General features: G+C 47.0%; 2 protein-coding genes across 2 annotated transcripts; both read left to right on the top strand.

The window, feature by feature from the left end:
• The first annotated feature begins 35429 nt into the window (after positions 1–35429).
• On the top strand, positions 35430–96411 carry LOC144120055 (solute carrier family 22 member 7-like). Its single transcript, XM_077652526.1, has 4 exons — positions 35430–35708; positions 44042–44280; positions 44324–44946; positions 96260–96411. The coding sequence occupies exons 1-4, from the start codon at positions 35430–35432 to the stop codon at positions 96409–96411; spliced, it is 1293 nt and encodes a 430-aa protein (XP_077508652.1).
• Positions 96412–116793: 20382 nt separating this feature from the next.
• LOC144120054 (organic anion transporter 3-like) lies at positions 116794–131500 on the top strand. The gene is made up of 5 exons (XM_077652525.1): positions 116794–117144; positions 125178–125871; positions 126337–126471; positions 129637–129643; positions 131365–131500. The coding sequence occupies exons 1-5, from the start codon at positions 116794–116796 to the stop codon at positions 131498–131500; spliced, it is 1323 nt and encodes a 440-aa protein (XP_077508651.1).
• Positions 131501–144179: the final 12679 nt, after the last annotated feature.

Here is a 144179-nt window from a genome sequence, read left to right as displayed (position 1 = left end):
ACAAATTAAGCAATGAAAACAGGTAAAATCTACATTTTTAGCGAAGCAATTAACAAACGAATCAATGATAATTATGTATAAATGAGATTAAAGGTTGTAAACTGTACCTGACAACTTGAAAAAAATGAAGCGAAGATTGTTAGCTATATCATCCGGCAGAGTACATCATTCTATAACCACTTGAGGACGAAAACGGGCACCTGGATGCGTTATTTTTAGCCTACAATACGTTGAATGCTTAAAATGTTTGTTCTTGGTAATACGTAAAGTTGATGCCCAGAAAAGGCAAGTTATAACCAGTTTAAGGCACCATTTCAAAAATGAAATGCAAACTTGAGGCGCATGAACTCGCATCGAATACTGACTGCTTAATGCAAAGCTTGGTTGGTTAAAGAACACATCAGTGTTTGTTATAAAAAATTTAACTGCGTATTGTTGTAAAGTGCTTGGTATATAAGAAACAGACTATGATGTTACTTTCAAGTACGGGGCCGATTTGTATAGTAGAGTATACGCTGGTATTTTTCCTTCTGGTGAAGTAGATGTGATTGGCCGCATTAGCAACTGAACCGCACAAAAAGCTTTGCCTGTGTAGGGTTGTGTGCTGATCCTAATTTCGGTCGGATGAAGTTGTCAGCCCCAGGTGCGTGTAACCGATCTGAGGACATCTCCACCCACTTACTGCACTCAGTAAAAATGTCTGTCTGCCTTTTTCTGGCTATGTTGACGATTATGAGGCACCAAGAGCCGTATTTATCAGGTAGAAAATTATACTTAAAAACATTGCCGACAATAGACTAAAACTCGAGATTCCACGGCTTTTCACGTTTCCTGCATCCTATTACGTGAAAGTTGCGGCGACAACTCCACTCTCCTTTGACAGCTTCTATATCTCATTGATTATTTTATGCTTTACTTTTGCTACAGTTATATTTTTCGTTCGTTTATCGGTTTCATGGCTTGTTAATCTTTGAGATGTTTCGCATTATGCACAATGCGCTTTCTTGGCGCACCGCGTTGGATCAGCCGATAACGGCCCCTTGCTCTGGGCTCGGCTTTCCTGTTTTCACACTAGCCGCTCACTTGGGGGCGTCACCTCTGCCGCCTCCCCTCTCCGCCGATGCAAGATTTTTGCACTGGTCTCTCGTCGGGGGGTGGTTCCATACTCCGGCTAAAAGCGCCGATCTCCCGCTGTCGTGGCCTATTGGTGTGGGCATCCGCGTTGGATGCTAGGCATCCAGTCTTCTTTCTTGTTCATGTTCCAGCGCTGTTTTCGTTGAAGTATGCACCAACTCGCTCAACTGGCCATTTTACTGCTAATGATGGTTGGTTCGAACCCCACCGCCGGGCACCACTGGAAAAAAGGGCACAAGCGTCTCGCGGCCCGACGCTCGGCTTCCACGGGGTTGTGTGCTTGGAGAAGGCTCCGCAAATTCCGCTGCGCACTCTTGGGCGTAAACCCAGTTTCTGACGCCTCATCTTGCAAAGCTAGATCGAGTGACTCATTTACAGGTGGTTCTCACAACTCACTTGGAACTGGGATTCAAGCTCGAAAGCTCTCACCAGCGTGTCTCAACTGACGCTCAGGTTAAACTGTCACTACTGTAAGGGCTCCTTCGACATTTCAAGGGGAAAAATTCAGAGTATCACTGTGGACTTGGAGAAGTTCGAATTTTTCCTCCTCTCGAACTTAGAAAAATAAGGGGGGGGGGGGGGAAGGTCTTCACAGCACAAGGCGGATATCAACACTTGCAGATAGATTTTTCCATGGAAGGAGGGTTAAGTGACAAACGGCCCTTTTCGAACCATTTCACTCCAGAAACGCCGAGCACCAGGCCGATGGGAATGTTGTACCAATTAGAAAACCGATGGGTACTGTCGGCACTGGATTCGAAACCAGCACCTCTCGAATGTGAGACGGATGCCCTACACGGATGAATGCTATACACTGAGACAACGTAGAACAGAATACATTGCGAGTTTTGAACAAAATGTGCGCCAATCAGTGTTGTACAAAATACATAATATAAACGAACTGATTTAAGAGGACTTACAACGCAACAGCCTAAATGGTTACAAGAATTTATCACAGAAATTCTAAGTGGAGCGCACGCATAAAATCCCTTATATATTGCAAGGCATGGTGGCGATGGTTGGCACCTCCAGCCACGCAAGGAAGACAATTGCAGTTACATATGACTTGCAATCTATTTTCATATCACAACGTATTCTTTACTGATCAAAATTCTGGAACCAGTGGCTTACACATTTGGATCCAGCTCCAACACTCGCTGCTGTAAAACTTCACATCTGGTGAACACACTACTGCCATTCTGAGCCAGTTTGCTATTTCTAAACGCTGACTGAAGTCAAGCAGCTTTATTGCTGAGTGAGCACTCTGCATAAAAAAACAAGGCCGCCACCGTCTCGAAGATGTTGAAGTAACGAGCGTTAGCTGTTTAGTTTACTAGATGAAGAAAGCGAAAAACGCGCCACTCGTCTCGAGAAACCCTTTGAAACGGGGGTGGATTGCCAACATGCTCAGCTACGCATGCACGCTCACCGCCTAGCGCCATTTATCAGAGAAATTACGATGCACGTCTACCCACTGTCGAGTTTCACCCCCTCAGGATACGTCCCGAACGGAATTTGCCTCGTTTGAGGGGTCAAGGTGGGCGTAGAATTCGGCATGCGTTGCGATATGGCAGCGCTTCAATTAGTAATTTCATGTATACAATGTTTACCTATTATTTAGTTGTGGTTTTATTTCTATAAAACAACCCAGAGGGCTTCATTTACCTACCAAATTAGGTATACAACTGTCGCGGGATGGGTGGGCGTTGTTGTCGGAGTATATATAGCGGAACGAATATATACTCCTATAGCGGTCCCGTAACGGGTCTTCTAGATATCTTCGACAAAATAATCACATACCGATCGTGCATCCCGGTCAAAATGTCTAAGAGCCATTCTACTCCTCCAAATGCTGTGAAGGCCCAATAACATAATCTGGTCATACTGTGCAACATCACTTTCAGTGGTCAGGTACCGAATTCCGCGCGGTGTCAATGGCAAGTCTTTTTATAGTGTTATTTGCAAAACATCCCAGTAGAACACCGCATCCCAACAATCCAGGAACACGTGTTCTACCGTCTCTGGCTTTCTACACAAGAGACAGTTTGAGCCCCAGGGAACAAAAAGGCCCTTTTCCTCTAGCCATGTTTTTACTGGTTAAGAGAAGTCCTGAAGCAGCAGGACTATGCGGATGATGTATTGAGTCTGAAAGACCACCTTGTTGTAATGAAAGTCCATTAGACACGGTTGTCTGCCAAGGGGCTTGGCGACTACGATATTTTATTGATGTGTATATTCATGTAATAAAGAAAAAAGGTCTCTTAACGGGACAGTTTTCCTGCCTATTATAGGATATTTTTCGGTGAGGGGGATCTATCTATTTCCCATATTAGACCGCTACGTCATCACAGGCACGCGGCAAGTTGTTTCTTCAGTGCAATTGTAGATGACGCCGGAAGCCTCAATGTGAGATGGGCTGTTTAACAGTTGCAGCCACCGATGGCGCTTTAAATTCAGGGTGGTAGACCTCACGAAATCCTGAACCGCGATGAGTAGTTTCTGCCACAGATGGCGCTGTGGTCAAGGGTGGTAGCAGACCCCACGAAATCTGGAAGCCTGATGAGTAAGAGCTCACTCTCTTAAAATGGACAGCCATGAACAGTTTACACGTATAGGTGCCATACAAATGATATAATTAATGGGACTAAATTGAGACTAGCCCCGCAAAAACTACATAAAGGACAATAAGAAATATCACGGCAACTCTCTGTGTAAGCGTATTGTTAGAGCTGCTAAAAAATGCCAGCCGTTATAATGCAAGTGCTGTTAGGCCTGACATGCATCCAATGCCAATTTCCCAACGCATTTCTTTCCTCGCCAAAAGATTTGAACTAGTGCTTTACACATCTGCATCTAGTCTGATGAACAGACCAGTGGTAAATACAGCAGAAACGTTTGCTATTTCAAAATGTTGACTAAGTAAAGAAGCTTCATTGCTCAGCGCACACACTTTGAAAGACAGTATGCTACACAGGTGGCATGTACAAGATGTACAGGATGTCACACAAATCTTACAGGAAGCTGATCGCGTCCTCGGGTATTTTCGGCGATCGTTACGTCTAGCACTACCAGCGTTGAAATCACTAGCTTATCTAACATTTGTGCCGCCTAAACTTGAGTATGGATGCTCTATCTGGGACCCTAAACAAAATAACCGTTCTAATACGCTACAACAATTCAAAACCGCGCCTCTAGGTTGATCTCTGCTTATTCTTATCATGAAAGTGTCACCAACCCAAAACCAATGCTGATCTGTCAAATTTAACTAGCCGACGTCGCATCGCCAGGTTACGTCTATATCACAAATTCTATTATCATGTTCTGCACGAGTCTGTTATCATCCCAGCCTACCGCACCTCAAGCCGCACGAACCATGAAAAGAGCACTTATCCTCCGCCTGCCCGCACACCTGCTCATTGGTCCTCATTTTTTGTACACACCGGGGAAGACTGGAATGACCTACCCGGCCACGTCGTGCTTCATACTGATACATCACTATTCAAATCATCAATTGAAGCAATGTTATGCCCTGTTACCCACTCTCTCATGTAATACCCGTTTAATGGGGCCTTTGAGGTAGTAATAAATAAATATACTAAAAGCTTCAAACAATTGAGAGCCAAGCGAAACACTTCATATGCAGCTGACGTAATCTTGCACTACCGAGTCGTCCACTTGGAGGACCCCCTCCATCTTCCCGGCGCTGCCCCGGGACAACCAGATATTAATGTCGTCTCCGTAGATGGCGTGGCGTACGCCATCTACAGCATTGAGCCTCTCGGACAGGCCCACGAGGGCAATGTTAAAAAGCAGCAGAGAGATAACCGTTCCTTGTGGCGTGCATCGGGTTCCCATCTTGACGAGCCCAAATTTTTTATTTTCAGTTGTGATGGAAGCTTTCCTATTTTCTAAAATGTCTTTTTATGTATCTGAACGTTTTCCTCGCTGCAATTGGTGGCTCTCAAATTTTCCAGAGTTTTACTATGTTTAACATTTTCAAAAGCCCCCATCAGGTTCAGGGCAAAAACAGCCCTGTCTACCTTATTCCCGAAGGAGGTGGGGGGGGGGGGGGGGTCGATGGCTTTCTTATTTATTTGAGCAGCACGTTCTGCTCTGATAAATGTGGCCGGAAGCTGAACATCGAGGGCGGCAGTAGCTCCTGCTGTTTCAATTAATTGGAGAGCCTTTGCCTCACTTCCGCCTCCATGAACTTACCTGTGCAGGACGTGAGAGATACTGGTCTCAAATTTTCTGTGCTTATCTTTTTACCGGCCTTATCTTTTTACCGGATGTTTTCCAGTCGTTCGGCAACTTTCCCATGTCCTAGCATTCGTTGATGTACTGCGAAAATTTTTCTACACCTGGATCGTTGAGGTGGGCCAGAAGGCCGATTGTTTTCTTGTCGTCTCCCGATGCTGTCCCTCGCCTCATCTTCTTAAGTGCGGCTTTGATTTCCTCGGCGGAAAGTTTTGCGTCCAACTGTGTTTTCTTCTCCGGTGTAAGTCCTGGCATCCTCATCATCATCTACAGTCGTAAATAAATATCTTGCTTTGAGTTTCTCGGCGAGATGTTCGTCCGTGCCTTTAAAATCATGAAGTGCCCTCCTTAAATTTCTGCTCTGTTCGCCTTTGGTTTTATTAGGCTCAATGATACACCTGAGGAAGCACTAGGTACCGTTCATGATGAGTGTATCCTGCAACGAAACGCATTCGGATATCCAGTTGGTTTCTGTTAGTGACCAGACCACGCGTATTCCACCGCCTGTTTGGTTAGCTGGAAAATTCTAATATTGAGGTTACGGTTGTGTTTTTGTTGTTTTCATTCTCTTAGGGGTCTCGTGGCTTCCCGCATGTGTAAGAGGTAGTTTTATACTGCTGGTGTGCCGTCTGTGGTCTGAAATTTGTGCGTAAAGCGATTTTTGGTTTCAATCAGCATTTTCGCGCAATTTTCATAGGTTGTCGCGTCGACACCCAGTGCCGGAGCTTCCACTTGCGTGAACTTTGTCCAATGGGCCAGGAAAGCTTCTCTGCTCCTTTTCCGCAGTTTATTTTATTCTAATGTGATTTGTAGGATGCAGTGGTCACTGTCCATAGTTTATTTTGTATTGTGCCATTCTTAATTTTTTGCGTTCAGGACTAGCGGGAGCTCCGGGCACGTGCATCGGGAGACGCTATTCCCTATTCTAGTCGGGTACAGCGGGTCTGTAATGGTAATCACTGCCGCGTCGGATCTGGCTGCGGCTAATTTTCTGCCTATTACGTCCTCTTTAGGATATCCCCACCGGTAGCTGTGCGCGATAAAGTTCCCTATCACCACTAAAGGAGATGCTCTCGCTATTTGTGTCGCCTTGTGAAAGACTTCTTCGAACGTGGCTTTGCGTTAGTGCGGTCTTTTGAAGATATTCGAAACGAACGCAGCTTTGCATGACCATTTGTTCGGTAGGAGTTGAATAAAAATGCACGCTATTTCTTCTCTCAAATCAAAATCTATCCTTACAGTCGTGCATTCTTTATGCACGAGGTAGAGTGACTCGTGAACAAATTAATAGGATGATTGGCAGGATATCTGGCAAGCACGGTGGTCTTTTCGAGAAAGAAACCGTTCGCCTTGTTCAGGCGCTCATCGTGAGTCGCGTGGTGTCTGTTGTGTCGTGTATGTAAGCGGAGTGCGACGCGGCCCGGCGTTCTAGGTTAGCCGAATGCGACGCGTGTCCACGTTCTCTGTCTGCGGTGCGCATGCTCGGAACTTGTGTGCCCTTTACCCTTGCGGATATAAAACGAACCCGAATAAATACCACATTTGAGTTCTTGTGTGGAAGTGGTCCCGACTGTCACTCTGGCGACACAACTAACGATACATATGCCGCGCCCAACCTCAAGCTGAGGAAGAGCGACCGTGGTGAGAGTGTTCGTGGTAAAGAAGCCGCATGGAACCTGTGAAGCCGGCGGAGCTGCTCCACTTCACCGGCGAAATCAGTGAGCAGTGGCAACTTAGCAAGGAAAAGTTCGAACTTCTCTTGGTTGCTTCCGAGCCTGACGGAAAGCCTCCTCAGGATGCCTCGAAGATAGCTTTCCTGCTAAATGTAGCTATCGACGATGCATTGGAAATTTACAACTTCACGTTTGGTGGCGACGAGAGTCGGAAAACCTATGCAACTCTCATCGCCAAGTTCGACAGCTACTGCGTAGAGCACCTGAATGAAGTGATTAAACGCTACCTGCTCAAGATGAGCCATTAGAAGAGATTGTCAGAGAACTGTTCGTCGCGGTGGCTCAGTGGTTAAGGCACTCGGCTGCTGACCCGATAGACGCGGGTTCGATCCCGGCCGCGACGGTCGAATTTCGACGGAGGCGAAATTCTAGAGGCCTGTGTTCTGTGCGATGTCAGTGCACATTAAAGAACCCCACGTGGTCGAAATTTCCGAAACTCTTCACCAATTTGTCAAAGAACTCAGGAAGATGTCCCGCTCCAGCAACTTTGGCACTATGGCCGAGTCCTTCATACGTGATCAAATATTTTCTTTTGGAAAAAAATGATAAAGTAAGGCAAAAGATGCTGAAGGAAAACAAGATGACCTTGGCTAAACCGGAAGAAATGTGCAGTGCTGCCGAAATGACATAATAATAATAGCAATAATAATAATAATAATTGGTTTTGGGGGAAAAGAAATGGCGCAGTATCTGTCTCATATATCGTTGGACACCTGAACCGCGCCGTAAGGGAAGGGGGAAAGTAGGGAGTAAAAGAAGAAAGAGGTGCCGTAGTGGAGGGCTCCGGGATAATTACGACCACCTGGGGATCTTTAACGTGTACTGACATCGCGCAACACACGGGCGCCTTAGCGTTTTTCCCCCATAAAAACGCAGCCGTCGTGGTCGGGTTCGAACCCGGAAACTCCGGATCAGTAATTTAGCGCCGTAACCACTGAGCAACCGCGGCGTGTGGAAATTACACCCGCGCAAAACGAAATCTGGTCTCGAGAGCACAGATGGATCGACGCCGTCAAAAAGCAGCAGCAGCAGTATGACGAGCAACCTGAGACGTACAAGTGCCGCAGGTGTGGACGTATGCATGGTCCGCAAAGTTGTCCTGCATTTGGCAAATTTTGCAGCAAGTATCAAGGGCAGAATCATTTCGCTGCATGTTGCAACGTGAATAAGCAAATAAACGAAGTCATGAGCAGCGAATACTGCGAAGCAGAATTTCGTATTCTTGATGTACCGTCTGTTGCAAAAGTTTGCAGCCCACTGCGCCGGCCGGAGGAGCAGTCTCGCTCCCGAGAGGCGGCGCTGCGCCCGCCGGTGCTGCCTGGTGACGCAGCTACAGAGAATGAGGAGGTTTGTTCTCTTCCTCTGATCCCACGGCTGAGAGCAAAGATGTGTGTTATCAAGTCAGACGTTCGTCTCGCTGATGGCTGCGGCCGAGCGGCGGCGGTTCGCACAGGTGGCAGTCGCGGCTGCAGCGAAGCTTTGTCGCCGCTGTGCATTGGGGGACGTCAGGGCTGCATCATGCTTAGACTATCAGACTTCCTCTTGCACGGCATTTGTAGGAACAGCCTAAATGAACCGTTCCTAAGAAAAGCCGAACACGCAAATACGGCTCATCGCGAACAACTCAAAACTGTGCTACTTAATTGGCAGCTCCAGATCCAAGCTCGTACGAACCATACGTGCGCATCTCTTTATTTGTTGCAACTACCGGCCACGCTGTTCTGTTTGCCCGTTTTGTTGACGGTCCTCTTTTTTCACACATACTAAGGCGGTCATTCAATCTGATGTTGGCAGGAGATACCATCATTTTGCCATGTGGTGCTAAATCTCTGCCCCTAATGCTGGCAGTGATAACAGCACAAAGCAGTTTCATTCTTGGAGCAGTTTACTACGAACAGCCTGAAAATAGTAAGGCGCTTTGCTGTGTGGTGAGGTTTAGTGCCGCGTGAAGGCTCCGTTTCCATCAACTTCATCTTGAACACGTCGTGGCTAGGATGCATAAATATTCGCCATGAGGTTTGGATCCTCCCTGAGGCGATTCAGCTCCTCTTCGATAGCCGCCCAGAGGTCCTGTTGCGTCTGCGCCTCGAAAGCGCGTCGAGAGAGGTTTCGCTTCATGAAGCCCCACACGCACTCGATAATGTATAGATCTGCCCCCTTGGGCGGCCTGGCCATCACTTGCAGGCCCATCTCCTCGGGATTCTTTCTCACTGCCTTGTAGACGGGTAAAGAAAAGGGGAGTAGTTAGAGTAGTTTAGATGACAAAAGATTGTCACACACCCTCTGAGTTGATGAAGGATGCCTCCTTACGTCTGCTCTTTCAGTTTCAGAGCGAGAGCGCCATGATTAAGGAGTGATCACTACGGAGCGGATTTTTAGGCTCCAAAAACGCACGTTTTTCCAAAGTATTCTAAAGTATTTCGTTTGCAAAGAGTAAAAAGATGCGCACCTATGGTTAGTACGCGCTTAGATCTAGAGCTGTCAATTAAGTAGCATATTTTTGAGTTGTTCGCGATGAGCCATCTTTGCGTCTTCTGCTTCTCTTAGGAGCGGTTCATTTAGGCTATTCCTACAAATGCCGTGCAAGAGGAAGTCTGATAGTCTAAGCATGATGCAGCTCTGACGGCCCCCAATGCACAGCGGCGACAAAGCTTCGCTGGAGCCGCGGCTGCTATCTGTGCGAACCGCCGCCTCTCGGCCGCACCCATCGGCGAGACGAACGTCGGACTTGATATCGAACATCTTTGCTCTCAGCCGCGGGATGAGGGGAAGAGAATAAGCGTCCTTACTCTCGGTAGCTGCGTCACCAGGCAGCGCTGGGTAGCGCAGAGCCGCCTCTCGGGAGCGACACTGCTCCTCCGCCCGACGCAGTGGGCTGCAAACTTCTGCAACAGACTGTACGTGTCAACAGCATTGGAAGAGTGCGCGACCGTGACTTGGTAGTCTGAGCGAAAGTAGCGGACACGATGCTAACCTTCAAAGTGGACACACAATCGCAAGGTAACCTGTTGCCATTTTCCGTCTACAAGAAGCTACAGCCGCAGACGCCCTTGACTAAGAGCAGCTGTATCCTACGGGCTTACAGCGGAGGCGTCATCAAGCACCTCGGCGCCCTCACTACCAAGGTTACTGTCGGAAGCAAGGAGGCAGAGATCAATTTCTTGGTCGTGAAGAAGGACCGACAGGCCATACTTAAAGCGCAAGCGAGCGAAATACTGGAACGGTTCTCATGCAACGTAAACGACGTGAGAATGAGCAGCAGTGAGCAAGTGGTTCAACAGTTTTGACAACTTTCTCTGGGACTGTATGTATTCAGCGGCCATACCGTATGGTACTTCGCGATGACGCTGTGACAGTCGATCAGGCCGCCCACCGTGTGCCCCTTTCTGTGCGGGAGCCTCTGCGTGGAGACCTTGGCCACCTGGTCAAAACCGGCATTATAGCCAAGCCAGATTAGCCGACTGACCGGGTCAGCTCTCTGGTGATTGTTACAAAAAAGGATGATAAACTGTGAATGTTCATGGACCCCCAAAAATTAACGATATTCTAGAGCGCGAGCGTTACTAGATGCCGCAGCGGGAAGACATTGAATCGGAACTTTCGGGAGAGCGTTTCTGCACGCGCCTTGACCTGAATTCTGGGTTTTACTAGACTCCGCTGCATGATGAAACATCAAAAATATGCTCGTTCGCGACTCTTTTTCGTCGCTACCGATTCCTGCGGCTCCCCTTCGGTGTAGCATCCACCCCAGAAGTGTTTCAGAAGACTCTTAGCGAAATCTTTGAGACGCTGCCAGGAGTAAGAGTGTACGTTGATGATGCCATCATGTGAGGGGCACAAGACAAGAGAACCATGAGATGCTGCGAGCGGTACTGCAAGCAGCACCGAAAGTTTTCCTAACATTTTCTGCACAGAAATGCAGCATTTGCATGCGGAACATACTTAATCTTGGCGACGTTACTTCAAAAGAGGGCATACGCCTAAACCCCCCTCTGGTAAGCTAGTTGCTGAGTATGCCACCATGGGCTGACAAACAAGCAGTGCAGCGTGTGATCAGCGTTAAGTTTTTTGCGAAATTTTTACCATCACTTACAGACCGAACGCGACTTCTTCGAGACTTGTCCAAGAAAGGTTGTATCTTTGAATGGACTCAAAACCGCGCTAAAGAATAAAACTTATTGGCGACAGTCTCAGCACAAATCCTGTACTGGCGATCTTCGATCCTGAAAGGATTACGAAGATACATCCGATGCTTCCCAAACTATATTAGGTGCTGCCGTTTGGCAACGTAACGAGGGGTTTGGAAATCCATTGCTCATGCCTCGCGCGTCCTATCCGAACCGCAGCAAAGATAATCGCAGATATAAAAAGAGGATATGGCTGTCGTCGTAGGGTGCGAAAATTTCCATCAACATGTACACGGACGCAATGTTGTCCTAGAGACAGACCATTGATCCTCAATCGCTATCTCCGAAAAGCCAACTGGAGAGATGCCGCCAAGATTGCAGCGATTTTTTCTTCGTTTGCTCAGATACCACTATCAGCTGCAGTTGTTCCAGGAAAATGCTTGGTTTTCGCTGACATGCTCTCTCGAGCGTCCGTCGAAAACCCAGACGACGGCAACACCTACGATGACATGGAAGTTCAAGCTGTATGTGTTCTTTCATCACTTGTCAGCGAAGCAAGTTTCAAGCGTTGGGGAGAAGAAACTAACAAGGACGGCTATTTGAGACAAGTCGTCCACTGCTTGCAAATCAATAGTCCGGTCCATGGAACGCTAAGGCCATTTGAACGTGAACTAGTTGTAGTTTAGATGTGGGTTGCTTAAGGGATGCAAGGCCATAATACCGTCAAGCATGCGACAGGAGCTGCTTCGAAGAATTCACGAAGGCTACTTTGAATTATCAATGTATATCTCGAGCGCGTAAGTTGCTGTTTTGGCCTGGACATAATGCGGACATTGAAACCGTCATTAAATGACTCGAACTTTTTCAGTAGTACGCATATCGACAAAAAAGTGAGCCACTCATGTATTGCGCAGTGCCGGAACATGCATGGTACCGAGTCGGTGTAGACTTCTCAGTGGGCTGAAAATCGTACCTTCGTGTGTTTGATGCGTTATCCAACTTCCCAGAAGTAGAACTTTTACGGGACACGGCGGCCACAGTTTTGAGAACACTCATGGCCCATTGCAGTCTGCACAGACAGTGGATCATAATTTGGGAGCCAGCCGCCGCGGTGGCTGAGTGGTTATGGCGCACGGCTGCCAGCCCAAAAGACGCGGGTTCGATCCCGGCCGCGGCGGTCGAATTTTGATGGAGGCGAAATTCTAGAGGCCTGTGTACTGTGCGATGTCAGTGCACGTTAAAAACTCCAGGTGGTCGAAATTTCCGGAGCCCTTCACTACGGCGTCTCTCATAGCCTGAGTTGCTTTGGAACGTTAAACCCCTATAAACCAAACCAAACCATAAATTGGGAGCCATGAGTCTGCATTGCTCGCGAAGAATTACGATTAATACACATCACGTCCAGCCCCGCGGATTCCTCGCTATAATGGCCTCGCAGAGAAAGGCGTCCAGATAGTAAAGGATTTTTAAAAAAGACGTCTGAGATGAATGATGATTTCTGGCCTGGATTGCTCAGTTAAAGGAGCAGTCCGCTAGGAGACGGCCAGTCACCTGGAAAGTCACTTCAGGGGCGGCGACTTCGAATACCGCTCCCGGACTTGAACGAAGTTCCAAGCAAGTCGGTAAGAAAGCATAAACAGTACCGATACCCAATACGTCGACTTCCTCGGCCCCAAGAAGGCCTCGGGGTTAGAGTACGAGGAGGCTGTTGTCAACAAAAGCCAGAGTTCATAAAGCAACTCATATCAGGCTGTCAACGAATATGGTCGTGGTTGCGATGCAATCGACACCTCAAGGCGACAGCTGAGTCATTCAGAATTGCACCTATTGATGACAACATGTCGGATGACGGCTGCGAGAACGAGGTACCCTGCCAGGTCCAACCATGTGCTCAAAGCGCAACCACAACTAAAACCTCGACACAGACACCAGTGCCGAGAAGATCCCAGCGCGAAAGAAGAGCACCGCAGCGTTTGGGATATGGTGACGACTTTGTGCAGGTTCTGTGATGGAACTCGAACCATCAAACTGTGTGAACATTTGTTTTATGGCTCAACTGTTTTATGAAATGAGTGATTTCTGTACGTCATTTCAAAGAAAGGGAGATGCATCACGTATGCAAGCCGCATGCGACCCGGTCCGGCGTTCTAGGTTAGCCAATTGCGACGCGTGCTCGCCTGCTCTGTCTGCGGCGCGCATCCTCGGAACTTGTGTACCCTTTCCCCTTGCGGGTATAAAACGAGCAAGAGTAAACGCCACGTCGACGTTCTTCTGCGGAACTGGTCCCGAATGTCACTCTGGCGACACAACTCACGATACATATGCCGCGCCCTACCTCTAGCTCAGGAAGAGCGACCGCGGGAACATTGACGCGATTATTCTGGCCGCAGTTAAAAAGGCGCTAAGACTCCCTGCCAAAGCGTCTACGGGGCGCCTGCTCCAAGCTGGTCTCCCCAGCACGGTGGAGGAGCTGATTGAAGGCCCACCGATCGAGCGAAAATGCCGAGCTGTCGATGAACAGCGCCAGCAGATGCCTTCCGGGACCTCAGTCTCGCGGTGCTGCCCACAACCGAACGCAGAGTCAACATCCCGGAGGCATAGAAAAAAACTTGCCAGTTAAGCCGCTCCCCAAAAATATGAATTGGGAGTATATTCAGGGAACGCGTGAAGTCAGGGCTCAATTCATTCAAAATTACTACGGGATTAGACAGGCATATACCACGTGGATACAGCGGGTCCAAGCGAGTGGGGAATCTGCACCATTGCGGTGGGGCATGAAGGACAACAGGTGAACGCGCTAATGTTGGAGGAAGTGGCCAATGCACTGGCTGCCGCCCACTCTGACGCAGCGTACTTTATATCGGACGTGCAACAGGCCAGTCGAAATTACGTGCGGGCTAGGATAGCACCAATCGCCTCTAGCATACTTTTGGCAATTGAGACCAATTCGGATTCGGGGACTAGTAAAAAACATATAGTAAGGGGCGCCCGTGTCACCAGGGGTTTGAGGGGAACAGGGCGCTCAAGCGGCTGCCCGCACATTCTTTCCCCCAGGTTCTACTCAATACCCCGGTTCTGTCGCGGCAATCATACAGTCGCGCTAATGTCTTACGCGGATATTACAAACCATCTATTCTTCTGCAGGAGGGGTAACGAAAGAACCGAGGAGTGCCACCTAAGGCGGCTCCAAACCGAGTCTTTTTTAAATCTCACCATACTAAAACACGTGGACCTACATTCACTGCCAGGCGTAAATTCTGCGGGCAGTATGCTGATCTATACCACATGGTGTGGGCCGGCCACTACAATACACATATAGCCGTTATAAGTCAGCCATCTAGGGAGGGCTGGGAGGAGGCCCTATCCAGCTCGGATCTGGAGGGCCCAGCGGGAATGGTCCAGAGAGCACGGGCAGCAGCTGAGGCCAATGACATCGAGGAATAGGGACTTCCACCCAGCGAAACTACCATCCCCACCCTCCCGTTCTCAATTTATTACAGTGCAATAATGTTTTCTCCTCCTCCTACAGCTGACGTAGCAGAATTCTAGACAAACACAAAAGGGAAAGCAGGGCCGAATCGATTAACTGAATGCAGTCATGTAACCGTATGATGTTGCCGCCCTATTAAGGGTTCCGCTTAGGTTTGTTGTGGCACATGTTTCACTGCACTTTCCATCCACCCTCCAAGTATGGTGCTGTCGAAGATGGATACTTAATCTTGTCCTGACATACTTCACCAGGAGGGTCTTTTCTGCCTGAGCATTGTGTCTCACGCAACCTAAGTACACTTTTATGGACTTGCACAAGGCATTCAGAATATTGGCAAATGGAGCTTTGAGCACCATAATTTCCCTCCACTTCTGCGAATGTCTGGAAGTACTCGTCACATTCTATACGGACACTAATCTCTGCTTGACTTGGATGTATGAGGTCCTGAGAATTTTTCACATAGTCTTTGAGCTGAATAAGACTGGCACAAACGATTTGTAACATTTCCAGCAAGGGTGTTTTTGCAGTCGCTACAGCTGCCAATGCACTTCATGAGAGACTTGACTAGGGATCCTCCTAGGTAAGCAAGAATGGCGCACTCTGCCGGCGCGAGAGCTCACACCAAACAGGTTTTCCAGCTCTACGAACTAGTGCTTTTGTTCTTCACGTCTTTGGATAGTCGAATCAAGGAGATCAGCCAGAACCATGGTGTCATCAGCCCCTTACACAATATTACACAATTAATAGACAATATTATCTTCGGATGGTGGAATGAAGGAGATCAGCCAGAAGCAAGGTGTCATAAACCCCATAGCCAGAATTCTTAGGTGTATGCATCGACTGGCCCTACACAAACCAGATTTAGTGCACACTTAATGTCACAAGCACTAGGAACCGGCCTCTTGAGTCTCAGCACAAATAATTTGTTTTCAAGAGTCCTGCATGAGTCTGCTAAGAAGCACATACTTGTATCCTTAGTTGTGTGAGAGGTCTCGCGAAAGGCGCATGGCAGCAGTGGTGGATGCCAAAAGACCAGCTTGTGAAGTCTTCCAATGTGCAGTTAATCCGATACTCATTAGGCGCAAAGTTTTCCACGCCAGTTCTCAAAGCGCGATTTTCACTTTCTGCTTTGAAGGGTCTTTGAAGCACTCTAAGTGAGATCTAAAAAACAAAGTTCAGTCAAGTGAAAGACCGTATTCTTCACAATGGTGTCATATGCTGACCTTCCTGCGAAATATTAAGCTATACCTAGCCTTCACCTCGTCTTCAAGATGACACCAACCGTAAGCTCGCAAGCATGGTCGCCAACATGCGCAGCAGATTCTGCCATTGTAGTGCTCCCATAAAAGCAATCGAGCGACGGTGATCGAGGTCAAATCCTTGGGTAATTTTCAACTTATCTGTGACGAGCACACAATCTTTTTCAATGTCCTCCAGTACATCAAATACCACGAACTCAAGGCAAAATTTTGATATTTTGAGCACTCAGGACACTACCCATACCGGAGCACACTGCAGTGGAGTGGCAGGGTCCTGTAAACTCATGACACCCATAGGTATGTGTTCTGTTGGTCGGCTCTTGGTGTAGAGGCATGCTTGTGTGCATCACTTTAATCTGATTCGCTTCAAATGGGGTCAGGAACTGGGATTTACTTCGGCGTTGCCAAGAAAAAACACTTCTTTGGAGGCTTTCGGTATTTCGGGATGGCTGCAATAAAGCGTTCTGTCAATGCGTTGACACTACTTTCAACAAATGAGAAATTCTTTTTTTACAATACGACAATAAGCATCTCTACTCACTGAGCAAAACATCCGAAAACCAACTAGGAGGTACTGTAATATCTGTTGCGTTTTAACAGCTCAAAGCTGTACCGGAGAATTTTGGATTTCTCACCGACTGTGTACAATTAACGACGTTGGAATGCAACAAATTAAAATTATTCAGTCGTGCCAAACTTTGCTCAGCAGCGGGATAAGTTAGCAGCTGAGTCACCGCAGATGCGACTGTAATTGAGTATCACACAGAATTTCGGCGTCTTAACTTATGTGCCAGATGACACTGAACAGATCAGACAGCACAGAATGCAGTCCGCCAGAAAATATTTGTTTAGTTCCCGATACTGCATTTCGGTCAGACAACGGACGAATCAGAAAGAAAAATGGCACTATACTAAGTGCACCAAGTAGGTGACTGTCTGCTCTTAGAATACAATACGTTATTCGAGTTTTGCTTTTCTGATCGTAGTATCATTCATATAAGGGCATCTAATGTGTATAGAAGATAAGCGATGGTCCTTAGAAAAGGAGTGGAATCTCGAAGAGAAGCTAATACAGTAGGGACAGGCAGAGAAGTAGGCGCGCAAAAAACATCATGAAGTTTATGTGGATAATGTGGCCACAGATAGCACAGGTTAAGGTTAAATTGACGTTTGTAGGAGTGGCTTCGTCCTTCTATGGAGATCTCCATACTAATGGTAATTAAACTTTCTTCGTAGTCTATTAAACCAGAGCAGCTCACATTTTTCAACTTCTACAAAGCAACCAAAGCATTGCTGTGAATGTGTACATTGCAACCTTCTCTGCAGACATTATATATAAATTAGGCAGTGTTGTACTGAAGACATGATCACATTTTTAAGCTTACCTCGACGAGCAAAACGTGTGAGAGCTGCATCGGACCTTAGGCTTTTTAAGCTACCATGTCTGTGTTGCTCTTAACTTGTTTCTTAAATATGTGCCTGAAAACAGTTACAACAGGCGCTTCAAGAACAAAAAGCAGCGTAATCATACAGGCACTTATTTGTGACAAAAGTTGAAAATAGGAGCATGGCAAGCATTACGAGTAATGAGGTCTTTCTACCTGCTGTAAGGTTATCACATTAGGACAGCTACAACCACACTAGTCAAGAAAAATAAAAAACACTGGGATGCTATATCTTATAGTCTTCATATGTATGCTAATTACCTGATGTGTACAAAAAGTGTTCTTATATTTTGACTTTAGGTTTACAATTCTTTTGTGCCAAACCGTGTCGCACAGGAGAACGGTGCATAAATAGCCAGATTTGAAAATACATTGCTGTGACCACAGCGCTCATGCAACAGCAAACACACACGCTCTGATGTGTAAATTTATTTTCCATACCTCTGTCAAGTTGTGAATGCACCACCGCGCAAGAAATGAAGCGGAGCCAGTGTACTGTTAGTGCACTCGCCTGAGAACTGCGATCTGCAATGGCGGGTGTTGAGTGTTGCCTTTTGCGCTTGGTGTTCGGAACACGGGGCCAGCATTTCAAAAGCTAACGAGAACAGTACGCCCACCCACTCCCTCATCATGCCCAAATTCCTTAACCTGCCGACGTCCCACTGCAAATGCCCGAACCCCGAAGCAGCGATACAGCCAGGAAATTCTTGCCTCCATTGTAGAAATCGTTCCCAGTTCGACGATAATGATCATTTGTTATGGCGCAAGGGCTCCTGGGGTCAAAGAGCGCAATGGCACAAACTGTTATTGTGTTCTCGAGGTAAGATTCAGTACACATTTCTCAAGCATATTACCCTAATGAAGCCGAGCGCCAGGCAAGGGAAAAATTTTTGCCCATTGTATCACCGGTGGGTACCACGCGCCACTGGGGATCGAACCCCGCACATCCCGCATGCGAGATGGATGTTCGAAATAGTAGGCTACCGCAGCGGTACGATGCGGTTCCCAAACTGACTGCTAGGCTGATCCCGTCTAAACATACATGCTCGCATTCTACTGTGGCCGTGACGCGGCGGAATAGTCAGGTACAGTTAGTTTGGTCCTCAACTTCGTAATCTATGACAGCGGGACGTCCAGGGCAGCGCTCCATTATTACCCGTTAAATTATATGAAGCTTGAAGTACAGTACATCAAACTTGACAAGCCTTGCAGGTAAGAAAAGATTTAAAGGTACCGTGCGCAGAGAACACATGCGAGAAGCAGCACTGGGTTCCCAGCTGTCTCGCTTTATAAACCTGTGCCAGCCATATTTTTCTTCTGTTCGGGACAGTGGGGAAATGAAACATCGGTGCGCCCTTCCTGCAGTGGTTCGAGCATTGCGGAACGCAGCACCCGGGCATTGCTGCGACATAAGATTCCTGGCGCACTTAGTGCTCTAACCGACACTTCATAGCAGTCCCTATCGACGATGAACAGCGATAAACATGACAGGACTGCAAGACGACAGCGCTTGCCTACTGCTTAGTGGCATGAGTAGTGACAAAAATGGCGCAACGTCTTCCTGTAACCATGCCAACAGGTGCGCGGTCAACATCACCTTTGGTAGGCGGCATATGTCTTGGCAAAGCCCAAGGGGGCGCGACATGTAGGCTCCTTAACACAGTCATTGCTCCAGCGCCATCTATGGGCGCAGCCGCCTGGAGGAGATCATTGGGGTTTTCTGATGGACGCTGCATGCCGGTGCCACTATGCCACCTGAAGTAAGTAAAATAAAGTAGATATAAGGCCGGCTTGACGTGGGTTTCTCGACACAATGCTGAAGCCGCCTTTTCCACTGAACGGGAGCCCTAAAGCCATCGTTTTAAAACGTAACATCTTCATGAGCACCACATTTCAGATCACCGATATCACAGTGCGGCATGGACGGGTGACTTGTGGCAATGTTTTTCTTATTTCGTGAGAGGCATATTGTTTTTGGTGAAAAAGATGTAGACCATGCGTGCGTTTGTGAAACCTCCAACTCCTCCTCCTCCCTCCTATACCTCTCGCGAACAGGGGAATCCTCTGGGCCCGGATGGTGACTTATCCGGAGTACCCTCCGGTCGGTCCACCTGCGGTAAAATGCGTCTCCCGCCCACGAGCTTCCTCCTACCACCGACCTCCATCCCCCAGAAGCCTCCGCCCATTTAGTAGCGCACGAAGCAGCGGAGCGATAAAGTGACAGTGAATGAAATTTAAAGACTTATTGGAAAGGTGGTCTGTGTGAAAGCGACATGAAGTACGTGCATCCAATATTACTAACCCAAATTTATCGCATCACGTACTATGATCACCTGTGAATTTTTTTATATAGTGCGTACTTTTCTGCTGACAGCCGAAGGAAGGCATCTATCATAAATATTAAGAAGATTAAAATTAAGGCGATATTAAGACGACCAAGTAACGTTTTTTGACGACGCTCTTTACATTTATATTAGAAGCGTTACCCTTAATAGGAAATTTGCAATGTATTTCACGGTAATATGTAAGCAAATTAGATGCACGAAAAAAGCTTCCACTTTCTTTTACGTTTCACTGACCAAACACATTTCTAAAGGGGAGAAAATTATCAAGTGAACAATATAGGTCTTTTAACAAACTACCATTATCTTTTCCTTATCGCTCTGTTTCGAACATGTTGTTTTCGAAGCAGGCGTTTTGAAACAAAAATGCCAAATGGCTTCCACCTCGCAAATCTCCAGATTTCGCTTCGTGACAGACCTTGATATGAAAAATAGGCGACCTTCGAGGGCCTGCGTAAGCAATGTATCCTGGCTCGTCAGCACCCCAGCCACGTTGAGTCGCTTGTTGCGCTGACGCTATAAGGCTTCTGCCTCCTCGCTTCTGCAGTTGATCAAAGAGAATTTGTTCGTGTAAAAGTGGCGCGTGTATTGTCCCTTCTACAGAGCCCTCAATATCTGCCACCCTATTTTTCTCCAGCTCTCCGACATGTCATTAAAGAGCAAGTTTCTGAAGCAAGGCACAAAGTTAGGAGCAGAGCGATAGTCCAAAGAAACGCAGCTTTCAGAGCGTATAATCGCTGTGCAGCGTCATATAAGCTTGCCTATGTCTCGAAAGCATTTGACTCTAAGCAGGTCTGTAAGAAAATTCTCATGCAAAAATTCTCTCGGTAGTAAATCTGCCTTTTGCTGCCGGGGAGACACCTGCAGTATAGCCTCAGGAGGGCAAAAAAGTCCATTTTTACTGCAAACAAAAACTTGATGATGACGTAGCCCTGTTAGGCCTGGATATGCGTAGCAAATGTGCGGAGACATCTGGTTTGGAAGATTTAATATATGAAACCCGTTCATTCACTAGATGAGCCTTTATTCGTGATTAAACCTTGAGCCGTCGTGGCGGAGTGGTAGCACCTGCGCCTCAAACGCCAAAGGCCCTGGTTCGATTCCCAACCTCGACGCAGGGTTTTTCTTTTATTCAGTGAGTGCGCGGAGATTTTAGTGGCTGCCGCCACCCACCATGTGGTTGGTCGCGTGGAGCGGAGCAGCTGCCGGCGCCGTGGCTGATCACGTGGTTCTTCACGCGGTTGGTGACGTGACTAGTCAATTGATTGGTCACGTGGTGCGGTGCTTCGCGGAACTGCGAGTTCGTAGCCAATGTAGCCTTCGCTGCAAAATTTGCCGAGTTCTCCTCGGTATCCCTCTATTGAAAGTGTACCGTGCACAGTGTGCATCCAGTTAGCTCACGACTACACAGCGCGCGCTCCTCTAATTCGTCGAAGCATCGCAACAGACAACGTTGTTCATCGGGCAAACAAGGAAGACTATACGGAAACTACATGGACGGACACCGCAGTCACGTCCTTGATTTCTCGGGAATCCTTGTTGCACTTCTTTCTGTTCCCAACTCTCATGGACGGTGTCACCGACAAGTGACCGCCTCCGACACCGTATGATCCCGGCGAATGCCTTCCAGCTTGGTCCGGCGTATGTTACCCAAATTCTGTTTTGTCAGGCCAGCTGCGCAGCCCGTGTGGCATGTAGTTCTCTTGGAATGCTTGCTTTACTTATCCCACAAGGGTCACAACAAAGCACAAGATATAGTGAGCTGAAAATATTAAAACATGAGCATTTTCTGTCAGTCGCAGCGCTTAACCTGTGCGGTGTTAAGCAAGATTACCGGCTTATATTCTCTCTAAAGTGTACCTCAACAATGAATAGTTAAATTTCGTACTAACGTCTTTGACCAAGTCAATGACGGTTTTCAATGCGCTTTAAAGCCGTGATGATTTCTTATGGACCCCCACTGGACAGCAATGATTCCGGCTGGCATAAATTTTTATTCCCCTTCAACGAAACACTATTGTTTAGCTACCACTTCTCTGTACAGGTTGAAAAGTGAAAAACATTTGTATACTGCATGATCTAGTCTTTCCTACGCTAGTAATCAGCAGTTGCGTGATTCGAGGCTAAATTTGGAGGACGTTCCGATATTTACAGAGAAGAAGAGTTGCCTTCGTAGCCAGTGCCGGCTCCTACAGCATATGAAACATCCAGGAAGCCGTTTACGGCTTCTCTGACAAGGCAGAGCTAATTTGTTCGTCCTGATCATTTGATACTTATTCAGACATTTCCGTAAGTCTGGTTTGCTGTTTAGGTTGATCAGAGTAGTTGCCCACTGGCTTTTCCCCTATAGAAACGATCGGGGCTGAAATGCGCACTGCTGACCAGCAGTGGTATTTGTGCTTCCTTATTGTGCCCATGTCACGTTTATTTGTGTTGTGCTTGTCCAGACAGCCTGATGCCACAGCACATGTATCGAAGGTGGATCAGCGCCCTAGCACCTGCGAGGTCGGCACAAAGGGATACGTGCGCACTTTGCACAAGAATGAAATGCTGGAGTTCACCAGTACCATGAGATCGGACAAGCGATTAACTTGTGTTAGCCTTCCGATTTGCTTTCCGCACTCACCAACCGTTTTTCCCCGCTGCCTTTCTTCTCGCTGTTCAAGCCGCATCGGAATGTGTCGCACCTGCTGCTGCACGTTGCAGCCCAGTACTTCGCCTACCACAGCCACAGCTGCTTTGTGTGGTTTAGAGCGCTGCTGATATCTCGTCACAAAGAGGGCTTGTGCGATGAGACATGCTACGCCGCGCGTTTTGTTTTCAAGCCACGTGTGGGCGTCCATGCGTGCGTGTGTGTGTGCGTGTGCGTGTGTGTGTGTGCGTGTGTGTGTTAATCTGAATATTTGCCATAAGGCATACCCTTGTTGCACGAATGCAGTTTGTGATCTTTTGTAGCCAACGAAGTAGGAGGTGAAAGCTGTGTGTGTGGTTAACAGTTACGAGTTACCTTGCTGCAACTGTTGTCCACGCCACACCGACCGCAAACAAGAACCACTTGCATCGGAAATGGTGGTTTTCTTCCTTGTGGTAAAAAAAAAATTTTGTTAATCGAAAGAAAAGAAAAGGTGGCTGGATCATTAACGCTAAATCGACAGCTGCACAACTTTATTACCACGCGCTTATCTCACTGCCTCCACTCGATGGTAAAGGGAGGTGGGGCAGATGGCTCTCTATAATCACAAAGTGAACAAGGGAGGGGAAAGCCTCAGGGCGCTTTCCAACGTTTCGACACCAGGACTTGTGTTCGCCTGGGAAAAGCATTCACCATTCGCGGGGTTTAAATAGGGTCTTCACTCCGAGTAGGAAGGCCGATGAGGAGGAGGCTGTAACGCAGGAAGGGTGAATCTTGTCCACTCGGTGTTTTCTGTGTTAAGCGCCATGGCTGTGCGTCAGTTCTGCAGGTTTTGTGCGTCATTAGCATCCTCACCGTAACAATATTTTTTTTAAAAGACGAATATGACTGCGTCACATTCAAGTGTCGATCAATGCTTATTTCTCCTATCGTATATGTAATTCTTCAGGGAGGTAATATGTGGTTGGAGTGAATGCTTACGAAGGCAGTGGCAAGGATACAGAAGCATGGTTTGTGAACCAATGGGTGCATCATTTTTCCAATGATGTCGCACCCATTTCGGGATCAAACCCACACCTCCCACTCGCCTACATATAAAACATCTCATCATTGTAATAAATACTATGTTATAACATGTACTCCAGTACTGCCTTTTCTGCGCTTAGGACAGTGGTTCGAGCAAGGTTCTTTGCTCATTTTTTTTTTACCAAGCGTTCACAACTCGAAAATTATTTACGTTTCCACCAGCCGATAAGTTCTTTTTTCGGCATACTTTTGGCGCTTTTGAGCCGAAATCGCTCTTTAAACCCATCCCCCAAAATATATTTTTCCCCTGTTTTTTTCGGCCCCAGCAATTATTTGCACGCAAACTAATTAGTCCTCTGTGGATGTGGTTTACCTTCTAGGTTGCATTTTGAAAAATCTCGGGAAAAAAAAATTGCCGTTTAAAAAGCTTTCACGCCATCTGGAAAGCAGCACCGCAAATTGCTGCAATGCACCGTTACGCATGCGCGGAATGCAAGGTCGCGCGTCGGCGAATGTCCGGTGAGGGGAAGGCCTCTACCTATAGTATCACCAGTTGGATCCGGGCGAGACTGGATATCAATCCGCCCACCTCCCGCATGGAAGGTGTATGCTCAAACCACTAGCCACAGCTTTTTTTTTACAACGTTGACTATTACAGGCACTTACGGACACGAACCATCTATGCAGAGATCTTATACACAGGAGTAACCCATTGGCTGCGCTGCGGTTTTTATATTGCCTGTAATCCTATGAAAGGTACACCCGGCCAAATGTTTAACTGCCGTGATTTTTGCATCACTAACTAAACCTTGTAAAATGATTCTCTCGGCTAAACCGCTGGCATTATAGGCCTCTAAATTGACGCTTGTGGTGGCATTTTGCGGTCTATTTGTTTATATATTATGCATGAGTGGAGTACTTGCCTAATTCGATTAAAATTACAAGAAATCCACATCGTCTGCACCTACGAAGACCCAAAATAAGCGGCACACGCAGTAATGATTTTGATCCAACTCGCTTCTTCCTCACGGTAAACTAGCTCTCCTCCCATGCTAGACAAGTCGTTTACCGAGAGTAAGCGCGATTCCGCCACCAGAACCATTGCTACGTATTCCCCTTGTTTCGACTCTTTGCTACATTCGGACTATGAAGATTATTCGGAATTTTCATTTAATCAGGCAATTACTGACCTCAAGAATATTGTAATAAAGGCTTTCGTTTGACTAACAGCAACCTTACTTGGCCCGTGCAACCACCGTTACCCACTGTGTTGACACTGGCACCGATGCCCCTTTGCACCAACGCCCATACCGCGTGTCAACCGCTGAGCGCCGCATCATTGTCGAACAAGTGACCGACATGCTTCAGCGCCACGTGATCGAGCCTTCGCACAGCCCGTGGGCATCTCCGGTGGTCCTGCTCAAGAAAAATGAGTTCCATCCGGTTCTGCGTAGACTACCGCCGTATGAACAAGAGTACACACAAGGACGCTTACCATCTCCCTCGAATATGTCCGCGACAGCCTGCAAAGCGCTGAGTTCGTGATTGGATTTGCACTCAGGCTACAGGCAGGTTCTGATAGCAGAGGCCGGTCGTCGAAAAACCGATTTCGAGACATCCTACGGGTTTATGAATTTACTGTCAAGCGCTTCGGCCCCGGCAATGCACCTTACCTTAACAATCATTTTGTGAGTATTGCAAATCCTTGTGACTATCCTCCAGATACAACTGGAATCTCCACTAGTACAATGAAAACAATATACCTTCAGCCTACTGATGAGCAGGAGATTTATAACACTTTCATGTTGCTCCGAAACAGTAAGGCGCTTGATATTGAAAACATTCAAATCATGCCGATAAAGTATGTATTGACCTTACTTACATCCGTACTTGCTTACATATTTAATTTAATACTGGATTCGGGCGTCTTTCCTGAAAAATGAAATGTGCCAGGGTTTCTGTAATCTTCAAGGGCGGCGACCCAAACGTGGCAACAAACTATCGCCCAATTTCAGTCCTCCGTGTATTTTCTAAGGCACTAGAAAAAATCATTTTTGCTCGTATAACTAACTTCTTTAACAAAGAAAACATAATAACAAATGCACAGTTCGGTTTTAGGAAGGACAGATCGACGGAAACTGCTTTACTAACATTAAAAGAAAATATTTTACGAAACATAGAAAGTAATTTGTTCTCGTTGGCTGTTTTTATAGATTTCAGCAAGGCTTTTGACTGTCTGGACCATAACATTCTTCTATCCAAAATACAAGCTTACGGGATCCGCGGCACGTGTCTAGCTTTGCTGAAATGCTACCTCAGCAACAGGTTTCAGAGAGTGTTTGTCAAAAACTGCAGCTCATCCCTTTTTCCGATAAAGAGTGGCGTACCCCAGGGAAGTGTGTTAGGTCCGCTGTTGTTCAATACATACGTTAATGACTTGGTGAATATTGATAATACAGTAAAACTAGTGATATATGCTGATGATAGTACTATTCTTATTTCTGGCCCACATGCTGATGGTTTAATCATGCAATGTAATGAATTTTTAGCTAAGCTATCCACATGGTCCAAGTTAAACAGACTTCAAATCAATTGCACTAAAACTAAAGCTATTATATTCCGCGCTAAAAACAAATTAGTTGAAATAAATCACACTATAACCTATGAGCACCAAGAAATTGAAATCGTTGACAACCATAAAATATTAGGTGTACATTTTTCCTCACATCTAACCTGGGATGCTCACATTGATCACCTTCGTAAAAAACTTTCCTCGATTACAGGAGTTATATCGCGCTGTCGTACTGTACTTCCACCCAAGATAAAACTTCAAGTATATCATGCTTTGTTTAACTCTCATTTAAGATACTGCAGTCTAGTTTGGGGCACAACCACAAAAACCAATTTAAATAAACTCCTGGTTTTACAGAAAAAAAATCATCCGTTACATAGCAAATATTGAGCCCATGGAAACTACAAAGGGTGCATTTGAATCATTCAATATCATAAGTGTAGACAAGTTGTATGAATTTCGCCTATTACAGTCAATCTACTTTTCCTCCCCTGAAGTTACTAGCCTTCTAAAGTCCTTGGCATCCTTAGAGCGACGAAATATTAGCGTGCAAACAAGAAATGTTGATGCGTGGGCAGTTCCTCATTTTCGTACATTTTATAAATATCAGTCACTTACCCATAACCTCCCTACAATACTAAACAAATATAGACACACAGTGGGCTTGAACAAAAAACAATTACATTCCTGTTTTGTGCAGTTGTGATCCATTAATCTTTGTTGTTTCCGCGTATGTGCTTTTCAGTTGTTTTATTTTGGTTTCAGTTCACTACTGGTAGCTTTATGTGATTGACATCATTATTACCTGTCACAGTAACTGTTTCATTATTTCCCTATTACTGTCTACCTATGTACTATTCATCTATTATGTTTCTATTCTTTACGCTGCTGCCTTGTAATGGTCTCTTGGGCCTCGTCAAGCTTTTGTGTAGCTTTTAGCCCAAGAGACCATCCAGTTGTCTTCTTCTGGAAATAAACATGTACATTCGAGCGCATGATGCACAATCTTCTCCGAGGGCACAAAGGGCACACATGCCTTTCTTACCTGGACTACGTTGTGATCTTTTCTCCTGCTTTTTCGTCTCACCTCCACCGCCTGGAGACTGTTCTTCGATGCCTGGCCGGCACTGGTCTCCAACATAATTTAAACAAGTGCCGCTTCGAAGCTCGGCAGCTCACCATTCTCGGACATGTCCTGTCAAAGGAAGGCGCTCTCCCGGACCCGGAAAAAGTGCGCGCTGTGGCCGTATTTCCGAAGCCCACTTCTGTTAAAGAACTCCACAGCTTCATTGGCCTCTTCTCCTACTTGCACCGCTTCGTCCCCAATTTTGCCCTTATCATCGGCCCCCTGACTAAGCTCCTCTCCAACTACGACATTTCGGCCTGGTCGCCAGCCTGTGATGAAGCATTCCCGAAACTTCCTCGCCTACTGACGACTCCGCCAGTCCTGCCTCATTTCGGTTCTCGTTCTCCCACGGAAGGCCTCACCGATGCCCGCGGCGTCGCCCTCAGTGCAGTACTCGCTCGGCGCAAGCCTGGCTTTCATGAGTATGTTGTCGCTTACGCCAGCCGGACACTAACCAAGGCTGAAGCCAATTATTCCGTCAAAGAAAAGGAGTGCTTAGCCATCCTTTTGGCAATCGTCAAATTTCGACCCTACTTCTACGTGCGCCCTTTTGACGGTGTCACCGATCACTACGCCCTCTGCTGGTTGTCCTCTTTGAAACATCTCTTCTGTCGACTCCAAGAATACGACATAAACGTTGTCTGGCGTTCCGGCCGTGAACATGCAGATACTGATGCCCTCTCACGTTCCCCTCTGCCATCTGAGGCAGTGCCTTGTATATTGTTACGGTGTGGGATGCCACGGGGTGGCCACGGGCCCGCCCAGAGAAATATAGAAGCAGTACGGGGGAGAGCCGGCGAAGCGCGACCGGCGGCGGCCAAGCTTTCTCGTTCTATCCCCCTCGTGCTAGAGCCGCGCGCTCGCCGCTCGCGCTCGCTCTCCGCCTCTTCTTTTATTCCCGTATCACCTTTCCACCGGGGGGAGAGGGGGAGCGGAGACGTCAGGCCGTGCATTGATGCAGGGTTTCCTGGGGCGATGCAATGTGGGCTCGCAGATAGTAAACGGTCACACTCTTCGTTGAATTCGAAGTGTGTGAGCTGGGCGAAGGTGTCTGCAGTCGCCGAAGAAGGTCCCACACCGGTTAGGCTAACTTCAGGGAGTTTGATGCATATTGAGCGGCGATCCGTTTATGGGACTGCATTGCGTGGGGAAGGCATGGAGCCAGCAGGCGACGACGGCACTGATGAGGACCCGGTAGCTAAGTCGGAGTCACCGCAGGCGCAGTAGACATATCGCTTCATGTTCGAAACATGTTCTGGGAAAATGTGGTGCACACCGCATGGTCGATGCTCTGGCAGGTCTTCGAGGCGGTATGTCACGGGGCCGAGTCGGGCAACGACACGGTAAGGGCCGCGGTATCGGGGCAAGAGCTTTGCGGCACGGCCAGTCGCACGGATGGTGCGGCGAACGAGGACCAAGTCACCGGGCCGGAAGGGGGGATGTGGTGGTGCTGCCGCGTTGGCCGCTTGCACACGCGCGTGAGCCGTGAGGAGGTTGCGCTGGGCGTCGAGGCGGGCGGAATGAAGTCGTTGAGCAGATTCAGCTGGTGACGCAGTAGGATGGGGAAGGCCCAACTGCGCGTCGAGAATGATGGAGGGCGTTCTGCCATAGACGACTGAGAACGGCGTCACATGCGTTGTTTCTTGCGCTGAAGTGTTGACTGCAAAAGCTGCAGCAGAAACAAAACGATCCCAGTTTGTGTGGAACGGAGCGACGTAGGATGTGAGTATATCCGTGAGGGTACGGTTAACACGCTCCACGAGGCCATTGCACTGCGGATGATTGACGGATGTAGTGGAATGCGCAATGCCGAAGGAGCGGAGGGCTCGCTCGAATTCATGGGACATAAAGCAGCTCCCACGGTCCGTGATGAGGCGCCGGGGAACACCGTGCCGAAGAACGAGATGCTGTTCCACAAACGCGACGGCATGAGCGGACGACGTGTCTGGAACGGGCAGTGCTTCGACCCACTTGGAGAAGTAGTCGATCGCAACCAGAACATACCGGTTGCCGGCACGCGTCTTCGGAAACGGGCCCAAATGATCCAGTCCAACCAGCTCGAAAGGTGAACTTGGTGGCGAAAAAGCCTGCGGGGGTGGCTTGGTTACACCTGTGGACGGTTTTCTGTACTGGCATGTCTGGCAGGACGCCACGTGTTCCTTGACATCTCTGGACATATTAGGCCACCAAAACCGCTCCGACACTCGTGCGTAGGTCTTGCCGCGACCAAGGTGACCAGCCGTGGGAGCGTCGTGTAAGCCGCGCAAGATTTGCGGCCGCAGTATTGCCGGCACAACTGGCAACCAGACGAGTGGTCGACCACGGAGCCGCTTCACATGACACAAGAGGTCGTCCTTCATTCGATAGACCCGGCGTAGTTGGCGGAGGCCTGCGCCGGCGGCGGTGCCAAGGGAGTGGATTATGGCAGCAATGGCGGGATCTTGCGTTTGTGCAGTCCTCAGGTCCGTCAAAGCCGTCACGGAACAAGGGTGGCGAGAAAGGAAATCGGCATCTTGATGGGCAGAGCCGCGCCGATCCACTATTGTGAAATTGTACTCTTGAAGTTGCAGGGACCAGCGTGCAATCTTGGCATTCAAATGTTTGGCGGACTGCAGCCAAGTGAGAGCGCTATTGTCCGTGACTATGGTGAAGTGACGGCCGTACAGGTAGGGACGGAACTTCTCGACGGCCCAGACAACGGCGAGGCACTCGAGTTCTGAAGAGTGGCGGCGGCGCTCAACGTCGGAAAGCTGGCGGCTGGCATAAGCTAGGACTTTGTGGTCACCAGACTCGTCTTCTTGCAGGAGGACAGCGCCGAGCCCATCTTGGCTGGCATCCGTGTGGAGGACGATGGGGGCCGATTCGTCGTAATGGGCCAATGTAGGAGGCTCGAGGAGGGCGTGCTTGACGTCAAGAAACGCGAGCTGTTGGGCCTGCGTCCAACTACACGGTGCATTCTTCTTCAGCAGGGCGGTCAATGGAGCGCTGCGCTTGGCAAAGTCCGGAATGAAACGACGGAAATACGAAGCAAATCCAAGGAAACTTTTGAGCTCCTTGGCGGTGGTGGGAGCTTCGTAAGCTGTAAGCGCTTTTAGCTTTTCAGGGTCGGGACGGATGCCATGCCGGCTCACAACGTGACCCAAGTACGTCACCTCCGCGAAACCGAAGAAACATTTTTTTTGGTTTTAAGCGAAGCCCAGCAGAGGTAAGGGCTACGAGGACGAGTTTGAGGCGTCTCTGGTGTTCTTCAAATGTAGCCGCGTAGACAATTACGTCATCCAGGTAGACCAACGCCATAGTCCACTTCAAATGGCCTAAGACTCGGTCCATGAGACGCTGGAAGGTGGCTGGAGCGTTCGAGAGACCGAAGGGCATACGGTTGAACTGGTAAAGGCCGTCGGGAGTCACGAAAGCCGTCTTTTCCGCATCATCGGGGTGAACAGGCACCTGCCAGTAGCCCGAGAGCAGATCTAGCGTCGAAAAATAACGGGCCCCCTTCAGGCGGTCAAGCGCATCGTCGAGGCGAGGCAGCGGGTACACGTCGCAATTAGTAATAGCATTTAGCTTCCGATAGTCAACGCAGAAGCGGAGTGTTCCATCCTTCTTGCGCACAAGGACGACCGGGGAGGACCAAGGGCTACAAGAAGGGGCAATGATTCCCTGGTCAAGCATGTCGCACACGTGCTGCTGGATGACTCTCCGTTCGGCTGGCGCTACACGGCGAGGTTGGTGATGAACGGGCCCGCGGTTTTCGGTGTTAATCCGGTGTTGAGCCCAGGAAGTGCACCCGAGTTCACCGGCGCTGAGAGCAAGGCAACTGCGATGCTCGAGCAGCAAGGTCTTCAGAGAGGCGAGCTCCGCGCAGGTCAGGCTGGGTCCAAAGTTAAATTCTTCCCATGATAGGATCGCCGGCGCTGGAGGGTGGCGAGGCGGGGCTTCAGGTTGCAGAGACGCCACTGGTGACCCGGGGTCCAAAACTGAGGCTGTACCCAATTGCGTGCCGGGAGTCAGCGCGAGAGGTACGCTGCTGATGTTGAGTATAAATACGTGGGCCTCTCCTTTGAGCACAGGCAGAAGGCTTCGAGGGGAGGTCATCTGACGGGCTGGAGCTGAACACCGGATGGGTTCGAACAGCACGTCTGCTGTGACCGGACTGTCAAGCTTGGCATACACCCACGTTGCCGCACCCGGTGGCAGGGTCACGGCGGACGCCACAGTCACGGTAGTGACGTCGAACGGCTTGACTCGACACGGCCACTTCGTCGCGAGGTCACGCAGAGATGCTGAAGCACGCTTGGTCGCCGACACCAGGGACTGCCACAGGGCGACACCGAGGCTGGAAACCCGCCTAAGCCAGCCCGGCCCACAGAGAGTTCGGCTCGCCCGTGGTTTGGTTCTAGTAAAATTAAGGACGACTCCGGCTTGCTGGCACCACCCGCACCCGAGGACCACTGGCCAAATAGGGCTGTCTGCGACAACAAACTCGGTGGAGATGGTATTTCCGAGTGCTGTCAGGTTCACGACGACACGTCCGACTTGCTCCACAGGGGTGCCGTTAAAAGCTAAGAGCCGGGTTTTGGCGGCTGGCAGAAGCAGGTGGGGCGCGTTAGCAACAAACGATTTGTGCAGTACATTGACAGCCGCTCCAGTGTCAACCAAGGCCTTTACGTGCCGGTCAAGCAGGGCGACGTCGACGAGCACGTAAGGAGCATCAGTGGTAATCGGAGCCGACGAAAGGAGGGGACGCGGAGAACGAAGGAGTGTGGGGACGGACTTTGATTCGGCGGAACGGTGCCCCCGGAGTTCCGCCAAATCGTTTCCCGACGTTGGAGGGCCGGCACAGTCCCTCGCGTAGTGTCCCCGCAGGCCGCAGCGGAAGCAGGTCATGCGGACGTCGTTACGCAGGCGTCGGATAGAGGCCGCAGTTGGGGCTGCGGACCGAGGAGCCTGCACCCGGACGCTGCGCTCGGCAGACGGTGGCGACCCCCGCGTGGCCAGCAAAGTCAATTCCGCCTTGATGGCGAGCGCCATGGCGGCGCGGACGGAATCAGGACGGCCAGAGCGGACCAAGCGCTGCACCTCGGGGAGTCGGATGGCGTCGACAAACGCCTCGGTGCCGACCAGGGCCACGGCGTTCTGAGGCGCTCCCGGCAGCGACTGCAGAGCCAGGCGCTCAATGGCGGCGGCGAGGTCCTGGTACGTCTCCCCGGGCTCTTGACGGCGGGCTCGCAGGCGGTGGTACTGCACACGGGGTTGACCTGAGGCACCATAGTGGTCGGCGAGGAGGCCCGCCAGAACAGTGTAAGAGCCCAGCTGGTCGGGCGGCACGTTCTGCAGCAGCTCGGTGGCGCGGCCCCTCAGTTTTGCAACGAGCATCCATGCCTTCATTTGCTCGTCCCAGCCTCTCGCCGCCGCAATACCGTCCAGCTGGATGCGGTAAGCATCCCACGAGATGGTGCCGTCAAATGTGGGCAATTCCACAACGTCCAACGAACACTGCGGCGAGGACGCACCCGCGCCGAGCACGCCATTGGCGGCCACGACCGCAGGCCCAGCGACGGCAGAGCCGTAAACAGCGGCGGCGGGGACGCCCAAAGGCACCTGGCCTGTGCTCGGCTCGGCTGGCAACAGGCGACGGAGTTCGCGCCTAAGAGCTTCCATCTCCCCAGCCTGGGCAGTCAGACGGCCTCCCATGCGTCCATCCGTTGGGTGACTGTATCCAGGAGGCGCTCAACACCGGCGTCCGGCTGCTGCGAAGAGCCGAGCCTCTCCGAGCGCCTAGGTCTAGCGGCGCCGGCCGCCGCGTCGTCGCTATCGGCTGGTGGTGGACTCCTGTCGTCTGGCACGTCGGGTGCTTGATTCTGGGAGCGGGTGAGCGGCATGATCCCACCGCTCCCACCAAAATGTTACGGTGTGGGATGCCACGGGGTGGCCACGGGCTCGCCCAGAGAAATATAGAAGCAGTACGGGGGAGAGCCGGCGAAGCGCGACCGGCGGCGGCCAAGCTTTCTCGTTCTATCCCCCTCGTGCTAGAGCCGCGCGCTCGCCGCTCGCGCTCGCTCTCCGCCGCTTCTTTTATTCCCGTATCAATATGCTCCCTGAATTCTTTGTCATTTGGCCACACTGACATCGCTTCTGAGCAACGCAGAGACCCATAGATCGCTTGCCTTTTAGATATCTTGTCCTGCCGATTTCTGCCCCCTCCTTCTCGTGCTCTCCATCGCCAGTCCCACCATTTCGCCATCAGAGACGAGCTCCTTTACCACCAAAACTATCTCCCGGATGATCGCAAGGAGCTGCTTGTCATTCCGACCTATCTGCGCTGTCATTAGCTGCCACTACCACGCTGATCAGCAGTGTGCCCATGCCGGCTTATTGAGGACCTCCACCCGCCTACGACATCGGTACTACTGGTGCGGGATGTACCGTTATGTTCGCCTGTTCGTCTAGTCTTGCCCCGAGCGCCAGCGGCGAAAGAACCCACCTCGACGACCCGCAGCCCCTCTACAGCCGCTGCTCTGCCCTTCTCAGCCCTTCGAGCGTGTTGGCATTGACTTGTACGGCCCTCTTCTAAGCACATCAGCCGGCAATCGGTGAATCATCGTTGTCATCTATCATCTTACACGCTACGCCGAAACGTCGCCTTTATCATCTTCTACAGCCCACGACATTGCGTCCTTCATCCTCCATCATATCGTTCTTCGCCATGGCGCTGAAAAAGGGGTGCTGGGTGATCGAGGTCCCGCCTTACTCTCTGATGTTGTTGAAGTTGTCCTTCAGGGACGCATAGTCGTTCACCGCACGACCTTCGCCTGCCATCCGCAGGCAAATGTCATGGCTGAGCGTTTTAATCGCACCCTCGGCGACATGCTGGCCATGTATTTAGCTTCCGATCACTACAACTAGGACCGCGTTCTACCTTTCGTCAGCCGTGCTTATAATTGCGCTCCTCAAGCCACCACGGATTCTCTCCATACTTTCTCTTCTACGGCTGTGAGACTTCTTGCCCCATAGACACCATTCTCCCTTACCGCCCTGATGCTTCGGAATTTACGACTCTTTCTTAAGCCGCCACTTACGCCGAAGAATGCCGCCAGCTTGCCCGGTCTTTCTCTTATCACACCCAGCAGCAGCAGAAAAGCCCCCGAGACTCCTCCAGACATCTTCCCACCTCTCTTCCTGACTCTTTGGTTTAGCTATTGGTGCCTTTTTCATGTCCCGGCCTTCTCTGTAAACTTCTCAGCAACTACCCGCCCCTACCTCATTCTTAAGCAGACCTCCCCTGTCAATTACCTCATCTAACCAATTACGCCGTCCACTGATCATCGTCGCGGAGGCCGTGAAATTGTCCACACGGACCGCCTCAATCCATAGTACGACCCCACCGTCGTCACATCGCCCTAGGCTACCAGGATGGAGCCTTTTTGCCCGGGGAAAGTTTTCAGACAGGGCTTCGGCTCCCGTACCATCGGCGGCTGGCGCTTAAGGATGAAGACGACGACAAGCGCTAAACATTCCGATGCTCGTGCATGCTCTGAAGTGATCGTTGCTGCTGGACTGGACCTGAACTCTACTGGTAGTCGTTCGCGACGCAGCGCCTGCTATATAAAATTATGAAAAATATAGACCACCAAATTCTACCACACACGTCAAATTACAACATATATATGCCAGTGGTTTCGCCGAGAGAAGTCTTTTACAACGTGCAAATATGGATGCAAAAACCACGCCAGTTAAAGATTTGGCCGGGTGTACGTTCCCCCTTGCAACATAGATTTGCATTCTAGAGCTTTGTGATCTAATGTATGCTGACACATCTGCCATGAACATAGAATTTTCATAAAAGCAGAGAAATAAAAAACCCTTTTCTGACCTTTCAATCCACGCGCCACATGCGAGAAAGCCAGGCCACCAAAGAAGAAGCAGGTGACGTTGATGCGCTCGGCCTCTCGGCAGCTCTTTGGCGGCCAGGTTTTCCAGGTGACCTTCTTCTAAAGCCAAGTCATCGGCGTCAAAGTGCTGACTGTACTTCACATTCGTTGTCGTCCACTGCTGTGTAATTCCTCTGGTCAGTGTGGTCTCTAGGTATTGAGTCCTCGCTGGTGGAAGCTTCCGCGAGGGCTAACACGCAAGTTGCGCTCGTGCTTGAGCGCACAGACAGCGCCGGTAGGACTTTATCTACTCCCACGGCATCTACATCCGTCCTGATAAGACAATGCCCCCAAAAGAAGATGGGGCTCGGACGCGGGAGTGAAATCATCAACTCTTACCCTCCTGGAGGGCTTCATGAGCGCTGATTCGCGAGCCCTCATTCAAGAGAACGTCTACGTCATCTTGGGCCACGGACGGTTCCAGCATTCGGTGCTAGTATTCACCACCCTCACCGTGATCGTGCTCTTCATCCACGCGTTCGCCTACCGGCTCATCGGCCGCCCCGTGGACCACTGTTGTCACCCGCCTTCGGAATTCCGCGACTTGCCCGTTGAGAAGTGGAGAAACGTGGCGATTCCCGTGCTGGCCGACGGAAGCTTTAGCAGGTGCACCGTGTACAGCCCGCCGGTTCCGGTGAGCCAGATTGCGTATTTCATATGTGTCGGTATTTCCACCCGCGGTACGTTAGTTGAGCGGGCGAGGTTTCCTCTCTTGCGTCAACATACTATCTCTCTGTCTCGATATTTCCTCCGCACAGCAGCTGTCCTAGCACCGCATTTTTGCGGTCTGCCTCCCCTGCGCACAGCTATGCAATGTTATCAACTAATCTCCAATTATACGGTGATATCTAAATGCCGTTCTGATTTATGGAGCCGTAGATGTATAAGAAACTCAATGATTTCACGTTTGGTGGAACTGTCACAGTAATTAAGTCTTGAAATACCCGCCCATAGAAATGTTACCGTTTGAGCTCAGGCCATGAGGTTACCGTGATTAGGACGGCAGGTCGTCTATAAAGTCGTCTCGGTAATCGCAAACAGCAGATGTCGTAGTGGTTCGATTTCGGCGCTGTCGATGTTTTATCTCGTCATGAACGGACGTGGCGTGTGCGTAGAACTCCCGCCGCGGCTTATTTACTCAGTTTGTTGTCTGCGCAAGAAAGCGCTGGATTTCTTCGTGTTACACAGTTTGAGCAATCATTTAAAAAACTGATAAAACTCCCCATCACCACCATATTGAATTGCTTAGCAGTTAATAATGGTGTTTAGTAATTTAATTACCATGATTACTGTTACAGTATCGGAAGTCCACCGCAGCTCGCACCTTGTACCTGAAACTATATATTTTTTTCATGTGAACCTATTTTTTATGCATTTCTATAGTTCACGTTGAAACGCCGTGTATTCGCGACCAAACTCAACTTCACGCGGCGCTGCGAAGACTAGAGACATGGCTTAGTGCTTCTCCAAGCGCAGCTAATCGCTTACCAATGTAGGGGCCTTCCTTGCTTGTTCATAAATTCGCGGTGTTTTCTGAAGACTAATCGCGTCTTTGACGCTGAGCGCTTAATTTTGACAGTCTCTAAGGGCACCAGAGACTATCACACCAAATTTGCGGTGAAGACATGGCTGTCGATCCTAGCAAAATCGCGCTAACAGACATACGAATCTGTCGGGGAGAAGCCGAAGTGTTCCTGTGTCGCCGATGTGTGTGACAAACGAAAACGTGTGGGCACAGTGCCCATTCATTACTACAGGTAAGGACTTCAGCGGCTTTCCCACTATTTAGCGAGAAAGTAGCGCCCCGCATGCTGGAGGTGGCTCTGTTCATCGCGTTTATTTTGTGTCGCGTTTTTGCCGCCAACTTTTTGGTAGCAGTGAGCAGTGAGTATGTCGAGTCAACGGCATATTGTGTTCGCAGTTTAGAACATGTAGCAGTCTGTATAGATAAGGGGCAGCAAGCTAAGCCGGGATGTGACTGTGCAACGCGATCACGCAATGATAAATATGGTTTTGAAGAGATTTCGCCCTGTGCGTGGATAGTAGTTCGATAAAATTTTTGCTTTATCGATCGTGTTGGTTGTCGCTCTCGGTGTAGTGTGAGTTTACCTGTGCTAACGCTAAAGCCGAAATGGCAACCCTTCTAAAAAAGTTGAGAAAACGGAGGTGGCGTAGGGCAGTGTAGAATGTATACGTGGGCGGGTACCGTGACAACGCAAACGTGATAGGTGATACTCGCCAAAAGCCCGCGCGGTGCGCGGCCCTATTTTTTGTGTGTATCCATCACAGGTATCGAAAACAATTAACACTTCTCAATCAAGGGCCTCAGGAGCTATCGCTTACGCAGGTATTGTGTTCAGAAGCCCAGCAGTAAACTAGAGTTCACATGCGACTTCAGCGACATACGTCGGAATACATGCCAGCAGAAGGTTAGAGTAGCAGGAGTCGACTGTCTTCATCGTGGGCTTGCGGGGGCGCAGTCTGTTTTTACTTTTCTGAACCGTTACATATTTTTGGTGATAAAATTAAAGACACAATATTTCCACCGATTTCGCTTGGCATCCTCTTTGTGCAGCTATTGGATTTGTATGCCCTTTTATTTTTTATTGATCATGAAACCAAACAGATTACATACCTTCAGTATTTGCCGAGGCTTTCTTTGCGCATAAATTTATTTTTATGTGCTTTGTGGAGAGTCTATAGTTCTCCTTCATTTGCAGCTCATAAATTTTCACTGTTCTCATGGTGTTCCTTTTTTGAACATTGGAACGCCCATAATATATGCCGAACTAATTTGCTGGAGGTGCCTAGGCACCGAGCTACACAGCTCATGCAGAAGGCTGGAAGACATCTTGAGGCATGTATGTGAAATATATAGCACCCAGATAGTGGCAATAGACCAAAACTGTCTGTGACACGAAAAATTCCCTAGAGTGGCTCAGACATCAACACGGCCGCTTCATTGCAAGTACTGTTTACACATCTGTTTTCTGTGCGAATGCTCTGGCGGAAAAATTCACAGCAGAAAATTATTCGTTTGTTACAGAAATCCTGAAAAGCAAGCCTATCTTCACCTTAGCCATGGTGGCTTGTACCACGAAACATAACAGTGTAGGTTTTTCATTAAAAAAAGCACGAAATAGAGCCAAGAATTTTGGACGCGCAAGAAAGGTATCACTTCACGCAAGTTCCCTTTCATAGGGTGCTCTCTTGATGGCATTGCCCGTTTTCATGTAAGTGATGCAGGAGACGAGAGATGGTTTAGAGACCATGTGCACAATGAAGATGCAAAAATTTCTTTGAAAATTATGAAGCACGACTTGAACCGCAGGGAGGAGATGCAGCTCGCGTTAAATCCGTATAGGAGAGGCCGCTTCGTCTTTTGCAGTTATCGTTGTTTTTGCTGTATTAGTGTACATTATGAGGCCGCTGTATTCCAGGTATTGAAAAACTTGAATAAAGAATATACATGACACTATTCTTGTGAACATTATATCAGAAAATAAGGTGTTGGGCATTCCTAGTTGACACTGCCTTTTACACAAGTTGTTCATAAACTAATAAATCATCACTCACTATCCTCCATCTTAGTATATAGTGCCTCCATATTCGTACTTTATGATATCATACACAACGTAGTAACAAGCACAGCTCAAGGACAAAACATAAAACTCTGCTAGTATCGAGTAATAGCAGAATTAAAAGCAACGAGAGAGCAGATTTCAGCGCTGCTCATGCTTGTGACAAAGAAATCAAGAATGTAACTTTAAAGATTACATGAAGTTGGTACAATGGAAAATAAGAAAAAAAATGGCAGTCGGCTCGGAACAGCGAAATGAATAATAAACTTCACTTGGTAACTCCGGTTTTAAGTGAATGGATGTAGTGTATGCACCAGGAGTGTTTCAACGAAGTGATTCTCTGCCGTCTCTGAATTGGCCACGCACACCTTACACACAACTTCCGGCTAACAAGAGACGATAAAGCTGTTTGTGAAGAATGCGGAGATGAACCTGAGGTTAACCACATTTCATTCTCGTGTCCGAAACACGAAAAAATAAGGAAACAGTACTTGATTCAGTTTTATAAAGAATGCATTCCTTTTCATTCCACACTACTTTTAGGAGATAATGGCAGACATGTCTTGCGTTTTTAACCTCTTAATAGAAGCAGCATTTCTTCAGAGACTCTAAAGTCTGAACAACTGCTTTGTTAATTTTTCGGTAGACCTCAGCCTCTTTCTCACCACTGAAAAGAAGGCTGAGGTCTTAATTTGGTTTGTCGGGAGCTTCGAAATCCTTGACCTGCCAAGGATAATTGATGAGATTATTCAACCCTCTTTTAAGCTTCAACTTCTCTAAAATATCTTTTCTATGGATAACATGGTAATACTAACGTTTCACGCACGTTACACCACGTATGACTTTTCACAGTTCTATATATTTCAGCAAAAAATATTTCTTACTTACCTCGTGCTTGCGCATAATAGCCTTAGCTGCCTATGCGCCATAAACCAAAACACAACAACACACATTGTTAAATACTACATAAATTTGCCGTAATGTACAAAAATTGTAAATAAGCACCGCACTTTACATATGGGTTAAATCTCCACAGCATACAGTGAAACACCACCACAATGAATGTTTGCTTATCAGTTAAACTTCTTCTGGAACCTCATGCCAACCACGCATTGTATCTGGTAGGTTTTGGTTTTGTTTCGTAACTTAAGAATCACTTATGCTGTCAAGAAGGCTTGATACGGCTTTATGAAAGGCCATACTATTTACTACCACCATATTTTATATTTCATTTAGATATTTACCGTACTGCTTTCAAACCAGGTGCTGTTTGTACTCGGTAGCTCTGCAGGAATATACATGAACAATGTCTGTGTGAGGTTCTCTGTAATTGATTCACTTGGGGTTTCACTGTGCGTGGATGTTCACCAGCGCTGGCGGATGTTGTGGTGCATTTTTTACACTGTGCCTTATAAGCGCGATAATGATTTGCAAGTGAATTTGTGGGATTGCTGTGAAGTAGCGGTTGCAATGGTTGAGATCGGCAAGTGCCATTAGACGGCAGTGTCATATTTCAACAGTAGACGTTTTTAGCATACCGTAGACGTACTACCCGAGACTTATGTCGCTTTACCGGACCCCTCTTGCGCATGCGTAGTCGCATTGTTGGGGTGAGTGGGAGCAACTGCTCGTGCGCAAGAAGGGTCCGGTATACCGGTATACGTCTCCGGTACTACATCTAGGGTGTGCTCAAAACGTCTAATAACTGCCGCTTCGCACTTGCTGTAAACAATAGTGTGATTTAGTTATTTACCTACTGTGGTGTTTGATGCGAATGACATCAATGACACTGAATGGTACCGTTCCCTCCTTGCTAAAAACTAGGAGAGGGCGATAATGTGTTGGGCACAGCTGTTTGAAATGAAAACTCATGTGTCACTATATTGTAATTTAAAATAAAAATATTCCATGCGCACTGTCTTATGGGAATATTCTTACTCACAGAAAAAAAATTCCTTCCCAGTGCAAGCTCATTATAATGATGGTATGTTTACGACAGGGGAAAACTGCTGTAAAAAGTAAAAATTCAAAAATAATATTGACGTATACGTCTACTCGAAGTGAAGGCACAATGCATGAAGCGCAGCTCCAGTGGTGATGCGAAGACTATGTGGGTGCATAGCAGTCAATAGCTGCGTTAAAAACCTTGTCTGTGTGATTGGTTAAGATTTGCGTTTGATGTAAGCTGCACAGTAGAGCGAGCAATAACACACGTTTCTGAGTTAAGTGGCCCGGCTCGTATTTGTTGTTTTTCACTGATCATAGCATTTTGTTATTCTGCACAACTCAACTAGAACGTTGCCACACTTGCTGCTCGCGCCTATTGTGTCTGGGGAGGGGGGTGGGGGGGAGTAAACTAAAAAGGGAGACTAGCGCAAGGAGGAGTATCAGGAGTATTTCGGGTGCAGGCGTATTTTATGCACAGTATGTCACTATCACGGGGTCCCTGAAACATCAGTCTCTTGTTATGACGGCGTCTAAATCTACCGAAAGGACTTCCCAACAGCACTTCTCAGCTAACGGGCTGCTGTGCCTGTGTGCCTCACTTATCAGTGCTTAGCAGGTTTTAACAGCAAGTGCGGCTGGCTGTCAATGTTAAAATGCCTCTGCATGTGGCTGATGCATGTTGACGCACATCAAATCTAGCAGGAGCTCCTCCATGACAACATGGCACCTCCTTGCGAGCAAACAACGTATACCTTCAATTGCGCGTCTCTGCTTAGCCGCCGCTATGTGTGTAATTGGCTCCTAGGCGTGCGCCCTTCGCGGACCTTATTCTAAATAAAGGCACTTGTGTAACGATTGCCGTGTCGGCTGGTCGTCGCATATTCGCAGTCCACGCAATATAAATATGGGGTTCATGCTCAAAATGTATAGATTTATAGTCCGGCGAGCGGCACCGAGCAGGCGAACGATTGCGCAACTGACCCATGTTAACGTGCGCGGTCCAATATTGAGCCCAGTGCCACTGGCCCGCTGAGAAAAGATGCGGCGAAAAAACCTACAATCATAGACGGCTTCCCTAAACGCATATATCGATAGCTTTAACTTAATAGCACGAGCACCAAGTACCCTCTGATCCACGCTCTTACAGTTGTTTATGCGTGCAGATAGCAAAGGCGAGTACTATCACAGCAGCTGCACAGAAGTTTCGCATCTTAGTAGCATTAGGAGGAGATATTAGATACAAAGAAAAACGAAATCGTAAAACCAGAACTACCGAAAATAGTCCTGTCGGTACAAATTTTTCAGATTTGCGAAGAATCGCAATGCGGTTAATCCTCCGGCGGCGATCGTTACAGCACGAAGGGATTAATGAAATAATGTGTCACTGCGTTGGCAAAGACTGCGGATAGGTGTAGATTTGATTTCCTGTTCGCTTTTTCCGATTTTTGCTGCTCTATGAGCCTTGTGCTAAGGTGTTTTCATTGGGCTCGGGAGGGGCGCCTGCGGCTAGACTTCCACTCTCCGTTTCTTGTCTGCACTGCGAGGTGCCGCCTTTATTGGTTAATCTGTCTGAATATCACGTCAATAACTGCTCTCATCTATATCTTGAAGTCACTTTTGCTAGTTTCCTAATTACATGAATTCAGAAATACTGCTCCCTGATCAAATATCAGCTAATACTATTTTAGTTGTACTGTCATATTCGACCCGAAAGTTTATTTTAGCTCTTTCCTCGTTTTTTAACTCTTTCATTTTCCTGCTGACAGGAAAATAGCTCGTGTAGTACCTGCGTTTATAAAGAGCAACCCACTCTCATTGTTTGATTACCGTCCTATTTCCTTGCTAAGATCGACCTGTAAAATGCTTGAACATATCGTGAGCACTCACGTCACCGACTTCTCAAATCAGCACAATATTCTATCTCCATTCCAGCATGACTTCAGAAAGGGGTTATCAGTCACTACCGAATTAACAACAGTTGCTCATTTTTTCGCTTCCTTCCTGGATAGAGGTGGGCAATTAGATGTCACATTTTTAGACTTCAGTAAAGTCTTTGATCATACCCCACATGACAAGCTTATTTTCAAATATAAAGCAACTCGAACTTCCCAGTTTCTCTTTGCCTGGATTTTCGCATACTTAACCGACCGTTGTCAGTACGTGCATGTTATTGGCTTCAGCTCTAACTTTCTTCCAGTCAATTACGGAGTTCCACAGGGTAGTGTTCTCGGCCCGCTCCTTTTTCTGATATTTTGCAACGACATAGTAAAAGTAATTCATGATCCAGTGAAAATTTGTCTCTTCGCCGACGACTGCGTTATATTAAAATAATTATGGTACCTCAAGACCATCATGCACTTAAAGTAGAACTAATGAACATACTACATTGATGTCATAAACGGGGCACGCAGCTTAACTCAGAAAAAACTCTTACTGTGCATAACAAGAAGAAATGCCCACTTCACTACATATACTCGATCCAGGCCGTCGCTTATTTGAAGTTCAGGAATTTAAACATCTCGGCGTTGCAATCAATATTCGACTCAGGTAGAACACATATATTCATAACATTTCCTCTTCAGCCTTTCACAAACTATGCCTGCTCATACGCAAGCTTAAGGATGCTCCCGCTTATGTCAAACTTCTCGCTTACATTACACTTATAAGGCCTAAGCTGGAATATGCGTGTGTTGTGTGGGACCCCCATGTGATGTGCAATATAAATTCTCTTGAAAAAATTCAGAAATGGGCAGCACGCTTTATCTATTCGAAATACGGTCGCACCGATTCGCTAATGAACAAATGGCAGAAAATGGTATTAGCACACTCCAGGGAAGAAGACAATTCCTCCGTCTCAAATTTTTATTTCTCTTACTTAATAGAAAGCTCGCACTAGACCCTAGCCCTTACGTTCGCCTTCTCACTTTCAGGCAGACACGCCCCTCTCATGCCCTCTCCGTGGCGCCTCACTTTGCAGAGACAAACTTATACAAATTCTCATTTTTTTCAAATACTATAGCAGACTGGAATAGTTTGCAATCTTCTGCTCTCCAATCTTTGAATAAGCTTGAATTAAACTTACAATAAGTCAAGCAAGTTTGTCTCCTATGTGTTCTTGAATGTCAGTTTTGATTGTGGTCGTACAATAAATATGTCATGTATAGTAATAATTGCTTCCGCTGGCCTGCCATATGCGCTGGTGTGTTTTATACTCCATACTCCCATGCTATTTTGTATTTTATATACGTGTATGCTATTGCTGCTTGGGGGCTCAGCATGCAGTATGATTGCAAATGAAAAAGAAAACATAAACCTTTCCGCCGAACATTGCTCACGCTCCATGTTAAGTTATTGTTTAAACATTCCTTTATATTCTCAAAGGGGCATCGCTCTGCCCTCAAAGTTTAATCTGGCTTCGTTCTTTTTTTTCGTTTCTCAGGACGATGAACTAGAGGAGCGCCGCGAAGTTGCCTGTAATCGATGGGACTACAACGCCACGGATGTTGGTGACAGCGTCGTCAGCATGTGGGACCTGGTGTGCGAACACCAGTGGCTGTACTCCATCTCCAGCTCCGTGTACATCATGGGTCCGCTGTGTCTGGTGCCTGTGGCCGGCATAATAGCAGATCGCGTGGGGCGCACGCCGGTGGTCCTGGCGAGTGCCGCCGAAGGCCTTGGGTGCCTTCCTCATGGCCCGGTTCATCATCTCCGCCGCGATTAGCGCGACCAACGTGTTGAACTTCATCGTCCTCTACGAAGTGACAGAAAACGAGCACCAGGCGCTGTACATCCTTCTGGCGAACATTGTCGGTACCACAGTGCCGCCTGTACTGTATTCCCTGCTGTCGCTTCTCCATCCTAGCTGGAGGCTGTCGCACGCACTCTTCGTCGCGGCCTCTGCCATTGTGCTGGCTTGCTGCTACTCCCTCGAGGAGTCCCCCGTCTGGCAGCTGGCCACGTGGAGAATTCGCCAGGCTGAGAGCACCGTGTTGCATGTGGCAAAGTACAACGGAGTGGATGGAGTCAAGGCCAGAGCCACGTTCAGAGCGCTTAAGCGACAGCTGGAGAAGGGAGAGACAGCCTCTGGAGCGGGGACAAGTGCCTCGGAAAGCATATTCCTTTCGACTTCCTTCCGCCGGCGCGCCGTGTCCATCATTTTGTCCTGGTTTGGCGTGAACTTTGCGTACTATGCTTCACGCATGGACCGCATGAATTTCGAAGCCCACTGGGAAGTTTCGGCGTACCTGTTCAAAATCCTGCTCCTCATCGCACTCTACTATAGCCTGAAAAATCTAGGTCGAAGATTCACGTTGTCCGTAGTGCTGGCGCTGCTGTCTGTCTGCGGTGCGTTTCAGACAGTCTCCTACGAATTGAAGCTCAGTTTCGCGATGCCATTCTCCACATTAATGGTCTTAGCCGCCACTACTGCGGCTATGTGCGTCAACTATACCTATGCCGGCGAAGTCGTCCCTACTGCTATAAGAAGCGTTGGATTCTGCATATCCTATTCTGTCGGCCGCGTGGGAGTTCTCCTGGTCACATTGATTAATGCCTTCACCGTAGACCAGCGCTTATTAGCTCTCAATGTGGTCATGACGGTGCTGAGCTTGGTGAGCGCGGTGGCCGTTCAATGGCTTCCCGAGATATTCTCCCATCAGAAGAAAGACCCGGATCCGAGCCCGTTGGACGCAGAGCAGAGTAAGGAGGCCCTGAAAACTTGCCTCCATCCATTTCAAACGTCTGCGAAGGCTGAAAAGTCAAGAAAGCCACATGGGCATGGAAAATCAAATCGGGTGCCGACAAGTCTTCCTGCATCTTGTGCGGCAAGCGCAGTGAAGTCAGGAGCGGCGTCCTCTGCGTTAGCCAGTTCTCCGCCACAAGTTACTGGATCACGTGTTGACAACCTTGTGTCACATTTGGAAACCGGTGAGTCGTCTTCAAAAGCTGGTGACTCGTCTTCAAAAGCTAGTGAGATGCCGGACTGTCCAAGGCAAAAGACTGGATCACCGTCAAAGAACAATGGGCCACCTTTGGAAACAGCTACATGCCCTTCAGAACAAGTTGGAACGCTTCTTGATAAGCCTACGCCACCTTCGCATGAACCTGGATGTCCAATAGACAATGCTGCATCGCCGTCGGAAGATGCAGTATCGCCTCCACAAAAGGCTGGATCGCTTCCTCAAAACATAACGTCACCGCCGGAAGTCTCTTCCAAGCATAAGAGTAAGAAGGCGCGCAAACACCACAAGACCGCTGGAGGTTCTGGTTTGAATTGAAGATCGGCACGATATGGTTCCGTAATTATTTTGTGTTTGCTTATTCAGTTCTTATCACGGAGTAGTTTTACGTATTCTTTCTACGGTTTCTAACAGGTCGACAACTCGACCCAAATTCAACGAAAGAATGTGGATATCTTCACTTTATTCACCCCTTGTGTATCGCCGTCATGCTCGACGGCCGGGAAAGACTATTGATGACAAAGCATCATTACGAGGGTTGCTCTCAGACTGGATACTCCTGCTCGGTCTCGCAAGAATATGTACAGGATGGTCGCAACGCCTCTGAAGTAGGCTGGACTAGACCTATGTGCAGTTAGCCACATGTAATAAATGTACAATTTCTTTTCTGATCGCATTTTAAAGAGTAGAAAAGTCTGTTTTACTAAGTTCTAGTGCTTTATAGCTGCGGCAGAATATAAATGTCAATATCTTGAGGGGTATTTTCTCTGTTTTTATCTATTGCATAATGAAATTGGCTGGCAGCTTATCATTGCTAAGCACGAAAAAATAGTGCAAAGGCACAGCTTTTTGCAGGTGGACACCAATGCCATGCACCTCAATGCGTGATTGAGGCGTCCACTGACCCTGGGAGCTAGTTAAGCGCCTCCTGCTTATTCGTTATGTCGATTTGCCCAATGTACGCCGGCGGCCTGTGCTACAGTGCTGCGTTTCTTCAGAATGTTGTCAACGCCAGCCCATGCAGGCATCTCTGCTACTACTGTTCCATAGCTCAAGGCTCGAATATTAGTTTGATAGTAGTATTAGTTCATGAAGAAGATGTGCAATGCACCGCTTGAGAGTATCTTGCGGTTTCACACGAGGCGCGTTCGGCTGCGGTGATATATCGACTAGCGCACTCGCCCAGTGTCCTGAGATGCTTATCTTTTAGGGCCGCCGCTGCTTCGAATCTCAGTCACGGATTTATATTTGATTTATATTTATTTATATCTATTTTATTAATTTCACTTGGAGTAAACCCACGAAAACTGCAGGCACACAAGGATTGCAAGACCTTGCTTGGATAATCCAATGGAATAGTGCGTTGGCACTAAAAAGCAACATCGCATCTTTGCATTTTGAATCACAGTATATGTCAAGTTTATTGTTTGCGCTCGTACAGTAGGTCATATAGTAATTTGCTTCATGACTGAGCAGCTCATCCGCATCGGTATATATGTTCAAGGACAGACAGCCGGTCGCTGGTGGCCAATGTTGCAATGCAGGCCGGGTAGCATCTTCCTCCTTGCCTGTTCCGCCGTTAAGCGCTACTGCATGCGAATTAATTTAGGCTTCGCCGGCCGCATTCCGACGGAGACGAAGTGCGAACGTTCCCAAGGGCTTTTTCGGTGTCACAGCGCGGTACAGCAGCCCACTATCAAAAACTGTAGGGGACATTTCCGCTCAGCCTTTAGGGTATGACGCGTCAGCGTTAATGGGTAAATGCCCATATATGCGGAATTGGTCATTCGCCACTTTGCAATAATGTATGACAAAGAGTTCTGATATCACTCCTGGAGCTGTGGTGCAGGGCTTCAGCGATGCGCTTCAGCGACCCCGATTGCTATTCTCGGGCAACCTCACCCCACAAAAACTGCCACCTGCCGTGGTGGTCAGTTCGCTCACAATCCGGTGGTCAGGTTGTGATGCCGCTACAAGGTCAACTGACGTAAGTGGCCCTCCTAGGTTCTTCTGTGATTTTCCGCTCTGAATGCGACGGACGACGACTCCAGATATTCAGCAGAACGAAAGCCATAATTCTATCGCGTTAATATCTTCTGTGGACACTAAAGCTCCACAGTCAAGGTTTGATGTGATTTCCTAATGGTTTCCTACGGCAACCTGTCGCCTTCTTTCGGTATCTCTACCCAGACACGGTCAATCTCTACAATACATTCAGAGATCGCAATAAGTTACCATTTCACTACTGGCGCCGCGCCGCAAGTCGATGCAGGTGGCTGTTAGAACACAGCCACGACCACGTGTCACGGATCTCTCCGGAGAACACTCAGACTGAAAGAATGGACTAGGCGACGGGTGTACCCACACAAACGCACATTTAATACACCCTACGTGGCCCACACACACTAGAACACAACTACCAAAACTAACACAAAACTCAAAGACTATAAATACACACGACCCGGAAACACTGCTACTAGCGTCTACTACTAGTGTTCTACTATTAGCGGACGGCGTTCGTGCTCACGGTTCGTTTGGTGTGGCTGCGGCGTTGTATGGATCCAGTAGGCGGCGTCGAGGCGGCGGTCGCCATGCTTGGGGTGGCGTCGCTGGTGGCGTTCGACGTGCTTGGGCTGGCGTAGCTGGCGGCGTCGCTGGATGCGTCGTACAATTAAGCTCCCGGTTCAAGCACCCGTGGAGGCGATCCCGGTGTTGTTGGCGTCGGGGGCACCACCGGGATGGGTGGCAACAGCGCTGGAGACACCCCTGGCTGTAGCAGATGGGAGCATCCTTCGTTGACTCCCCGGAACGGGCTCAGGCACGGCAGGAAGTCCACGATGCGATGCCGTAGAACGCGAGCTCACCGGAACAGTAGCCGGCGTCGCTCTCTTCCAGCCGAACCATCCCTGACCCGCCGGAGCCTCCGCTTCTCAATTCTCCCCCCCCCCCCCCCAGTACCTCGCTCTCTCTCCTCCTTTTATAGCCTCGGCTTTAGTCCACTTAAGCCTTGTCTTAGTCTTCTCTTTATCTTCTACACCAATCATCTCTCATCACCTCACCGAATGCTTCTTCTACTTCTTATTCTTCGGTTAATCCACGTCGCTTTCTTCAGGCCTCTTTCCTTCATTATTTTATTTTAGATTCCTTATTATTTGTGACAAAGGCCCTCTCTCTCAAGAGTTTTTCCTTGAAAAGCTGCTCACGGCACCCTCATCTTCAAGCCATCCAGCCAGCGGACTATCTTCTGTGCCGATTCTCGACCAAGCACACAAGAGACCGCAGATGTTAAGCATACACCAGGAACACACCGCTGACACAGCACACCAAACTGCGTTTTTAGAACACTAACACACCACTGCCGCTGACCGTACAGAGTCCACAATAAACATGCTCGTGTCCACAACACACTCTCTTGTATAATCACATAACACTAACAACAGCAACAACAAGATAAATTCCATAGATACATTAACACAGCAACAACAACAAGATATCTCCCAGAGGAACCTAGAGCTGCTCAGTTGGCTCTGTGTGTAGAGAGCTCTAATTTGTAACATATGAGCTCCGTTTTGTCTGGCCTATCGAAAAACATCTCCCTCTTTATTTCGAGTAGAGCTGTAATCGTCTGTCTTCATTCAAACTGGGCTTCTTCAGTACCTCACCCCTGCTGCCTTTTTCTTCCCAATGAACGGGGGCCCCTCGACAATATCACCTGTCTCCTCGGCCACTACCGCACATGCTACCTTGAGGGCAACCGTACGGGACCCCTTTCTTCGCATTTCTTAACATATTTACATGGAAAATGTTCTTAGTGTCATCTATCAATAGCTCATAATCCATGTCCTTTCTCTTCCACGTCACAAGGTACGGGCCATTCCATTGCGTCAGTAACTTATGATCCGTGGGTATCAGGACGAGAACCCTGTCGTCCGGATTCAGATTCCTGGGAATGGCTTTCGTTCCATGATGTCCCTTATGGCGTTCATGCGCCTTTTCCAGGCCTTGATGTGCAAGACTGCATGCTTCCTTCAATCTGTCCCGCAACTCATGAACGTACGTGTATGTTGCCTTGAGATCTGATGCAATCTCTTTATTAGCCCACAGCTCCTTGAGTATTGCAAGTGGACTTCTAACGGTTCTCCCATATAACATCTCGAAAGGCAAGAAACCAAGACTCGTTTGCATACTTCGCAGTAAGCGAACAAAAGAGCTGGGAGATATCTATCCAAATCAGTATGTCTCCCCTGGCACACTTTCTTGATCATGTTTTTAAGGGTGCCGTTGAACTGCTCTACAAGCCCATTACACATGGAATGGCAAGACGCTGTCAGTAACTGCCTTTCTGACAAAAGGCGGTTAACCTGCTTCATTACTTCCGATGTGAAGTTCGAGCCGCGGTCACTCAAAACTTCCCTCGGGAACCCATAACGCGAAAACATCTCCACAATACCCTCCGCCACTTGGATACTGTCAATAGTTCCCAGTGGAATAGCGTCAGGATAACGAGTGGCCACGTCAACCAGATTAAGCACATGTTTATTGCCTTTGGCGGATACTGGAGAGATTGGCCCCACAATGTCAATAGCCACTCGCTAAAATGGTAAGTCGATGGCTGGCATCTTGCACAGAGGTACAGGACCAACACTTATCTTGGGAACTGTGCGCTGGCACACGTCACATGAACGAACAAAGCTCTTAACGTCACTCTGAGCACCCGGCCAAAAGAACTCCTCGATGATCCTAGACACCGTTTTTGAACACCCTGGTGTCTGGCCATAATGGTGTCACGTCCTAAGCGTAGCACGGTCTCTCGCATATCTCTCGGTAACACCAGCTGTAAGACCCGCCTTCCTGAACTAAATATGCATTCCCTTTGCAGAAGGCCATTTACCAATTGATATTCGAAGGACTTACGACTCTTTCTTTTTTTTTCACTTTTTCCCCGACTCTTTCGAAGCAGACGTTCGAACTGGGGTCTACTTTTTGCCTAATTGCAATTTCGCCCGGTGTTAGGTTCCGGCGCATCGTAACAGGAGTAGATAGCGGGCACTGCGTTGCTCGGGCTGTCACTTGAGCTCTTGTCTCCACTGCCGACAAGAAACTGACTGCACCCGTCCGAGCTGTCACGGGCCTTTTCTCCTTTGGATGTTCTTCAACGTCGAGCATCCTCCACTGGGGATCGGGGTCTTCGACACATCTTGCACCCGTAATGTTCCCCAAGATGAGATCGTAGATGGGTTGGTCTACGAATTTTGCCACTACCTTCCCAGTATAATATGGCGTGGACACTAGAAGCCTGGCTTCATGAAGGTACCTTACTGTGCTATCTACAAGAGTGACGTCCGACGCTTCCCTTGTAAGATCCTCGTCCTTCACCAGGCTTCTCCGAACCAATACTGTGTTGGCTCCGCTCTCTCTAAGCGCCAGTATACGACGGTCCTCTATTTGCCCAACCACCACCGGCATTGCTGCTTTCGACTTGGGTGTTTCGCTCACTGCCTCATTTTCCAGCGGCGTTCACTCTCCTTTCAGCTGTGGAACTTCGGATGGCGTGACAAGTTCTACCCTAGAGTCGACAACGCATGCAGCTTGGTCCGGCGTTCTGTATCGCCACTCACCCACAGTAAGACCCCTCCTCTTACAATCTTCACACATAAGCTGTTTTTTGGGCAACGCTACTAGTCCGACAGTCAGCTGTACGGTGTCCCTCATTGACGCAGAGAAAACACATTACTGGCGCTTTAGATGCACCGCCATATCCTGTTGGTTTTGCCGCATCTGTTTCTAGGATCTTTTGGGTTTCCTCCTTCGCCTTAGTCAAATTTCTTAACCCTTGAGCCTGGAGGAATTGGTCTGCAGTGTCGGCGAACTCTTCCAATGACAAGAACTTTCTTTCAGGAATAGCTCTAGCTTCGTGCTGCAGCACGCTAAAAATTGCTCTGTGACCAGCTTGTCACGCACCCCTTAAAAACTCTTTTCTGTGTTTGGCATATCAAGCCACCTATCAAAATTGTTGCTCAGCCTGCAGGTAAACTGCTTAGCAGTTTTAGAATCCACAGGTTTCGCAGTGCGAAATCTCTCACGCAAAACCTCTGCCGTAAGCCTGAATCTTTGGAGGAGCGCCTTTTTGACTTTCTCGTAGTCCATGGAATCAGCAGCAGGCATCCTTCCAAACACATTCAGTGCCTCTCCGACTAAACACATGCGTAATGCCGTGGCCCATTCACTGCGCTCCCAGCTTTGCCCCAAAGCTATCCGCTTGAATCGTTGCAGATATGCGTCCAGATCATCTCTTTTGTCATTGAAAGGAGCCATCAGCTTCCTTGGACAAATCAGGCCGGTCTAGGAGATTCTCTACCCGCTAAAGAACGCTGATCACTGTCCTTGATCTCCTCATATCCTCCCGCGACATGCGCCTGTTTCCACAAAAGAAACTCCTTCTCCCATTCTGTCCTTTTCTCCTGTTCTTCTTCCTCGCGAGCTCTTCTAGCCTCTCGCTCTTCTGCTTCGCGAGCTCTTTTATCCTCGTGCTCTTCTGCTTCGCGAGCGTCTGCGCGTGTTTGCGCCCTTTCCTCTCTCTGCCTATCTGCCTCCTCTTTCTGCTGGTCGAAGAGACGCATCGCCTTTTCCATGCTTAACCCAAGCTTGAGTGCCAGTTCTAACGTTCTTGCCAAATCCATACTTTCTTCCGTCGAGAGATCGGAAAAATCTGAGAAAAAGCAAAAAAGAAAAAGAAAATGTATGCTGGCAAAGGCTCGCCACTTATCTTTGTCACGAATCTCCCCGGAGAGCACTCGGACCGAAAAAATGGACTAGGTGACGGGTGTACCCCAATAACGCACATTTAATACACCCTACGTGACGCACACACTAGAACACAAAACTAACACAAAACACAGACTATAAATACACACTACCCGAGCACACTGCTACCAGCGTCTACTGCAGCTACCAGCGTCTACTGCTACTACCAGCGTTCTATTATTATTGGTCGGCGTTAGTACTCACGGTTGGTTCGGTGCGGCTGCGGCGTTGTATGGATCCAGTACTGAGCCGGCGTCGATACGGCGTTCGACGTGCGCTTGGGTGGGCGTCGCTGGCTGCGTCGGATATGCTCCCGGTTCAAGCGCCCGTGGAGATGATGCTGGTGTTCTTGGCGTTGGGGGCACTACCCGGATGGGTGGAAAAAGCTCTGGAGACACCCCTGGCCGTTGCAGGTTGCAGCGTCCTCCGTTCACTCCCCGGAACGGGCTCAGGTACGGCAGGAAGTCCACGATGCGAAGCCATAGAACGCGAGCTCACCGGAGCAGTAGCCGGCGTCGCTCTCTTCCAGTCGATGCGTCCCTCACCCGCCGGAGCCTCCGCTCCTCTGCTGTTCCCCCCGTGCCTAGCTCTCGCTAGCCCTTTTATAGCCTCAGTGTTAGTCCACGTAAACCTTGTCGTCGTCTTATTCTCTTCTCCACCAGTCTTCTCTCTCCACCTCACCGAATGCTTCTCCACCAGTCATCTCTCTCCACCTCACCGAATGCTTCTTCTTCCTCCTCTTTATTCTTCGGTTAATCCACCTCGTCTTCTTCACACCTCTTTCCTTTAAAATTTAATTTAGGCTCCTTAATATATGCGACACGAACTGAATGGCAACCTGAATGGTAACGAGATGTATTTTCCTCTGGGATCTGTAATTCTTGATCAGAAGCTTCCATTGAGCTTGGAGCCTAACTGGAAAGCGGTTCCAGACAATCTTAAGTCCGTAAATAGAATGATATAATTGATGCGCATATGAGGAGCTTAGCTTCATATGAATTTCGTTTTTTTTAACTGCATCGTTTTTACACATATTTGTTTATGTATTCAACTGATTTACAGTCCAACTGTTATAAGTGTAACTTTTGTAATTAAAGTTCTACTTGTGTTTTAGATGCTATGTCTAGCCGGATGAAGAGTGTATGACTTTGTCGCGAAGTTAGGGAGTCATAAATTTTCATCTGCCTCGTCCAATCATCATCATCCCCCATCGTTACCCTCTTTTTCTACTCTTCCAGTTGCTCCGTGATGTAGATTAGCAGGCCAGATATTTTTCAAGCCAACCCCTCTGCCTTTCCCGTCAATAAACATCTCTCTAGGGAGTCATCAAACCTATCCCTACTCATGTTCCTGCTAGGTAATCGGTTAAATATGAGTTTGGGGCTTCTTATCCATCTGTCCACGTCGCTAAGGGAGCCGCCGCGGTGGCTGGATGGCTATGGCGCTCGGCTGCTGGCCCGAAAGACGCGCGTTCGATCCCGGCCGCGGCGGTCGAATTTCGATGGAGGCGAAATTCTTGAGGCCCGTGTACTGTGCGATGTCCCTGCACGTTAAAGAACTCCAGGTGGTCGAAATTCCCGGAGCCCTTCACTACGGCGTCTCTCATTGCCTGAGTCGCTTTGAAACGTTAAGCCCCTACAAACAATAAACAATAAACAAACATCGCTTAGCCAATACAGCTACTGTGAGTTAGATTATTTCTCTGCTTTTCGGTGCATTCTCTTTCATAACGCCTCACTACAGCGCCAATGAGGCAGGCTATCCAAACATGTTCGTACGTCATAAGGCTAAAACCGGGACCGATAGGAGTTGGGAGAGCGATGAACAAACAAGGCGCAAACTTACAACCTCCATAACCCGTCGTCTTCAAAATCACAGCTCGTTGTACAGATTTAAAAGAAAAGGTCCCTAATGCTTGGTTAAACGCAACTTGCCAACCATTATACCGCGCAAACACTACGATCGCTACGGGGCCGTCTGTAATAGCAATCGATGGTGGATCTACGCAGGTTTTTCGACCTGCGATTGATACGAGAAACGCCTTTAAGATTTCCTGCTCAAGTCTGTCTCTCACACAGGCTAAAGTAAGTGCTCCTTCGACAGAAATTGTGCAGGGTTGGAAAGAATGCTCTGTAGGGTGTCCGGAATGGGTGGCCACAGTTTACACATAAAAACGTCCCGGGGTGCCGTACCTTTCTGGCGAAAGTGGGTTCCACTAAAGATATTTTTTTCTCAGACTCACCCAATGTTTGGCGTTCGCAAATCCGCAGACATTATGCCTTTTCTTGTCACTTGAACCGATTATTTTTTTGAGAGTCTTGGAAAATACAATAACATCGAGCTTCATAGCACAGTTTTTCAGCCCGTGCGCTTCATGATGTACTCGCATACAAAGGCTGGCTCCTCTCCTCACCGGTTCCTTTATCGCCTGCCTTTAGGTGGTCTTTATTTTCAGCAGATTTTCGGCTGATTTCGTCCACACGTCTTCGCAATGTGTTGTTGAAATTTGACCCACCAAAATTACAAAGTACTGATACTCTTTTCAACGCTGACTTGCACATTTCTCCACCGCATACAGCAGTTGCTGAAAGCGAGAAATGTGCGCCGAGTTTTGCGTCACTGATATATCATCGTTTTGCGCATAACACATAGACGGGCTCGACATCGCTGCCATGACACCAAAATACATGCTTAGATCAGTTGTTGTTCCCTGTCAGCCATTATACTTTGCGCATAACGCCCAATTGGACCAACAATGAAACTGTACGCCAGCGCATATTTAGCTCAATCGCTCGGGCTAGGCATAGTAAGCGTCTAAAAAAATGCTCGAAGATTCCTATAAATATTTTCCTGCTCACAGCTCAGAACTACGAAAACCTTTTAGAAAATTGCCCGTATTTCGAATGTGTGCAACCACCGATCTGTCCAGGAGTTTTAAAAATGTTTGTCTCGCGCGTGACACTGTGAGGGGTGCGCATAGATGAACCCAGTATCCTCATATAAATTCGACTAATGTTGTATCATTATTGGTGCTGCGCTTTGGTAAGTTCCGAGCACTTATTTTCTGCTTACAAAAAGTTTTAGTCGACATCCGAATAGCGCATTTTGACCGCTGGTGTTTGCGTCACTGAGTCGGCGTGTTGTTGTACTAAAATGTTATTGCTCACACACGTTCTATTGAGGTTATTAGTGAGTAGTAGTTCTAATGGCTGCAATAAATTAGGAACAGCACATTTAAAAGGTGCATAATGCGAGTGTAGTAACGAAGCCCTCTATGTTGAGGAGCTCCTGAAAGGAAGAGGGCGAGGTTGGCGTCGATGGTCGCGCCGACGCTACAGGGTGCTCCACGTTTTCGTGAAGAAGGATGCAGTGCGCATTTTTCGCCGACTGAGAAGGAAGATTCGTCGGTGTGCCTCTTTCTTTTCACCGAAGCCACCAGCGGATCGTGGTTGGAGCCCTCACCCTGCAAGCAGCAGTGCAGTTAACATATCTCGGAACAGACGTACCTCAATTTTTCTCGCCCTAACTCTCTGAAAGGAAAGCTGCATAGCGGCGCCGCGTGCTTTTAGTTACCGTACGTGTATGACGACAAAAGAAAAAGCACCGGTGCCGCACAACTACTTCGCAGAGCAAACAAAAAAGATTGATAGCAAGATAAGCCACGCTTTCCAATGCCGTCGTGATGAGTAATGTGCAGTCCATCAAGGTGGTTGCTTACAAACCTCTACCACTCCCTGAGGATAGGCTCAAGGGGCTGCCATATATTAGTCCTACGGGCACTACGTGCGCATATCTACAGCCCTCGCAGGAGAAAGAACTTTGTGCGGTAGATAATGTGTTAATCCGACACCAAGGACTTCAAACAAACGGGTTAAAGAAATTGTTAGTTGCTCAAGAGTTTTAACCTTACCTACGGAGATTTCATTGTTTCGGACTCTTAGATTTTAGACATTGGAGGCAGTGGCCCATCAGCAGGCTCCTGTAGAGTACCGGCCCTACCGGCCTTTTGGTGTGGCTTAACAACCTTACAAAATGTGACTGCAGGCTGACAAAATATAGATGAATGCCGGAACACTAAACACTGCGACTTCCAAATGAGACTGCCGTGTCCGCTTTCAAATGAGTTATAATGCAGATTTTGCGGTTATACATTGTGCATTGCAATATATACACAGCAGAGCTAATGGTAATGCAAAAGTGATGTTAATATAAGGCGGTTAACCGAAATGCAATATGACATGGCCGCCATCAAGCAACACGGCTATTTACGGCACAGTTGTAACCTTCATGTCAATCTCAATGACCTCTATTCTTCCCCAAGCGCATTAAAGACCTAGACATTAACACAAGACGAATGTAATGATAAACAGTGAAGTTAACAATGATGGAACGTGAAGATTACAAATTTGCCACTGCGCTCATGCAGTCAACATCTTATGTATTGTCCAGCTAACCAATGCCACGAATTCGATTCCGAGTTTTTGTTGATCAGGTTCATAATATAGTGATTCATAAAGTTAATTTTGCGTTCCGGTTCAGGTGCTCTGTATATTCAACGCCCAACACTAGTTAAAGAATTGAAGTGAAGCCCCCCCCCCACCCTTACACATTTCCTTTACAAGTTTCTTATTCAGGTACAACATTCTTCTTACCCGCCGCGGTGGCTCAGTGGTTAGGGCGCTCGACTACTGATCCGGAGTTTCCGGGTTCGAACCCGACCGCGGCGGCTGCGTTTTTATGGAGGCAAAACGCTAAGGCGCCCGTGTGCTGTGCGATGTCAGTGCACGTTAAAGATCCCCAGGTGGTCGAAATTATGCCGGAGCCCTCCACTACGGCACCTATTCTTCCTTTCTTCTTTCACTCCCTCCTTTATCCCTTCCCTTACGGCGCGGTTCAGGTGTCCAAAGATATATGAGACAGATACTGCGCCATTTCCTTTCCCCAAAAAACCAATTATTATTATTATTATTACAACATTCTTGGTCAAAAATTTTAAGTATTATAAAAATTTAAAGTACTGTTATGAATATATTGAACATAAAGGTTGATTGTTCCGATGCGTAGCAAAATATTTCGTTTTTACTTTTTCTGTCTCTCATGAAGTAGTTAATTCTCTCATAGAAAACCAAGGGGAACGCTTTTCCTAAAGCAAAAGCGTTAAGAGCAAAAAAGTGCAGGCTTGTCAAAGGAATAACTGCAGATACAGTGCTTGTGGTAGTGAAATATTACTAAATATGAAAAGTGGCATTCGTAGCCATTCCCCATTCAAAACTGCTTTGTCCAGGATTGTTGGTGTTGAGTTCGTCTGACGCAATCTCAACCCGTTGTCACAGATCACCATGTTAACTATATAACTCCAGCCGCGGTGCATTTTCTGCAAATCTAATTTATTGAACGAGCCACAATGCGGCGATTCAAGTTGAATAATAAAACGTGGCACGTGAAAGAGTAAGATTGTTTGCCCATAAAGTTAGGTAATTACTCTCCATGCGGATAGTTTTTGGTTATAAACAAAAGTTTGATTGCAAGGTGCTATGGAGTTCAAAACCCACGAAAGGATGATGTGAGTTTCAAACTCGCGATCATTGCGCGCATCGCTTAGCAAAACGCTTAACATACAAACAAAACCATGTCACTAACTAAAGGCATCTATTGTCTTTAGTTAAGCAAATGTGGTGCGGCAAATAAATAACGAAAGTAGGTGCACTGTAGGCAGGATACTGGTAGTAGTGGATACGGAAGGGTTACGGAAGGGCTTGGAGCTGCCACTGAATTCTTGGAAAAGGCGATCACATGTGACCAGAATTGGAAGTTCTGCAACGATCTTGAGACAAAACTGCTATCGATGCACTGGAAAACTGGAAGAATGAAAAATGGAAGAATGGGTAAGTTAGAGGTAAAGGCAATGCTGATTGTTTTCTTTGATAGCAATAACCTGCTAATGCAAGGATGTGTGCCACCAGGCCAGACATGCGGTCACTAATCTTACCCGAGGTTCTGGTAAAGCTGATGAAACGACTCAGAAAGAAGGAGCCAGAGATGTGGAAAACAATGCCCGGATTCTTTACCACGGCACCGCCTCAGCTCACAATGCTCTGTCAGCAAAACAGTTTCTGGCAGAAAAGAGGATCACAGTGCTCGATCATCCACCCGCGCTCCGCACATAGCTTCCTTAGACATTTACCTCTTTCCCAAGGTAATATCTCTATTGTAGGAAACTATCAGTCACCAGATGGCATCGACGAGAAAACTATGCCTTTGCTGATAGAGGTGACAGGTGACAACAGGCTTTTGTCAAACAATAGAAAAGTTTTCGTCAACGGTGCGTAGAAATAGAAGTGGTTTAAGCTGACGGTGACAACAGATCAGTTGCGAGATTGTAGGAGTCCCATCACTTATTAGCCGGGCCTTACAGACTAATCTTGAGTCCTGAGCTTTCGGCTCGACAACAAATGGAAAAGAAAACCCGCATTCTACGGCTGAAATTTTAGGAATCAGCTTAACTGGACAGGCCGGCCTACACCAGCTTTAATTTTCATAATTCGACGCCTTTTTTTCCTTTTCAGGATATAATCAAAGCTCGATCGTTGTTTATTATCGCTTTGCTATTGATATGTATTTTTTTACATCCTAGCCGCACTATATTTTAGCTGTTTCAGTCAATGCCAAAATAGCAAAATTGTAATCTAGGGCTCAGAAAAATAAATACTCACGAGATTAGCAACTCTTTTAAATATTCCTGACTATTGTTTCAATATATTACGTAACATGGATGTATATCGTGCTTAGTGATTTTTTCTTGTTTCTTCTGCCAGTTTAAAATGTCCACTATCCAAATAATTTGTAAACGGTAGTAGATCAGATACAGTCCCCTCTTCTTGGTGTCCCCACTTCAAACAAACTTAAGCACTGAGGGTCACAGTAAGAGTGTACGAAGGACCCGCAAGTGCCTTACCTGGTGATTTTCTCCAATCTCATGGCGCGGTGATGAGCAGGTCGTGTGACCCGTCGTCCTCTGCGGACACCTCTTCCTCCGTGGCTCCGTCTCCACCGCTAGCCCATCCGCTGCCGATAGGGGGCGTGGCAGAGCCGAAGCGATCCTCCCGCAACGCCTGTTCAGGCAGCGCAGCGATGCAGCGAGCATGTAATATATTATGTGAGTACTCTGCGAAACTCTAAAGTCCCTTCTTGAGCTTTTCAAAAAAAAGCCAAGTACCGATAACATTTCCCCGCTGCAGGCGTACACAGTTGGACAGCCCCCATTTCCGGTTCGGAACTGGTTCCGTTCCGCCATGTTCTTCCTATGTCGTCTGGCTGCATATTTCGACGGCGCTTGCATAATACGTTTCTTGCTCGTATAGATGTGCTGGCGACGGACATTCAGCGAGGATTTTGTTTATTGTCGCTGTTAGCTGGAAGTCATTTTACTTTTTCGCACGCTTTTTCTTACCCGCAGCAGCAGCTGAAATAACGGGCTGTTGCGCCGTCGGGTGCTCAGCCCAGTCGAGGAAGGTCTGGCGTTGTTATCAGTGTCGCTTGCGAAGAACAAAATTGTACGACATAAAGTGTGGCTCTACAGGATTGGGAGGAAAAATTTGAAGCCGACGAAGTCTGGCAAGCTATGCGAAGGTAATTTCAATTTCTCTTTTCAATCGTTGAGTTTCGATGCTCTAGTAGCAAACTGGCTGGAAAGTCAGAACTCGTAAAGCTCCATGCTCGCAATGTGTCGGCCGATTGTTTGGTTACGCCCTGTTGTCTGCCTTTGTCATTTCGTAAACATTTCGTAAACCTTTCATAAGCAGTGCAAGGTTGATCGCGTATTTTAGCCGGCCGCACTCCGGCACCTTCTGCAACTGGCCCATTCACACTCTAAAAAAAAGAGGTGTGAAAAAGGGCTAACAAAAGGGTAACTTCGAATTTTACCCCTTTTCGGCAGGCATGGAATAACTTTGCACCCTTGCAATACCTGCGGTGAGACGTTTAATTTGTTTCGTGAAAGTTGCACCTTTTTTATCCCTTTTTGTCAGTGTTGAGAACTGTGTTTCTTTTTTTATGCCAAATATGACGAAAAAAAATCCTTCCTGGGATTTCTCCTAGAGGGCACTTTGGCTTTAGTGACTGATATGTTGGAGGTCGAAAGCAATACTGCGGCATTGTTTGCACTTGCGCAGTGTCTCCATGCTAGTGGGTTCTTTTTACTGAAAAGCACAGTTTTCTTTTTTCTTAAGAAGTAAGCTTTGAAGCGCGGCAGTTCAAGTTGATCAAAAAGACATCTTTTTTCTATGTTTAAGTTAGAGCAAGATGTCTTATAAGAAGATAAACTTTGTATAGAAGCTTTGCTGTTTTTTATCCTCCGAGAGTTGCTGATCATAACTTACCACTCTAGGTGTAATTTTCCGTTTAGCAGCAAAACTGAAAACAATGACAATGACGAATCTTTTTTTAAGGTGCAATGCTCAAAGAGGCAGCCAGAAGAAATACATGTATGTGAGGTCAAGATTGATTTCCGCAGCCTTCGTTTTTTAAACTTGAGTGGAACAAGGTATTTGTAATTCTTCATTTCTCAAATACGAGGTAGCACATTGTTTTACTTATAGCTTTAAGATGGTGCCGTGACCAACGTTGTTTGTAAAGGACATCCGATTAGGGCAGTTGCATGAACGCGTCCTTGAAGAAAGTTGTTCTTAAGCGGTGAGCACCCTCAGCGATTTAAAGCTGGACCCTCGTAGTAGTACGCGGGATGCGTTTATACTCCGACGTAAGCGCGCGCGGCACGGCGACGTCACGGTGGCCACAGCGAGACCCTCTACACTCCAACGGCGTTTGACCGCCGACGCGTCCGGCGGGTTTGGCGCACCTCGACCACTCCAGCGGCAACTTGGAGTGTGTTTCGATTTCGCTCCGAGCGCATCAGCCTCCGCCGGCCCTGCCGGCGGGGAGGAGCCAGAATCTTGAGACGCAGTTGGAGGTGGGGATGCGTAGGCTTAGAGAGGCCTCTGAGAGTGTGCATGTGACCATATGCACAATCCCAGCGGTCCAGAGGCAGGCTGGCGAAACAGAAAGGAGGGTCGTTGAGGCTAACCGTGTAATTAGGCTATTGAGTCGACGACTAAGATACGGGGTGATGGAAGTCAACAGGGAAGTGTACGAGGTAATGCCCCACCCTTTTGCACAGGATGGCATCCACTACGGTGGTGCCACTGGCAAGAAGGTGGGTAGTAGGATAGGTCGCCAGGCAAGAGCTTTTTTTGGGGGACCCAGAGCTCTGAAGGAACCAGTGTAGAGAAGGAAGAATTAACATCAAAGGGACAATGGAACCGTAGGGGAAGAAAGAGACGCAAGCGCCAGGGCCAAGTAAATTCAGATATAGGTTTCATTACCATGCAAGGTGGCAGGAATAGACTGAAATGGGAGGAAATAGAAGAACAGTTAGGGCAGGAGGAATTAATGGTATATGGTTTAGTGGAAACACATCTTAGAGACATGGAGCAACCACCCTGTAACACAGACTACGCATGGGAATATTGCAATAGAACAGAGGGCAGCAGAAAGGGAGGTGGAATTGGGGCATTCCTTCATAAAAGTATGAATTTTCAAAGGGTTAGACTGGGATGCAAGGAACATTTATGGCTAAAAGGAACAGTGGCAGGCAAGCAAACACTCCTTGGCTTTGTACACCTGTGGACAGGGGCTAATGCCATAGAGGAAAACGGGAAAATGTTAGAATGTATTGCAAGCGACATTGATGAGCTGGGAAGACTGGGCGAGATAATTATATTAGGCGACATGAATGCACACATAGAAAACCTGGATGGGTACACAGATTCGACAGGAAGCATGCTGCTGGTCATGTGTGACAGGCATGATTTAGTTGTATGCAACAGCACCGAGATGTGTGAAGGGCTCATAACATGGGAGGCGGGGAGTCAGCACTCGACGATAGATTATGCACTAATATCACAGATGATGTATAATAGATTAGGGGTAATGAACATAGATGAAGTTGGTTCCAGAAGTCTAGGACTGCATTCTTGCGAAGGGCTGAGAACCTTTGTGACACGTGCTTCCAGGAAGTCGATGAGAAGTTGCGCTGCCCGGTTCTCACGTGGCTGACTGGAAATAGTTGTTGCGTCTACGGCTGCAATGGGAGCAAAAGTCCGGTTCGTAATCTTCGAGCAAACTCGACTGGAGACACGAACAAGGAGTCGAAATCGTTATTATGGCGCCCTGATTTGTACACAATGGCCATGTTAAACTCCTGAAGACGTAAGCTCCAACGTGCAAGGGGGTAAGAGGGATCCCGTAAGTTTGTCCACCAGCAGAGACAGTGGCGGTCGATTATGACTTGAAAATTCCGGGCGTATAACATAGATAGAAACTTTTTCAGTAGTGAAATAATTAGATTAAGCACGACACAGAGCGCCGCTCGCGTATGCTATGACGCGCTGGGCGCCATCCTGCCACTGGACGACTACAGCACCGAGGCCCACGTTGCTGGCATCTGTGCGGACTAGGGTCTCGGCACGAGAATCGAAATGACCAAGGATAGGAGTGGTTTGCAAGCGGCGGGTATTTGATGAATCAAATGCCTGCTGGTGCTGTTATATCCACGCGAATGCGACGTCCTCTCTTCTCAAATGCGTCAACTGTGCAGCAAGTGGAGGAAAGTTGGCAATGAACCACCGGTAATGCGCATAAAAACCCAAGAAATGAGGGACCGTTTTCTTGTCCGAAGGAGTGTAAATGTAGGCCACGGCAGCGGTCTTAGTACGATACGGCCGGACCCCACAGTCAGTAATGATATGGTCTAGGAAAAGGTGCTCCTCATAACAAAAGTGAAATTTTTTGGGCTTTAATGTCAGGCCGATAGATCTTATAGCCTGTAGCACGGTCATAAGGCGCTGGAGGTGTTCTTCGCACGTTAGTGAAATACAACGTCGTTGAAGTACACCAAGCACGTTTGCCATTGCAGGACTTATAAAATCGCATCCATCATTCTTTGAAGTGTTGCTGGAGCTGAACACAAGCCCAAAGATGGACCATGAACTCAAAAGGGCCCTCCGGCGCGATGATCGGTGTATTCTCGCGATGCCGCTCATCAACTTCGGTCTGCCAATAACTACTTCATACGTCGTGTAAAAAAAAAGTAGCCCGCGTGCCGCAGCAGGCCAGGAGAGTAGTCAGTGCGTAGTAGCGGGTAGACATCTTTTTTGTGTGACCCGGTGAAGTTTCCGGTTTTCGGTAGTCAACGCAAGATCGCATACGAGCATCATTTTTCCTAACAAAAACCACAGGCGAAGCCCAGGGACTCCTTTATGGCTGGATGACACGATCCTCCATCATTTCTTGAACATACTGAGCTATGGCTTCCCGCTCCCGTAATAAGACATTGTATGGGTCTTGTCGAACCGGTCGGGTACTGTCGTCCGTTACTATGCGATGCTTAGCGAGAGGCATCTGTTTGACTGCGCACGTAGACGAGAAACAGTCTTGGAACTGATGCAGACGGCCGACTAGTCTTTCCCTCTCAGCTGAAGGTAAGCCTGGGCTCATATCAAGGACAAGCTGCGGTGTTCGACAGTTGGATGTTTCGCTCTGGAGGGCGAGACAGTCGTTAGCTTCGGCGATGTCCTCGAAGTATCTGGTCGTGGTGCCCTTGGCAATGTGTTGCCTTTCGGTCCCGCCATATATTCCAAACGTGTTAATTTTCTCAAAGGCATATCAGAGACATTTAGCGTAAAGTGGAGAGTGTTACAGTTACCTTTACCAGCGGGCTCGATGCTCACATGGGCATTCCTGGCCGTATACTGTTAAACGCGCCGGTGAAACACTTCTGCGGTACCGTAGTACGTTACCGTGGCTCCGAGAATGCTTGCAGCAAGCGAGCTCGCCTGAGTGGCTAGATGGCGCTTCATGGCAGCGAAAAACGGAAAGCAGTGCAACATACACAGAAAGAAAATGGATGGAGAGCCAACATAAAAAAGTGCTGCGTCCCCATCCATTTCACAAGAGGAACTTCAAACGCAACTTGAAATTACCTTGCATAAGCAATGAAAACGACAAAGTGAATGCGAACGCACCGCCGCGGTGCCTGAGTGATTACGGCTACTGAGCCGGAGTACCCGGGCTAAAACCAGAACACGGCGGCCGCGTTTCGATGGAGGCGAAATGCAAAGGCTCCCGTGTGTTGTACGATGTCAGTACATGATAAAGATCCCGAGGTGGTCGACGTTATTCCGGACACCTCCACGGACACCTCCACTGCGGCACCACTATCTTCCGTTTTTCTGTACCCCTTCCCTTACGGTGCGGTTCGGCTGTCCACCGAGATCAGACCGTTACGGCGCCATTTTCGTTTTCTCCAAAAATAATTTTCAATTTTCAATTCAAGCGAAATAAAAAAATTGGCGGTGGTTTAGCTCTGCTTAAGCCTGGAGTGACGTGATGGCTATATTTGGCCGAGGGGAACATGCTCAGTGGAATTGCAAGTCAGTTTTTGCCGCTCAGTTTCTCTTGGCCTTCCCTCTTCATCTTCGTCCCACTTGACACGGCGCATGCGCACAGCTGTTGCATCTCGGTTTCGCCGGCGTGCAACGCCGTGGGCAGCAGCACGTGACTGGTCACGTGACCAACCACGTGATCAGCCACGGCCGCACGCCGCCGGTAGCTGCTCCGCACCACGTGACCAACCACATGACAGCGTGGCGGCGCCACCTCGCTATAGGCTCATTGCTACCGCAATGTAGCTATCGCTACAATATTCCCAGGGCTACAAAAGGTGAGTAAAAATCTCAGGATGGCTGAAACCAAAACTGGTTCAAACCTCTAATGCCAAAAGAAGAAAGCACGTCCTCATTACTGATATATGACATATGTGACAGAGATAACTCATGTTCTATTTTTTTAGAGTTAGCGTGAAACGAGGCAGTTACTGCGAAGTTCTTTTCCCCAAGATTAACCTGAGCTCACTCCCGCCGGTAACTATTTCCATCCAATGAAGAGTGAAACCTCACCGGCGCCTTTCGCTTGCATCCAAGCGCGGCCGCCGCGGTCATGGCCGAATTCAGTACTCCACCTCTGTGGACGAACGCGCTAACCATTGAGACACAGCGCCTAGAGGAGCCCAATGGGACAATGTTGCCATATTAGCAAGCATGATTTGCAAGCGCCTACCATAGCGCGGCGGGCTTCCTAAGCCTGAGGGTTTTCCACTAGGTGCCGCTACAGTCGCGAGCTGTTGCTTAAACAATTGAAGATGCGCACGATGACGAGTTTTGGAGAATATATTGTTTGGGATTATTATGCGCGTCAGTTCACGTTATCGCAGATGTTAGTAATGTTTAGTTTAATTTATAGGGGTTTAATGTTCGAAAGTGACTCAGGCTATGAGGGACGCCGTAGTGAGGGGCTCTGGAAATTTCGACCGCCCGGGGGTTCTTTAACGTGCACTGACATCGCACAGTACACGGGACTCTAGAATTTTGCCACCCTCGAAGTACTTCTGCCGCGGCCGGGATCCAACACGAGTCTTTCGGGTCAGCAGCCGAACGTCATAACCACTGAGCCACCGCGGTGGCCCGAGTTTAGTTATGTCAACTACGAATAAGTTTAAAGACACTTATAATAACGACACTGTGGAATGGGATTCGCGGAATACAGCTTATGCGATTGCAGTGTTTAGGACGTCAGTCAAGAGCCAGCCGTTAAGCTTTCTAAGGACGCAGAACAACGCACAGAGGAAATAGATAGTGGATGGTGTAATAAATAGAAAGGAGAAAAAGGTGTCGCAGTGGAGGATTCCCCCGGCGCTATTCAGCTCCTTTCCATTCCTTCCTTTCCTCCTCGCACGCCAGCTGTGGCTGCGGTTAGGCGTCCATCGAGATATGAGACATTTACTGCGCTATTTAATTTACTAAAAAAACACAGCTGCGCAGGTCAGTGCCGCATTCACAAAAGATGTTCGCCACAAGTGCGCGCCGTGAGATGCTCATAGATTGGTCATGCAGGGGGAACTGGATATCGTCCATTCTAGTGCGACTGTCGAAAGCGTGTAGATATCCTGACTGAACCTGCAAGACCGCACAACTAGCGGTGGTGGTGGTTCATAAAGCGGCGAAGCCAATTGGTTAAACGAGTTCGACACTGAGGGGCTAAGCCACGTACCTCAACTAAATAGGCCAAAGCCAAGTAGCTAAACGTGGTGGGAAAGAGGCAACGTCAGGTCGCTAAACGTGCACAAAATAGAAAAGCAAAGCCAAGTAGCTATTTGTGTGTCAGGTTGGCTCGTCGTGTCCATAAAACGTCCGTAAATAGGCTTGTGCCGATGCTACTGTACTTCCTGCATGCACCAGACCGACTTTTTCCTCTAACTCCAACCATCTTTCGCTGCACTAAGCGCTGAGCCTGTAACCTTAGCTCTACAAAATTTTATCCTCGTTGAAAGTACACTTCACTCAAGAAGGCGCTGTTCAGCTGCTGAATAAAAAGACGCGGGATCAATACCTGTCGCGGCGGTCGCTTTTCGATAGAGACAAATATAGGCGCCCGTGCAGTGTGCGATGTAAGTTCACATTAAAGAACCCCAGGTGGTAGACATGACCTGAAGTCCTTCCCTACAGCGTCCCTCTTAGCCTGAATCGCTAGATGAGGTCAAAACTTATAAACCCAATAAAGCAAGGTTTCGGCGTCTAAACACTAACATTTAGAATATTTCCAATGAGTGTGCATTGCGACACGTGAAGCACGCCTTAGTGATATAGTACTAAGCAGGCAACGTATTATTTGATTAGTGTTCTCTTTGGCGTATGGAATATCCAATCCTTCGTTGATGTGTAAATCTTGGGTGACTCGCTCGGCAAGTTGCTGCGCTATGTTCGACATTGGAATCTTTTACATCTGACATATATGACAATACATGAAATCTCAAGAGATTAAATCAGATATTTGGGCATGTTTCATCTCAAACGAGAGGACTTTGGGCTTTTGGAGTGCTGGATTGGAGAGTAAGTGGGAATTTCTACAAGAATGAAGCATAAGATGTCGGTAGCCCTTTCGTGCTTTGGGTCTCTTGTGGGTGGGAATGGCGAAGCCGAAAAAGATAACAAAAGACGCCGCCATAGAGTAGTCCATAATTTATGGCGCTTATTGATGCGTGGAGATTAATTTTGCGTTTTCTGGTTATGTCCACCCTGTCCTTTGGTCCTGGTCAAGAAAAATGACGGTTCCATCCGGTTCAGCGTGGACTTCCGTCGTCTGAACAAGATAACATGCAAGGACGTTTAACCTCCCCCGTATCGATGATGCCCTCGACTGCCTGCAGGGCGCTGAGTTCATTTCTTTATTGGACTTGCGCTCCGGTTACTGGCATGTGCTGATGGGGGAGGTTCATCGCCCAAAAACTGCATTCTTCACACCCGACGGGCTCTATGAATTTAAGTCATGCCCTTCGGCTTCTGCAATGCACCCGCCACATTCGAGCGCATGACGTACAACATACTCCGAGGGCTCAAATGGCACACATGCTCTTGTTACCTGGACGACGTTGTGATGTTTTCCCCGGACTTTTCGTCCTACCTCCAGCGTCTCGAGACTGTTCTTCGCTGCCTGGCTGACGCTGGCTTCCCACTCAATTTAAAAAAGTGCCGCTTCTGAGCTCGGCAGCTCACTATTCTCGGACATGTCGTGTCGAAGAATGGCGTTCTCCCGGACCCGGCCAAGTGATGAGCTGTGGCCAAATTTCCGAAGCCGACTTCTGTAAAATACCTCCGCAGCTTCGTCAGCCTCTGCTCCTACTTCCCCCGCTTTTACCGCAATTTCGCCACTATCATTGACCCTCAGACCAAGCTCCTTTCAAGCCACGACCTTTCGGCCTGGGCGCCAGCCTGTGATGAAGCGTTTACGACACTCCGTCGCCTCCTGACCACACCACCAATTCTGTGTCATTTCGACCCTAGTTCTCTGACGGAACTCCACACCGATGCCAGTGGAGTCGGCCTCGGTGCAGTACTCGCTCAGCGCAAGGAAGGCTTTGGCGAATACATTGTGGGTTACGCTAGGTGGACACTCACAAAAGCTGAAGCCAACTATTGTGCCATCGAGAAGGAGTGTGTAGCCATCCTTTGGGCGATCGTCAAATTTCGCCATTACCTCTACGGATGCGCTTTTCACGTTGTCACCGATCACCACGCCCTCTGCTGGTTGTCTTTCTTGAAAGATTCCTCTGGTCGACTGGCGCCTGGGATTTGCAACTCCAAGAGTACGACATTCGCGTTATCTATCGTTCCGGCCGCAAACATGCCGATGCTGATTCCCTGTCACGTTCCCCTGTACCGTCTGAGACAGTGCCTTTATCCGCCCTGCCTTCTATGACGTTTGAGTCCACTGATATGGCTTCCAAGCAACGCAAAGACCCATGGATCACTAGCCTCTTAGACCTCTTATCTGGCCAATCGTCTCGACCTTCTTCCCGTGCTCTCCGTCGTGAGTCTCACCATTTCGCCATTCGAGACCAGCTTGTTTACCCCCGCAACTCCTCCCGGATCGTCGCAAGTGGCTTCTCGTCATTCCAACACATCTGCGCTCCTTCATTTGCTCTTCCTACCGCGAGGATCCCCAGTGTTCCCGTGCCGGATTCTTGAACACCTTCACCCGTCTACGACAACGGCACTACTGGCGTGGGATGGCCCGTTATGTCCGCCAGTTCGTTCAGTCCTGCACTGCATGCCAGCGACGAAAACATCTACCTCGCCGATCTGACGCTCCAATGCAGCCGCTGCCTTGCCCAGCGCAGCCTTTCGAGCGTGTTGGAATCGACCTCTACGGCCCTCTTCCCAGCATATCAACCGGAAACCGCTGGATCATCGTTGCCATCGGCCACCTTACACGCCACGCTGAAACGCCGCCTTTACCATCCGTTATAGCCCACGACATTGCATCCTTCATTCTCCATCGTACCATTCTTCGTCATGGTGCGGCCAAAGAGCTGCTCAGTGATAGAGGTCCGGCCTTCTTCTCCGAAGTTTTAAAAGCTCTCCTACAAGAATGCAACATCGTTCACCGCACCAGCTCCACCTACCATCCCCAGACAAATGGCTTGGTTGAGTGTTTTAACTGCGCCATCGGCGACATGCTGGCCATGCAAGTTGCTTCCGACCATTGTAACGGAGACCGCGTTCTCCGTTTTGTCACATACGCTTATAACTCCGCTGCTCAAGCCACCACCGGATTCTCTCCGTACTTTGTCCTGTACGGCCGTGAGCCTTCTTGCGCAATGAACACCATTCTACCTTAGCGCCCTAATGCTTCAGAATTTACAACTCTTTCTCAAGCCGCAACGTATGCCGAAGAATGCCGACAGCTTGCCCGGTCCTTCACTTCTCACGCCCAGCAGCAGGAGAAAAAAACCCGCGATGCCCCTGCACTTGCTCCCGCTTACCTTCCTGATTCTTTGGTCTGCCTCTGGGTACCCTCTCAGGTTCCCGGCCTTTCCTCCAGACTTGTTAGCAATTACCAGTGCCTTACCGTATTCATCAGCAGACATCCCCCGTCAATTACCTCATCGAACCTCTTGCCCCATCCCCTGATAATAGTCGCCGAGGCCACGCCATTGCCCACAAGATCCTCCTCAAACCATACTACGACCGTGTCGTCGTCACATCGCCCTAGGCCACCAGGATGGCGCCCTTTCTCCAGGGGGTAATTGTAAGACTGACCTTCGGCTTTAGTATCTTTAGAGGGTGGCGCTTAAAGAAGCAGACGATGAGAAGCGCCGAACGCTCTGAAGCTCGAGCGCCGAACGCTCCGACCCTCGGGCGTTCTCTGGACTGATGGCTGCCGCTGGTCTGTGCCTGGACTGTACCGCTGGTTATTCGCGACGCTGTGCTTTGCAAGACGCTCCTTATTACAGAGCTCCTAATATGCCTTTCTTCATCGCCGGTTTAACATCTGTAGGAGAAAAAATTCTTATCCACTGCCTAAACGAAGAGAGACCGGTTATGGCTACCGTTTAATCCCTGTCCACTGCAAATCATCTGCTTAAAACTACCCAGTTCAGTCAGCTGATGCGGCATTTGAGGCACTCGTTCTGTTCTCGTACACTGCAAGTTATTCTAAATTCAAGAAGCACAGGGTGCGACATAGGTTCCCAAATTGTAGGTTCTGCTTCCGGGCCGTGTGGTTGGGCATTTACACCACTACCCGAACCTCAATATTTCTTTACAGTACAGGAGAAGTATCATTCTCTCTTCTGAGGACCACAGTAGCCTTATAGGTGCTTTAAGTGCCAAAATATACTACACAAAAGCAGGTCCCTTGGGCTGTAAAGTTGCAAAGTAGCTTGCGCCTCTCGCGTATTCCACAAACAACACCAGAAGTGCCCACGTGACCAAGGCGACGTATCGGCTCAGGGGCTAGCCGGCTACACCCCTTTTGGTGGCATGTTCAAAGAGGTACGTCGGTGTTTTGTCATTTCAAATTCAACAAGGATTTGTTTCTGCCAAAACGACGCATGTTTCAGACAGAAGTTACCCTTACCTAATAACTCTTTGAAATGGGCGCATTTAGTGTGAATTTCAGCGAGCGACATTCGCGTTATGTGCGCGCGCCAAAAATATCTTTTGTTCCTGATACGTGCATTCCGTGAAAGTGGCAATGAACGTTTGACAGAGATAGAATTGATACGTTCAAACCTCCTCGGCAAGGTATTCCCAGAAATACCCATCCCCAACAGTACAAGCCCCGCTGCCGAACCCGGGAAAAGGCGTTCCACAAGTATAACGGCTCCGAAACCGATGCTGTACGGTAGGTCACCGCATGCTCGGCCGAGGAGGCAGCGGCAGCCGTGGTGGATCATAAGATTCAATTTCTTGCCACTCTTCTCCTCTCTTCGGTCATCTCAGAATTGGCCTACGAGGCAGTCATCGCCCTTGGATGGGCCATAAGGAAGCCCGTTATGTTCTCACAGATTCAAAAATTGTCCAAATAAACTTCACGTGTGGGCGAGTTCATGTCCCTGCTGTTTGCATACTGACCTCGCCTGGCGCCAACCCGCCCTGCCACGTGGAGCTGCTCAGGATGCCTGCACAAACGGGAAACCTCGGCAGCAAAGCCGCCAACAGCTTAGCCCAAGCATGATACACCGGGCGCAAAGGCCCCCTTATCAAAGTTCGCCAAGCAGTGCATGCACACATTAAGTGAGCTGACTCAGCTCTACAGAGCCGAGAGAGAGCTCTAACATCTTCCCAATCCTGCCATGACAAATACCACCAAACTCTGTGGCGCCGCCTCCAGACGCGAGCCCTTTCATTCCTTCTGTTGGTCAACCAACCTCTCTTGCATTATCTGCAATCACCCCAACGCCACCCTCGTCCACATTCTATTCCAAAGCCCGACAGATCCTCCACCGGGTGGCGTAGAAAACCACACCATTTGATAGGACTGGGAGACGCTGCTACGATCTGAGGACCCGGTATGGGACATGACGGACGCGTACAGGGATGCCGACGTCATAGTCCGCAGGAGCATGAACGTTGAAATGTACTGGGGTTAAATGTTAATATTTACTATTAAAATCTAAGACGACCCAGAATGACGATAGGAGCCGGAATAGGGAGCACAACGAATAGATCTGTCATGTACCATGCCTACTCATTTCCATGCTGTTTGCAGTCATAAAGGCTCTGTCCGCACGAACACCTACTCAAGAATTTTCGAAGAAATACATGCTATCTAGGCAGGGGAGCCGTTGATGCCAACCTGTTACGCTCCACAGGGGCGTTATTCATCCCAGCATTAATAATGGCTCCTCAACAATCGCCTCCCGCTACCTGCCCGTCCAGAGAATCACCCGCAGATCAATATTAAGGCGTAAGCCTTTATTAGCTCATGAGTGGCGTGGACGGAAGTTGTATACGGAAGTTCGTGAACGGAAGCTGTCTGCTCAAACTGTAAATCCTCATTTTCATGGTAAATAGAATGTAAAAGGTGAATAAACAATAGTTTATAAGCAACCTATATCTAATTCAAATAAAAAATCAGAAATAAAAAGTCGAAACAGAAGAAAAAGAATAAAAATAAGAAAACGAAAAATAACAATCAAAATAAACAAAAAAACGGAAATAAAATGAAAACAAAACAGAAACAAGAAATCCGAAAATAAAAATAACAAAAATAACAATGAAAGAAAATAAACAAGAATGAAAAAGAAGGAGAAAGAGAGGACAGGGAAAGGCTTTCGCTTTTGCATTTCCGCTCATATGCAGACTTAAGTGAAATCCTGTAATTTTTTCAGCGGAACAGTCACAGTTTATGCTCTAAAATCGCCAGACTTTCTGCGGTGTGTGCGGCGCCTCACTTTTCACACATGGTCATCTCAGAGTCTCACATCAATGGACGATTTTGGCAACCCGAATATTACAACATTGATAGCAACCATGTAGCGTCCGGTCACTGACGGGTTTCAAGAACACATTTCGACTTCTGTGATGTTTGTTAGGCCTCAGCGTGGTTTACGCAAGAAACGTGAAATAATCTTATATTTGCGCATCTACACGACGTTGCTGTACTCTACAAGCTCTAATGCCTCCGTACATCTCACTATCATCAATTCTTCACGAAGTTAACTTGGTCACTTCTTTTTAGGACAGTGCACTTCACCGTTTAATATCTTGCATCATTATTCGTTAATACACCTCATACCATATTCAATGCTCATTTATTTTTGTTCTTTACAATATTTCTTCTTTTCTTTGTTTGGCTTCTTTACCTTATATTTTAGCGCACCTCTTTCCTTCTGACTTTCTGTCCCCAATTCCCTTCCCCACGCAAAGTAACATGCCAGCGAACTTTTCATCTCGGCTAAAATCTCTTCTCTTCGTTAAACAGTTTCTCTCAAACACAAACACACAGCGGCAGCGAACAGGCATATGCCACTTACTGCAATTGTTAGGCAAGAGTTTACTTTTTTTAGTATATTACAGATATGCAGACCACTCTGTGTATTGAGGCTGGAAAACGTGATGGCGTGACATTTTCACCGCAGATTATATGAGCGAACTTGATGCCCGTAACCAGGTTGAACGCAAACAGATACACATCTGTGCGACGAGCTGAACTAGCACAGCTTCTCGGAAACTGTTGCAACGGATCGTTAATTTAGGGCACCGTAACTCACCTGCGAAGCCTGATGAGTGCGAGCTGGAAAGGCGTGACTTTAGTTTCAACTTTTCTTCCTCTAAATTTTATTCCGCGCACGGACTTAAAAAAAACGTGGATGCGATAATCACAGGTCCCTACCAGCTGTTACCGCACGGATGCCTCTAGAAAATGTTCTTATAACATCTACGGAGGAAGATGTATTCAATGATACTGTAAGCAGGAGAATTTCGGGACCAGTTTGAGATCCTGAATGTGTGCCAAGAATAGCCCATTCCTTAGACACGAATACGTGGATATCAGCTACAGATAGCAATTTATCTTGAAACAGTGAGTCGTTTGAAAAGCTTGGTGTTACATGTAGAGAAGTCTAAAGGAGGTTTTTCACCGCTGCATGACTCATAGTAGCCGACAGATGTAGCGATACTTTTGTGCTATGCTTAAAGTGTGTCAACCGCCAGAGGAAAAATAGGGAATCATTAGAGGAATTCTCTTCTAGCCCCGACAGGTCAAGCCTTTTCCTGCGATTTGTTTAGATAAACAGGGATATAGTGAAAGACGCTTCTTCACAAGTCTCTCTGGTGTTTTACGGCTTGCGACACTAACTGCAAATCATAGACCGGATGTACCTCAAGCTGGAGTGCCAGCGTTAGATGTACCTTTCATGATAAAGAGGCAGTCGACAGTAAGATACAGCCGAAAGAAACAAGCTCTTTCCGCACCACTGTTGTACAACGGCAGTTGCTGCAGAATCAAGGAAGCGCACTTCATCAGGAACTGACGAAGTGAACAATGAGGATATCGCTCAACTACCCGACAGCTCTCGCCTTCGTCTTCTTATAATATAAAATTCTTTTTAATTGTGTTTTAGTCCCTATAGAGTGGAAGCTGGTCAAGATTGTCTCTGTTCTGAAACCCGTCAAGTAGCAAGGGATATATTTCTTACGAGGCCCATAGCCCCTGTAAGCTGTGCAGAAAAACTAGTAAAGAACATGTCTACAAAAGCTTGACATGGTGTCTAGAGCCTCAACGCGTATGTTAAATAAATTAAGAGTTTCGGAAAAGCAGGTCCACGATTCACAAAGTAATCACCGTCGTCTCATTCTTCGAAGGGGGTCCTTCAAGGTAGACAAACGCCGATTGTAGTTTCCGTAGACATCAGAGACTCCTCGTATTCTGTTCATACTGCTCGGAGGGAAGTCCTCAGATTTTAGCTGTACACATTGAATGAATAGTAATTAATAAAGCGGCGCCTTAAAATTATTGGCAAAACACTCCAAAGATGTTCCATACTGTGGAAAAAGGCTTACCACAAGGAGTTCTGCTTGCCGTTCTGTTATTTAACACCATCCTTAATGGCACGTCAAGGCCGCGGCGGTGGTATTTCGATCTAGACGAAATGCTACTAAAATGTGCGGTGACAGTACGTCAAAGATCCCTCATAGCGGCCCTCATAGCTTGAGTCGCTTTGGGACGTTGAACCTATTGAAATCATGAACCTGTTCACATATAACTAAACCTACCGAAAGCACTACACGTTTGGCTACGCTACATGCTAAGGCCTGTATCGGAAGCTCATGTCGCACTACATTAAAGAGCTGTGTTTTCAGAGAGACTCTTTTAACACCTGGACGTATCTGGCTCCTCAAGGCGTTCACCTCTCATCCGATGAGAGTGTTGCCATGGATTTTTCAAGGAAAACGATGGCCCGGTATCCGCTCTTGCGTTGTGGATGTGTGCTCCGCTAGGTACGAAATTAGAGAGGCCTCGCTATTGTCTTAAATAGAATCCTCTCATGATCTCCCTGAGTGAGAAGCCTCGTAAGCAATTTGCTTCATCATCAGAGATATTCAAGTACATAACAGAAAAAAATGATGGGGCAAGAAAGTGCTACCGAGTGTTACTATTTCAAAAACCACTGCAGTACAAGGTGCGAGCACTGAATAATTATTAGGTCGTTCCCGAATGATTACCTTTCACGAGTAACAAGGCACTGTAAGCAGTACAAGTAAAATACCTCTTGGTCTGTCTGGCCTTTCGAAATAAATCATGTTCTTATGGAACACTAGCGGAAACCAGGAGCCTACCATAAGATGTCATCACCTGCCCAGAGACAATGGGGGTTCACCTCCGGCATGTACTCCAAATCATAGAGCAGTTTTTTCATCGCAATAGCATATCAAACAGAGACACTTCTTTTTAGAGGCTGCTGACAGCTGGACGAATGATTAGGACATTAAGGGGAAGAAAAAAGAAGAAAACTAAATAAAATACCAAAATACACAAACTTGCCTTCAGGCTGAGGTGACACTTGTAGCCGCGCAGAAAAATCTAAGGAACCTAAATATCTCATCACCTTTTTTACTTGCCCAGCACAGTGAAAATGCGGCGTGTATAGCCGCGAAATGCCAGCCACCGTTTTTTGTGTGCACAATTTCTGTCGGCTGCCGCAAATGGCCGGAGCCAAGCGAGTGATACAGTTCCAAAACAAATATATCGCAATCACTGGCGAGACCACAAATTCAACAGAATAAAGAAGCATTCATTCGCGCTTGCCGATGACGTATTCGTATTCCCCGCCTAACATTAGCGTGTCGTGCAGCGTGTGGTTTGGAGATTTAAGTAAAATAGTCAGAGTTGCAATGTTAAGGAGTCTCCGAATGTCCGGCGTCGACCCCATGGCGTTTTGAGCAAAAAGCGCCGGGTTGGAAGTTGTGGGTTAAGCCCGTGGGGAAAAAATGTGCCCCTTATGAAGCAGCGTTGCTTCTGTATTCGCAGCAAGACATAATATATCTATTCTTTATTGCGTTCATGACAAACTATGATGTCAACTCAAAAGTAGGCAAAATTAAAAATATTTTCAGCGGCAGCTGGTTTCAGCGCTCTCCAGCAAATAACTTCCGAAAACAATTTCCAGCACTGTCAAACAACCCATGAGGAAGTTGCACAAAGAAAGCACTCCTCATCCTCGTAATTAATCTGCCTGCACTGAGGTGTAAGTTACGCAACTGTCACACTGCAAATACAGCATGATAGAGAGCACAATTATTCTACTTAACAGCTTAAAAGGCTGATAGTAAACCGCGAAGGTGATATTTCATAGATTTGAGAAATTAGGGTGGAAGCACTCTCCCCGTCTCTGGAAATTTCCCACAGAATTGGGTTGAGCTTATTTTTGTTTATTTTATTCCCAACCTACCGCTGGCCTCCTTTGAGGCTGGGGCAAACTTCGAACACCGCATCATTCAGAAGGAATAGGCTCATAGTGTAAATTGAAAAGAAATCACAACTACCCGAAACTTGATGAAAACATCGAGCACCACTTGCAAGTAGGAAAGCAACAAAATCTTGAAATTGAAACAGGTACTATAATATAAAATTTAAGCTAACCGAGTAACAAAGAAATCGAAGTTATTTACGTTAAAGTTATATTACAGCTCGTAAACCGTACTTGAAAACTCAAAAAGAAATGAAGCGAACCTTGCAAACTACATCAACTGGGAGAACACACCATTCTATAACCACTAAAGGAAGAAAACGTGTAGCTGAATGCATAATTACGAACCTATATTACGTTGAATACTTAAAATGTATGCCCTTCGTAATACATGATGTTGATAATCATACAAATGTAGTTCCATCCAGTTTAAGGGCACGATTTCAAAAATGAAATGCAAACATGAGACGCATCAACTCAACGCGAATACTTGTCACTGAAAGGAAGCTTGATCGAAAAGTTGGCTTGGTAAACAACACGTCAGTGCTTGTTGTTAAAAAATTCAGTTGCGTATTTTTATAACGTGCTTGGTATATGAGAACCAGGCTATGATGTTATTTTTATGCACGGGGCCAACTAGAATAGTAATGTATTCGCTGGTGTGTTTCGATCTGGTCAAGCAGACGTGCATGACCGCTTTAGCGACTGAATCGCACAAAAAGCTTTGGCTGTAATAAAGGATATATGTTTATCCCAATTTAGATCTGCTGAGGTTGGGACCACTAGGTATTTGTAACCAATCACTTGCTTTAAAGTAACACGCGCAACAACATCGAATTATTGTAGCCAGTAAAAAATGACTCTCTCTGCCGCCGCGGTGGCTCAGTGGTTATGGCGCTCGGCTGCTGACCCGAAAAACGCGGCTTCTATCCCGGCCACGGCGGTACAATTTTTATGGAGGCGAAATTCTAGAGGCCCGTTTGCTCTGCGATGTCAGTGCTCGTTAATGAACCGCAGGTAGTCGAGATTTCCGGAAACCCTCGCTACGTCGTTCCTCAAGGCCTGAGTGACTTTGGGACGTTAAGCCCACTAAAAAAAACCATGAATGCTGTTTGAAGTCATAAAGGTTATGGCGGCACGAACACCTACTCAAGAATCTTGTAATAAATGCATGCTGTCTTGGCGGTCGAGCAGTTGATGCCAGCCTGTTACGCTACACAGGGGCATTTTTCGTCCCAGCATTAATATTGGCTCCTCCAACAATCGGATCCCGCTATATGCCTGTCCAGAGAAGCATCCGCAAATGCTCAATATTTCAGAGGATCAATTGCGGTTCGTGCTCGAAATCGGCAGACTTCCGGTCGCTTGTACGGTGCACCTCTTTACCTTGAAGGCCATATCAGAGCCACGCATCAATGAACGATTTTGAAAAAAAGAATATTTAAAGATTTTTGCCAGGAATGTAAAATCAGCCAGTTGAAGACAGCCGGCCGCTTGCCGGAACGCATTCCGGCTTCTTTGAGTTCGTGTTAGGTTCCTTAGCTCGCTTTCCGCAAAAAACTTACAATATGCTTTTTATTTGTCAATATATACGACGTTGGTCCACTCGACGAACTCTAATGCATCCGCACATCTCACCATCGCCCGTTCTTTAGGGTTATCTTTGTCGGCCCCTTTGAAGAAGAAGAAGAAGAAGAAGACTTTATTTCCACCATGTGCAGTACACAGATGGAGGACGACGGAAAAAAAGCCGTCAATAGGCGGCTTGACGAGTCCGTCGCCCCACTTAATGAGCAGCGTTTGGTCAACAGCAATCAATTCATACAGTCAAACAAAAGAAAATGAAAACACTTGATCAGTGCAGAACAGAAGCAAAACAGAGCGGTCCGAAAAATGAAATCCCAGGTTAAGTAAAATCAGTTATTCATCCTCAGTAAACATAGAGCGAAGCTTAGCAGCGGAGCAAATAAATAAATCAAAGTTAGTAGACAGATAATGGTTTAACAGTGATGGTAAAGAATAACATAGGCGTTCCATGCCAGAGTTCAAACGGGGTGCAACAATTTTCCAACATTCTCCATGTCTTGTAGCATAATATTGTTCATTCTTTTCTAAATATGCCAGAGTACCAAGGTTATGTATGTTATATCTTACTTCATATTTAAATCTAGTACTCAGACAGTAGAGATATAGTTTATGAGCCGTAATGACATGCGCTCTATGAAAAAAACCTGCAGTTGTTGCATTATAACCGGCGTTGTACACATGACGTAGGTATCGCTTCTGCATGACATAAATTTTTGTAGGTTAGAGAATGTAGTTGTACCCCAGACAAGTTGGCAATAGTTAACATGTGAATAAAAGAGTGAATTATAAACCAATAGTTTAAGTTTTGTAGAAAGAATGTATCTGAGACGACCAATTACTCCAGTTATCCGAGCTAAATTTGTCACTAGTAAGTTCACATGAGTTTCCCAGGACATGTGAGCAGTAAATGTCACACCAAGGCTTTTGAAATGGTCAACAATGTCAACAGGACGAGAGTTAAAAATAATATCGGCATGAGGAAGGAGTGGCTTATTCTTTGCCCGAAAGATAACGGCTTTTGTTTTATTTGTGTTAATTGTCATAGAATTATAGGACGACCATTGTTGTAGTTGAACTATTGTGTCATTGCAACTAGAGATAAGTTGATCGATATTATTACCAGAGAAAAATATGCTAGTATCGTCTGCGTATATGATAAATTTGGCATCCTGGTTAATATTAACAATGTCATTTATATAAAGGTTAAAGAGCAAAGGCCCCAATATGCTACCTTGTGGGACACCACAAGCCAGTGGTAGGACTTGTGATCGAGAGTTATTAATTTGGACTACTTGTCGCCGGTGGGACAAATATGACCGTAGTAAATGTAACGCACATCCACGTACACCATAAATATCCAACTTATTCAATAAAACTTCATGATTGACCAAGTCAAAAGCCTTGGAGAAGTCAACAAATAAGCCAACCACGATTTTCTTGTTCTCAAATTGTGTTAAAATATATTCTTTTTGGTGAAGCAAGGCTAATTCAGTTGACATATTCTTCCGGAAACCAAATTGGTAAGGTGTTAATACATTGGAGGTTTCAATGAAATTCAAAACCCTGCAATGAATTATTTTCTCGAAAACCTTTGAAAAAATCGGCAATATAGATACAGGCCGATAATTGCCCAATTCGTTTCGATTCCCCTTTTTAAAGAGCACTACTACTTTGGCAACCTGCAACTTTACTGGGAATATAGACGTAGTTAAACACATATTAAAAATATTCATAAGAACTGGTGCAATTACATCTGCGACGTATTTGACGGGTTTTATTTGAATTTCATCGATATCCCTACTGCTGCTGTTGTTTAAACTTCTAATTGTTGAAATCACTTCCTGCACTGTGACTGGCTGTAAAAATAAAGTTCTATCATTCCTCCTGTTCATATATTGACATGCGTTGTGGGAACTACCCGGTGTACTCATATTTGTGAAAAAAGTGTTGAAAGCATCAGCCAGTTCCGCCCCTTGCAAGTTCTTGCCCTTAATAGTAAGTTTGGACATGCAGCTCCTGCTATTACCACGGCGTAGTAACATATTTAGTTTGTCCCAAAGCAGTGCGCTCGGTGCATTTTTGACATCCACAAAAGATGAGAAGTAATCTTTGCGCGCAATGCACAATTTCTTGGTTAGTTTGTTTCGATATTGTTTGAAAATCGTCAAGTCATTAAGATTACGCGTGCGAAGAAATTTTCTGAACAGTCTGTGTTTTGTTCTCATTTGTTGGTAGAGTTCGTATGTTACCCATGGTTTCCGAATTTTCCTATTTCCTTGGCGCTTTTTTACTGGAAAGTGAACTTGGTAAAAACCTTTAAATATATCTAAAAATGCATCATAAGCATTGTCAGCATCGACCAAAGTCAGGACCTTTCGCCAGTCTACTTGAATCAATTCTTTACTGAATGCATCGAGAGCCGCGTCAGTTACTGGCTGGTAAAGGTTTTCAGCAGGCGGATGTTTAAGAATGCTGGCAACATCTAGGCAAAAAAACACCGGAAGATGATCACTAATAGAACATGCTAATGCACCAGCTTTTACATCCGATAATACAAAATTTGTTATGAAGACATCCAATACTGACTGGCAATTAGTTGTTATTCTTGTTGGATTATTTATAACATTGTTAAACCCATTTGACAGCAAAATATTGGTAAAATTGGTACAAACAGGAGTATCAATACCCATATCAATGTTGTAATCACCTGCAGCTACCAACATGCACCTGCTTTCCACAACAAACGAAAGAAAGCTTTCATAAAATTCAAGAAATGTTGGAACATGCCCACTTGGCGGCCGATAACAAACCGAATACAGTACTTTATCCGCAAATAAAGATAAAACTTCGTAATCGGGAGTTACAATACTGAAAGCGTCTACTAGTTCGCAGTCCATTTGTTCTAAAGTTAGAACTGCAACACCACCACCGCGACCACAAGGTCGGTTGAGATAATGTGTATTATAGCCTTCCATTCTAAAAGCATCACTCTCATTTTTGCTCCATGTTTCACTGAACATGACAACTGAAAAATTGAAAGAAAATTGGCTAAAGAATTCATCTAACAGAAATGCTTTGTTTCGGACAGATCTGGCGTTTAAATGCACAGATTTTAACGCATGACGTCCCAAATGAGATACCACATTGTTCAAGTCATCTGGTGAATAGAAATCGTGTTCATCCATCTCTAGCTTCTCTGTTCAAGAATGATACTGGCTGGGCGCATCATTTGGGCAGAAGGCGGTCGAGGTCATCACGGCTTCTAATGTGAATTGCGTTTGCACCATCAGACATTCTCAAAAGAACCTTTCCATGCGTATGCCACACGTATTTAAAACCAGCTTCTTTGGCCCAGTTCTTTGTAGCTTGCAGCAGGTCTCTGTTGTGACGGGTCAAGTTTTCCTGGATGAAGATGCGTGGATGGCTATCATTGACAGATTGACACAACTTCACCATTTAATACAGCGGAGCGTAATTCTTTGATACACCGCAGCCCAGATTGAATCCCTTGCAATATGCAAGTAATTGCAACTCGCAATATGCTTTTTATTTGTCAATCTGTACGACGTTGGTCCACTCGACAACCTCTAATGCATCCGCACATCTCACCATCGCCCGTTCTTCAGGGTTAACATTGTCGGCCCCTTTGCAGGACACTGAACTTCTCCATTTATTACAGCGGAGCGTAATTCTTCGATACACCGCAGCCCACATTGAATCCCTTGCAATATGCGAGGAATTGCAACTTGCAATATGCTTTTAATGTGTCAATCTTTACGACGTTGGTCCACTCGACCAGCTCTAATGCATCCGCACATCTCACCATCACCCGTTCTTCAGGGTTATCTTTGTCGGCCCCTTTGCAGGACACTGAACTTCTCCATTTATTACAGCGGAGCGTAATTCTTCGATACACCGCAGCCCACATTGAATCCCTTGCAATATGCGAGGAATTGCAACTTGCAATATGCTTTTAATGTGTCAATCTTTACGACGTTGGTCCACTCGACCAACTCTAATGCATCCGCACATCTCACCATCGCCCGTTCTTCAGGGTTATCTTTGTCGGCCCCTTTGCAGGACACTGAACTTCTCCATTTATTACAGCGGAGCGTAATTCTTCGATACACCGCAGCCCACATTGAATCCCTTGCAATATGCGAGGAATTGCAACTTGCAATATGGTTTTTATTTGTCAATCTTTACAACGTTGGTCCACTCGACAAACTCTAATGCATCCGCACATCTCACCATCGCCCGTTCTTCAGGGTTATCTTTGTCGGCCCCTTTGCAGGACACTGAACTTCTCCATTTATTACAGCGGAGCGTAATTCTTCGATACACCGCAGCCCCGATTGAATCCCTTGCAATATGCAAGGAATTGCAACTTGCAATATGCTTTTTATTTGTCAATCTTTACGACGTTGACCCACTCGACCAACTCTAATGCATCCGCACATCTCACCATCGCCCGTTCTTCAGGGTTATCTTTGTCGGCCCCTTTGCAGGACACTGAACTTCTCCATTTATTACAGCGGAGCGTAATTCTTCGATACACCGCAGCCCACATTGAATCCCTTGCAATATGCGAGGAATTGCAACTTGCAATATGCTTTTTATTTGTCAATCTTTACGACGTTGGTCCACTCGACAAACTCTAATGCAACCGCACATCTCACCATCGCCCGTTCTTCAGGGTTATCTTTGTCGGCCCCTTTGCAGGACACTGAACTTCTCCATTTATTACAGCGGAGCGTAATTCTTCGATACACCGCAGCCCACATTGAATCCCTTGCAATATGCGAGGAATTGCAACTTGCAATATGCTTTTTATTTGTCAATCTTTACGACGTTGGTCCACTCGACAAACTCTAATGCAACCGCACATCTCACCATCGCCCGTTCTTCAGGGTTATCTTTGTCGGCCCCTTTGCAGGACACTGAACTTCTCCATTTATTACAGCGGAGCGTAATTCTTCGATACACCGCAGCCCCGATTGAATCCCTTGCAATATGCTTTTAATGTGTCAATCTTTACGACGTTGGTCCACTCGACCAACTCTAATGCATCCGCACATCTCACCATCGCCCGTTCTTCAGGGTTATCTTTGTCGGCCCCTTTGCAGGACACTGAACTTCTCCATTTATTACAGCGGAGCGTAATTCTTCGATACACCGCAGCCCAGATTGAATCCCTTGCAATATGCAAGGAATTGCAACTTGCAATATGCTTTTTATTTGTCAACCTTTACGACGTTGGTCCACTCGACAAACTCTAATGCATCCGCACATCTCACCATCGCCCGTTCTTCAGGGTTATCTTTGTCGGCCCCTTTGCAGGACACTGAACTTCACCATTTATTACAGCGGAGCGTAATTCTTCGATACAACGCAGCCCAGATTGAATCCCTTGCAATATGCAAGGAATTGCAACTTGCAATATGATTTTTATTTGTCAATCTTTACGACGTTGGCCCACTCGACAAACTCTAATGCATCCGCACATCTTACCATCGCCCGTTCTTCAGGGTTATCTTTGTCGGCCCCTTTGCAGGACACTGAACTTCTCCATTTATTACAGCGGAGCGTAATTCTTCGATACACCGCAGCCCAGATTGAATCCCTTGCAATATGCAAGGAATTGCAACTTGCAATATGCTTTTTATTTGTCAATCTTTACGACGTTAATCCACTCGACAAACTCTAATGCATCCGCACATCTCACCATCGCCCGTTCTTCAGGGTTATCTTTGTCGGCCCCTTTGCAGGACACTGAACTTCACCATTTAATACTGCGGAGCGTAATTCTTTGATACACCGCAGCCCAGATTGAATCCCAACTTCTTTTTATTGTTTTCATTACTTCTTATTTCACTTCTTTACTCTATAATGTTGCGTGCCTCTTTCCTTCAGGCTTTCTATCCCTAATTCCTTCGCTATTCGCAGTAGCATGTGAGCGAATTTTTTAGGTCGGCTAAAATCGCCGCTCTTAATTATTAATTTTCTCTCTCGGTCTCTCTCTCTCTCTCTCTCTTACACACACATAGCGACTGCGAATACGCGCATGCTATTACTGAAATCGTTAGGCAAGAGTTTAATTTTGTCGGACTGCATCGCAGTTATGCAGACTCAATGCATGTGTTGAGGCTGGAAAGCATGATAGCGCGACATTTGCACCGCATGGTATATGGGGTGCCCTTAATTCCCATAATGAGGTTCAGAGCAGCAGATGCACAAGTGCGCGCCGATCTCTCTCAGAGGTTCTCTGGAAACGTTCCATCAATTCGTTAAATGATGTCACCGTAACCTACCTCCGAAACCCGACGACTGCCAGCTGGACCGGCGTGACTTTTATTTCAATTCTTGTTACTCTAAAATCTGGGTGGTGCACTCATTTAAAAGCACGTGGATGTGACCATTACACGAATCTGATATAACGGATGCACGGATACTTCCAGAGAAAGTTCTTATATTATATACGGGCTGGGATGCTTACAAAGATGCTGTGAGCAGGGGAATTAGGGCATGAACTTGAAATACTGAACGTTTACCTAGAATAGCCAATTGCTTAGAAAAATGTACATGCATTGGAGCTAATGATAGCAGTTTATCCTGAAACTATGAATTCTTTGAAAGGCACAGTGTTATTTGGAGACGAGCCTAAAGGATGTTTTGCGCGTAGACACTGAAGGCGTTCACCCTTGCCGGCCGGCAATCAGTACGTCCCGCGCTACTTGACTCAGATCAGCCGATAAATGCAGCGAGACTTTTCTGCTATGCTGAATGTGCGTCAATTGCTAGTGGAAAATATGGAATCATTAGAGGCACTCTCTGGCTACCCAAAGAGATTAAAAAGCTTCCTGCGCGTTCTTTACATAAGCAGAGGTATACCGAAAGACGTTTATAAGGTATACTTCAGACATCTATGTGTGGTGGTTTAAGGCCAACGTCACTGACCGCAGCGATGAAGCTGACGTGCTACAAGGTACTGTGTAAACGTTAGATATGCCCTTCACTATGAAGGGGGTCTCGGCAGACTGGCGTACAGTACGATGGAGGCGAAGCAAAGAAACCTCCGACTGCGCCACTGCTGTTCCGCGACAGAGAAGCGCACTTCATCAGAAATTGGCGGTTGGAGATAATAGGCTATCGCTCAACTACCCAACAGCTCTCACCTTTGTCTTCTTAAATTCTGATATTCTTTCTGGATAAGTGCTGTAATCTCTACAGAGTTGAAGATGGTGAAAATTGTTCCTCAGTAAAAATCGCAAGCAGTATTACAGATCCTTGCCATCTACACTGACTACGCGCAACGTACGCGAGCTTTGTTACTCCAAGGCCTCCACTAACATAGCTAAATTCGTAATTTAAAATGGCTCATCCACCACCAGCGAACTGAGGTGTCGGTGCAAAAATCGACCCAGCGCTTTGCCATGGCCCTTTCTCTGGCAAAACTGTCCATAACGGTGAACCAGGTTTATCCGTCTTTATCGCGAAGACAACATGCAGTTCGTGTCGTTCAGATTTCGAAACCCCCGAAGCAATGCGCTCAAGATTGAGATTTTTCAACGCGACGATGGCCTTCTTAATCGCGATCGGCTTCTCAGATACCCGCGTCGAATTTCTCTGCAAGGCACACAAGTGCCTTTTCCGAATACACGATGTCACTCAGATTCATAATAAACCCTTCCTTCTCAGCTATCAATGCCTGCGGACGATTGCCTACAAAAATTTCAGAAGGCCGCCGCGCTCCAGTTTTTGATGTTAGACTCTTATTTCAGTATGGCCAATGCTTGTTGGCGGTCAAAATCTTAGATCAAATAAACCTATACTAAATTGGAATCGGACCACTCTAAATTAGTCAATAGGGCCATAGCAGCGTCACGCCTGGGGGATTCCCTGTCAGGGTGGTACGTACATGAAATAAAATCCAGGTTCGTTATGCCAGCCTGGCGTCTCTGCAATGCAGTTTTTTCTGAAATGCTGCTCCTTACTGAGTGCCAGTCCCTAACAAGCAAACTTGAGAAGCCCCAAGTGCAGACTCAGGCGACTGAGCAGGTTTTCAGGAAAAATAAACAAGCTGTTTTTTTTGGCGCATTGGCTAACACAAGTTCGCACATTGGCTAAAGTACGTCGGCTCTCCGTTTGCCGTGAGGGTTCTTGTTTGTGGCCCTAATAAACTAGAACGTGTTCGATTGTGCCAAGGTAAGAGCGGAATGAGGGAGCTAGAAGACCTCGGTGTGGTGTGCCGCACATGCGAGTAGGTTCAATACAACGTTGGCGTCATTTATGTTATTCCGCTATCTTGCAACAGGGTGCACGTTGGCCAAACTGACCAGTATTTGAATGTGCGCTTACGGGAACACGAGAGGTCCATGGCGATAGGGTACGGGTGAAAATTTGTTGAGCACTTTGGAGAATGTAAAGTGAAACGAAATTGCTGAACAAGATTTCAAGAGACGCGTGTTGTCTACATGCTCCGAGCTCAGATATATCACGAATTCGCAGACGCGTTCCTCATCGAAACGTTGGGAGAGCAATGCGTCAGTAAGCCTTCGATTGCACTGCATGAGGAAGGATTCTAGTATCTTTGCCGCCATATCAGTTGAGGGTTGTTTCAATCTTGCAATCTCTTCCTTGTTTTGCTACGCCTTGATATGCGCAGTATAACGTGTTTCTTTTATTCGATGCCATTCGTGTTAATGAAGTTTCAGAAGGGGCTTAGCGCTCGTCGTGTGTTCTTTCCGTCTGCTTTGTCGTTTTTTCGCGCTTTTAACAACCCACGAAAGATTGTGAATGTTTTAATCCCTGCAAGTAGCTGTGCAACTAGTCTTTAGGAGGTCCACAGCTTCTCTAAGCCGTTCAGAAAAAGTAGAGATCAAATCTAGAAAATGTTGACATGGTATTTCGAAAGCCACAATCTGTACCCTAAAAAAATAATGGTTTCGACAGAGCAGGTCCAGGACGTGATGTCCCTCGCATCTTTATTTGAAGCGGGCTTCCACGGTTGACATATGCCGAAAACGTTGTTGTCGACAACAAACCTCCCTGTATATCCGTTCATCATCCTGCTCGAATGAAACCGCTTGCATGGCAACTCTACACATTCACTGAGAGTTATCAAAGCGGCACAGTTTTAGGACTCCCGCAGATGCCCCAACAAACTTTTTTGTTGGGGACAAGGATTTGCCACACGGAGTTGTGCTTACTCGCCGGCTGTTTAGCACCACTCTTACTGACATCAAAATGTCACGGCTGTCGTATTTTGCTGGGGGCAAAATATTAGAGGCCTGCGTACTATGCGACGTCAGTCCACGTTAAAGAACTCCAGGTGGTCTAAATTACTTTGTACCCTCCGGTACGGAGACCCTCATAGCCTGACTCGTTTTGGGAAGTTAAAGCTCATGCAACCATGGAACTATTCACATGAAAAGCCTTCACATTTCACTAGGCTACGTGCGGACATATGCATCGGGAACTCGTGTTCGCGCTACATTACGGAGCGGTGTTTTCAGAGAGAATTATTCAACTCCACAAAGCGCCTGCCGCCAAGGAAATCGATGTACCGGTACCAGATCTTGCTTGGTGGACGCATGCTTCGCTAGCTACAGGATAAGAGGTACCTCGCCATTGTGATAAATAGAGGCATCTCTTCGTCTCCCAGGCTAAGAAGCTTCGGAAGCAAACTGCTTTATCACAAGAAGTGTACAAGCCCAAGGCGGAAAAATTATTGGGCAGCAAGTGCTAAGCAGTGCTACTCTTTCAAAACACACTGCAGCGCAAGGAAGGAGATCTGCATTATTTTGGTCCGTTCTCTGAAGAGTTTCTCTCACAAGTGCGAAAGCACTGTAAGCAGCGCGAGCCAACAGTTTTTGGGTCGGCCAGGTCCTCTCAATGAAATCTTTTTATGGAACTCTAGCGTAATGTGGGTGTCTGCCACTAGATGTCATCACCTCGCGTGAAACAGTTATTATTCACCTCCGGCATGTACTCTATATGAAAAGGCAATTGCGTTCTCGCACTGGCACATCAAACAAGAACACTGGTTTTCATCAGAGGCTGCTCCCTTGCCTGCATGTACGAATGCTGTGAATGTTGCACGAAAAAAAACAGAAAAAAAGAAATAAAATGACAAAAAACAGACAAACCTGCGATTGGGCTATGGTGCCACACCTGCAGCAGCGTAGGAGAAACGCTTTAAAAGTTCATAACTATCTCCTCACCTTCTTTATTGGACACCTCCGTACAAATGGTGCGTGTATAGACGCAAAAATGCCAGCCCTTGTTTGTTGTGTTCATAACAACTGTCGGCTGGCGGTAATGGCAGGAGCCAAGCGAGCGATAGAGCCCCAGAACAAATATATCGCAATCATTGTCGATGCCACAAATACAACGGAATAAAGAAGCATTGATTCGCACTTGCCTATGACGTAGTCGTATTCCTCACCCATGATTAGAGTGTCGTCCAACGTAGGGTTTGGAAATTCAAATAAAATAGTCACAGTTACAATGTTAACGAGTCTCAGAACGTCCGGCGCCGATCCCATGGAGTTTGAAGCAAAAAACGCCGGGTTGGAAGTTACGGGATAAGCACGTGGGGAAAAAACTGTGTCTCTTTTGAAGCAGCACTCATTTTTTTTTAAGCAAGAGGTCATATATTTATTCTTTTACGCTCGTGATAAACTAGGAGATCAGGTCAAAAGAAGGCAAAAAAATGATTTCAGCGGCAGCTGCTTTCAGGGCTCTACAGCCACCAAATTCCAAATAAAATTTCCATCAGTGTAAAAGAGCCCAGGTGGAAGCTGCGCAAAGGACGCACTTCTCGTCTTCATAATACATGTGCCTGCGCTGAGATGAAAGACCCCAAATGTCGCATTATAGCTACACCATTATAGGGAGCACTGTTATTCTACTGAAAAGCTGAAAAAGGTTAAATTAGCAGCGATGGTGATAATTAATGGAGTTGCGAAATAAAGGTGCAAGTCTTACTAGCGCTTGCTCCGTCTCTGGAATTCGCCCATAGAATGGGGTTGAGCTTCTTTTTATTTATTTGTTACACAGCCTACTGCTGTCCTCAGTTGAGGCTGTGGCAGGCTTGGGAGACAGCATCACTCAAAATAACGGGTTCATATTGAAACAGAAAAGATATCACGAATACACGAAACTTTACGGAAACAACGAGCACCACTTGGAGTTAGGAGAGGAAACAAATTAAGGAATGGAAACAGGTACAATCTTCTAAATTTTAGCGAAGCGATTTACAAACGAATCGACGATAATTATGTATAAATGGTAATAAAGGTTGTAAACTGTACCTGGCAACTTGAAAAAATGAAGCGAAGATTGTTAGCTATATCATCCGGCAGAGACCATCATTCTATAACCACTTGAGGAATAAAACGGGCACCTGGATGCATTATTATGAGCCTACATTACGTTGAATGCTTAAAATGTTTTTTCTTGGTAATACATGAAGTTGATGCCCAGAAAAGGCAAGTTATATCCAGTTTAAGGCACCATTTAAAAATTGAAATGCAAACTTTAGGCGCATGAAGTCACATCGAATACTTACTGCTTAATGCAAAAACATGGCTGTTCAAAGAACACGTCAGTGTTGTTATAAAAAAATTAACTGCGTATTGTTGTAAAGTGCTTGGTATATAAGAAACAGGCTATGATGTTACTTTCAAGTACGGGGCCGATTAGTATAGTAGAGTATACGCTGGTATTTTTGCTTCTGGTGAAGCAGATGTGATTGCCCGCTTTAGCAACTGAACTGCACAAAAAGCTTTGCCTGCAATAAGGTTGTGTGCTGATCTTAATTTCGGTCACGTGAAGTTGTCAGCCCCAGGTACGTGTAACCGATCTGAGGACATCTCCACCCACTTACTGCACTCAGTAAAAATGTCTCTCTGCCTTATTCTGGCTATGTTGACAATTTCAAGGCACCAAGAGCCGTATTTTAGGTAGAAAAGTCTACCCAAAAAGATTGCCGACAGTCTAGAAAAACTCGAGATTCCACGGCATTTCTGGTTTCCTGCATCCTATTACCTCAAAGTTGCGGCGACGGCTCCACTTTCCTTTGCCCGGCTTCTATACCTCGTTGATTATTTTATGCTTTACTTTTGCTACAGTTACATTTCTCGTTCGTTTATCGGGTTCATGGTTCGTTAATGTTTTTGATGTTTCGCATTATACACAATGCGCGTTCCTTGGCGCGCCGCGTTGGATCAGCCGATAACGGCCACTCGCTCTGGGCTCTGCTTTCCCTGTTTTCACACTAGCCGCTCACTTGGGGGCGTCACCTCGCCCGCCCCCCCCCCCCCCCTTCTCCGCCTTCACCTCAGCCGATGTACAGATTTTCGCACTCGCCTCTCGTAGGGGGTAGTTCTAACCCCCGGCTAACAGCGCTACTGTCCCGCTGTCGTGGCCTATTGGTATGGGCATCCGCGTTGGCTCCTAGGCATCCCGTCTTCTTTCTTGTTTATGTTCCTGCGCTGTTTTCGTTCAAATATGCACCAACTCGCTAAACTGGCTATTTTACTGCTAGGGGTGGTTGATTCGAACCCCACCGCCGGACACCCAACGGAAAAAAGGTCACAAGCGTGTCGCGGCACGACGCTCGGCTTCCACAGGGTTGTGTGCTTGGAGAAGGCTCCGCAGATTGCGCTGCGCACTTTTGGGCTCAAACCCAGTTTCTAACGCCTCAGCTTGCAAAGGTGGTTCGAGTTACTTATTTACAGGTGGTTCTCATAACTCACTTGGAAGTGGTATTCAAGCTCGCAAGCTCTCACCAGCGTGTCTCAACAGACGCGCAGGTTCATCTGTCACTACAGTAAGTGGTCCTTCGACATTTGAAAGGGAATATTCAGAGTATCACTGTGGACTTGGAGAACTTCGGATTTTTCCGGCTCTCGAAGTTAGCAAAATAAGGGGGGGGGGGGGCACAAAGGTCTTCACAGCACAAGGCGGATATCAACACTTACCGATAGATGTTTTCATGTAATGATGGTTAAGTGACAAACGGCCCTTTTCCAACCATTTCACTCCAGAAACGACGAGCACCAGGCCGGTGGGAATGTTGTACCAATCAGAAAACCGATGGGTACCGTAGGCACTGGCGATCGAAACCAGCACCTCTCGAAGGTGAGACGGATGCTCTACACGATGAATGCTATAGTATACACTTAGACAACGTACAACAGAATACATTACGAGTCTTGAACAAAATGTGCGCCTATCAGTGTTGTACAAAATACATAATATAAACGAACTGATTTAAGAGGACTTACAACGCAACAGCCTAAATGGCAACAAGAATTTATCACGGAAACTCCAAGTGGGAGCGCACGCATAACAGCTCCTATATATTGCAAGGCATGGTGGCGATGATTGACACCTCTAGCCACGCAAAGAAGACAATTGCAGTTACATATGACTTGCAATCTATTTTCATTTTGCAACGTATTCTTTACTGATCAAAAGCCTAGAACCAGTGGCTTACACATTTGCATCCAGCTCCAACAGTCGCTCTTGTAAAACTTCACATCTGGTGAACACACTACTGCCATTGTGAGCCAGTTTTCTATTTCTAAACGCTGACTGAAGTCAAGCAGCTTCATTGCTGAGTGAGCACTCTGCATAAAAAAACAAAGCCGCCACCGTTTCGAAGATCTTGCAGTAACGAGCGTTAGCTGTTTAGTTTTACTAGATGAAGAAAGTGGAAAAACGCGCCAATCGTTTTGGAGAAACGGAATGTAATACCCTTTGAAACCGGGTGGATTGCCAACTTGCTCGTCTACGAATGCACGCATGCCGCCTAGCGCCCTTTATCAGAGAAAATTACGATACACGTCTACCCACTGTCGAGTTGCACCCCCTCAGGATACGTCCCGAACGGAATTTGCCTCGTTTGGGGGGTCAAGGTGGGCCTAGAATTCGGCATGCGTTGCGATATTGCAGCGCTTCAATTAGTAATTTCATGTATACAATGTTTACCTATTATTTAATTGTGGTTTTATTTCTATAAACCAACCCATAGGGTTTTTATTTTTTTTACCAAATTCGGTATACAGCTGTGCCGGATGGGTGCCCGTTATTGTCGGAGTATATACAGCGGAAACGAATATAAAACGTCTATAACGATGTCTTAACGGGACAGTTTTCCTGCCTGTTTTTAAAATATTTTTTTGGTGAGGGGGTATATCTATTTTCCCATATTAGACCGTTACATGATCATTGGCACACGGCCGGTGGTTGTTTTCATCAGTGCTATTGTAGATGACGCCCCAAGTCCCCAATGTGAGATGCGCTGTTTTCTAGTTGCAGCCAAAGATGGCGCTTTAATGTCAGGGTGGTAGCAGAGTGGTAGCAGACCCCACGAAATCTCCAAACTTGATGAGTAAGAGCTCACGCTCTTAAAATTGACAGCCATGAATAGTTTTACACGTACAGGTGCCATACAAATGACATAATTAAAAGGACTAAATTGGAACTAGCACCGCAAAAGAAACATAAAGGACAATAAGAAATATCACGGCAACTCTCTGTGTAAGCGTATGCTTAGAGCTGCTAAAAATGCAAGATTTGGTAATGCAAGCGCTGTTAGGCCTGACATGCAATCCAATGCCAATTTCCCAACGCATTCTTTCCTCGCCAAAAGACTTCAACTAGTGGTTTACACATCTGCATCCAGTCTGATGAAAAGACCAGTGGTATATACAGCAAAAACAGTTTTGCTATTTCTAAATGTTGACTAAGTAAAGGAGCTTCATTGCTCAGCTCACACACTTTGAAAGACACAGTATGCTACACAGGTGGCATTCACAAGATGTACAGGATGCCACACAAATCTCAAAGGAAGCTGATCGCGTCCTCTGGTATATTCGGCGATCGTTACGTCCTAGCACTAACATCACTGAAACCACTAGCCTATCTAAAATTCGTGCCGCCTAAACTTGAGTATGGATGCTCTAGCTGGGACCCTAAACAAAAATAACCTTTCTAATACGCTACAACAATTCAAAAGCGCGTCTCTACGTTCATCTTCTCTGCTTATTCTTATCATGAAAGTGTCACTAAACCAAACGCAATGCTGATCTGTCAACTTTAACTAGCCGACGTCGCATCGCTAGATTACGTCTATATCACAAGTTCTATTATCATGTTCTGCACGAGTCTGTTATCATCCCAGCCTACAGCACCTCAAGCCGCACGAAACATACAAAGACCGCCTATCCTCCGCCTGCCCGTTCATCTGCTTATCGGTCCTCATTTTTTGTACACACCGGGCAAGACTGGAATGACTTACCCGGCCACGTCGTGCTTCATACTGATCCATCACTATTCAAGTCATCAATTTAAGCAATTTTATGCCCTGTTACCCACACCCTCTTGTAATGCCCCTTTAATGGGGCCTTTGAGGTAGTAATAAATAAAGATACTAAAAGCTTCAAACAATTTAGAGTTAAGCAAAACACTACATATGCAGCTGACGTAATCTTGCTCTACCGAGTCGGCCCCTTGGAGGACCCCCTCCATCTTCCCGACGCTGTCCCGGGACAACCAGATATTAATGTCGTCTCCGTAGATGGCGTGGCGTACGCCATCTACAGCATTCAGCCTCTCGGACAGGCCCACGAGGTCAACGTTAAAAAGCAGCGGAGAGATAACTGTTCCTTGTGGCGTGCATCGGGTTCCCATCTTGACGAGCCCAAAGTTTTTATTGTCAATTGTGATGTAAGCTTTCCTACTTTCTAAAACGTTTTTTATGTATCCGAATGTTTTTCTTGCTGCAATCGGCGGCGCTCAAATTTTCCAGAATTTTACTATGTTTAACATTTTCAAAAGCCCCCATCAGGTTCAGGGCAAAAACAGCCCTGTCTACCTTATTCCTGAAGGGGGGGGGGGGGAGGGGGGGGTCGATGACTTTCCTCTTGATTTGAGCAGCACGTTCTGCGCTGATAGATGTGGCCGGAAGCTGAACATCGAGGGCGGCAGTAGCTCCTGCTGTTTCCAAGTAATTGGAGAGCCTTTGCCTCACTGCCGCCTCCATGAACTTACCGGTGCAGGGACGTGAGAGATACTGGTCTCAAATTTTTCTCTGTTTATATTTTTTACCCGCCTTGTAGATGAACGCCGCTACGGATGTTTTTCCAGTCGTTCGGCAACTCTCCCATGTCCTAGCATTCCTTGATGTACTGCGAAATATTTTCTAGTCGTGGATCGTTGAGGTTGACCAGAAGGCCGATTGTTATCTTTTCGTCTCCCGATGCTGTCCCTCGCCTCATCTTCATAAGTGCGGCTTTGATTTCTTCGGCGGAAAGTTTTGCGCCCAACTGTGAGTTTTCATCGGTGTAAGTCCTGGCATCCTCATCATCATCTACTGTCGTAAACAAATATCTTGCTTTGAGTTTCTCGGCGAGATGTTCCTCCGTTTCTTTAAAATTGTGGAGTGCCCTCCTGAAATTTCTGCTCTGTTCGCCTTTGGTTTTATTAGGCTCAATGAGGCACCTGAGGAAGCACTAGGTACCGTTCATGCTGAGTGTATCCTGCAGCGAAAACGCATTCAGATATACAGTTGGTTTTTTGCTAGAGACCACGCGTACTCCTCCGCCTTTTTGGTTAGCTGGGAAATTCTAATATTGAGGTTACGGTTGTGTTTTTGTTGTTTTTCATTCTCTTAGATGTCTCCTGGCTTCCCGCAAGTGTAAGAGGTAGTTTTATACTGCTGGTGTGCCGTTGGTGGTCTGCAATTTGTGCGTAAAGCGATTTTTTGGTTTCAATCAGCATTTTCGCGCAAGTTTCATAGGTTGTCGCGTCGACACCCAGTGCCGGAGCTTCCACTTCCCTGAACATTGTCCAATCGGCTAGGAAAGCCTCTCTGCTCCTTTTCTGCATTTTATTTTATTCTAATGTGATTTGTAGGATGCAGTGGTCACTGTCCATAGTTAATTTTGTATTGTGCCATTCTTAATTTTTTGCGTTCCGGACTAGCGAGAGCTCCGGGCACGTGCATCGGGAGTCGCTATTCCCTATTCTAGTCGGGTACAGCGGGTCGTAAGGGTAGTCACTGCCGCGTCGGATCTGGCTGCGGCTAATTTCCTGCCTATTACGTCCTGTTTATGATATCCCCACTGGTAGCTGTGCGCCATAAAGTCTCCTACCACCAATAAACGCGATGCGCTCGTTAATTGCGTCGCCTTGTGAAAGACTTTTTCGAACGTGGCTTTGCGTTAGTGTGGTCTTTTGAAGATATTCGAAACGAGCGCAGCTTTGCAGGACCATTTGTTTGGTAGGAGTTGGATAAAAATGCACTCTATTTCTTCTCTCAAATCAAAATCTATCCTTACTGTCGTGCATTCTTTATGCACGAGGTATACTGACTCATGAACAAATTAATAGGTTGATTGTCAGGATATCTGGCAAGCACGGTGGTCTTTTCGAGAAAGAAACCGTTCGCCTGGTTCAGGCGCTCATCGCGAGTCGCGTGGTGTATGTTGTATCGTGTATGTAAGCGGAGTGCGACGCGGCCCGGCGTTCTAGGTTAGCCGAGTGCGGCACGTGTCCGTGTTCTCGGTCTGCGGCACGCATGCTCGGAACTTGTGTGCCCTTTACCCTTGCGGATATAAAACGAACCCGAATAAATACCACATTTGAGTTCTTGTGTGGAACTGGTCCCGACTGTCACTCTGGCGACAGAACTAACGATACATATGCCGCGCCCAACCTGAAGCTGAGGAAGAGCGACCGTGGTGAGAGTGTTCGTGGTAAAGAGGCCGCATGGAGCCTGTGAAGACGCCGGAGCTGCTCCACTTCACCGACGAAATCAGTGCCCAGTGGCAACTTTGCAAGCAAAAGTTCGAACTCTTCTTGGTTGCTTCCGAGCCTGACGGAAAGCCTTCTTAGGACGTTGTGATGATAGCTCTCCTGCTAAGTGTAGCAATCGACGATGCATTGGAAATTTACAACTTCACGTTTGGTGGCGACGAGAGCCGGAAAAGGTATGCAACTCTCATCGCCAAGTTCGACAGCTACTGCGTAGAGCACCTGAATGAAGTTATTAAACGCTACCTGCTCAAGATGAGCCTGTAGAAGAGATTGTCAGAGAACTGTCCGCCGCGGTGGCTCAGTGGCTAAGGCGCTCGGCTGCTGACCCGATAGACGCGGGTTCGATCCCGGCCGATGGAGGCGAAATTCTAGAGGCCTGTGTTCTGTGCGATGTCAGTGCACATTTAAGAATCCCACGTGGTCGATATTTCCGGAGCCCTTCACCAATTTGTCAAAGAACTCAGGAAGATGTCCCGCTCCTGCAATTTTGGCACTATGGCCTTGTCGTTCATACGTGATCAAATATTTTCTTTTGGAACAAAATGATAAAGTAAGGCAGAAGATGCTGAAGGATAACAAGATGACCGTGGCTAAACCGGAAGAAATGTGCAGTGCCGCGGGAATGACATAATAATAATAATAATAATAATTGGTTTTTTGGGGAAAAGAAATGGCGCAGTATCTGTCTCATATATCGTTGGACACCTGAACCGCGTCGTAAGGGAAGGGGGAAAGTAGGGAGTAAAAGAAGGAAGAGCTGCCGTAGTGGAAGGCTCCGGGATAATTACGACCACCTGGAGATCTTTAACGTGTTCTGACATCGCGCAGCACACGGGCGCCTTAGCGTTTTTCCCCCATAAAAACGCAGCCGCCGTGGTCGGGTTTGAACCCGGAAACTCCGGACCAGTAATTGAGCGCCGTAACCACTGAGCAACCGCTGCGGGAGGAAATGACCCCCGCGCAAAACGAAATCTGGTCTCGAGAGCACAGATGGATCGACGCCGTCAAAAAGCAGCAGCAGCAGTATGACGAGCAACCTGAGACGTTCAAGTGCCGCAGGTGTGGACGTATGCATGGTCTGCAAAGTTTTCCTGCATTTGGCAAATTTTGCAGCAAGTATCAAGGGCAGAATCATTTTGCTGCATGTTTCAACATGAAAGAGCAAATAAAGGAAGTCAGGAGCAGCGAAGACTGCGAAGCAGAATTTAGTAATATTGATGTACGCGTCAACAGCATTGGAAGAGTGCGTGACCGTGACTTGGTAGTCTGAGCGAAAGTAGCGGACACGATGCTAACCTTCAGAGTGGACACAGTATCGCAAGGCAACCTGCTGCCGTTTTCCGTCTACAAGAAGCTACAACCGCAGACGCCCTTGACTAAGAACAACAGTATCCTACGGACTTACAGCGGAGGCGTCATCAAGCACCTCGGCGCCCTCACTACCAAGGTTACTGTCGGAAGCAAGGAGGCAGTGATCAATTTCTTGGTCGTGAAGAAGGACCGACAGGCCATACTTAAAGCGCAAGCGAGCGAAATACTGGAACGGTTCTCATGCAACGTAAACGACGTGGGAATGAGCAGCAGTGAGCAAGTGGTTCAACAGTTTTGACAACTTTCTCTGGGACTGTATGTATTCAGCGGCCATACCGTATGGTACTTCGCGATGACGCTGTGGCAGTCGACCAGGCCGCCCACCGTGTGCCCCTTTCCTTGCGGGAGCCTCGGCGTGGAGACCTTGGCCGCTTGGTCAAAGCCGGCATTATAGCCAAGCAAGATTAGCCGACTGAGCTGGTCAGCTCTCTGGTGATTGTTAAAAAAAAGGATGGTAAACTGTGAATGTTCATGGACCTCCCAAAAATTAACGATATTCTAGAGCGCGAGCGTTACTAGATGCCGCAGCGGGAAGACATTGAATCGGAACTATCGGGAGAGCGTTTCTGCACGCGCCTTGACCTGACTTCTGGGTTTTACTAGACTCCGCTGCATGATGAAACATAAAAATATGCTCGTTCGCGACTCCTTTTCGTCGCTACCGATTCCTGCGGCTCCCCTTCGGTGTAGCATCCACCCCAGAAGTGTTTCAGAAGACTCTTAGCGAAATCTTTGAGACGCTGCCAGGAGTAAGAGTGTACGTTGATGATGCCATCATGTGAGGGGCACAAGACAAGAGAACCATGAGATGCTGCAGCTTTCGGTGCTGCAAGCAGCACCGAAAGCTGGCCTAACATTTTCTGCACAGAAATGGAGCATTTGCATGCGGAACATACTTAATCTTGACGACATTATTTCAGAAGACGGCATACGCCCGAACCCCCCACTGGTAAACTAGTTGCTGAGTATGCCACCGCGGGCTGACAAACAAGCAGTGCAGCGTATGATCAGCGTTAACCATTTTGCGAAATTCTTACCATCACTTACAGACCGAACGCGACTTCTTCGAGACTTGGGAAAGAAAGATTGCATCTTTGAAAGGACTGAAAACCACGCTAAAGAATAAAAACTGATTTGCGACAGTCTCAGCACAAATCCTGTACTGGCGATCTTCGATCCTGAAAGGATTACGAAGATAACATCCGATGCTTCTCCAACTATATTAGGCGCTGCTGTTTGGCAACGTAACGAGGGGGTTTGGAAACCCATTGCTCATGCCTCGCGGGTCCTATCCGAAACGCAGCAAAGATAATCGCAGATATAAAAAGGGGCTATGGCTGTCGTCGTAGGGTGCGAAAAGTTCCATCAACATGTACACGGACGCAATGTTGTCCTAGAGACAGACCATTGACCCTCAATTGCTATCTCCGAAAAGCCATTTGGAGAGCTGCCGCCCAGATTGCAGCGATTTTTTCTTCGTTTGCTCAGATACCACTATCAGCTGCAGTTGTCGCAGGAAAATGCTTGGTTGCCGCTGACATGCTCTCTCGAGCGTCCGTCGAAAACCCAGACTACGGCAAAACCTACGACGACATGGAAGTTCACGCTGTATGTGTTCTTTCATCACTTGTCAGCGAAGCAACTTCCAAGCGTTCGGGAGAAGAAACTAACAAGGACGGCTACTTTAGACAAGTCGTCCACTGCTTGCAAATCAATAGCCCAGCCCATAGAACGCTAAAGCCCTTTGAACGTGAACTAGTTGTAGTTTAGATGTGTGTCGCTTAAAGGATGCAAGGCCATAATACCGTCAAGCATGCGACAGGAGCTGCTTCGAAGAATTCACGAAGGCTACTTTTAATTAATCAATGTAAACCTCGAGCGCGTAAGTTGCTGTTTTGGCCTGGACATAATGCGCACATTGAAACCGTCATTAAAAGACGCGAAGTTTGTCAGTAGTACGCATTTCGACAAAAAAGTGAGTCACTCATGTATTGCGCAGTGCCGGACCATGCATGGTACCGAGTCGGTGTAGACTTTTCAGTAGGTTGGAAAATCGTACCTTCGTGTGTTTGATGCGTTATCCAACTTCCCAGAAGTAGACCTTTTACGGGACAGGACGGCCACATTTGTGAGAACACTCAGCGCAGTGTTTGCAAGGTATGCATGACCAATTGCAGTCTGCACAGACAGTAGATCATAATTTGGGAGCCATGAGTCTGCATTGCTCGCGAAGAATTACGATTTATACACATCGCGTCCAGCCCCGCGGTTTCCTCGCTCAAATGGCCTCGCAGAGAAAGGCGCCCAGATAGTAAAGAGATTTTTAAAAAAGACGTCCGAGAAGAATGATGATTTCTGGCCTGGATTGCTCAGTTAAAGGAGCAGTCCGCTAGGAGACGGCCAGTCACCTGGAAAGTCACTTCAGGGGCGGCGACTTCGAACACCGCTCCCGGACTTGAACGAAGTTCCAAGCAAGTCGGTAAGAAAGCATAAACAGTACCGATACACAATGCGTCGTCTTCCTCGGCCCCAAGAAGGCCTGGGGGTTAGAGTACGAGGAGGCTGTTGTTACCAAAAGCCAGAGTTCATAAAGCAACTCATATAAGGCTGGCACCGAATATGGTCGTGTTTGCGACGCAACCGACACATCAAGGCGACAGCTGAGTCATTCAGAATTGCACCTATTGATGACAACATGTCGGATGACGGCTGCGAGAACGAGATACCCTGCCAGGTCCAACCATGTGCTCAAACGCAACCCCAACTACAGCCTCGACACGGACACCAATGCCGAGAAGATCCCAGCGCGAAAGAAGAGCACCGCAGCGTTTGGGATATGGTGACGACTTTGTGCAGGTGCTGTGATGGAACTCGAACCATCAAACTGTGTGAACATTTATTTTCATGGCTCAACTGTTTTATGAAATGAGTGATTTCGGTACGTCATTTCAAAGAAAGAGAGGTGAATCACGTATGTAAGCCGCATGCGACCCAGTCCGGCGTTCTAGGTTAGCCGAGTGCGACGCGTGCTCGCGTGCTCTGTCTGCGGCGCGCATCCTCGAAACTTTTGTACCCTTTCCCCTTGTGGGTATAAAACGAGCAAGAGTAAACGCCACGTCGGCGTTCTTGTGCGTAACTGGTCCCGACTGTCACTCTGGCGACACAACTCACGATACATATGCCGCGCCCTACCTCTAGCTCAGGAAGAGCGGCCGCGGGAATATCGACGCGATGATTCTGGCCGCAGTTAAAAAGGCGCTAGGACTCCCTGCCAAACGTCTACGGGGCGCCTTCTCCTAGCTGGTCTCTACAGCTCGATGGAGGAGCTGATTGAAGCCCACCGATGGAGCGAAAATGCCAAGCTGTCGGTGACCAGCGCCACCAGACGCCCTACGGGACCTCAGTCTCGCGGTGCTGCCCCCAACTGAACGCAGAGTCGACATCCCGGAGGCATGGAAAAAACGTTGGCAGTTAAGCCGCTCCCCCAAAATATGAATAGGGAGTATGTTCAGGGAAGGCGTGAAGTCAGGGCACAATTCATTCAAAATTACTACGGGATTAGAAATGCATTTACAGGAGTGGATGCAGCGGGTCCAACATAGGGGGGAATCTGCACCATTGCGGTGGGGCATGAAGGAAAACAGGTGAACGGGCGCTTGGTAAAAACTAGCGACGCGCTAATGTTGGAGGAAGTGGCCAATGCACTGTCCGTCACCCACTCCGACGCAGCGTACTTAATATCGGACGTGCAACAGGCCTGTCGAAATTACGTGCGGGCTAGGATAGCACCATTCGCCTCTAGCATACGTTTGGGAGTTGAGACCAATTAGGATTCGGGGACTAGTAAAAAACATATAGTAAGGGCGCCCGGTCACCAGGGGTTTGAGGGGAACAGGGCGCTCAAGCGGCTGCCCGCACATTCTTTCCCCCAGGTTCTACTCAATACCCCGGTTCTGTCGCGGCAATCATACAGTCGCGCTAATGTCTTACGCGGATATTACAAACCATCTGCTCTTCTGCAGGATGGTACCCCTGGGACCCGCTAAGGATCCCGACAGAACCGAGGAGTGCCACCTTAGGCGGTTCCAAACCGAATCTTTCTTAAATCCCACCATACTAAAACACTAAAACTCGTGGACCCTACATTCACTGCCAGGCGTAAATTCTGAGGCAGTATGCTGATCTATACCACATGGTGTGGGCCGGCCACTACAGTACATATATAGCCGTCATAAGTCAGCCATCTAGGGAGGGCTGGGAGGCAGCCCTGTCCAGCTCGGATCTGGAGGCCCAGCGGGAATGGTCCAGAGAGCACGGGCAGCAGCTGAGGCCAATGACATCGAGGAATAAGGACTTCCACCCAGCGAAACTACCATCCCCACCACCCGTTCTCAATTTAATACAGTGCAACAATAGATGTTTTCTCCTCCTCCTCCAGCTGACGTAGCAGAATTCTAGACAAACACAAAAGGAAAGCAGGGCCGAATCAATTAACTGAATGCAGTCATGTAACCGCATGATGTTGCCGCCCTATTAAGGGTTCCGATTAGGTTTGTTGTGGCACATGTTCCACTGCACTTTCCATCCACCCTCCATGTATGGTGCTGTCGAAGATGCATACTTAATCTCGTCCTGACATACTTCACTAGGAGGGTCTTTTCTGCCTGAGCATTGTGTGTCTCACGCAAACCTAAATCCACTTTTATGGACTTGCACAAGGCATTCAGAGTACTGGCAAATGGAGCTTTGAGCACCATAATTTCTCTCCACTTGTGCAAATGTCTTGAAGAACTCGGGACATTCTATAAGGACACTAATCTGTGCTTGGCTTGGATGTAAGAGGTCCTGAGAATTTTTCACATAGTCTTTGAGCTGAATAAGACTGGCACAATGATTTGTAACATTTCTAGCAAGGGTGGTTTTCCAGTCGCTACAGCTGCCAATGCACTTCATGAGAGACTTGACTAGGGATCCTCCTAGGTAAGCAAGAATGCCACACTCTGCAGGCGCGAGAGATCACAGAAACAGTTTTTCCAGCTCAACAAACTAGTGCTTTTGTTCTTTACGTCTTTGAATAGTCGAATCAAGGAGATCAGCCAGAAGCAAGGTGTCATCAGCCCCATAGCCTGAATTCCTAGGTGTGTGCATCGACTGGCCTACAGAACCAGATTTAGTGCACACTTAATGTCATAAGCACTAGGAAGCGGTTTCTTGAGTCTCAGCACATGGAGCATGTTTTCAAGAGTCCTGCATGAGTCTGCTAAGAAGCACATACTTGTATTCTTAGTTGTCTGAGAGGTCTCGCCAAAGGCGCATGGCAGCTGTGGTGGATGCCAAAAGGCCAGCTTGTGAAGGCTTCCAATGTGCCGTTGATCCGTTATTCATTAGGCGGAAAGTTTTCCACGCCAGTTCTCAAAACGCGATTGCCACTTTCTGCTTTGAAGGGTCTTTGAAACACTCTAAGTGAGATCTAAAAACAAAGTACAGTCAAGTGAAGGACCGTATTCTTCACAATGGTGTCATATGCTGACCTTCCTGCGAAATATTAAGCAATACCTAGCCTTCACCTCGCCTTCAAGACACCAACCGTAAGCACGCAAGCATGGTTGGCAACTTGCGCAGCAGATTCTGCCATTGTAGTGCTCCCATAAAAGCAATCGAGCGACGGCAATCGTGGCCAAATCCTTGGGTAATTTCCAACTTATCTATGAAGAGCACACAATCTTTTTCAATGTAGTGCAGTACATCAAATACCACGAACGCAAGGCAAAATTTTGATATTTTGAGCACTCAGGAGACTACCCATACCGGAACACATCGCAGTGGAGTGGCAGGGTCCTGTACACTCATGACACCCACAGCTATGTGTTCTGTTTGGTCGACTGTGGGGTGTAGAGGCATGCTTGTGTGCACTACTTTAATCTGATTCGCTTCCAATGGGGTCAGAAACTAAGATTTACTTCGACGTTGGCAAGAAAAAACACATCTTTGGAGGCTTTCGGTATTTCGGGATGGCTGCAATAAAGCGTTCTGTCAATGTGTTGACACTACTTTCAATAAATGAAGAAATTCTTTACAATACGACAATGAGCATCTCTACTCACTGAGCAAAACATCTGAAAACCAACTAGGAGGTATTGTAATATCTGTTGCGTTTTAACAGCTCAAAGCTGTACCAAAGAATTTTGGATTTCTCGCCGACTGTGTATAATTAACGGCGTTGGAAAGCAGTAATTTAAAATGTTTTCAGTCCTGCAAAACATTGCTCAGCAGCGGGATAAGTTAACAGCTGAGTCACCGCAGATGCGACTGTAATTGAGTATCTACCAGAATTTCGGTGTCTTAACTTATGTGCCAGATGACACTGAACAGATCAGACAGCACAGAATGCAGTCCGCCAGAAAATATTTGTTTAGTTCCAGACACTGCACTTCGGTCAGACAACGGACGAAACAGAAAGAAAAATGGCACTATACTTAGTGCGCTAAGTAGGTGACTGTCTGCTCTTAGAGTAAAATACGATATTCGTGTTTTGCTTTTCTGATCGTAGTATCATTCAAATAAGGGCATCTAATGTGTATAAAAGATAAGCGACAGTCCTTAGAAAAGGAGTGGAAGCTCCTAGAGAAGCTAATACAGTAGGTGCAGGCAGAGAGGTAGGCGCCCAGAAAAGATCATGAAGTTTATGTGGATAATAATGTGGCCACATATAGCACAGGTTAAGGTTAAATTGAAGTTTGTAGGAGTGGCTTCGTCCTTCTATGGACATCGCCATAATAATGGTAATTAAACTTTCTTCGTAGTCTATTAAACCAGAGCAGCTCACATTTTTCAACTTCTACAAAGCAACCAAAGCATTGCTGTGAATGTGTACATTGCAACCTTCTCTGCAGACATTTCATATAAATTAGGCAGTGTTGTACTGAAGACATGATCACATTTTTAAGCTTACCTCGACGAGCAAAACGTGTGAGAGCTGCATCGAACCTTGGGCTTTTTAAGCTACCATGTCTTTGTTGCTCTTAACTTGTTTCTTAAATATGTGCCTGAAAACAATTACAACAGGCGCTTCAAGAACAAAAAGCAGCGTAATCATACGGGCACTTATTTGTGACAAAAGTTGCAAATAGGAGCATGACGAGCATTAAGAGTAAAGAGCTCTTTCTACCTGTTGTAAGGTTATCACATTAGGACAGCTACAACCACACTAGTCAAGAAAAATAAAAAATACTGGGATGCTATTTCTTATAGTCTTCATATGTATGCTAATTACCTGATGTATACAAAAAGTGTTCTTATATTTTGACTTTAGCTTTACAATTTTTTTTTGTGCCAAACCGTGTCGCACAGGAGAACGGTGCATAAATAGCCAGATTTGAAAATACATTGCTGTGGCCACAGCGCTCAAGCAACAGCAAACAAACACGCTCTGATGTGGAAATTTATTTTCCATACCTCTGTCAAGTAGTGATTGAACCACCGCGCAAAAAATGAAGCGGAGCCAGTGTAATGTTAGTGCACTCGCCTGAGAACTGCGATCAGCAATGGCGGGTGTTAACTGTTGCATTTTGCCCTTGGTGTTCGGAGCACGGGGCCAGCATTTCAAAAAGCTAATGAGAACAGTACGCCCACCCTCTTTCTCGTCATGCCCAAATTTCTTAATCTGCCGACGTCCCACTGCAAATGCGCGATCACCGAAGCAGCAATACAGCCACGAAATTCTTGCCTCCATTGTAGTAATCGTTCCCAGTTCGACGATAATGATCATTTGTTATGGCGCAAGGGCTCCTGGGGTCAAAGAGCGCAATGGCACAAACTGTTATTGTGTTCTCGAGGTAAGATTCAGTACCCATTTCTCAAGCATATTACCCTAATGAAGCCGAGCGCCAGGCAAGGGAAAAGTTTTTGCCCATTGTATCACCGGTGGGTACCACGCGCCACTGGGGATCGAACCCCGCTCATCCCGCATGCGAGAAGGATGTTCGAAATAGTAGGCTACCGCTGCGGTACGATACGGTACCCAATCTAACTACTAGGCTGATCCCGTCTAAACATACATGCTCGCATTCTACTGTTGCCGTGACGCAGCGCTCCATTATTAATTGTTAAATTATATTAAGCTTGAAGTGCAGTACATCAAACTTGACAAGCCTTGCAGGTAAGAAAAGATTTAAAGGTACCGTGCCCAGAGAACACATGCGAGAAGCAGCACTGGGTTCCCAGCTGTCTCGCTTTATAAACCTGTGCCAGTCATATTTTTCTCCTCTTCGGGGCAGTGGTTAAACGAAACATCGGTGCGCCCTTCCTGCAGTGGTTCGAGCATTGCGGAACGCAGCACCCGGGCATTGCTGCGACATAATATTCCTGGCGCACTTAGTGCTCTAACCGACACTTCATAGCAGTCCCTATCGACGATGAACAGCGATAAACATGATAGGACTGCAAGACGACAGCGCTTGCCTACTGCTTAGTGGGATGAGTAGTTAGAAAGATGGCGCAACGTCTTCCTGTAACCATGCCAACACGTGCGCTCTCAACATAACCTTTGGTGGGCAGCATATGTCTTGGCAAAGCCCAAGGGGGCGCGACATGTAGGCTTCTTAACACAGTCATTGCTCGAGCGCCATCTGTGGGGGCAGCCGCCTGCAGGAGTTCATAGGGGTTTTCTGATGGACGCTGCATGCCGGTGCCACTATGCCACCTAAAGTAAGTAAAATGAAGGAGATAAAAGACCGGCGTCACGTGGGTTTCTCGAAACAATGCTGACGCCGCCTTTTCCACTGAACGGGAGCCCTAAAGCCATCGTTTTAAAACGTAACCTCTTCATGAGCACCACATTTCAGATCACCGATATCACAGTGCGGCATGGACAGGTCACTTGTGGCAATGTTTTTCTTATTTCGTGAGAGGCATATTGTTTTTGGTGAAAAAGATGTAGACCATGCGTGCGTTTGTGAAACCTCCAACTCCTCCTCCTCCCTCCTATACCTCTCGCGAACAGGGGAATCCTCTGGGCCCGGATGGTGACTTATCCGGAGTACCCTCCGGTCGGTCCACCTGCGGTAAAATGCGTCTCCCGCCCACGAGCTTCCTCCTACCCCCGACCTCCATCCCCGAGAAGCCTCCGCCCATTTAGTAGCACATGAAGCAGCGGAGCGATAAAGTGACAGTGGAATAAAATTTAAAAACACATTGGAAAGGTGGTCTGTGTCAAAGCGACACTAAGTACGTACAACCAGTATTACTAACCCAAATTTATGGCATCACGCACTATGATCATCTGTGTATTTTTTTATATAGTGCGTACTTTTCTGCTGACAGCCGATAGAAGACATCCGTCATAAATATTAAGAATATTAATATTAAGACGGTATTAAGACGACAAAGTAAACTTTTTTTGGCGACGCTCTTTACATTTATATTGGAAGCGTTACCCTAAATAGAAAATTTTGAATGTATTTCACGGCAATATGTAAGCAAATTAGATGCACGCAAAAAAACATCCACTTTCTTTTACGTTGCACTGACCAAAAACATTTCTAAGGAGGAGAAAATTATCAAGTGAACAATATAGGTTTTTAACAAACTACCATTATCTTTTTCTTATCGCTCTGTTTCGAACAAGTTGTTTTCGAAGCAGGCGTTTTGAGACAAAAAATGCCAAATGGCTTCGGCCTCGCAAACCTCCAGATTTTGCTTCATGAAAGATCTTGATATGAAAAATAGGCGTCTTTCGAGGGCCTGCGTAAGCAATGTATCGTGGCTCGTCTGCACCCCAGCCATGTTGAGTCGCTTGTTGCGCTGACTCTATAAGGCTTAATTCTGCCTCCTCGCTTCTGCAGTTGATCAAAGAATTTGTTCGCGTAAAAGTGGCGCGTCTATTGTCTCTTCTACAGAGCCCTCAATATCTGCCACCCTATTTGTCTCCAGCTCTCCGACATGTCATTAAAGCGCAAGTTTCTGAAGCAAGGCACCAAGTTAGGAGCAGAGCGATAGTCCAAAGAAACGCAGCTTTCAGAGCATATATGCTCTGTGCAGCGTGATATAAGCTTGCCTTTGTCTCGAAAGCACTTGACTCTAAGCAGGTCTGTAAGAAAATTCTCATGCAAAAATTCTCTCGGTAGTAAATCTGCCTTTTGCTGCCGGGCAGACACCGTGCAGTATAGCCACAAGGAGGCAAAAAATTCCATTTTTACTGCAAACAAAAAATTGATGATAACGTAGCTCTGTTAGGCCTGGATATGCGTAGCAAAAGCGCGGTGACATCTGGTTCAGAAGATCTAATATATGAAACCCGTGCATTCACTAGATGCGCCTTTATTCGTGTTTATACCTTGAGCCGTCGTGGTGGAGTGGTAGCACCTGCGCCTCAAACGCCAATGGCCCTGGTTCGATTCCGAACTTCGACGCAGGGTTTTTTTTTGAGCGTGTGCGTGCGGAGGTTTCAGTGGCTGCCGCCACCCACCATGTGGTTGGTCGCGTGGAGCGGAGCAGTTGCCGGCGCCGTGGCTGATCACGTGGTTCTTCACGCGGTTGGTCACGTGACTAGTCAATTGACTGGTCACGTGGTGCGGTGCTTGGCGGAACTGCGAGTTCGTAGCCAATGTAGCCTTCGCTGCAAAATTTGCCGAGTTCTCCTCTGTATCCCTTTATTGAAAGTGCACAGTGTGCAGCCAGTTAGCTCACGACTACACAGCGCGCGCTCCTCTAATTCGTTGAAGCATCGCAACAGACAGCGTTGTTCATCGGCCAAACAAGAAAGACTATACGGAAACTACATGGACGGACACCGCAGTCACGTCCTTGATTTCTCGGGAATCCTTGTTGCACTTCTTTCTGTTCGCAACTCTCATGGACGGTGTTACCGACAAGTGACCGCCTCCGACACCGTATGATCCCGGCGAATGCCTTCCAGCTTGGTCCGGCGTATGTTGCCCCAATTCTGTTTTGTCAGGCCAGCTGCGCCGCCCGTGTGGCGTGTTGTTGTCTTGGAATGCTTGCTTTACTTATCCCACAAGGGTCACAACAAAGCACAAGATATAGTGAGCTGAAATTATTAAAGCATGAGCATTTTCTGCCAGTCGCAGCGCTTGACCTGTGCGGTGTTAAGCAAGATTATCGGCTTATATTCCCTCTAAAGTGTACCTCAACAATGAATAGTTAAAATCCGTACTAACGTCTGTGACCAAGTCAATGACGGTTTTCAATGCGCTTGAAAGCCGTGATGATTTCTTATGGACCCCCACTGTACAGCAATGATTCCGACTAGCATAAATTTTATTCACCTTCAACGAAACACTATTGTTTAGCTACCACTTCCCGGGAACAGGTACAGGTTGAAAAGTGAAAAACATTTCTATACTGCATGATCTAGTCTTTTCTACGCTAGTAATCAGCAGTTGCGTGATTCGAGGCTAAATTTGGAGGACGTTCCGATATTTACAGAGAAGAAGAGTTGCCTTCGTAGCCAGTGGCGGCTCCTACAGCTTATGATACATCCTGGAAGCCGTTTACGGCTTCTCTGACAAGCCAGAGCTAATTTGTTCGTCCTGCTCATTTCATACTTATTCAGACATTTACGTCAGTCTTGTTCGCTGTTTAAGTTGATCAGAGTAGTTGCCCACTGGCTTTTTCCCTATAGAACCGATCGCGGCTGAAATGCGCACTGCTGACCAGCAGTGGTATTTGTGCTTCCTTATTGTGCCCATGTCACGTTTATTTGTGTTGTGCTTGTCCAGACAGCCTGATGCCACAGCGCATATATCGAAGGTGGATCAGGGGCTTAGCACCTGCGAGGTCGGCACAAAGGGATACGTGCGCACTTTGCACAAGACTGAAATGCTGGAGTTCACCAGTACCATGAGATCGGACAAGCGCTTAACTTGTGTTAGCCTTCCGATTTGCTTTCCGCACGCACCAACCGTTTTTCCCCGCTGCCTTTCTTCTCGCTGTTCAAGCCGCATCGGAATGTGTCGCACCTGCTGCTGCACGTTGCAGCCCAGTACTTCGCCTACCACAGTCACGGCTGCTTTGTGCGCTTTAGAGCGCTGCTGAGATCTCGTCACAAAGAGTGCTTGTGCGATGAGACACGCTAAGCCGCGCGTTTTTTTTTCAAGCCACGTGTGTGTGTGTGTGTGTGTGTGTGTGTGTGTGTGTGTGTGTGTGTGTGTGTGTGTGTGTGTGTGTGTGTGTGTGTGTGTGTGTGTGTGTGTTCGCGTGTGCATATGTGCGTGTACGTCCGTGCGTCCGTGCGTGCGTGCGACAGTGCATGCGTGTGTGCGTGCGCGCGCGCGCGCGCGTGTGTGTGTGTGTTTCAATCTGAATATTTAACATAAGGCATACCCTAGTTGCACAAATGCAGTTCATGATCTTTTGTAGCCAACGAAGTAGGAGGTGAAAGCTGTTTACCCTACGATTTCTCCATTTTAAGGGTGGTTAACAGTTACGAATTACCGTACTGCAACTGTTGTCCACGTCACACCGACCGCGTACAAAACCACTTGCATCGGAAATGGTGCTTTTCTGCCTTGTGGTAAAAAAAATTTTTTTGTTCATCGAAAGAAATGAAAAGGTAGCTGGATCACTAACGCTGAATCAACAGCTGCACAACGTTATTACCACGCGCTTTGCTCACAGCCTCCACTCGATAGTAAATGGAAGTTGGGCAGGTGCTCTCTATAATCACAAACTGAACAAGGGAAGGGAAAGCCTCAGGGCACTTCCCAATATTTCGACAGGAGGACTTGTCTTCGCCTGGGCAAAGCATTCATCGTTGGCAGGGTTTAAATAGCGTCTTCATGACGACAGGGAAGGTCGATGAGGGGGAAGAGGCTGTAACGTGGGAAGGGTGAATCTTGTCCACTCGGTGTTTTCTGCGCTAAGCGCCATGGCTGAGCGTCAGTTCTGCCAATTTGGTGCGACCTTAGCATCCTCACCGTAAAAATTTTTTTTAAAAGACGAATATGTCTGCGTCACATTGAAGTGTTGATCAATGCTTATTTCTCCTATTGAATATGTAATTCTTGCGCGAGGTAATATGTGGTTGGCGTGAATGCTTACGGAGGCAGTGGCAAGCATACAGGAGCATGATTTTTGAACCAATGGGTGCATCATTTTTCAAATGATGTCGCACTCATTGCGGGATCAAACCCGCACCTCCAACTCGCCTACACAAAAAATATCTCGTCATTGTAATAACCTTATTAATGCTAAGTTTCTGAAGTGTACAAAGCTTTACTCTTCACTGTGTTTGTTACAAATTTTTCAACAGTGCATTGATACAGGTGAATGTCCTGACGACTGGTGAGTTGGGAAGGTGGTTTCACTTCATAAATCCGGTAGTACCGCTCCCCATAAAACTACCGCCCAATATCACATACCAGTGTCCCATGCAAAATCTTCTAGCACATTCTTTACTACAAAATTTTCCACTTTCTGGATTCAAGTTCGGTTTTTTCAAACGCACAACACGGCTTCCGAAAAACATTGTCTTGTGAAACGCAACTAATTACCTTTACGCATAAGCTCCACCTAATCCTTGACCGACGCTCCGTTGCCAATAGCATTTTCTTAGATTTTTCCAAGGCATTCGACAAACATTGCCACAAAATACTACTCTTAAATTTAGCGCAACTTAACCTTGACCCCAAAATTATTATGTGGCTAGAACACTTCCTTTGTCATCGTTCTCAGTTTGTATCTTGTAACGTTCATACTTAATCTTCTAGCGCGGTCAACTGTGGAGTGCCTCAAGGCTCGGTTTTAGGTCCCCTTCTTTTCTTAATCTACATTAATGACTTATCGCAGCAGGTTACTTCTAACATGTATCTATTTGCCGATGACTGTGTTGTGCTCGGAGAAATTACTAGTGACCAGGATGTCAACACATTACCAACTGATCTCAACGCTATTTTAGATTGGTGCAATCACTGGCTCATGTCACTTAATATCAATAAATGTAAAGTCTTGCGCGTATTCTGTAGAGATTCAAGTCCAGCTGCTTAACTTCTTAATAACACTATCGTTGAGTCAGTAACATCTTACCGCTACCTTGGCGTACATATTACGTCAGATCTAACATGGTCCCTTCATATTAACCATATAATATCTAAAGCCAATCGAATGCTCACATACCTGCTGCGTAATTTTTCTTCTGTCCCAGTATCACTTAAATTGCTCCTTTACAAAACATTAGTCCGCCCTAAACTTGAGTATGCCTCCTCTGTATGGGACCCGAGCTGTGCTAAGCTAACTCACTCGGACTTGTTCAGAATAGCTCTACTCGACTCATTCTTCATAACTACAATCGGACTGCCACTATCTCTAATATGAAACAAACCTTAAGTCTAGCGTCACTGGCCTCTCGCCGCTCTAATTCTCGCCTTTCTCTTTTTCACAAAATATACATCCATAATACCCACCTGCGCAATGAATTAATCTCTAATCCGTCCTATCATTCTGCCGGCGTTGACCACTCTCGCAGGATTGGAACCGCCTTCCCGGACAAATCGCCGGCATTGAAGACCATCACCACTTAAAATTGCACTAGCTAACATTATTCAATTAATGGCCTAATCAACTTGTATTTTTTATTTTTGTTGCGTTGCTTGCTTTTGTTTAATGTGTTATCATTTTAATCACTCCCCTCTGTAATGCCAAACGGCCCTGAGGGTATTAATAAATGAAAATGAAATGAAATACTATGTTAAAACATGTACCCCAGCACTGCCTTTTCAGCGCTTAGGACAGTGGTTCGAGTCTGCTTCTTTGCTCATTTTTTTTTTACCTAGCGTTCACAACTCAAAAATTATTTACGTTTCCACCTGTCGATAAGTTCTTTTCTCGGTAGAACTTTGAGGCACTTTTGAGCCGGAAACACTCTTTAAACCCATCTCTCAAGATATATTTTTCCCCTCTCTCTTTTTTCGGCCCCTGCAATTATTTTCACGAAAACTAATTAGTCCTCTGTGGATGTGCTTTACCTTTTAGGTTGCATTTTGAAATATTTCGGGGGAAAAATTTGCGGTTTAAAAACCTTTCACGCCATCTCGGAAAGCAAAACCGGAAATTGCTGCAATGCACCGTTACGCATGCGCAGAATACAAGGTCGCACGTGGGTGAATGTCCGATGAGGAGAGGCTTCTACCTATAGTATCACTAGTTGGCTCCGGGCGAGACTGGAGATCGATCCCCGAAACTCCCGCATGGGAGGTGGATGCTCAAACCAATAGACAACGCTTTTTTTTGCAACATTGACTATTACAAGCGCTTACGCACACGAACCATCTATGCAGAGATTATATACACAGAAGCCAACCATTGGCTGCGCTGCGGTTCTTATATTGCTTGTAGTCAGATGAAAGGTACGCCCGCCCAAATGTTTAACTGCCGTGATTTTGCATCACTAACTACACCTTGTAAAATGGTTCTCTCGGTTAAACCGCTGGCATATTCAGCCTGTAATTTGACGCTTGTGGCGGCATTTCGCGGTCTATTTTTGTTTATATATTATGCATGAGTGGAGTACTTGCCTGATTCGATCAAAATTACAAGATATCCACATCGTCTGAACCTACGAAGAGCCAAAAGAAGCGGCACACGCAGAAATGATTCTGATCCAACTCGCTTCTTCCTCACGGTAAACTAGCTCTCCTCTCATGCTAGACGAGTCGTTTACCGAGAGTAAGCGCGATTCCGGCACCAGAACCATTGCTACGTATTCCCCTTGTTTCGACTCTTCGCTACATTCAGACGATGAAAATTAGTAAGAATTTTCATGTAATCAGGCAATTACTGACCGCAAGCATATCGTAATAAATGCCTTCGTTTGACTAACAGCAACCTTACTTGGGCCGCGCGGCCACCGTTACCCAATGTATTGACACTGGCACCGATGCCCTTTTGCGCCAGCGTCCATACCACGGGTCAGCCGCTGAGCGCCGCATCGTTGACAAACAAGTGACCGACAAGCTTAAGCGCTACGTGATCGAGCCTTCGCACAGCCCGTGGGTCCTGTTCAAGAAAAAAAGAGTTCCATCCGGTTCTGCGTAGACTACCACCGTATGAACAAGATTACACTCAAGGACGTTTACCCTCTCCCTCGAATATGCCGGCGACAGCCTGCAAGGCGCTCAGTTTGTTATTGTATTTGCGCTCAGGCTACCGGCAGGTTCTGATAGCAGAGGCCGATCGTCGAAAAGCCGCTTTCGAGACACCCTACGGGTTTATGAATGTATTGTCATGCGCTTCGGCCTCGGCAATGCACTCGCCAAATTTCAGCGCATGATGGACAATCTTCTCCGAGGGCTCAAAGGGCACACATGCCTTCTTACCTGGACTACGTTGTGATCTTTTCTCCGGATTTATCGCCTCACCTTTATTGCCTTGAGACTGTTCTTCGATGCCTGACCGGCACTGGTCTGCCACTTAATTGTAACAAGTGACGCTTCGAAGCTCGGCAGCTCACCATTCACGGACATGTCCTGTCAAAGGATGGCGCTCTCCCGGACCCGGCAATGGTGTGCGCTGAGGCCGTATTTCCGAAGCCCACTTCTGTTAAAGAACTCCACAGCTTCATCGGCCTCTGCTCCTACTAACGCCGCTTCGTCCCCAATTTTGCCCTTATCATCGGCCCCCTGACTAAGCTCCTCTCCAACTACGACATTTCAGCCTGGCCGCCAACCTGTGATGAAGCATTCCCGAAACTTCCTCGCCTACTGACGACTCCGCCAATCCTGCCTCATTTCGGTTCTCGTTCTCCCACGGAAGTCCACACCGATGCCAGCGGCGTCGGCCTCAGTGCAGTGCTCGCTCGGCGCAAGCCTGGCTTTCATGAGTAGGTTGTGGCTTACGCCAGCCGGACCCTAACCAAGGCTGATGCCAACTATTCCGTCAACAAAAAAGACTGCTTAGCCATCCTTTTGGCAATCGTCCAATTTCGCCCCTACTTGTACGTCTCCCTTTTGACGGTGTCACCGATTACTAGGCCCTCTGCTCGTTGTCCTCTTTGAAATATCTCTTCTGTCGACTGGCGCGTTGGGCCCTGCGACTCCAAGAGTACGAAATAAACGTTGTCTGGCGTTCCGGCCGTAAACATGCAGATACTGATGCCCTCTCACGTTCCCCTCTGCCATCTGAGGCAGTGCCTTGTATATGCGCCCTGAATTCTTTGTCCTTTGGCCCCACTGATATCGCTTCTGAGCAACGCAGAGACCCATAGATCGCTTGCCTTTCAGATTTCTTATCCAGCAGATTTCTGCCCCCTCCTTCTCGTGCTCTCCATCGCCAGTCCTACCATTTCGCCATCAGAGCCGAGCTCCTTTAGCACCAAAACTATCTCCCGAATGGTCGCAAGTAGCTGCTTGTCATTCCGACCTATCTGCGCTGTCATTATCTGCCACTACCACGCTGATCAGCAGTGTGCCCCTGCCGGATTCTTCAAGACCTCCACCCGCCTACGACATCGGTGCTGCTGGCGTGGGATGTACCGTTATGTTCGCCTGTTCGCCCAGTCTTGCCCCGAGCGCCAGCGGCGAAAAACCCACCTCGCCGACCCGCAGCCCCTCTACAGCCGCTGCTCTGCCCTTCGAGCGTGTTTGCATTGACTTGGACGGCCCTCTTCTAAGCACATCAACCGGGAACCGGCGAATCATCGTTGCCATCGATCATCTTACACGCTACGCCGAAACGCCGCCTTTACCATCTGCTACGGCCCAAGACATTGCATCCTTCATCCTCCATCATATCATTCTTCGCCGTGGTGCTCCCAAAGAGTAGCTGCGTGACCGAGGCTCCACGTTACACTCTTAAGTTGTTGAAGATGTCCTTTAGGAACGCATAGTCGTTCACCACACCACCTTCGCCTACCATCCGCAGACAAATGTGATGGCTGAGCGTTTTAATCTCACCCTCGGCGACATGCTGGCCATGTATTTAGCTTCCGATCACTGCAACTAGGACCGCTTTCTACCTTGCGTCAACCGTGCTTATAACTGCGCTCCTCAAGTCACCAGCGGATTATCTCCATACTTTCTCTTCTACGGCTGTGAGAATTCTTGCCCCATGGACACCATTCTCCCATACCGCCCTGATGCTTCTGAATTCACGACTCTTTCTCAAGCCGCCACTTAAGCCGAAGAATGCCGCCACCTTGCCCGGTCTTTCATTTGTCACACCCAGCAGCAGCAGAAAAGCCTCGGAGACTGCTCCGGAATTCTTCCAACCTGCCTTCCTGACTCTTAGGTTTAGCTATGGGTGCCTTTTTCATGTCCCGGCCTTCCCTCTAAACTTGTCAGCAACTACCCACCCCTACCTTATTCTTAAGCAGACCTCCCCTGTCAATTACCTCATCTAACCACTTACTCCGTCCTCTGATCATCGTCGCGGAGGCCGTGAAATGGTACACACGGACCGCCTCAATCCATAGTACGACCCCACCGTCGTCACATCGCCCTAGGCTGCCAGGATGGCGGCTTTTCGCCCAGAGAAAGTTTTCAGACAGGGCTTCGGCTCCCGAACCATCGGCGGCTGGCGCTTAAGGAAGAAGACGACGACAAGCGCTAAACATTCCGATGCTCGTGCGTGCTCTGAAGTGTTCGTTGCTGCTGGACTGGACCTGAACTCTACTGGTAGTCGTTCGCGACGCAGCGCCTTGGAAGACATCCTGCTACACAATATTATGAAAAATATAGGCTACCAAATTCCACCACACACGTCAAATTACAACATGTATATGCCAGTGGTTTCGCCGAGAGAAGCCTTTTACAACGTGCAAATATGGATGCAAAAACCACGCCAGTTAAAGATTTGGTCTGGTGTACGTTCCCCCTTCCAACATAGATTTACATTCTAGAGCTTTGTGGTCTAATGTATGCTGACACATCTGCCAACAACATACAATTTTCACAAATGCAGAGAAATAAAAAAAACATTTATGACCTTTCAATCCACGCGTCACATGCGAGAAAGCCAGGCCACCAAAGAAGAAGCAGATGTTGATGCGCTCGGCCTCTCGGCAGCTCTTTGGCGTCAAGGTTTTCCAGTGGACCCTCTTCTAAAGCCAAGTCATCGGCGTCATAGTGCTGACTGTACTCCACATTCGTTGTCGTCCACTGCGGTGTAATTCCACTGGTCAGTGCGGTCTCTATGTATATAGTCCTAGCTGGTGGAAGACTCCGCGAGGGCTAACACGCAAGCTGCGCTCGTGCTTGAGCGCCCAGGCAGCACTGGTAGGACTTCATATACCCCCACGGCATCTACATTCGTCCTGATAAGACAATGCCCCCGAAAGAGGAAGGGGGCTCGGACGCGGAAGTGAAATCACCAACTCTTAGCCTGCTGGAGGGCTTCATGAGCGCTGATTCGCGAGCCCTCATTCAAGAGAACGTCTACGTCATCTTGGGCCACGGACGGTTCCAGCATTCGGTGCTAGTATTCACCACCCTCACCGTGATCGTGCTCTTGATACACGCGTTCGCGTACCGGCTCATCGGCCGCCCCGTGGACCACTGGTGTCAGCCGCCTTCGGAATTCCGCGACTGGCCCGTTGAGCAGTGGAGAAACGTGGCGATTCCCGTGCTGGCCGACGGAAGCTTCAGCAGGTGCACCGTGTACAGCCCGCCGGTTCCGGTGAGCCAGATTGCGTATTTCATGTGTCGGTTTTTCCACCCGCGGTACATTAGTTGCGCGGGCGAGGTTTCCTCTCTAGCGTCAACATACTATCTCTCGGTCTCGATATTTCCTCCGCACAGGAACTGTCCTGGCATCGCTTTTTTGCGGTCTGCCTCCCCTGCGCACAACTATGGAATGTTATCAACTTATCTCCTATGATACGGTAATATCTAAGTGTAGTTCTAATTTGTAGAGCCGTATGTGTATAAGAAACTTAGGAATTTCATGTTTGTTGGAGCCGTCATAGTATTTTATTCTTGAAATACCCGCTCATAAAAATGTTACTGTTTTGGCTCGAGTCATGAGGTTCCCGTCATTAGGACGGCATGTCGTCTAGAAAGTCGTCTCGGGAATCGCAAACAGTATATGTCGCTGTAGTTCGAATTTGGCGCTGTAGATATTGTAATTCGTCATGAACGGATGTGTTGTGTGCGCCGGACTACCACCGCGCCTAATGTGCTCAGTTTGTTCTCTGCGCAAGAAAGCGCTGGATTTCTTCGTGTTTCACAGGTTTAGCAATCATTTCAAAAACTGATAAAACCTCTCATAACCATCGGAATGAATTGCGCTGTTTTGTGGGGGCTAATCGCGTCGCTTAATTTCGACATTCTCTAAGGGCACCAGAGACTCTCACACCAAGTTTGCGGCGAATACATGACTGTCGGTCCTCGTAAACTCGCGCTAACGGACGTAAGAATCTACCGAGGAGAAGCCGAAGTGTTCCTGTGTCGCCGATGTCTGCGACAAACGGAAATGTGTTGGCACCGTGCTAATCCATTACTACAGGTAATGACTTTAACGACTTCTCCACTATTTAGCGAGAAAGTAGCGCCTTGCTCGCTGGAGGTGGCTCCGTTCGTCGCGTTTATTGTGTGTCGCGTTTTTGCCGCCAACGTCTTGGAAGCAGCCAGCAGTGAGCACGTCGAGTCAACGGCATGTTGTGTTCGCAGTTGAGAACATGCAGCAGTCTGCGCAGATAAGGGGCAGCAAAATAAGTCGGGATGTGAATGTGTGCAACGCGATCACACAATGATAAATATGGTTTTTTAGGGATTCGGTGTTGTGCATGGATAGTAGTTTGATAAAATTTTTGCGTGATCAATCGTGTTGGTTGCCGCTCTCGGTGTCACGTGAGTTTTCCCGTGCTAACGCTAAAGCCGAAATGGCAACCCGTCAGAGAAAGCTGAGAAAGCGGTGGTGGCGGAGGTCAGTCTAGATCGTGTACGTGGGCACGTACCATGACAACCCAAACGTTCTAGGTGATACTCGCCAAACGTCCGCGTGTTGCGCGGCCTTATTTTTTTGTGTGTATCCATCACAGGTATTGAAAACAATTAACCCTTCTCGACCAAAGGCCTCAGGAGCTCTCGCTTACGCAGGCATTGTGTTCGGAAGCCCAGCAGTAAACTAGAGTTCACATGCGACTTGAACGACATACGTCGGAATACATGCCAGCAGAAGCTTATAGTAGCAGGAGTCGAATGCCTTCATCGTGGGCCTGCGGGGGCGTAGTCTGTTGTTTCACTTTTCTGAAACGCTACATATTTTTGGTGATAAAATTAAAGACATTTTTTTCATTGATCTCTCTTGGCAACCTCCTTGTGCAGCTATTGGATTCGTATGCACTTTTAATTTTTATTGATCATGAAAGCAAAAATATTGCATACCTTGATTATTTGCCAAGGCTTTCTTTACGTATAAAATTATTTTTATGTGCTTTCTGGAGAGTCTATAGTTCTCATTCATTTACAGCTAATAAATTTTCACTGCTCTCATGGTGTTTCTTTTTTGAACAATGTTTCTTTTTTGAACAGGTGCCTAGGCACCAAGCTAAACAGCTCATGCAGAATGCTGGAAGACATCTTGAGGCATGAATGTGAAATATATAGCACACAGATAGTGGCAATAGACCAATAGTGTCTGCGACACGCAAAATTCCCTGGAGTGGCTCAGATATGAACACGGTCGCTTCATTGCAAGTACTGTTTACACATCTGTACTCTGTGCGAATGCTCTCCCGGGAAAATTCACAGCAGACAATTATTCGTGTCTTACAGAAATCCTGAGAAGCAAGCTTATCTTCACCTTAGCCATGGTTGCTTGAACCACGAAAGATAACAGTGTATCTTTGTCATTAAAATAAGGCAAGAAATAGAGCCAAGAATTTAGGACGTGCAAGAAAGGTATCACTTCACGGAAGTTCTCTTTCATAGGGTGCTCTCTTGATGGCATTGCCCTTTTTCATGTAAGTGATGCAGGAGGCGAGAGATGGTTTAGAGACCATATGCACAATGAAGACGCAAAAATTTCTTTAAAAATTATGAAGCACGACTGGAACCGCAGGGAGGTGATGCAGCTCGCGTTAAATCCTAATAGGAGAGGCCACTTCGTCTTTTGAAGTTATGGTTGTTTTTGCTGTATTAGTGTACATTATGAGGCCGCTGTATTCCAGGCATTGAAAGACTTGATTAAAGAATATAGATGGCACTATTCTTGTGACCATTCTATCAGAAAATAAGGTGTTGGGCTTTCCTAGTTGACACTGCCTTTCACACAAGTTGTTCATAATCTACTAAATCATCACTCACTAACCTCCATTTTAGTATATCGTGCCTCCATATTCGTATTTTGTGATATCATACACAACGTAGTAACAAGCATAGCTTAAGGACAAAACATAAAACTGCTTGGTATCGAGTCATAGCACAATTAAAGGCAACGAGAGAGATTTCAGCGCTGCTCATGCTCGTGACAAATAAATCAAGAAAGTAACTTTAGCCTTCAAGGATTACATGAAGTTGGTACAATGGAAAATAAGAAAAAAATGGCAGTCGGCTTGAAACAGCGAAATGAATAATAAATTACACTTGGTAACGCTGGTTTTAAGTGAATGGAAGTAGTTTATGCACAAGGAATGTTTTGAACGAAGTGATTGCTTGCCGTCTCTGAATTGGCCACACACCTTACGCACAACTTCTTGCTAACAAGACACGATAAAGCTGTTTGTGAAGAATGCAGAGATGAGCCTACTGTTAACCACAATTCATTCTCGTGTACAAAACTCGAAAAACTAGCGAAACAGTACTTTATTCAGTTTTATAAAGAATGCCTTCCTTTTCATTCCACACTGCTTTTAAGAGATAATGCCATGGCAGACATGTCTTGCGTTTTGAACCTCTTAATAGAAGCAGGGTTTCTCCAGGGACTCTAAAGTCTGACCAACTGCTTTGCTAATTTTTCGGTCGACCTCAGCCCCATTCTCTCCACCGAAAAGAAGGCTGAGGTCTTTATTTGGTTTGCCGGGAGCCTCGAGATCCTTGACCTGCCAAGGATACCTGCTGATATTACCCCCTCTTTTAAGTTTCAACTAATAGCTATCTCTAAAATTTTTTTTCTATGGGATCACTCGGTAATACTAACGTTTTAGGCAGCTTACCTCACCTATGACTTTTCACAGTTATATATATTTCAGCAAAAATACCTCTTGCTTACCTCGTGCTTGTGCATAATAGCCTTAGCTGCCTATGCGCCATAAAGCACAACACAATGACATACATTGGTAAATACTAAATAAATTTGCCGTAATGTACAAAAATTGTAAATAAGGGCCACACTCTACATATGGGTTAAATCTCCACAGCATACAGTGAAACGCCACCAGAATGAATGTTTGGCTCTCAGTTAAACTTTTTCTGGAACCTCATTCCCACCAAGCATTGTATCTGGTAGGCTTTAGTTTTGTTTCGTAACTTAAGAATCACTTAGGCTGTCAAGAAGGCTTCATACGGCTTTATGAAAGGCCATTCTATTTACTGCCACCATATTTTATATTTTATTTAGATTTTTACTGTACTGCTTTCAAACCAGGTGCTGTTTACACTCGGTAGCTCTGCAGGAATATACATGAACAATGTTCGTGTGAGGTTCTCTGTAAGTGATTCACTTGAGGTTTCACTGTGCGTGGATGTCCCCGGCGCTTGTGGATGTTGGGGTGCGTTTTCTACACTGCGCTTTATAAGCACGATAATGTTTTGCAAGAGAATTTGTGGGATTGCAATGAAGTAGTGGTTGGAATGATTGAGATCGGCTAGTGTCATTAGACGGCAGTGTCATTTTTCAACACTAGACGTTTTTAGCATACCGTAGACGTACTACCGGAGACGTATGCCGCTTTACAGGACCCCTCGTGCGCATGCGCAGTCGCATTGTCGGGGTGAGGGGGAGCAACTGCTCGTGCGCAAGAGGGGTCCGGTAAACTGGTATACGTCTCCGGTAGTACGTCTACGGTATGCTAAAAACGTATGGTAACTGCCACTTCGCACTTACCGTAAACAATTGTGTCATTTAGTTATTTACCTACTGTGGTGTTTGATGCGAATGACATCAATGACACTGAATAGTACCGTTCCCTCCTTGCTGAAAACTAGGAGAGGGCGATAATGTGCTGGGCCCAGCTGTTTGAAGTGAAACCTTATGCGTCACACTATTGTAATTTAAAATAAAAATATTCCATGCGCACTGTCTTATGGGAATATGCTTACTCACAGAAACAAAACAAAATTCCTTCCCAGTGCAAGCTCAATATAATGATGCTATGGTTACGACCGGGAAAAACTGCTGTAAAAAGTTAAAATTCAAACATAATATTGACGTATACGTCTACTCGAAGTGAAGGCAAAATGCATGAGGCGCAGCTCCAGTGGCGATGCGAAGACTATGTGTGCGCATAGCAGCCAATAGCTGCGTTAATAACCTTGTCTGTGTGATTGGTTAAGCTTTGCATTTGATGCAAGCTGCACAGTAGAGCGAGCCATAACACACGTTTGTGAGTTATGTCGCGCGGCTCGTATTTGTTGTTTTGCCCTGATCATAACATTTTGTTATTTCTGCACAACTGCAACGTTGCCACACTTGCTGTTCGCGCCTATTGTGCCTTGGGGGGGGAGGGGGGGGAGTAAACTAAATAGTGAGACTAGCGCAGGAAGGAGCGTCAGAAGTATTTCGGGTGCAGGCACATAATATGTACAGCATGTCACTATCACGGGGTCACTGAAACATCAGTCTCTTGTTATGACGGCGTCTAAATCTACCGAAAGGACTTCCCGACAGCACATCTCAGCTAATGGGCTGCTGTGCCTTTGTGCCTCATTCTTCAGTGCTTAGCAGCTTTTAACAGCAAGTGCGGCTGGCTTTCAATGTTAAAATGCCTCTGCATGTGGCTGATGCATGTGGACGCACATCAAATCTAGAAGGAGCTCCTCCATAACAACATGGCACCTCCTTGCGAGCAAACAACGTATACCTTCACTTGCGCGTCTCTGCTTAGCCGCCGCTGTGTGTGTAATTGGCTCCTAGGCGTGCGCCCTTCGCGGACCTTATTCGAAATAAAGGCACTTGTGTAACGATTGCCGTGTCGGCTGTTCGTCGCATCCTCGCAGTCCACGCAATAAAAATATGGGGTTCATGCTAAAAATGTATAAATTTATAGTCCGGCGAGTGGAACCGAACAGGCGAACCATCGCGCAACCGACCCATGTGTCAGTAACGCGCGCGGTCCAATATTGAGCCCAGTGCTACTCGCCCGTTGAGAAAAGATGCGGCGAAAAAATACAGTCAGAGACGGCTTCCCTGCGCGCATTTATTGATTGCTTTAACTTAATAGCACGAGCTCGAAGTACGCTCTGGTGCACGCTCTTACAATTGTTTATGCGTGCAGTTAGCAAAGGCGAGTACTATCACAGCAGCTGCGCAGAAGTTTCGCACCTTAGTAGCTATAGGAGGAGATATTAGATACAAGGAAAGACGAAATCGGAAAACCAGAACTAGCGAAAATAGTCCTGTCGGTGCAAATTTTCCAGATTCGCGGAGAATCGCATTGCGGTTAATCCTCCGTCGCGACCGTTACAGCACGAAGGGTTATTGAAATAATGTCTCACTGCGTTCGCAAAGACTGCGGAGCGGTACAGATTTGGTTTCCCGTTCGGTTTTTCCATTTCTTGCCGCTCTATGAGACTTTTGCTAAGGTGTTTTCATTACGCTCGGGGGGGGGGGGGGGGGCGCCTGCGGCTAGACTTCCACTCTCCGCTTCTTTTCTGCACCGCCAGGTGCCGCTTTTATTGGTTAATTTGTGTGAATATCACGTCAATAACTGCTCTCATCTATATCTTCAAATCACTATTGATAGTTTCCTAATTACGTGAATTCAGAAGTACTGCTCCCATTTCAAATTTCAGCTAATACTATTTTAGTTGTGCTGTCAAATTCGATACGAAAGTTTATTTTAGCTCTTTCCCCGTTTTTTAACTCTTTCCTCTTCCTACTGACACGAAAATAGCTCGTGTAGTATCTGTGTTTAAAAAAGGCAACCTACTCTCATTATTTGATTACCGTCCTATTTCTTTGGTATGATCGAGCTGTAAAATATTTCAACATATCGTGAGCACTCACATCACCGACTTCTCAAATCAGCACAATATTCGATCTCCATTCCAGCATGGCTTCAGAAAGGGGTAATCAACCACTGCCCAATTAACAACAGTTGCTCAATTTTTCACTTCTGTCCTGGATAGAGGTGGGCAAATAGATGTCATTTTTAGACTTCAGTAAAGTCTTTGATGGTATCCCACATAACGAGCTTATTGTCAAATTAAAGCAACTCGAACTTCCAAGTTTTCTCATTGCCTGGATTTCCGCATGTTTAACCGACCGTTCTCAGTACGTGCATGTTAATGGCTTGAGCTCTTTCTTCCAGTCAAATTACGGAGTTCCACAAGGTAGTGTTCTCGGCCCGCTCCTTTTTCTGATATTTTGCAACGACATAGTAAACGTAAACCATGATCCCGTGAAAATTCATCGCTTCGCCGACGACTGCGTTATATAAAAAAAATATGGTACCTCAAGACCAACATGCACTTAATGTTTAACTAATTAACATACTAAAGTGATGCCATAAACGGGGCACGCAGCTTTACTCAGAAATATCTCTTACTTTGCATAACAAGAAGAAATACCCACTTCACTACTTATACTCTGTCCAGGACCGCCGCTTATATGAAGTTCAGGAATTTAAACATCTCGGCGTTGCAATCAATATTCGACTCAGGTGGAACACATATATTCATAACATTTCCTCTTCAGCCTTTCGCAAACTATGCCTGCTCATACGCAAGCTTAAGGATGCTCCCGCTCATGTCAAACTTCTCGCTTACACAATACTTATAAAGCCTAAGCTGGAATATGCTTGCATTGTGTGGAAGCCCCATGCGATGTTCAATCTAAATTCTCTCGAAAATATTCAGAGATGGGAAGTACGCTTTATCTATTCGAAATAGGGTCGCACCGATTCGGCATATGAACTAATGGCAGAAAATGGTATTAACACACTCCAGGCAAGAAGAAAATTCCTCCGTCTCAAATTTTTATTTCTCTTACTTAATCAAAAGCTCACACTAGACCCTAGCCCTTACGTTCACCTTCTCACTTCCAGGCAGACACGCCCCTCCCATGCCCTCTCCGTGGCGCCTCACTTTGCAGAGACAAATTTATAAAAATTCTCATTTTTTTCAAATACAATACCAGACTGGAATAGCTTGCCATCTTCTGCTCTCTAATCTTTGAATAAGCTGCAATTAAGCTTATAATAAGTCAAGAAATTTTGTCTCCTATGTGTTCTTGAATGTCAGTTTTGATTGTTGTCGTACAGTATGTCATGTATAGTAATAACCGCTTCCGCTGGACTGCCATATGTGTTGGTGTATTTTATACTCCGTACTTCTCTGCTATTTTGTATTTTATATACGTGTATGCCAGTCCTGCTTGGGCGCTCAGCATGCAGTATGATTGCAAATGAAAAAGGAACCATAAAATTTTCCGCCGAACATTGCTCAAGCTTAATGTTAAGTTATTGTTAAACATTCCTTTATATTCTCAAAGGGGCATCGCTCTGCCCTCAACGTTTAATCTGGCTTCGTTCTTTTTTTTTCGTTTCTCAGGACGACAACCTAGAGGAGCGCCGCGAAGTTGCCTGTAATCGATGGGACTACAACGCCACGGACGTTGGTGACAGCGTCGTCAGCATGTGGGACCTAGTGTGCGAACACCAGTGGCTGTACTCCATCTCCAGCTCCGTGTACATCATGGGTCCGCTGTGTCTGGTGCCTGTGGCCGGCAAAATGGCAGACCGCGTGGGGCGCAAGCCGGTCATCCTGGTCAGTGCCGCCACCATGCTGTTAGCCAGCATGGCGGCAAGTACGACGAAGGCCTTGGGTGCCTTCCTCATGGCCCGGTTCGTCATCTCCGCCGCAACCAGCGTGACCAACGTGTTGAACTTCATCGTCCTCTATGAAGTGACGGGAAACGAGCACCGGGCGCTGTACATCCTTCTGGCGAACATTGTCGGTACCACAGTGCCGCCTGTACTGTATTCCCTGCTGTCGCTTCTCCGTCCTAGCTGGAGGCTGTCGCACGCACTCTTCGTCGCGGCCTCTGCCATTGTGCTGGCCTGCTGCTACTCCCTCGAGGAGTCCCCCGTCTGGCAGCTGGCCACGTGGAGAATTCGCCAGGCTGAGAGCACCGTGTTGCATGTAGCAAAGTACAACGGAGTGGATGGAGCCAAGGCCAGAGCCACGTTCAGAGCGCTCAAGCGGCAGCTGGAGAAGCGAGAGACAGCCTCTGCAGCGGGGACAGGTGCCTCGGAAAGCATATTCCTTTCGGCTTCCTTTCGCCGGCGCGCCGTGTCCATCATCTTGTCCTGGTTTGGCGTGAACTTTGCGTACTATGCTTCACGCATGGACCGCACGAATTTCGAAGCCCACTGGGAAGTTTCGGCGCACCTGTTCAAAATCCTGCTCCTCATCGCACTCTACTATAGCCTGAAAAATCGAGGTCAAAGATTCACATTGTCCTTAGTGCTGGTGCTGCTGTCTGTCTGCGCTGCTTTTCAGACAGTCGCCTACGAATTGAAGGTCAGTTTCGCGATGCCATTGTCCACATTATTGGTCTTAACCGCCACTACTGCGGCTATGTGCGTCAACTATACTTATACCGGCGAAGTCTTCCCTACTGCAATAAGAAGCGTTGGATTCTGCATATCCTATTCCGTCGGCCGCGTGGGAGTTCTCCTGGTCACATTGATTAATGCCTTCACCGAAGACCAGCGCTTATTAGCTCTCAATGTGGTCATGACGGTGCTGAGCTTGGTGAGCGCGGTGGCCGTTCAGTGGCTTCCCGAGATATTCTCCCATCAGAACAAAGACCCGGATCCGAGCCCGTTGGACGCAGAGCACCGTAAGGAGGCCCTGAAAACTTGCCTCCATCCATTTCAAACGTCTGCGAAAGCTGAAAAGTCAAGAAAGCCACTTGGGCATCGAAAATCAAATCGGGCGCCGAAGTGTCTTGCTGCGTCATGTGCGGCAAGCGCAGTGACGTCAGGAGCGGCGTCCCCTGTGTTAGCCAGTTCACCGCCACAAGTGACTGGATCACGTGTTGATAACCTTGTGTCACCTTTGGGAACTCGTGAGTCGTCTTCAAAAGCTGTTGACTCGTCTTCAAAAGCTAATGAGATGCCGGGCTGTCCAAGGCAAAAGACTGGATCACCGTCAATGAACAATGGGCCACCTTTGGAAACAGCTACATGCCCTTCAGAACAAGTTGGAACGCTTCTTGATAAGCCTACGCCACCTTCGCATGAACCTGGATATCCAATAGACAATGCTGCATCGCCGTCGGAAGACGCAGTATCGCCTCCACAAAAGGCTGGATCGCTTCCTCAAAACATAACGTCACCGCCGGAAGTCTCTTCCAAGCATAATAGTAAGAAGGCGCGCAAACACCACAAGACCGCTGGAGGTTCTGGTTTGAATTGAAGATCGGCACGATATGGTTCCGTAATTATTTTGTGTTTGCTTATTCAGTTCTTATCACGGAGTAGTTTTACGTAGACTTTCTATGGTTTTTTTAACAAGTCGACAACTCGACCCAAAATCAACGAAAGACTGTGGATATCTTCACTTCATTCACCCCTTGTGTATCGCCGTCATTCTCGACGGCCTGGAAGGACCATTGATGGCAAACCATCATTACGAGTGTTGCTCTCAGACTGGATACTCCTGCTCGGGTCTCAGAAGAATATGTGCACAGGATGGTCGCAACGCCTCTGAAGTAGGCTGGACTAGTCCTATGTGCAGTTAGCCGCATGTAATAAAGGTACAATTTCCTTTCTCATCGTATTTTAGAGAGTACAAAAGTCTGTTATACTATGTCGTAGTTCTCTATAGCTGCGGCAGAATATAAATGTCAAGATCTTGAGGGGTATTTTCTCTGTTTTTATCTATTGCATAACGAAATTGGCTGGCAGCTTATCATTGCTAAGCACAAAAAATAGTGCGAAGGCACAACGTTTTGCAGGTGGACACCAATGCCACGCACCTGAAAGCGTGATTGAGATGTCCACAGACCCTGGGAGCTAGTTAAGCGCCTCCTGCTTATTCATCATGTCAATTTGCCCAATGTACGCCGACGGCCTATGCTACTGTGCCGCGTTTCTGTAGCAATGTTGTCAACGCCAACCCATGCAGGCATTTCTGCTACTACTGCCCCATAGCTCAAGGCTCGAATATTAGTTTGATAGTAGTATAAGTTCATGAAGAAGATGATGTGCAATGCACCGCTTGAGAGTATCTTGCGGTTTCACATGAGGCGCTTTCGGCTGCGGTGATATATCGACTAGCGCACTCGCCCAGTGTCCAGAGATGCTTCTCTGTTAGGGCCGCCGCTGGTTCGAATCTCTGTCTCGGCTTTATATTTTTTATTTTATTTTATTTGCGAATACTGCAGGCCCTTCTCGGGCCCATGCAGGAATGGGTACAACGCACAAAAAATTACAATGGCAGATTCAACAAGGGAGACAGGTATATGCACAAATAAATACAGAATAGAGTTTCATCATTAAAGAAGCATCACGGTGAGAATGTTGGATCAAGGTGACTAACATGTTGTAAGAAAGATTCTACTGTGCTGCAGTTCACAACAGTGGATGGTAGTTTATTCCAGTAATGAATAGCTGAAGGAAACAAGGAATATTTGTGAACATTAATGTGGCTTATGGGTTGACGAAGTGATTTCGTATTGTTAGTCCTTGTGGAGTGGTAGAATGGTTCCTGAAGGTATGTTTCTTTTTTTATGTTGAAGTGTCCGTAATAAAGTAGGTACAAGAACTTCAGTCTTGATACCACTCTACGCTGAGCTAGGCTGTGTAGATCTGCTTACTTTAGTAGGTTAGAGATGCTGGAGTGCCTGTAATAGTTCGAGTATACAAAGCGTACTGCAAGGTTCTGAATTCATTCTAATCTGCCTATTAAATATTTCTGGTGGGGACTCCAAATATTATCAGCGTACTTCAAGGACGGTCTCACGAGGGTTTTGTATGCATTATGTTTTACAGCAGGAGGAGAATTGCGTAATCTTCTTCTGAGGAAATACAACTTTCCCTGGGCCTTCCTGCATATGCTACTTACATGTTGTTCCCAGCTCAGACTGCTTGATAGCGTCACCCCTAGGTATTTTACAGAATTTGGTTTTACGACTGGGACATTATTTGAAGTGTATGAAAAAACTAGTGGCAATTTTTTGTTGGTAAAAACTATGCTATTTGTTTTGACGGCATTAAGTTTCATTCCCCAATTAATGCACCAAGTTTGAATGGATGATAAAGAATCGTTTAGTTTAATCTGATCTACAGAATCTATTACCTTATACACTACGCAGTCATCTGCGAAGAGTCGGATTTGTACACCCGGCTCAACGCATGAATGGATATCATTGATGTATATTAAGAATAACAGGGGGGCAAGCACTGAACCCTGAGGTACTCCTGAATAAACATCCAAGTTGCCAGATACGGAATTTTTCAGTTTGACACATTGTTTACGGTTTTTCAGAAAGCAGTCAATCCATGAAATTACGTCATTTTCAATGCCTATAGCCTGGAGTTTGTAAGTAAGTCTTGATGAGGAACTAACTGACTCCTTTCATTGAGGGCATTTGCGATATCGTAAGTTATCTCTGCCAACTGTGTGGTTGTTGATAATCGGGATCGAAAGCCATGTTGCCGACTGTAGAGTAGATGATTAATTTCTAGGTGGTTAATGAGTGCTTTGTAAATAATATGTTCTAGCAGTTTACAATTAGAGCTTGTTAGCGAGACCGGCCTGTAGTTATTTATTTCGTTGTTGGGAGCACCCTTATGAATTGGAACTATTTCAGCACAGCGCCAGTCATCCGGAATTGTTATGGTTTGCATTGACAGAGTGAATATTCTAAAAAAAATACTTTGAAACCCGTGATGCGCACCTACTTGAAAAACTGTTTGAGATATAATTCCGCCCCGTAGATTTTTTGTGTCTAGTTTTGGCAGTAAGCATAGAATGCCATCCTCACTTATGCTTATTTCAGGCATAGGGTGAGTGATGGAGTATGCTTGTAGGCAAGTTCCCGAAGCCTTACGTGAGAAGACCGACTGAAAGAAGGAGTTGAAATTCGTAGCAATGGTGTCAGGGTCAGTAAAGTTATCGCTTGGAGTTTTTATTTCGGAAACTGTGGATTGCTCGCTTGCAAGATAGCGCCAAAACTTGTGTGGGTCATGCTTCATAAAGGACGGCAGCGTCTCCGAGAAGAAACGTGTTTTAGCATTTCGAATTTTATCGTGCAGCGTACTGATAAGGTGTACAAGGTCGCCTGACGAGCGATGCTTGCGCCGCCGCTTAATCTTTCTTCTCAGGTGAATAATTTCTCGCGTTATCCACGGATATTCTCGGTTGACGCGTTTTTACGCAAAGGATTATAATGCTGCTCGCAGACGTGAACAACTTCTTTGAAATAAGACTACAAAGCGCAAACGTCACTAAATGTTTAATATTCTGGGAAACAAGCTTCCAGGTGAGTTAAAACAGAAATATCCTCAGCCCGCCTGTAATCTTTGACAAAGGTAACGGATGGTTTTACAAGGCTGTATGAAATATGCAATGGACAAGAGAGGATTATTATTTATTAATTATTATTTATTATTTATTTATATATTTATTTATATTTATTTTATTTATTAATTTCACTCGGAGTAAAACCACGAAAACTGCAAGCACACAAGGATTGCAAGACCTTGCTTGGATAATCCATTGGAATAGTGCTTTGGCACTAAAAAGCAACATCGCCTCTTTGCATATTGAATCACAGTATATGTTAAGTTTATTGTTTGCGCGCGTACAGTAGGTCATAAAGATAGTAATTTGCTTCATGACTGAGCAGCTCATCCGCATCTGTATATATGTTTAAGGACAGACAGCCGGTAGCTGGTGGCAAATGTTGCAATGTAGCCCGGTAGCACCTTCCTCCTTGCCTGTTCCGCCGCTAAGCACTACTGCATGCGAGCGAATTTAGGCTTAGCCGGCCGCATTCCGACGGAGACGAAGTGCGAACGTTCCCAAGGGCCTTTTCGGTGTCACAGCACGGTACAGCAGCCCACTGGTCAAAAACTGAAGGAGACATTTCCGCTCAGCCTTTAGAGTATGAGGCGACAGCGTTAATGGGTTAATGCCCATATATGCGGAATTGGTAATTCGCCACTTTGCATTCATGTATGACTAAGAGTTTTGATATCACTCCTGGAGCTGTGGTGCAGGGCTTCAGCGATGCGCTTCAGCGACCCCGATTGCTATTCTCGGACAACCTCTCCCGACCAAAACTGCCACCTGCCACGGTGGTCAGTTCGCTCACAATCCGGTAGTCAGGTTGTGATGCCGCTACAAGGTAACTTGACGTAGGTGGCCCTCCTAGTTTCTTCTCCTGTGATTTTCCGCTCTGAACGCGACGGACGACGACTCCAGATATTCAGTAGAACGAAAGCCATAATTCTATCGCGTTAGTATCTTCTGGGGACACTAAAGCTTCACATTCAGGGTTTGATGTGATTTCTTAATTGTTTCCAGCGGCAACCTGTCGCCTTCTTTCGAGACTCTACCCAGACACGGTCATTCTCTACAGTAAATTCAGAAATCGCAATAAGTTACCATATCACTACTGGCGCCGTGCCGCAAATCGATGCAGGTGGCTCTTAGAACACAGCCACGGGCAGGGCTGAGCAACCTCTCCCGACCAACCAAAATTTAATTGTCCTTTTCTTTGCAGAACCCTGGGTGGCATGATGCCGCTGCGCGTTGTGGACGCGTCTTGTATTCCGTACCTGGTGTCTGGAAACCTCAGCGTGCCGCTTACGACGACGGCGCAGCGAACAGATGCGATAGCAATCGAAGGCGACGACTGATTTGCGCCGCTGATCTCTCTCATCATGCACGACTTCGCCGAGCAATTCGTTATGAAGAACCTATCACAAAAACTTCCTAGTTTTGTGAAATATATAATAAGTTTTCACCCCACACTCGCATACCGAGACATGCCACGAAGCAATGTTTTTCCGCAGTTGACTGAGCTCAATTATGCTACAAATGGCGAAAGAATGACTCGAGTAAAAAATTACGCAAAATTTTTCTTCTTCAGAAACGATTAGTCGTCTTCAAGGCGTGCTGCTGACGTCGTGACAGGAAACCTGCTTCAGATACAGGCTCTTTTCTTTTTACATCTAAAGCTTGTATATAGCCTTAGTATATCACACAGCCCTGCGTTGTACCGTGGAATCTTTTTTGTAGTTCGTTTAATTCCAATATATTCAATTGCGACCTGCCAGCAGTGGCATTAGCAAAGTGGGGAGAGCCGAAAGGGTGAAAAAGAGGAGTGGTTAGAGAGGGAAACTTCGAGCGGAAGACAAAGATGGAATTCACGCATGGCCTTGTGGCTTGGAAAGTTATGGCGAGAGCGATGGAAGGCACAACTGGAATTTGGCTGCGACGGGAAAACCCAGACGTAGGTGCTGCTGTGCAAACTCGAGATTCATCAGACGAATGCGAGGCTATAGGGCTAACCAAAGCTCTAAGAGCTTCCGCTGATTCCTGCGTTGATCCGGTAAGCGTTACTATGCGAATTTGTTTGACCACAAGACAATGACACTATTTCTATTATCTAAGGACCGATCGAGGGTCCGTCTATGTTTAATATGTTTATATATCAGTGCTTCTGAGGAAAACGCTGTTTACAAGGTCACTAGGTCGGGCAGCCAGCAGACCTACTCTAAAGGCTATCCTGTATTCATGTTTCACGCAATGTTCTACTAGAACACTGCGTTTAAGAGGTTTTGGTATATACAGAAATCAGAAAATATATCAACAAGTCGCATGGAGCTTTATCAGGAGTGTAAACAAAGCGCCTGTCTAACGTTGACGAGAAAAGCAAGGAAACTTCATCGCGCAAAGTTCAGGCCTCCAAAGCACATCGGCAGTCTTCCTTGAAGAGGAGAATGGATGTTAGAAGCGCCTATTTGCTTTATATCTCGACGGTAGCAATCCGAAATGTATAAAAAAATAGACACTGCGGTTCCCAGTCAAAAGACTGAGCCGAGTATGATAACACTAATTTGAATACCCATTACTCGCTTTATCAGCATTTATAACTGTTCGAAAATACATTGGAGTTGTCAAGTCCGTTCGTGTTGCTACCTGCATTCTCTGTAGAAGCGCCGATGAAAGAAGAAATGCCGTTTGACAGTCTAGGTTCATTTCAGGTTACGTAACTCCGTGTTTCTTCGCAGTGGTTGCCGCAAGTTATTCATTGCCATGGGGTTCAGATCAGTAAAAGTCTGGTTCCTTAGTTTTCAGTGTACTGCTAATGTAGTATATAATTTGGTCGAACTGAAAGACCGAAAGAATGGACTAGGCGACGGGTGTACCCACACAAACGCACATTTAATACACCCTACGTGACACACACACTAGAACACAAAACTAACACAAACCACAAAGACTATAAATACACACGACCCGAGCACACTGCTACCAGCGTCTACAACTGCTACCAGCGTCTACTGCTATTACCAGCGTTCTACTATTATTGGTTGGCGTTCGTGCTCACGGTTGGTTCGGTGCGGCTGCGGCGTTGTATGGATCCAGTAGCCGGCGTGGAGTGGCGTTCGACGTGCTTGGGCGGGCCTCGCTGGCTGCGTCGTATGAGCTCCCGGTCCAAGCGCCCGTGGAGATGATGCCGGTGTTGTTGGCGTTGAGGGCACCACCCGGATGGGTGGCAAAAGCTCTGGAGACACCCCTGACCGTAGCAGGTGGCAGCGTCCTCCGTTCACTCCCCGGAACGGGCTCAGGCACGGCAGGAGGTCCACGATGCGAAGCCGCAGAACGCGAGCTCACCGGAGCAGTAGCCGGCATCGCTCTCTTCCAGTCGATGCGTGCCTGACCCGCCGGAGCCTCCGCTTCTCTGCTGTTCCCCCCCGTGCCTCACTCTCACTCACCCTTTTATAGTCTCGGTGTTAGTCCACGTAAGCATTGTCGTCGTCTTATTTTCTTCTCCACCAATCATCTCTCTCCACCTCAGCGGATTCTTCTCCACCATGTCATCTCTCTCCACCCCACCGAATGCTTCTTCTTCCTCTTCTTTATTCTTCGGTTAATCCACGTGGTCTTCTTCACACCTCTTCCCTTTAAAATTTAATTTAGGGTCCCTAATATATGTGACACGAACTGAATGGCAACCTGAATGGCAAGGAGATGTATTTTCCTCTGGGATCTGTAATTCTTGATCAGAAGCTTCCATTGAGCTTGGAGCCTAACTGGAACGCGGTTCCAGATAATCTTAAGTCCGTAGATGGAATGACATTATTGATGCGAATATGAAGAGCTTAGCTTCATATAAATTTCGTTTATTTAACTGTATCGTTTTTACACATATTTGTTTGATGTATACATCTGAAATACAGTCCAACTGTTATCAGTGCAACTTTTGTAATTGAACCTCTACTTATGTTTTAGATGCTATGTCTGGCCGGATGAAGTGTGTATGACTTTGTCGCGAAGCTAGGGAGTCATAAATTTTCATCTGCCTCCACCAATCATCATCATCCCCCATCGTTACTATTTTTCTCCGCTTCCCGTTCCTCAGCATAGAGTAGCAGGCCTGATATTTTCCAGCCAACCTCTCTGCCTTTCCCGTCAATAAACCATCTCTCTAGGGAGTCATCAAACCTATCCCTACTCATGTTCCTGCTAGGTAATCGGTTAAATATGAGTTTGGGGCTTCTTATCCATCTGACCACGTCGCTAAGGGAGCCGCCGCGGTGGCTGGGTGGCTATGGCGCTCGGCTGCTGGCCCGAAAGACGCGCGTTCGATCCCGGCCGCGGCGGTCGAATTTCGATGGAGGCGAAATTCTAGAGGCCCGTGTTCTGTGCGATCTCAGTGCACGTTAAAGAACCGAAGGTAGTCGACATTCCCGGAGCCCTTCACTACGGCGTCTCTCATAGCCTGAGTCGCTTTGGGACGTTAAACCCCTATAAACAATAAACAACAAAACAAACATCGCTAAGCCAATCCAGCTACTGTGAGTTAGGTTATTTCTCTGCTTTTCGGTGCATTCTTTTTCATAACGCCTCACTACAGCGCCAATGAGGCAGGTTATACAAACGTGTTTGTACGTCATAAGGCTAAAACCGGGGCCGATAGGAGTTTGACGAGCGATGGACAAACGAGGCGCAAGCTTACAACCTCATTAACGCCTCGTCTTTAAAATCACAGCTCTTTGCACAGATTTAAAAGAAAAGGTCCCTAATGCTTGGTTAAACGCAACTTGCCAACCATTTATACCGCGCAAACACTCTGATCGCTACGGGGCCGTCTGTAATAGCAATCGATGGTGCAACTACGCAGGTTTTTCGACCTGCAATTGATACGAGAAACGTCTTTAAGATTTCCTGCTCCAGTCTGTCTCTCACACAGGCAACAGTAAGTGCTCCTTCGACAGAAATTGTGCAGGGTTGAAAGAATGCTCTGTAGGGTGCCCCGGAATGGGTGGCTACAGTTTACACATAAAAATGTCCCGGGGTGCCGTTTAGCGTTCGCAAATCCGCAGACATTATGGCTTTTCTTGTCACTTGAACCAATTAGTTTTTTTAGGAGTCTTGACACCTACCATAACATCGAGCTTCATAGCACATTTTTTAGCCCGTGCGCTTCATGATGTACTCGCGTACAGACGCAAGGCTGGCTGCTCTCCTCACCGGTTCTTTTATCACCTGCCTTAGGTGGTCTTTATTTTCAGCAGATTTTCGGCTGATTTCGTCCACACGTCTTCGGAATGTGTTGTGCAAATTTGAACCACCTAAATTTACAAAGTGCTCACACTCTTTTCAACGCTAACTTGCACATTTCTCCACCGCATACAGGAGTTGCTGAAAGCGAGAAATGTGTGCCGAGTTTCGCGTCACTGATATTTAAACGTTTTGCGCATAACATATAGACGGACTCGACATCGCTGCCATGACACCAAAATACATGCTTAAATCAGGAGTGGTTCCCTGTCAGCCTTTGCTCATAACGCCCAATTGGACCAACAATGAAACTGTACGCCAGCGCATATTTAGCTCAATCGCTCGGGCTAGGCATAGTAAGCGTCGAAAAAAACACTCGAAGATTCAAATAAATATTTTTCTCCTCACAGCTGAAGACTACGACAACGTTTTGGAAAACTTCCCGTATTTCGAATGTGTGCAACCACCGATCTGTCCGAGAGGTTTAAAAATGTTTGTGTCACGCCTGACACTGTGAGGGGCGCGCATAGATGATCCCAGTATTCTCATATAAATTCGAGTAATATTGTATCAGTATTGGTGCTGCGCTTTGGTAAGTTCCGAGCACTTATTTTCTGTTTACAAAATGTTTCAGTCAACATCCGAATAGCGCATTTTGACCACTGGTTTTTGCGTCACTGAGTCGGCGTGTTGTTGTACTAAAATGTTATGGCTCACACACGTTCTATTGAGGTTATTAGTGAGTAGTATTTCTAATGGCAGCAATAAATTAAGAACAGCGCATTTCAAAAGTGCATAATGCGAGTGTAGTATCGAAGCTCTCTATGTTGATTATCTCCTGAAAGGAAGAGGGCGAAGGTGGCGTCGATGGTAGCGCTGACGCTACAGGGTGCTCCCCGTTTTCGTGAAGGAGGATGCAGTGCGCATTATTCGCCGACTGAGAAGGAAGATTCTTCGGTGTGCCTCTTTCTTTTTGACCGAGGCCACCAGGGGATCGTGGTTGGAGCCCTCACCCTGCAAGCAGCAGTGCAGTGAACATATCTCAGAACAGACGTACCTCTACTTTTCTCGCCCTAACTCTCTGAAAGGAAAGCTGCATTGCGGCGCCGCGTGCTTTTAGTTACCGTACGTGTATGACGACAAAAGAAAAACACCAGTGCTGCGCAACTACTTCGCAGACCAAACAAAAAAGATTGATACCAAGATAAGCCACGCTTTCCGACGCCGTCGTGATGAGTAATGTGCAGTCCATCAAGGTGGTTGCTTACAAACCTCTACCACTCCCTGAGGCGAGGCTCAAAGGGCTGCCATCTATTCGTCCTATGAGCACTACGTGTGCATATCTACTGCCCTCGCAGGAGCAAGAACTTTGTGCGGTAGATAATGTGCTAATCCGACACCAAGGACTTCAACCAAACGGGTTAGAGAAATTGTTAGTTGCTCAAGAATTTTAACCTTACCTACAGAGATTTCATTGTTTCGGACTTTCAGATTTTAGTCTTTGGAGGCAGTGGCCCATCAGCAGGCTGCTGTAGACTACCGGCCCTACCGGCCTTTTTGCGTGGCTTAACACCCTTACAAAAAGTGACAGCAGGCTGACAAAATATAGATGAATGCCGGAACACTAAACATTGCGACTTCCAAATGAGGCAGCCGTGTCCGCTTTGAAATAAGTTATAAAGCAAAGATTTTGCGGTTATACATTGTACATTGCAATATATAAACAGCAGTTCTAATGGTAATGCAAAAATGATCTTAATGTAGGGCGGTTAACTCAAATTCAATTTCACATGGCCGCCATCAAGCAACACGGCTCTTTACGGCACAGTTGTAACTTTCATGACAATCTCAATGACCTCTATTCTTCCCCAAGCGCATTCGGGACCTAGACATTAACACAAGACGAATGTAATGACAATCAGTGAAGATTACAAATTTACCACTGCGCTCATGCAGTCAACATCTTATGTATTGTCCAGCTAACCAATACCACGAATTCGATTCAGAGTTTTTGTTGATCAGCTTCGTAATATAGTGATTCATAAAGTTCATTTTGCGTTCCAGTTCAGGTGTTCTGTATATTCAACCCCCAACACTTGTTTAAGAACTGAAGTGAAGCCCCTCCCCCCCTCCCACACACATTGCCTTTAAATGTTTTTTATTCAGGTACAACATTCTTGAACAAAAAACTTTTAAGTATTATAAAAATTTAAAGTACTGTAATGAAAATATTGAAGATAAAGGTTCATTGTTCCGCTGTGTAGCAAAATATTTTGTTTTTACTTTTTCTGTCTCGCATGAAGTAGTTAATTCTTCCATAGAAAACCAAGGGGAACGCTTTTCCGAAAGCAAAAGCGTTAACAGCAAAAAAGTGCAAGGTTGTCAATGGAATAACTGCAGATACATTGCTTGTGGTAGTAAAATATTACTTTATATGAAAAATTGCGTTCGTAGCCATTCCTCATTAAAAACTGCTTTTGTCCAGGATTGTTGGTGTTGAGTTCGTCTGGTGTAATCTCTACCCGTTATCACAGATCACCATGTTAAGTATATAACTCCAGCCGCAGTGCCTTTTCTGGAAATCTAATTTATTGAACGAGTCACAACGCGGCGATTCAAGTTGAATAATAAAACACGCACGTGAAAGAGTAAGATTGTTTCCCCATAAAGTTAAGTAATTACTCTCCATGCGGACGCTTTTTGGTTATAAACAAAAGTTTGATTGCCGTGTGGTATGCAGTTCAACACCCACGCAAGGATGATGTGAGTTTGATACTCGCGATCATTGCGCGCATCGCTTAGCAAAACGCTTAAGGTACAAACAAAACAATGTCACTAACTAAAGGCATCTATTGTCTTTAGTTAAGCAAAAGTGGTGCGGCTAATAAATAACGAAAGTAAGCGCACTGTAGGCAGGATACTGGTAGTAGTGGGTACGGAAGGGTTACGGAAGGGCTTGGAGCTGCCACTGAATTCTTGGAAAAGGTGATCACATGTGACCAGAATTGGAAGTTCTGCAACGATCTTGAGACAAAACTGCTATCGATGCACTGGAAAACTGGAAGAATGAAAAATGGAAGAATGGGTAAGTTAGAGGTAAAGGCAATGCTGATTGTTTTCTTTGATAGCAATAACCTGCTAATGCAAGGATGGATGCCACCAGGCCAGATATTAGGTAAATAATCTTACCCGAGGTTCTGGTAAAGCTGATGAAACGACTCAGAAAGAAGGAGCCGGAGATGTGGAAAACAATGCCCGGATTCTTTACCACGGCACCGCCTCAGCTCACAACGCTATGTCAGCAAAACAGTTTCTGGCAGAAAAGAGGATCACAGTGCTCGATCATCCACCCCCGCTCCGCACATAGCTTCCTGAGACATTTACCTGTTTCCCTAGGTAATATCTCTATTGTAGGAAACTATCAGCCACCAGATGGCGTCGACGAGAAAACTATGCCTTTGCTGATAGAGGTGACAGGTGACAACAGGCTTTTGTCAAACCATAGAAAATTTTTCGTCAACGGTGCGTAGAAATAGAAGCGGTTTAAGCTGACGGTGACAACAGATCAGTAGCGAGATTGTAGCAGTCCCATCACTTATTAGCCAGGCCTTACAGACTTATCTTGAGTCCTGTGCTTTCGGCTCGACAACAAATGGAAAAGAAAACCCGCATTCTACGGATGAAACTTTAGAAATCAGCTTAACTGGACAGGCCGGCCTACACCAGCTTTAATTTTCATAATTCGACGCCTTTTTTTCCTTTTCAGGATATAATCAAAGCTCGATCGTTGTTTATTATCGCTTTGCTATTGATATGTATTTGTTTACATCCTAGCCGCACTATATATTAGCTGTTTCAGTCAATGCCAAAATAGCGAAATTGTAATCTAGGGTTCAGAAAAATAAATACTCACGAGATTAGCTACTCTTCTAAATATTCCTGACTATTGTTTCAATATAATACGTAACATGGATGTATATCGTGCTTAGTGATTTTTTCTTGTTTCTTCTGCCAGTTTAAAATGTACACTATCCAAATAATTTGTCAACGGTAGTAGATCAGATACTGTCCCCTCTTGCAGGTGTCCCGCTTCAAACAAACTTAAGCACTGAGGGTCACAGTAAGAGTGTACGAAGGACCCGCAAGTGCCTTACCTGGTGATGCTCTCCAATCTCATGGCGCCGGTGATGAGCAGGTCGTGTGACCCGTCGTCCTCTGCGGACACCTCTTCCTCCGTGGCTCCGTCTTCACCGCTAGCCCATCCGCTGCCGATAGAGGGCGTGGCAGAGCCGAAGCGATCCTCCCGCAACGCCTGTTCAGGCAGCGCAGCGATGCAGCGAGCATGTAATATAATATCTGAGCATTCTGCGAAACTCTAAAGTCCCTTCTTGAGCTTTTCAAAAAAAAGCCAAGTACCGATAACATTTCCCCGCTGCAGGCGTACACAGTTGGACAGCCCCCATTTCCGGTTCGGAACTGGTTCCGTTCCGCCATGTTCTTCCTATGTCGTCTGGCTGCATATTTCGACGGCGCTTGCACGGTACGTTTCTTGATCGTATAGATGTGCTGGCGACGGACATTCAGCGAGGATTTTTTTTATTGTCGCTGTTAGCTGGAAGTCATTTTTCTTTTTCGCACGCTTTTTCGTACCCGCAGCAGCAGCCGAAATAACGGGCTGTTGCGCCGTCGGGTGCTCAGCCCAGTCGAGGAAGGTCTGGCGTTGTTATCAGTGTCGCTTGCGAAGAACGAAATTGTACGACATAAAGTGTGGCTCTACAGGATTGGGAGGAAAAATTTGAAGCCGACGAAGTCTGGCAAGCTATGCGAAGGTAATTTCAATTTCTCTTTTCAATCGTTGAGTTTCGATGCTCTAGTAGCAAACTGGCTGGCAAGTCAGAACTCGTAAAGCTCCATGCTCGCAATGTGTCGGCCGATTGTTTGGTTACGCCCTGTTGTCTGCCTTTGTCATTTCGTAAACATTTCGTAAACCTTTCATAAGCAGTGCAAGGTTGATCGCGAATTTTAGCCGGCCGCACTCTAAAAAAAGAGGTGTGAAAAAGGGCTAACAAAAGGGTAACTTCGAATTTTACCCCTTTTCGGCAGGCATGGAATAACTTTGCACCCTTGCAATACCTGCGGTGAGACGTTTAATTTGTTTCGTGAAAGTTGCACCTTTTTTACCCTTTTTGTCAGTGTTGAGAACTGTGTTTCTTTTTTTATGCCAAATTATGACGAAAAAAAAATCCTTCCTGGGATTTCTCCTAGAGGGCACTTTGGCTTTAGTGACTGATATGTTGGAGGTCGAAAGCAATACTGCGGCATTGTTTGCACTTGCGCAGTATCTCCATGCTAGTGGATTCTTTTTACTGAAAAGCACAGTTTTCTTTTTTCTTAAGAAGTAAGCTTTGAAGCGCGGCAGTTCAAGTTGATGAAAAAGAAATCTTTTTTCTATGTTGAAGTTAGAGCAAGATGTCTTATAAGAAGATAAACTTTGTATAGAAGCTTTGCTGTTATTTATCCTACGAGAGTTGATGATCATATCTTACCACTCTAGGTGTAATTTTCTGTTTAGCAGCAAAACTGAAAACAATGACAATGACGAATCTTTTTTTATGGTGCAATGCTCAAAGAGACAGCCAGAAGAAATACATGTATGTGAGGTCAAGATTGATTTCCGCAACCTTCGTTTTTTAAACTTGAGTGGAACAAGGTATTTGTAATTCTTCATTTCTCAAATACGAGGTAGCACGTTGTTTTACTTATAGCTTTAAGATGGTGCCGTGACCAACGTTGTTTGTAAAGCACATCGGATTAGGGCAGTTGCATGAACGCGTCCTTGAAGAAAGTTGTTCTTAAGCGGTGAGCACCCTCAGCGATTTAAAGCTGGACCCTCGTAGTAGTATGCGGGATGCGTTTATACTCCGACGTAAGCGCGCGCGGCACGGCGACGTCACGGTGGCCACAGCGAGACCCTCTACACTCCAACGGCGTTTGACCGCCGACGCGTCCGGCGGGTTTGGCGCACCTCGACCACACCAGCGGCAACTCGTAGTGTGTTTCGATTTCGCTCCGAGCGCATCAGCCTCCGCCGGCCCTGCCGGCGGGGAGGAGCCAGAATCTTGAGACGCAGTTGGAGGTGGGGATGCGTAGGCTTAGAGAGGCCTCTGAGAGTGTGCATGTGACCATATGCACAATCCCAGCGGTCCAGAGGCAGGCTGGCGAAACAGAAAGGAGGGTCGTTGAGGCTAACCGTGTAATTAGGCTATTGAGTCGACGACTAAGATACGGGGTGATGGAAGTCAACAGGGAAGTGTACGAGGTTATGCCCCAGCCTTTTGCACAGGATGGCATCCACTACGGTGGTGCCACTGGCAAGAAGGTGGGTAGTAGGATAGGTCGCCAGGCAAGAGCTTTTTTGGGGGGACCCAGAGCTCTGAAGGAACCAGTGTAGAGAAGGAAGAATTAACATCAAAGGGACAATGGAACCGTAGGGGAAGAAAGAGACGCAAGCGCCAGGGCCAAGTAAATTCAGATATAGGTTTTATTAACATGCAAGGTGGCAGGAATAGACTGAAATGGGAGGAAATAGAAGAACAGTTAGGGCAGGAGGAATTAATGATATATGGTTTAGTGGAAACACACCTTAGAGACATGGAGCAACCACCCTGTAACACAGACTACGCATGGGAATATTGCAATAGAACAGAGGGCAGCAGAAAGGGAGGTGGAATTGGGGCATTCCTTCATAAAAGTATGAATTTTCAAAGGGTTAGACTGGGATGCAAGGAACATTTATGGCTAAAAGGAACAGTGGCAGGCAAGCAAACACTCCTTGGCTTTGTACACCTGTGGACAGGGGCTAATGCCATAGAGGAAAACAGGAAAATGTTAGAATGTCTTGCAAGCGACATTGATGAGCTGGGAAGACTGGGCGAGATAATTATATTAGGCGACATGAATGCACACATAGAAAACCTGGATGGGTACACAGATTCGACAGGAAGCATGCTGCTGGTCATGTGTGACAGGCATGATTTAGTTGTATGCAACAGCACCGAGATGTGTGAAGGGCTCATAACATGGGAGGCGGGGAGTCAGCACTCGACGATAGAATATGCACTAATATCACAGATGATGTATAATAGATTAGGGGTAATGAACATAGATGAAGTTGGTTCCAGAAGTCTAGGTAGAAGTCTAGGACTGCATTCTTGCGAAGGGCTGAGAACCTTCGTGACACGTGCTTCCAGGAAGTCGATGAGAAGTTGCGCTGCCCGGTTCTCACGTGGCTGACTGGAAATAGTTGTTGCGTCTACGACTGCAATGGGAGCAAAAGTCCGGTTCGTAATCTTCGAGCAAACTCGACTGGAGACACGAACAAGGAGTCGAAATCGTTATTATGGCGCCCTGATTTGTACACAATGGCCATGTTAAACTCCTGAAGACGTAAGCTCCAACGTGCAAGGGGGTAAGAGGGATCCCGTAAGTTTGTCCACCAGCAGAGACAGTGGCGGTCGCTTACCGCTTGAAAATGCCGGCCGTACAACATAGAGACACCGTTTTTCAGTAGTTAAATAATTAGATTCAGCACGAGACAGAGCGCTGCTCGCGTATGCTATGACGCGCTGGGCGCCATCCTGCCACTGGACGACTACAGCAGCGAGGCCCACGTTGCTGGCATCTGTGCGGACTAGGGTCTCGGCACGAGAATCGAAATGACCAAGGATAGGAGTGGTTTGCAAGCGGCGGGTAGTTGATGAATCAAATGCCTGCAGGTGCTGTTATATCCACGCGAATGCGACGTCCTCTCTTCTCAAATGCGTCAACTGTGCAGCAAGTGGAGGAAAGTTGGCAATGAACCACCGGTAATGCGCACAAAAACCCAAGAACTGGGGGACCGTTTTCTTGTCCGAAGGAGTGTAAATGTAGGCCACGGCAGCGGTCTTAGTACGACACGGCCGGACCCCACAGTCAGTAATGATATGGTCTAGGAAAAGGTGCTCCTCATAACAAAAGTGAAATTTTTTGGGCTTTAATGTCAGGCCGATAGATCTTATAGCCTGTAGCACGGTCATAAGGCGCTGGAGGTGTTCTTCGCACGTTAGTGAAATACAACGTCGTTGAAGTACACCAAGCACGTTTGCCATTGCAGGACTTATAAAATCGCATCCATCATTCTTTGAAGTGTTTCTGGAGCTGAACACAAGCCCAAAGATGGACCATGAACTCATAAGGGCCCTCCGGCGCGATGATCGGTGTATTCTCGCGATGCCGCTCATCAACTTCGGTCTGCCAATAACTACTTCATACGTCGTGTAAAAAAAACGTAGCCCGCGTGCCGCAGCAGGCCAGGAGAGTAGTCAGTGCGTAGTAGCGGGTAGACATCTTTTTTTTGTGACCCGGTGAAGTTTCCGGTTTTCGGTAGTCAACGCAAGATCGCATACGAGCATCATTTTTCCTAACAAAAACCACAGGCGAAGCCCAGGGACTCCTTTATGGCTGGATGACACGATCCTCCATCATTTCTTGAACATACTGAGCTATGGCTTCCCGCTCCCGTAATAAGACATTGTTTGGGTCTTGTCGAACCAGTCGGGTACTGTCATCCGTTACTATGCGATGCTTAGCGAGAGGCATCTGTTTGACTGCGCACGTAGACGAGAAACAGTCTTGGAACTGATGCAGACGGCCTACTAGTCTTTCCCTCTCAGCTGAAGGTAAGCCTGGGCTCATATCAAGGACAAGCTGCGGTGTTCGACAGCTGGATGTTTCGCTCTGGGGGGCGAGACAGTCGTTAGCTTCGGC

Source organism: Amblyomma americanum, chromosome 2 (assembly GCF_052857255.1).
Source record: "Amblyomma americanum isolate KBUSLIRL-KWMA chromosome 2, ASM5285725v1, whole genome shotgun sequence".
NCBI lineage: Eukaryota > Metazoa > Arthropoda > Arachnida > Ixodida > Ixodidae > Amblyomma > Amblyomma americanum.
The sequence above is the reverse complement of the archived record's forward strand: the minus strand, read 5'-3'. Positions and strand labels throughout refer to the sequence as shown.

Bases quoted from the DNA above. Each gene is read 5' to 3' on its own strand.
- LOC144120055 (XM_077652526.1), top strand. From the start codon at position 35,430: ATGAGCGCTGATTCGCGAGCCCTCATTCAAGAGAACGTCTACGTCATC. The intron at 35,709-44,041 runs GTGAGCCAGATT...TTCGTTTCTCAG, and splicing joins TGTACAGCCCGCCGGTTCCG to GACGATGAACTAGAGGAGCG. The intron at 44,281-44,323 runs GTGCCTTCCTCA...CGCCGCGATTAG, and splicing joins AGTGCCGCCGAAGGCCTTGG to CGCGACCAACGTGTTGAACT.
- LOC144120054 (XM_077652525.1), top strand. From the start codon at position 116,794: ATGCCCCCGAAAGAGGAAGGGGGCTCGGACGCGGAAGTGAAATCACCA. The intron at 117,145-125,177 runs GTGAGCCAGATT...TTCGTTTCTCAG, and splicing joins TGTACAGCCCGCCGGTTCCG to GACGACAACCTAGAGGAGCG. The intron at 125,872-126,336 runs GTGCCTCGGAAA...CCTTCACCGAAG, and splicing joins AGCCTCTGCAGCGGGGACAG to ACCAGCGCTTATTAGCTCTC.